General features: G+C 35.3%; 8 protein-coding genes across 25 annotated transcripts in view; 5 read left to right on the forward strand and 3 right to left on the reverse strand.

The window, feature by feature from the left end:
- Positions 1–870: 870 nt before the first annotated feature.
- Positions 871–1,452, reverse strand: LOC127808616 (uncharacterized). The gene has a single exon (XM_052347186.1). The coding sequence runs from the start codon at positions 1,450–1,452 to the stop codon at positions 871–873; it is 582 nt and encodes a 193-aa protein (XP_052203146.1).
- Positions 1,453–11,627: 10,175 nt separating this feature from the next.
- On the forward strand, positions 11,628–44,590 carry LOC127807605 (peroxisome biogenesis protein 1). Of its 2 annotated transcripts, none has more exons than XM_052345604.1 (17): positions 11,628–12,194; positions 18,719–18,892; positions 20,953–21,052; positions 21,968–22,441; positions 24,180–24,932; positions 26,284–26,375; positions 26,960–27,033; positions 27,197–27,419; positions 31,597–31,690; positions 31,846–32,000; positions 32,602–32,832; positions 34,013–34,213; positions 34,512–34,637; positions 34,725–34,786; positions 39,817–39,934; positions 43,541–43,825; positions 43,945–44,590. In XM_052345604.1, the coding sequence occupies exons 1-17, from the start codon at positions 11,946–11,948 to the stop codon at positions 43,981–43,983; spliced, it is 3,450 nt and encodes a 1,149-aa protein (XP_052201564.1). In that variant the 5' UTR covers positions 11,628–11,945; the 3' UTR covers positions 43,984–44,590. The 2 variants fall into 2 exon arrangements, with proteins under 2 accessions (XP_052201564.1, XP_052201565.1); XM_052345605.1 differs by having other exon boundaries at positions 21,983–22,441.
- A 1,657-nt stretch (positions 44,591–46,247) lies between these two features.
- LOC127807526 (WD repeat-containing protein 26 homolog) lies at positions 46,248–64,089 on the forward strand. 2 transcript variants are annotated; one of them, XM_052345434.1, is made up of 5 exons: positions 46,248–46,678; positions 47,554–48,444; positions 48,664–48,765; positions 61,913–62,542; positions 63,645–64,089. In XM_052345434.1, exons 2-5 carry the CDS (start codon positions 47,647–47,649, stop codon positions 63,861–63,863), a joined length of 1,749 nt encoding a protein of 582 aa, XP_052201394.1. In that variant the 5' UTR covers positions 46,248–46,678; positions 47,554–47,646; the 3' UTR covers positions 63,864–64,089. The 2 variants fall into 2 exon arrangements, with proteins under 2 accessions (XP_052201394.1, XP_052201395.1); XM_052345435.1 differs by having other exon boundaries at positions 47,660–48,444.
- A 3,108-nt stretch (positions 64,090–67,197) lies between these two features.
- Positions 67,198–69,704, reverse strand: LOC127807321 (patatin-like protein 3). The gene is given in 3 exon segments (XM_052345039.1): positions 67,198–67,530; positions 67,533–67,824; positions 68,269–69,704. Coding segments are annotated over 3 exon segments (1,524 nt in total). The 5' UTR covers positions 69,451–69,704; the 3' UTR covers positions 67,198–67,480.
- A 6,122-nt stretch (positions 69,705–75,826) lies between these two features.
- On the forward strand, positions 75,827–77,957 carry LOC127807259 (patatin-like protein 7). The gene is made up of 2 exons (XM_052344956.1): positions 75,827–77,099; positions 77,212–77,957. The coding sequence occupies exons 1-2, from the start codon at positions 76,152–76,154 to the stop codon at positions 77,554–77,556; spliced, it is 1,293 nt and encodes a 430-aa protein (XP_052200916.1). The 5' UTR covers positions 75,827–76,151; the 3' UTR covers positions 77,557–77,957.
- A 17,350-nt stretch (positions 77,958–95,307) lies between these two features.
- Positions 95,308–130,915, forward strand: LOC127807847 (uncharacterized). 6 transcript variants are annotated; one of them, XM_052346002.1, is made up of 8 exons: positions 95,315–95,442; positions 110,241–110,450; positions 112,453–112,528; positions 112,630–112,757; positions 116,285–116,365; positions 125,239–125,328; positions 127,420–127,473; positions 130,483–130,915. In XM_052346002.1, exons 2-8 carry the CDS (start codon positions 110,307–110,309, stop codon positions 130,729–130,731), a joined length of 822 nt encoding a protein of 273 aa, XP_052201962.1. In that variant the 5' UTR covers positions 95,315–95,442; positions 110,241–110,306; the 3' UTR covers positions 130,732–130,915. The 6 variants fall into 6 exon arrangements, with proteins under 6 accessions (XP_052201964.1, XP_052201965.1, XP_052201962.1 ...); XM_052346006.1 differs by having other exon boundaries at positions 95,331–95,442; positions 110,245–110,450; positions 127,344–127,473; positions 130,483–130,631; XM_052346003.1 differs by having other exon boundaries at positions 95,337–95,442; positions 110,245–110,450; positions 112,633–112,757.
- Positions 130,916–132,155: 1,240 nt separating this feature from the next.
- Positions 132,156–139,142, forward strand: LOC127807107 (pentatricopeptide repeat-containing protein At3g14730). Of its 9 annotated transcripts, none has more exons than XM_052344737.1 (4): positions 132,157–132,623; positions 132,836–135,094; positions 136,535–136,834; positions 137,211–139,142. In XM_052344737.1, the coding sequence occupies exon 4, from the start codon at positions 137,218–137,220 to the stop codon at positions 139,051–139,053; it is 1,836 nt and encodes a 611-aa protein (XP_052200697.1). In that variant the 5' UTR covers positions 132,157–132,623; positions 132,836–135,094; positions 136,535–136,834; positions 137,211–137,217; the 3' UTR covers positions 139,054–139,142. The 9 variants fall into 9 exon arrangements, with proteins under 9 accessions (XP_052200696.1, XP_052200697.1, XP_052200698.1 ...); XM_052344738.1 differs by having other exon boundaries at positions 136,694–136,834; XM_052344733.1 differs by lacking the exon at positions 136,535–136,834 and having other exon boundaries at positions 132,836–133,036; positions 134,708–135,094.
- A 934-nt stretch (positions 139,143–140,076) lies between these two features.
- The window catches only part of LOC127807845 (tRNA-specific adenosine deaminase TAD3), an 18,253-nt gene continuing 14,150 nt past the window's right edge, over positions 140,077–144,179 (reverse strand). For all 3 annotated transcript variants that reach the window (XM_052345997.1, XM_052345999.1, XM_052345996.1), the window contains exons 8-10: positions 143,168–143,620; positions 142,237–142,349; positions 140,077–140,776 (exon numbers count right to left, since the gene is read on the reverse strand). In XM_052345997.1, the coding sequence (XP_052201957.1) occupies positions 140,560–140,776; positions 142,237–142,349; positions 143,168–143,620 (783 nt within the window). In that variant the 3' untranslated portion in view covers positions 140,077–140,559. The remainder of the gene's footprint in view (positions 140,777–142,236; positions 142,350–143,167; positions 143,621–144,179) is intronic.

The raw sequence follows: 144,179 nt of genomic DNA on the forward strand, positions 1-144,179 counted from the left end.
ATCTTCGGCTTGTGGATGGCCTAGGGCTCGTGACCCTTGGATTTTTCTTTGGCGAAGTGTTGGCCTTCGTGAGATTGCTATTAGATGGAGAGAATCTGAAGTCTTGCCATTAGTCGTAAAAAAAAAGAGTACAAAGAGGTTCGAGGAATTCCCCTCCTCATTGAAAAAACTTCCTTAAGTTTTAGACATTCCAGGTATGCTTCAAGGACTTACTTTCCATGTCTTCTAGTCAATATGCCCCCTGGACTTAAGGATTCTATCACCCGGTACGGTCTTTCCCAATTTGGAGTTAGTTTATTCGCGTCTCGAGGATGACTCACGTCGAACCATCGCAATACAAGATCTCATGGCATGAAACTCCTAGCGTTGACTTATCGGTTATAGTACATAGTAATGCACTGATTACATGCGGCTTTTCGGATTTGCGACAGGTCTCGGAGCTCATCCATCCCCAACGGGCTGTTTTTCTTTTCTCCGGGACAGTGTCCAACTTCGCTCTCGGAAGCGATCCCGAGTAGGAGACCTTCTCCTATTATTCGACTTGGACTCAACTCTACCCGAACTCATGCCTTCTTGGCCAACGAAATCTCGGAGGTAACCCCTGTTGATAAGCTCCTGAATCTCTTCTTTTAACTGGATACAGTCCTCTGTAACATGACTATGGTCGCGTTGGAAACGACAATACTTCCTTTTGCTTCGAGTGTTGGGTGGAGACCTCAGAGGTGGAGGACGCCGCAGATAATCCTTATCCTCTAATGCTAGTAAAATCTCTACTCGACTGGCGTTGAGGGGAGTATAACTCACTGGGTTGCCATGGGCACCCCCAAAGTCCGGGCGATCTGGAGCTCGGGAGGGGCAGTAGTCCGTCTTCTATTCCACCATCGGCTTTTTCTTTTCATTCTTTCTTTCTTTCTTGTCAGGCTGTTTAGCCCGCTTCACCTTCATCACCTCTTCAGCATTGATGTACTTGTTAGCCCATGTAAGGGCTTCTATGAAAGTACGAGGTGGAGTCTTAGCCAAGGATTGAGCGAATGGTCCAGCCCTCAAGCCATTCTGGAGAGCCATCATTGCGATCCGCTGATCGAACTCGTCAATGCTCAACGCCTCCTCATTGAACCTAGCCACAAAATCCCTTAGGGATTCACCTTGATTTTGTTTGATGTTCACCAAAGCCATGGAAGACTTCCGGTGACGCTTTAAGAGAGCGTAATGGGCTAGAAAATAGGTCTTCAGCTCTTCCCAGCTGTTGATGGAATGATGGGGAAGACATGAGTACCAAGTCCGGGCATGACCTCCCAAAGTAGCTGAAAATGCCCGACACCACATCGCGTTGGATCCTGATTGCACCAGCATATGAGAGGAGAAAAGTTCTACGTGATCATATATGTCTGTGCTTCCATCATAGAGTTTGATGGATGGGATACAAAACATTTCTGGTGGGACCTCTGACATGATGCCCTTGCTCAAGGGTTGGTTAGAGCCGAGGTGAGGCAGCTCTTCCTTTCCCTTTTTAAGCTCCTAGACCTGCCTCTCTAGGAAACGCAATCGCCTCTCCTGCGAAGTCCCTCCTTCTCGTGAGGGGGAAGAAGTAGATCCCGCCGCCTCAGAGTGGTGGATTTCCTGGCCCGACTGGCGGGATTGACGAGGCTCCCGAGTAGGAGGAGGTAACTGGTGCTCCGCCCGCTGAGAGGGCATGTGCAGATGATGTTGTTCATTCTGGCCTAAATAACCAGTCAACAACTCTGTTAGCTGTTGGACCTGATTCTCCAGCCTGGTGAGTCGATCCTCTGGCATTGGATTGGCTGGAGGTAGACATGGCCAAAATTGAACCGGACCGGCGGTTCGAACCGGAACCGGACCGGCCGGAACCGGACCCGGAACCGGACCGAACCGGCGAAATTCGGTCCGGTTCTGGTTCAAGGTTCCGGAGAACCGGAACCGGCCCCCCCCTCCCCCCCCCCCCGTGCGCGTGCACGGCGGTTCCGCGGAACCGCCCCCCCCCCCCCCCGTGCGGGTGCGGCCGTGCACCCCCCCTCCCCCAACGGTCCAATTTGGACCGTTGGACACCCCCCCTCCCCCCCCCAACGGTCCAATTTGGACCGTTGGACCCCCCCAACTTTTTTTTTTTTTTAAATTTTATAATTCCTATCTATATATACCCCTCCCTCCCCCACTCATTTTTCACACTTTCTCTCTCTCTCTCTCTCTCTCTCTCTCAAGTCTCAAGCTATTATTCTCTCAATTTTGTCTCTCATTTAATATTTTAATTTCAATTTCTTCAATCTTCTCATTTTGTTATTTATCAATTTATTCAATTATATTGTTAATTATTTATTACTTGTTACTATATTATTTTATCATTATTATATTTTTTTATTATCATACTTTTTTCAAAAAAATGGCAAGTGAAGGTAGAAATGTTGAAAATGTTGAGTTTGAAGCTCAAAATTTTCAAACACAAGAGAGTGAAACTCAACAAAAGGGAGGTGGAAAAATTTCTACTTCTGATATTTTTAATATTCATTTCAAGAAAACACCAAAAGGAGATGGTAAATTTGATGTATCTTGTAATTATTGTAATCAGGTATACAAATTCAAGCAAGGAGGTGGATATGGTACTTTCGCCCGACATTTGCAAACAAAGCACCCGCTCAAGGTTGGATTGAGCCGCGATCAAACACAAATATCCGGGTTTGCTACCTCTTCAAACTCTCCTCAATTATTTCATTATAATGAAGCTAATTGTAGGTCTGGTTTAGCTGAAATGGTAGCAATTGATCATTTATCTTTTAGTTTTGGTGAAAAATTAGGTTTTACTCGATTTTGTCAAAACTTTGTTAATCCTAGTTTTAAATCAATTCCTAGAAATACTTTGAAAAGGAATTTGTTAAAATTGTTTAAAAACTCAAAAATTGAATTGATAACATATTTTCAAAACAATAATATTAATGTTTCTATTTGTAGTGATATTTGGAGTGATCATTGGCAAACTCATTCATATATGGGTATTACTTGTCATTGGGTTGATGAAAATTATGTTTTACAAAAAAGAATTCTTGCGTATCGATGTTTTGATGAAAGTCATAATGCTGAAAATATTTGTAGATTAATTCAACAAATTTTACAAGAATATAGATTAGTTAATAGAATTTTTTCAATTTCTTTTGATAATGCATCGGCTAATACTGCTTCTATTAATGAATTGAAAAGAATTTGCCAACCAAATTTTGGTGGAAGATTTTTTCATGTTAGATGTGCATGTCATGTTTTAAATTTATGTGTTCAAGATGGTATTAAGTCACTTAATTCTTATTTAGATCCAATTAGAAATGTTATTTCTTATATTTGGGTACACCCTCGAACTGCAAAAGCATGGGCACATTTTTGCACCTCCAATGGTCAAACCCCAAAACGTTTTTCAAAAGATGTCCCTACTCGTTGGAACTCAACTTTTAAATTACTTAATCAATCTTTTGAATATAAAGATTTATTGTGTTCTTTTGCAGCAAATTATATTCCACAATATCCTATTTTTCCAACTATGTGGAATGTTTGTAGTTCAATTTTGAATATTTTATGAATTTTTAATGATGCTACTCATACACTTAGTAGTGTTTATAAACCAACTTCACATCAATTTTTAATAGAAGCAATGAATGTGGCCGGTGTATTAATGGAAGGAATTAATGTTGAAGAAATTTGTCATGCTGTTTTAGAAATGAGAGAAAAATGGTTACGTTATTATCAATTTATTCCTGAAATTTTTCTTGTTACTATGGTATTTGATCCTAGGTGTAAATTTGATGGTTTAATTGAGTGTTTGTCTAACTATTATTCGTTGTTAGGATTAGAAAATAATGAAGAAATTGATGTGAATATTATAATTTCTAAGGTTAGAACTTTATGCAATCAATTATATGAAGCATATGTTATTGCTCCTAGTAGTGAAGAATCATTTCCATCTATGGCTCCGCATTCCTCTTCCTCCCAACCAATGAAATGGGGTCATAAATTTTTAGATCAAAGGAGGAAAAAACCTAGATCGAGCTCACATTCGGAGCTCGAAACTTATCTAACCACAGTTTTTGAGTTTGGTGATGATACAGGTTTAAATTTTGAAATTTTGGAGTGGTGGAAAAGGCACAAGGAGACATTTCCAACTCTTGCAATTATTGCAAGTCAACTTCTTGCAGTTCCAGCTTCAACTGTAGCCGTTGAACAAACATTCAGTAGTGGAGGCAACATTTTGGACGAAAGAAGATCAAGATTGGCTCCAGAATCATTGGAAGCTCAAGTTTGCCTCGATGATTGGGAAAGAGCTAACATGCGACGTCAAGAAGAACTTATCCATTCATCATCATCTGACGAATGGGTTAATGATGGTTCAACAACGGCGACTTCCGACTCCAATGAAGATGCGTAGGATCCAAGTCCATATTTTATTTTTTTTCACATTTGTAAAAATTAATTACTTGTATTACATTTTTGTTGTAATTATTTTTTAATGAAATTAAGTCTAATTCTATTTTTTATTTTTTATTTTTCACATTTGTAAAAATTAATTACTTGTATTACATACTTGTTTAGTTGTTTTAATTATTTTTAATGAAATTATTACTTATATTTCTTCAATTTTTAGTAGTGTTTTTTTATTAAAAATATGGTTGAGAATATTTATATTTACAATTACATTTAACAATTAAAAATCGAAACCAAACCGAACCGAACAACGGAACAAGGACCAAAATTGAATACAACAATATTTAAAAAAAATTAAAAAAATTCGGTTTGAACCGGAACCGGAACCGTTGACCGAACCGGCTCAAACCGTTGATCGAACCGGTCCAAACCGTTGATCGAACCGGCACGAACCGGAACCGGAACCGAACCGTCCCAAACCGCCCTTGGGCGGTTCGGTTCAGGTTCAAAGATTTCTTGAACCGGAATCGGCGGTTCATGAACCGGAACCGGCGGTTCATGAACCGTGGCCATGTCTAGCTGGAGGTGGTGGATTCTCCCCTTGTGGTGGGGCCTCTATATTAGCCCCAGCCTGGCTATGAGTCACGTCCCTTCGGGGAGCCATGTAGTTAGTTATGGCCAGGAGAGAAAGTTGTGTGATACTTATGGAAAGACTGAGGTCCGAGGTGAGGAGTTGAAGTCCGAAGCGCGAGGTAGGGAAAGAAAAGGCTAGCGAGTCTGGACGTCGGCCCCACGGTAGGCGCCAAATGATGATGGTTTTTGGGACCGACCACCACGTGTCACCTCTGCGAATGGACCTCGGGAATCGAACCTCAGACTTGGCGATGTCGGATCTAGGTGATAGAGCTTGCAAGACAACGGAGTGGCGGGGCTAGGGTCCCCCGGGGTGGACTCCGATGCTCAAATCAGTAGAATAAATGCAAGTCGTTGTAACTGTAAGAGCTGTAGAACTTTTTATACCTGATGATGACCGACCTTGATCTTTCAAACCCTGCACAAGATTGTTGACTTGCCACGTGTTAGTCTCTCAGGCCATCCACATGGCGAGCGAGACTATTAGCGCGTAGGGGTATTCTGGTAATTTTAGGTAATGCCACATCAAGATGTTTATCTCTTAGTTTAGTCCCCAAAAACTAATTTTAAGTTTTGCTGCTTACTTGAGGTTTCATCTATTTGGTTGCCATTTTAATAACTCCTTACCTTTTTGAAGCGTCATTTTGGGATTCTCTTCTAGTGTTTATTAATAAATTTATGGGGTATCACGTAATTCGTAACTTATTTTCCACCCTTCAATGTAAATTCTGTAAGATAATTCCAACTTCATCTTCTTGCTTCATTTTTATTTGCAAGATTCCTTATTGAGTTGTATTTTTTCCTTCCTTCTTATGAGTTCTTTGCCTTTGTCTTCCAATTACTTTCTTTCGTTCAAATGGCTTCTTCTACTCCCATGGACGCTAAGGGACTTGAGTTTGTAGCTTGAGAGCAACATCCAACTAAGAACGTCAAAACTAAGTGGATGTTGTCACGACAAGAACAGTTATTGCAAAAAGACGAGATTCTAGACACTTGGGTCATTGAATTCAACAATAACCTCTGGGCCTACCACCTAGTTATTGGAAGAGTTTGCATATCAATCCTGCCCTTGACTTAGACTTTCGTTTGCAGCCTCATAGCAACGTTTATGACTTGTTCTATCAACTCGAGATTATGCCTAGGCTTGCAATCGAGCCGAGCTTCGGCTCGGCTCGACAAACTTGAGCTTAGGCTTGAGCTCGAGCTCTGGAAAATCTGACTCTGTGATTAATTGGCTTAAGGATATGGTTCCTACAGCCTTCCCATTAAAGTCACTAACTCTACCATATTTCACAGCCAGAACAGGAAACACACCAGAGGGAAGGGTGTGCAGCGACAGCGAGAGGCGGCGGAGAGGGAAGATGCAGGGGCGGTCGGTGAGAGCCAAGGAGGCGATTGGGTCTCTAGTCTCCTCTTTGTTTCTTCCCAGCAGCAGTCTGCAATTGCTGGAGAATCATCGTCCCTGCCCCAGTGTCGGAGACAGGCGCAGACAGGTTGCCTCCCTGCTGGAGAAGAAGAGGTAGGAATAGACGACGAAATGAAGGGAAGGGGAGTGGAGATGAACGAAACAGGCAAATACATATGGGTTTCTTGGATGTGTATGTGGATATGTACATGTGTATATAAATATAAAACTAATGTATACATATATTATCTAAATAAAATCATATATTTATATAAAATTATAAATATATTTATTATGTATTTATAAACAAGTTAATCACGAATTTATAATTTGATTGTTCACCGATCATTAATTGAGATAACTCACGAGTTAATGAACCGAATTTTATTAAGGTCAAGATTATTTTATTTATAAATTAAATTTCAAATATAAATTCAAACTCAACTCATTTATCTTAACAGATGAATTCAAATAAATTTTTATTGAATTAAATATTGAACCGCTCAGAAATGATTCAGCTTATTTGAGATTTTAAATTTACGTCTATTTAAATTTATCTCTACATTTACAGATACTTAATGGCTTTTCTTATGTCTTAAATTATTGTGAGGGTTAAGACAATATTTTTTATTTTTAAATTTTGATTCATCGTAATTTATAATATAAACAGTTTGATCTATTTTTTTGGGCATTGCCTTCCAATAAACTTGAAATATAAGGCTTGGAAGTGGATTCTCAATAAAGACTTTAAATATTTAGATGATTGAAAATATGCTTAAATTTTCATCCATCATAAGATAAACGACAATTTAAAAAATATTTGATTTTTTCAAAATGCATGAACAGTTATAAATAAACATAATATATCTTTAAGAAAAATAACATATTTATTTGTAAAGACCAAATAATTATTTTAAAGTGTTCATAATTTTTATAAAATAATTGATAATTTATGAAAATATTTTTTAAAGTGTTCATAATTTTTTAAAAATAATTAATAATTTATAAAAAATATTATTAATTATTAAAAAATATAGAATAATTTTACATAACATCACTAGTTCATTAATAGTCAACGTTAATTTTAAAAATAATAATACTAGGCTAACTTAGTTTTAACACTTACATAATTAAAAATACTTATTTTTAAAATATTAATTACTTTTTAAAAATTATATATTTTTTTGCAATGCTTAAAAAATAATTTTAAAAAGTGTGTAATTTTCAAAGTAAAAGTGTGTAATTTTAAAAAATTATAAATATATTTGATTTTAAAATATTTATAATTTTTTAAAAATAATTAATAATTTGTGAAGAAGTGATATTAATTATTTAAAAACATATTATTAAATTTATAAATATTAAAATTAAATATCAAAATTAAGTCAGAATCTAATATACCATTCTAAAAATCACTAGATGGCTCCAAATCTATATATATATTATAACAAAGCAGCCGTCAAATTTTTTCCCGCCCATTTTCAATTACTATTTTGATATTTTATTATGTTTTTTTTAATTTTTTTTGCTTATCCGAAATGAAATTTTTATAGGTCATTAATTAAGTCTATATTTGTGAAAAACATGTAGTTGTTGGAACATGTAAATAATTTTTTTCATGGTTAAATAGTGTTTGGAGAATGTGTAAGGTATATGAAGAGTCAAGATAAATATTATTAATTTATTCATATTATTAATTTTTAAATATTAGCATAAAATTTTAATTAAAATAAATTACAAAAAAAATAAGACTTTTTTAAATCGGGAGAAATCTTGAGATATTAGATAATATTGTCAAATACCGACTGTCAAGTAAATTTTTTATTTTTTTATTTATATATAGTTTAATTAATTTAAATTTATTTTTTTTAATTTTAAATGTTATAATTTTATATATAACTTAAATGTTATAATTTTATTTTTTAACTTTATTTTTTTGTTGCTTTTTTAAAAATGTAACTTGTCATAAATGTGATAATTGATTGTTACGAGGAATATGTAAAGTCATGCATGGATAATCAATTTTAAAATTTTGATTATTATTATTTATATAATTAATTAATTATTTAAATTGTCTTTATTTTATATATAGTTTAATTATTTTAATTTTTTTATAATTTTATATATAACTTAAATATTATAATTTTATTTTTTAACTTTATTTTTATTTGTTGCTTTCTTAAAAATGTGACATGTCTTAAATGTGGTAATTGATTGTGAGGAGAAATATGTAAAGTCATATATGTATAATTAATTTTAAAATTTTAATTATTATCATTTATATAATTAATTAATTATTTAAATTATCTTTATGTTATATAGTTTAATTAATTTAAATTTATTTTTTTATAATTTTAAATGTTATAATTTTATTTTTTAACTTTATTTTTTTATTGCTTTCTTAAAAATTTGATCTGTTTTAAAAATGGTAATTGATTGTCAGGAGAAATATATAAAATCATGTATGGATAATCAATTTTGAAAATTTAATTATTATCATTTATATAATTAATTGATTATTTAAATTATTCTTATTTTAAATATAGTTTAACTAATTTATTTTTTTATATTTTTAAATGTTATAATTTTATATATAATTTAAATATTATAATTTTATTTTTTAACTTTTTTTTTTTGTTACTTTCTTAAAAATTTGACCTATCTTAAATATGGTAATTGATTGTCAAGAGAAATATGTAAAGTCATGGATAATCAATTTTGAAAATTTGATTATTATTATTTATATAATTAATTAATTATTTAAATTATCTTTATTTTATATATAGTTTAATTAATTTAAATTAATTTTCTTATAATTTTAAATATTATAATTTTATATATAACTTAAATGTTATAATTTTATTTTTTAACTTTATTTTTGTTTGTTGCTTTCTTAAAAATGTGACATGTCTTAAATGTGGTAATTGATTGTCAGAAGAAATATGTAAAGTCATGTATGTATAATTAATTTTGAAAATTTGATTATTATTATTTATATAATTAATTAATTATTTAAATTATCTTTATTTTACGTAGTTTAATTAATTTAAATTTATTTTCTTATAATTTTAAATATTATAATTTTATATATAACTTAAATATTATAATTTTATTTTTTAACTTTATCTTTTTGTTGCTTTCTTAAAAATTTGATCTGTCTTAAATGTGGTAATTGATTGTCACGAGAAATATGTAAAGTTGGATAATTAATTTTGAAAAATTGATTATTATCATTTATATAATTAATTGATTATTTAAATTATTCTTATTTTATATATAGTTTAATTAATTTAAATTTATTTTTTATATTTTTAAATATTATAATTTTACATATAATTTAAATATTATAATTTTACTTTTTAATTTTATTTTTTTATTACTTTCTTAAAATTTGACCTGTCTTAAATGTGGTAATTGATTGTCAAAAGAAATATGTAAAGTCATGGATAATCAATTTTGAAAATTTGATTATTACCATTTATAATTAATTGATTATTTAAATTATCTTTATTTTATATATAGTTTAACTAATTTAAATTTTTTTCTTATAATTTTAAATATTATAATTTTATATATAACTTAAATGTTATAATTTTATTTTTTAACTTTTTATTTTTTTTACTTCCTTAAAAATTCGACATGTCTTAAATGTGGTAATTAATTGTTAGGAGAAATATGTAAAGTCATGTATGGATAATCAATTTTGAAAATTTGATTATTATTATTTATATAATTAATTGATTATTTAAATTATTTTTATTTTACATACAATTTAATTAATTTAAATTTATTTTTTATAATTTTAAATATCATAATTTTATTTTTCAACTTAATTGATTATTGTCATTTATTTAATTCTCTGAAGATGTGCTATATGTTAGACTTGGAAAAATTAAATGCAAATTAAATTTGTATTTTGAAAGTTATGTTGAGTAAGATTCAAATTGTGTGGCAAAGCGTGAGAAAAAAGAGAAACTTAGAGTGTGTTTGATTGCACACATTTACCATGAAAAATATATAATTAGTACACATTTTCTATGGAAAATAATCGAACACTCTTAACTTTTATATGAAAAAATATGTATGATACAAGCATTTAAAACTTCTTTCCATGGAATTCATTTTCCAAGGGGGTGGGGTGATTTTTGTTTTCTAGGCAATATTACCTAGAATTAAATTCTAGGTAATGCAATCAAACACACCTTTTGAGTGTGTTTGATTGCACATATTTACCATGAAAAATATGTAATTATTACACATTTTTTATGAAAAATAATCAAACACTCTTAATTTTTCTATGGAAAAATATGCATGGTACAAGCATTTAAAGTTTTTTTCATTGAATTTATTTTCTAAAGGTGTGAGGTGGTTTTTATTTTCTAGGCAATATTACATAGAATTAAATTATAGGTAATGAAATCAAATACACCTTTAATGATGGCATGTGATTTGATAAATTGAGAGAAATAGGAGAATTTGAAGGAAGAGAAATTAATAAAAAAAAGTAAATATCTCTCTCTTTTCTTTCTCTCCATTCCTGTTCAATCCTTCCATTTCCTCTCTTCTCCTTTCTCGATTATTCTTCTCAAATTTTATTTTCTTCTTCACTTTTATTTAGTAAATTTCAACCTTATTTTTTTACCCAGTTTGGTTTTCTGGTGTAACATAGCACCACTATTCTGTCAAGTGAGTGATGTGAATGCAACTAAGAAAAATTAGGCCTTGAGGGTTCGTGTGGTATACACATATGAGACAAATACACGTAAAATCTAACAAAAAAAAAACGTCTACCCTTGAATGCATATTTTAGAATAAAGAGGTTGGTTATCGTTTATTTTTTTTTCTGTTATAGTGTAATTTTTGTATTTTTTACGCATTGCTTATTTATTACATCTTAATTTAAGTTTATTTTTTACATGGTTTCGGGATAGAGTTATGTGCTTTTAATTGTTTATCTACCCTTCAATGCATATAAAAAAATCTTTCAAAATCTATAATATTTTTGTTATATTTTCATGATTGTAATATGATTATTTTATTTATTTTTTACTTTTTTATTATGATTTTCATTTATTATAACTACAAAATTATATAAATTTCACTTTAACATATTTTTTTTTTACGATATCCATGCATCCCAGGGTGATCCACTAGTTTAATCTAAAAATAAAACTTTTGCCAAAGCGATTCTCAAGGCAAAAAAGTTTTAGCCAGCAACCTGCAACCGGAGTGATGTGCCGGTGCTCTGTGTTGCAGCGCCGGGGAAAAGAAGCAATTAGGGGGTCGGAGAAGACGAAGACGAGAGTTTAACGTCAGCGCTTAACAAACGCGCTAATGGAAAAATTCCAGTGGACCAAGTGACGTGGTGTGATTGCAGGACTCAATATTTTCTCCAGCCTCTCTCAAGGCTCACTCCCCACAATTCGATCAATTAATCTATCCAAGCTGTATTCCTAGGGTTTTTATCTGAGGAAGAGGAGGGGCAACGATGGAGTTGGAGGTGAGAGTAGTGGGAGAGATAGAGAGCTGCTTCGTGTCGCTTCCGCTACATCTCATCCAAACTCTTCAACAAACTTGCTCCTCTGCCTCTCCTTCTGGTTCCCTCCCGGCATTTCTCGCTCTCGAGCTTCGCCCTCGCTTCAAGAAGCAGCGGCAGGACGAGGAGGAGGAGGGGGACGGTCCCCATCCATGGCACGTTGCCTGGTGTGGCTCCGCCTCTTCTTCCCCGGCTATTGAGGTGCGTTTCATAAACCGCCTTGTTTCCCCAATTCAACTTTCTTATTTACAACTGGGAGCTGAATTGATGCTCTTCTTTTTGTTTCGTTTATTATCCGTGGGTATGGGATGTCATAGACCAAAGCAAAAAAAAAGAAAAGAAAAGAGGGGGGGGGGGGGGTGGTGAAGAAGCGAAAGAAAGAAAGAAAAGGGTGAAGGATCGATACAAGTGCCAATTCCGAAGTAAAATTAGGGGCCCTTGTTACTTTCATTTCTGAATAATTATTTATCAGCTTGTTTGCACATGGATGTTATCTGAAAAATTAAATTCTATACTTGTATTCAACTTTCTTATATAGTGTACTGGACTTTGCTACTAGTGTTGTTCAATATTCTATTGGCTTACGATGGTAGTCTCGTGCTAATAAATGCACAAAACCATCTCCACCTGATTACTACTATTTCATGAGAGTAGCGAGGAGGAGATTGGATTATGGAGACAGTTGAAGGTTTGAAGTATTGCCATCCTTGTGTTATTTCAGTTTAAATTGAGTTCAACTTTCAAAAGGAAAGAAACATTCTAGAATATTTTATTGGAACTGGCATGTCCTTCAAAAGTATTCCAGAATAAACAGTTGTCGCTAAATGGGATCTATTTGTTGTTAGACTTTAACAGAGTAAATTGAGAAGTTTTCACCAACACTTGACCAGCGTGAGGTGGTCATAAGATGATAGTGAGGCTCCATTTTCATTCTTGATGCTGCATTGAAATCTGATAACCTTTTGGATTTTGTTGATTATTGTGTTTGATGATGTTGTTCCACATGATTTTCCCATGGTTATTGTATTGTCAACAAGTGAGGTGTGAAGCAGGTTGGCAATGGATCTCTGCATGCATTTATTTTCTTCATGTTTTCCTACATCATTTTATATCAGTGTTCTGATAAATATGGGTGTCAAGATGTCTTAGAAACTCTTAAGGAATTTTCCTTTCTTTATCCAACTAAAATTAGCCGACCCCCCACCTATTGGATGGGATCAAGGGTTGGTATGTTTTTATTGTATTCAACTACAATTAGTTTGAACAATCAAAAACCAGTCAGTCCTTGTTTACTTGTCAAGTGTATACTGTATGTTGACTTCCTAAGCACGAAGTTAGGAATTGTAACTGTCATGAAATGGACCCTCATTTTTTTTGGACTGTAAGCTGTGTGGTCACTAATGTTATAAGATGACATTTCTGTATCAGCAATCATAAATTGGCTTCTACTCTTTGTATTTTGCAGTCTGCCTTTCTAATAAATTTTTAAGCAGTCCAATTGTAATGTTTCTGAAACAAGCAGAAAAGTAATGCTTGATTGATTCTAAATGTGCTGAGAACAAGAAATTAAATACTCTACCTATCCTTATCTTTTCTCCTAGAAAATAGGAGATGAGATAGGATATTCTATCTCCTAAAACTTAGGAAATACTATCTCCTAAATTATAGAGATAACCTAAAATCTAAACATACACATTCAAACTTTAAATTATAAGTTACAATAATTCAATCTACATGGTCGGATGGCCTTATCCTTCATAAACGATCTTCAACTTTGAATTTCGTCCAACACTCCCCTTCAAACCGTGGAGTAGATGCACATCATTCCCAGTTTGCCAATCAGAAATTTGAACCCCGATCTCACCATAGCCTTTGTGAACAGATTTGCTACTTGATCTTTGGTGGGAATATAAGACAAGACTATCCCTCATTCTTCAATTTCTCGTTTTATAAAACTTCTGTCTATCCTCACATGCTTCATGCGATCATGTTGAACATGATTCTTTACTATGCATATTGCCGACTTACTATCACTGTAGACCCTTGTAGGTTGAGCCAAGGGTATCTTTAGGTCCTTCAGTAGCCTCTCTAACCATATCACTTCACATATTCCTTGAGCTATCGCTCGGAATTCTGCCTCAGCACTACTACGGGCCACCACTGATTGTTTTTTGCTTCTCCATGTCACCACATTTTCCCATACCTTGGTACAATATCCCGTTGTTGACCTGCTGTCCTCATTTGAGCCTGCCCAATCTGCATCCACAAATCCTTCAATTCTCTTTTCTTTTGTTTTTCAAAACATTAATCATTTTCCAGGTGTTCCTTTAAGATACCTTAGTACATGAAATACTGCATCCATATGTCTTTGTGTGGGTGAGTGCATATATTGACTTATTTTACTTATTGCATAGGCAATGTCAAGCCGAGTCAAAGACAAATAAATCAACATTCCCACCAAGCGTTGGTACCTCTCCTTGTCTACCGGAATATCACCCTCTTCTTCTCTTGATTTCTAGCCCTTGTCTAGTGGAGTGCCAGTAGGTCTGCATGCCAACATCCCGGTGTCTTTTAGTAAATCCAGGGTGTACTTTCTTTGTGATACAAATAACCCTTCTTGACTTCTAGCCACTTCCATCCCCAAGAAGTATTTCATAAGCTCGAGATCTTTGACTTCAAATTCCGCCTTCAACTGTCCTTTTAAGGTTGCAATTTCTTGTAGATCATCACTTGTTACAATGATATCATCAACATAAACAATTAGAATAGATTTCTTCCCATATTCTATGGTTTTCACAAACAACGTATGATCAGTTTGTCCCTGTTGATACCTAAATTGAATTAAGGTTATGCTGAATTTTTTGAACCATGCCCTAAGTAACTGCTTTAATCCATATAGAGATTTTCTTAGCTTACACACATTTCCTATGCCAACCTTCCCTTCAAAACCAGGTGGGATCCTCATATATATTTCCTCATCTAAGTCCCCATTAAGAAATGCATTCTTAATATCAAACTGAAACAGTGGCCAATCTAAATTTACTGCAATAGAAAGGATTACCTGGATAGAATTCAACTTAGCCACAGGTGTAAAAGTCTCCTCATAATCTATCCCATATGTTTGAGTGAACCCTTGGGCCACCAACCGGGCTTTATACCTTTCAACACTACCATCAGCATTATGCTTCACAGTAAATACCCATCGGCATCCAACTATCTTCTTGTCTAAAGGTCTCCTCACTATTTCCCAAGTGCCATTTCCCTCCAGGGCCTTCATTTCCTCCATAACCACTGCTTTCCATTTAGGATCATGCATTGCTCCTTGGATATCTTTTGGAACAACTATACTGTCAACTTTAGCAATAAACCCTCTGAATTTAGGAGACAACTTAGCATAGGACCTTACCCTCTGAATTTAGGGCAAATGATTTTTTAGTGGGTATTTTGCATAGGACCTTACCCCCTTTCGTAGAGCTATGGGCATTGCCCAATCTAGCCCGTCCTCAGGTGCTGCATCACTGCTAGTGTCATGCTCCTTGTTGAGAGTTTCCCTTGTTTCAGGGCTGTCCTTTAAACATTCTTCTCCAGTCCTGTAGGCGTCTTTTGAAGGACTAGCAGTTGTTGGTAGAGATGATTGACACTGTTGCAGCTTAGTTTGGTCTTTTGGTCGTTGAGAATAAACAAACAAAGGATCAGCTGATTTGGTATTATTCTTACCAGAACAATGGCCAGATACTGCTGTGTTAGAATCAGTGGTTAATTCAGGGTTAGCTGGAGCTGTAGCTGCTGTTGTAGGAGGGGATTTCATTGTTAGTGCGTTATCAGAGATTTTAATAATTTATCCCCCTTGAGAATACACTGGCAGTGAAAGAGTGGGAGTAGAAAGTGGATCAGTGGGAGGATCCATAGATGAGTTGGACTGATAGTAGGGTATATCCTCATAGAATGTAACATCGGAGGAAATATAGTATTTTGGGTTCATAGGGCTGTAACACTTGTAACCTTTTTGGGTAGGAGAATAACCAATGAAGAGGCATTTTAGGGCCTTGGGATCAAGCTTAGTACGAGGAGGACTATGATTATGAACATAAGCAACATAGCCAAACACTTTAGGCGCAAGTGATTGGAGAAAAGGAGCATGAGGATATAAGGTACAAAGGGTATCAATGGGGGTTTTGAAGTTCAAGGTCTTGGAGGGTAGACGGTTTATAAGGAAAGCTGCTGTAAGAACTGCCTCCCCCAGTAGGAATGAAGGACATGGGTTGTGAACATCATTGCTCTTGTAACTTCTAAGAGATGCCTATTTTTCCGTTCGGCCACACCATTTTGTTGTGGTGTGTAGGGGCAAGAGCTTAGATGTAAAATCCCATGGTCAAGCAAGTAATTGGTTAAGTCATGAGAAAAATATTTCCTCCCATTGTCAGTCCTAAGAATGTGAATTGAAGCTTGGAACATATTTACAACAAATTGATGAAATCGTTTGAAGATACCACTAGCTTCGGATTTCTCCTTCATACGGTATACCCAACATGCTCTAGAGTGGTCATCTATGAAGGTTATGAACCACCGAGAACCTGAAATATTTGGGAGTTTAGAGGGGCCCCAAATATCACTATGGATTAGATGGAATGGAGATTAGGGTTTGTAAGATTGGATTGAATGATGGACCTTAGACTATTTTGTGAGAGTACAATGCTCACATGAAAAAATGTGATCTTTATTAATGAAGAACTGGGGATACAAAAATTTAAGGTAAGGGAAACTAGGGTGTCCTAACCGCTTATGCCATAGCATAGCTTTGGCATTAGCGTTAACATTGAAAACAAATTTATTCGAATGAGCAGTTTCTAATGAGTTCCCGGGCAACCAATAGAGGCCATCCCTAGCTTCAGCACTGCCAATCATCATCCTTGAGGCTTGGTCCTGAAATAAACAGTAGGATGGAAAGAAGATTACTTTGCAATTCATGTCACTTGTAATCCTACTCACAGATAACAAGTTGTAACTTAATCTTGGAACATATAGAACTGAATCAAGTTTTAACTTTGAAATACACACTTTACCAAAACCCAAAGCAGGAGAGGTAGAACCATCAGCCATAGAAATGACATATATTCGGTTATATATTCCATGGAACTTGACATATGGTTAGATGCCCCTGTATCTATTATCCATATATCCTTAGGAATTTGTTTTGACACTAAAGAGCAGTGAGGGTTACCTTGCAGAGCAATGGAGGCTGTAGGTTGAGGATTAGAAGAATCAGCCAATCTTGTTCCTTAACTAAGCAGCCTATACAATGTCTGTATTTGCTCTTCTGTCAGATTTAAGTCTGGTTTTAATCCTTTTTCTACACTTGGTTTTGGCCCATCATCACCAGATGCAGCAGCCACATAGGCTGATCTGCTGCCTTCTTGTTTATTCCTTGGTTTCCAATCAGCTGGTTTGCCATGGATCTTCCAACAAGTCTCTCGTGTGTGGTATGGTCTCTTGCAATGATCACACCATTGCTTTTCTCTCCCGAAATATTTTTTACCAAAATCCCCTTGCTTAACAGTAATAAGGGCTGAATGTTGGTTAGTCAAATCAACAGTTGATTGAAGCATAACCTTTCGGCGGCTTTCTTCTCTTCTAACTTCTGCAAAAACTTCCCTTAAATTAGGCTGAGGTTTAGTGCCTAAGATCCTGCCACGTACCTCATCCAGATCACTGTTAAGTCCATGGAGAAAATAAAAAATCCGATCTTTTTCGATCATCTTATTGTATTTAACACTATCAGCAGCACTCTCCAAGTAATAGTATAAAACAAATCCATCTCATGCCATAACTCTACCAAAGTATTAAAATAATCTATAACACTTAGATTACCTTGTTTGGTGTTCTTTATGGCTGACCTTACCTCAAAGCTTTGAGATGAATTCTTCAAATTTGAATACATCTCTTGCACCGAGTCCCAAATCTCCTTAGCTGTTTTATGGAAGAGGTATGTCCTTCCAATCCTAGTCTCCATGGAATTTATCAACCATGCCATGATGGTTGAATTTTCTGCCTCCCATATGCCATAAGAAGCGTCTTTTGGCGAAGGAGATGTAGTCGCACCAATCAAATATCCTGCTTTTCCTTTGCCCTTGATCACCAATAAAACTGATTGAAACCACTCCCTAAAATACTCCCATTTAACTTATGGTGAGTAATTTGTAGTGGGTGATTGTCGATTGAATGGCTGGACATGTTAGGAACGGATTGTGAAGGAGTCGAATGGTGAACAACACTTGGGAAATTGGTGGCTGAAGTTTCTGTAAGGGTAGGGTTTTGGTTTGCATTGGCCATGATTTTTTTCTTCGGAAAAAAGAAAAACAAACGGCAGAAAAACTACTCGAGGCTTAACCTAAGCTCTGATACCATGAAACAAGCAGAAAAGTAATGCTTGATTGATTCTAAATGTGCTGAGAACAAGAAGTTAAATACTCTACCTATCCTTATCTTTTCTCCTAGAAAATAGGATATGAGATAGGATATTCTATCTCCTAAAACTTAGGAAATACTATCTTCTAAATTATAGAGATAACCTAAAATCTAAGCATACACATTCAAACTTTAAATTATAAGTTACAATAATTCAATCTACATGGCCGGATGGCCTTATCCTTCATAAACGATCTTCAACTTTGAATTTCGTCCAACAGTTTCTCATGCATGTATTGTTCTTATAATTGTCATCACAGATTGCTCAACAATATGCAGAGTGCATTTGTCTGCCAGATCATACTTCTGTTCAAGTACGAGCTCTAGCCAATATGCCAAAAGCCACTTTAGTGACAATAGAGCCCCATACAGAAGATGATTGGGAAATTTTGGAACTTAATTCTGAGTACGCAGAAGCAGCTATTCTGAAGCAGGTAATCTTCAGACATTTCTTGTTTGTATCCCTTTCACTTGTTTTTGCTTCATTAAATTTATTATCCTCTTATCTTGATTTTATTACTGCCTATCAAGATCTAAAGCTTCTTTCTTTGTACCAGATTAGGAGGAAATCCAGATACTTGTAATGCTTATATACTTCTGTAACATCTGCAAACTCAGAATCCTTTGACCTACAACATGGAAGCGAATAGTTTGTTTCATTAGGGATTTGGGAGGTAAATTATTGGTAGACTTTGGTTGTTGAAGAGTACGGGCAGCAAGTATTCTAGGGTCTGGGTGTATTAGATTGAATGCTGAAAGTAGGAGAAAGATCTGCTAGGCTACACTCCTATGGTTTAGTAATGAGCCTGGAAGTGGTTAATGGTTGTAACATGTGGCTCCATAAACATGACTTCTCTTTTGAAAAAAGAAGTTGAAGATGAAAGATTAGTGTAGAGCCATGGAACAAGAAAAATGTCAATTGTAGAATTTACCTTGGATCACATTTGGATCCTTGGCCTACGAAGTTTAAGATGATTTTGGCATTATTTTGTCTCTTGGGTGGGAGACACTACTCAAACTTAAGGCCTTGGCTTATGACGTTTATGGGGGAGATTGTCTTCATCTGTTGTACCCCAGGTCAGGAATGCTAGTCTAATTTATGCTGTGTTCTATCAATTCCTAGCGTTGGCTGTATTTTTGTAATTTCCAAATTGATGAGGCTATGGGTTTTGGCCATGGGTCTGTTGTGTCGAATTATATTTAGGGTCTTGGATGTGATCTACGTTTGATTCGGAACAGCTGACTTGTGAAAACATGTCATTTTCCTATCATGGTATTATGGTTCAGGTACAAGTAGGAGAGCTAGCTGGTTTAGCATTTGGTTCATCGTTAATATCCTAGAAATTTCAAACAGGTATATATGTTAAGAAAATAGAAAATTTAGTTATCAAAATAATCCTTGTGGTTTTTCTTGAGAGTCATTATGGAAGGAAATATTTATTTTCTTGGAAAGGGATAAGCAGTCAGACCTCCAGCTGAAGTGGTTTTTCTGCATGAACAAAAAGATTGTAGGTTATGCCCACTACTTGGTAATTTGAGGTTTATAATGCTATGGCCCCAAAACATTGTGCCTAATTCTGTGTGAAAGGGAACACAAAAGCATGCATTTATTATTTTTTTCCTGTATGAACCATCCTTGACAAATCGTTTGGGCAACCACACTTCCAAGAACCCTTTTGAGCATTATCCTTGTCCTCCATTAATTTTATGGCTCAATAGAGACCTGATGCAATTCAAAATGGGGTGGAAAGATATTGAATTTTAGTTTGTTGAACAATTTGTGACTGGTAAAATGTTTTATATGATGAGTTTGCAGAGAAGACCATCCACAATCTATGCAGCATTTTGCTGTTGCAAGAGATTTTTGGTTTGACATTCTCAATGTTATGAGTTAATTCAGGTTGTGTGTGATAGTTTTGGTAGCTATTTACTTTTTAACGTAGGCGATAAACTAAAGGAAAAGATAGGAAACTGCCACTTTATGTTTGAGTTAGTGCATGTGGAAATATGGGAGTAGAACATCTTGGGAAGACTTGTAGTATTTACTTGTTGCTTTCAAGAAAAACTGGTTGGCTCTTTTTTTGTTTTTTTGCCTTGAATAGTTTTTTGTTTTGAGTTTTGTTTTGTATGGGTCTTGTATCCTTTAGATAAATGGATTTGAACTCTTAACCCTTTATTTGTATCCCTTAAGTCTCCTTTATTGCCAGTCTATGGAGTAAAAAGTTTTCATGTTAGATAAATCATCTTTCCATTTTTCCATTTACTACACAACCAAATCTTAGTGGCGTTTATCTGATGGCATATTCTGTATGCCTTTTGGAGAAAAAAATAGAAATGTGTTCCCCCTATATTTTACTCTCCTTCTTATGCTCGTGAAACTTTGATCATTGTTAGCCATGCTGTTGAAAGATTGGAGTGTTTTTCATTCATTTGAACAACGTATGCAAATGTTTAGCAGAACCTTTTGCTGAAAGCCATGTGCTACAACATGCAGGTTGGGATTGTTCACGAAGCTATGAGATTTCCCTTGTGGTTGCATGGTCAAACTATCATTACTTTTCTTGTTCTTTCAACCTTTCCGAAGAATCCAATGGGTAAGAATTAGTTTAATGTTTGTCTGTTCTCTATTTAATTTTTGCTGTTCTCTGGATAATATATATATATATATATATATTGCTATGTATTTCTCTGTAAAAAAAAAAATACAATATGATTTTTATTTTTTTGGCTGTTCATAATATATATATTTTATTTTTTTGGTGTTACTAACATAGTATTTTTATTTTTTGGTATTAATAGAAAATCATTTTTATTTTTTTGTGTTGATAAAATATTATTTATTTTTTATGTTTTAATAAATATTTTTGAAAATTTTTATTTTTGGGTGTCAATAAAATATTATTTTTATATTTTTGGGCGCTTTTTTCTATTTTCTCAGTGTTAATAAAAAACATATATTTTTATTCTTTCAGTTGTTAATAAAATATTATTTTATTTTTTGGATGTTAATAAAATATTGCTTTTATTTTTGAGTGTTGATGAAATATTATTTTTGGATGTTAATAAAATATTATTTTATTTGTTTGTCTAAGGATATTTTGTAATTTTTTTTAAAAATGGAGGGTAAAACAGTAATTGCAATAATGTATGATAGAATGGAATGAGGATTTCATCCATATTAGGAGTGAATGCCCATTCACAGATATGACGGAATGCACATTCCCTAAGGAATGGACAATTCCATTCCTAAGTGTTGCAACCACAATGCACTTTTGCCCCATTCCCATTTCTATTCCCTCCACTCCCATTCCATCCAACCAAACGGCACCTAAATTTTTGCATCATCCTCTCTTGCCCCATTCTCTCTGTAGACTGTAGTTCCTATATTCCATGTTTACCATAAAATGAAGTATAAGCAAGATGTTGTATATTGCATCTTTTTCATCAGAGTTCTGTTACCTCTAGAGATACCCATTAGAAAACTGTCTTGACTCATGAGATTTTTACAGTGCAACTTGTGCCAGGAACTGAAGTTGCTGTTGCACCAAAGAGACGCAAAAAGAGCGGTGGTTCTTATGAAGATTACTCAATGCAATCTTCAAATAAGGAGCATTCTATTGGAAAGGCACTATTGCGCGTGCAGGATCCAGATGATAAATTGATTCAAAAATTTGTGGTAAATGGTGTCGAGATTGGTGTGGTGCTTACTTCTGTTATCTTTATTCATCCAGAAACAGCAAGAAACCATTCACTTGGTTCTCAACCAGTAGTTGTAGTGCCTAGATTACCATCAAAAGAAAGCTTAAAATATCCTGGAACTGGTACACCAAGTATAAAACATACAATTATGAAGAAGGGTAATAGTGGAAAGCAGGACTATCGCCAAGCAGTTCTTCATGTTTTGATTTCAAATTCAGTGGCCAAAGGACATGTAATGCTTTCTAGATCTCTTCGACTATATCTGAGAGCCCGGTTACACTCATGTAAGTTGATCCTTATGAGAGCCAAGTAAATTTTTTGTGATTCAGTGTACTTCAAGTCTAATCTGCACAATTTTATTGTGTGGAGGTTCTTTAGCACCTATCGGATGAACTTATAGATTGGCCTAATAGGCTAATATGTGCATGCTTAATGATGGAAATGATGGCTAGGTTAGAAGTATCTTATTGTGTATTAACTAGATACTATATTATTCAGAAAGTATGAAAATATTTGGCATCATACGATAAGATTTTATACCCTTAACTGGCAAAACTGTATGATGTACTAAGAGTTGGTTTCTTTTGTCAATATTTCTGTTTATAAGTACTTTTTTTTTTCCTTTTTCCTTTCTACTGTTCTCTATGATGGAGCTTAACTTTGTTCACCAGAGAAATATTGTTCTTCTTGGTTCTGGCCCCAGGTTTATCTGCTGTAGATTTTATATCTATTTTTATTTTTATTGTTTGCTTCAGGGGTGCAATAGCTCATGTTGATGCACTAGGAACTGCTAAAATGCATTTTATTTTCCCGATGTCTATATTCCATTGTTGGCGTATTAAAATTAGATTTCATGGTAGTTGAATCTGTAACTCATTCAGCTGCAGCAAATGCCATTACTTTCCTAATATTTTAATTTCAGATTGTAAATGGTAAGATTTAGCTTGTGTACTGATTTGTGGTATGTTATGTGTGCATTAATAACTAAGCAATTAAAGTCTAAATGCTAAGTGTCTGCATTATTGTTGCTCAGTCACAGCTAGATAAATGTACTTGGACATGTGATCTAGTGCATGAACTTTTGTTTTTGAGAAAAAATAAATAAGAACATTTTTTTTATAATCGTCTTGATTAGTGTTAAGGCTGTCTATACACTGTCTTTTTTGGTCTTCAGTTTAGAAGGAAAATAACAATAAATATTATTGTTGTAAAGACATTACAGGTTTATGGTTTATAAGGATCTTAATTGCCTCTATACTTTACAGGGGAAAAAATTGTATGGATAGAATGTTTATACTATTAGAGAACTGAAACAAAAATGTTGATGCTACCAGTTGGAAACCTAGAGTATTCTGTATTGTGTACCTCAAATTCACTGATACATTGCAGTTGGGAGCCTGAAGAATGTCATCATGTATAGCCTACGTGTATGCCTTTACTTTCATAGTGTTGGGATCATAGTGTACACTATGGTCTGGCGTGGGAAGTAGTCTTTTCCTTTCTCTTTAGGTGCAATATTTGGTGATATTTGAGAGATTCCAAGCCACATTCTCTGCTAATTTGTGGTTGTGCTACGGCAGGTATTTCTACTTGTTTCAGTTGCATTATTGGAGCAGCTACTTAATGAGAATAAATTGAATGCCTTAGAATTGGACCATTTGGCTGACAAGTTGGAGAATCGGTTTTAGGGGAAGATCCCATGCTAAATAAAAAAAAAATTCAAACAGGAATGGAGCCCAAACTTGCTAAAGTGATGACTGCTCCACACATGACTATTGTTCAGTGTTCATTTTTGTAAATTTGATGAATTCAGCATTTCCATGAGTTGCTGCTATTTTAAGCAGATACCTTGTTTCTATATTATAAACAGTTTAAGTAGATCATAACCACCTCTCTTAGAAGAAATGTGAATGATTTTCTGTGTATACTGCCAAATATTTTTTGACTATAAAATCCATTGTCTTTTCTCCTTTGAGAATTATATGAACAAACTATTATGAGATAATATTTTTATGCTTGCAGGGATACTTGTAAAGAGATGCAATATTAACCCAAAGAAGGAAATTCCCTCACTTTCATTTTCTCCTTGCCACTTGAATATATCTGAGAACAATAATGCTCTTGAGAACAATGGGGTCGAAGTTTTTGGAAGCCAAAGGAATCACAAGGCTGATAATATACATCTCAAGACAAACTCAGAGTCTAACATGGGTGCATATGATTGGTCTACCCATGAAAGAGTTATAGCAGCTCTTTCCAATGGGTTAAGGGGTAATGATGACCCGGTTGCTGTTAATAAGACCAACAAAAAAGTATTGTACGGTCTTTTTCAAGCATGGTATTCTGCTCAACTCCGTGCCATTGCTATGAATGCTGGAGAGGAAGTTAAATCGTTGATTCTAGGAAATCAAAGTTTGCTTCACTTTGTTGTGAAGGATTACACAGCTGCAAAACATGGAAAGGTGCCTTTATCATCTAGATTTACTCTTGGAATGGGAAACAGAGTTGGAGAACCAGAGATTGACATCCTTTATGTTCTATCTAGCTCTGAGGAAATTCAGCAAAATGAAATGGTTTATGCATATGAACTTGCATTTAATGAAGGAAATATGGGAGACAACAACCTGAGAAGCTCAGACTTGTTGCTTGGGAAGCTGAACTTGGGTGACCCTCTGTTTCTTGAGTATGTCAATGATGGAACGTCAGAAAAGTTCTTCAGTTCAAAAATTTCATCCTTGGGATGGATGGGCACTGCTCCTTCTGATTTCATTGATAGTAAGTATTTTCTGTTCGCAATTATGCTTTTAATTGTTTGATAATTCAATAAAACTTATTCAGTTCTTCAGGGGCTGTTTGACATAGCTTTTAAGTTTACTGTTTTTAGTTTTTAGCTTTCAGTTTTCAGTTTCCATTGTAAATTTTTCGTGTTTGGTTTTTGTTTTATTTAAAAAATTGAAAACTTAACATGTTGTGTTCATTTTATTTTATTTTCATTCTTTTGTTTTCTTTTATTCTTTCATTATAATATTAAATGGTTATATTATTAATATAATATATATTATAATAGAATAACATAATGTAATTATATTATAATTATATATAGTCTCATATTGTTAATAATGTATAGTGGTGAGATTGTGGGAGGCAGACAAAATTAAAATGAAAAAAATGTTAAAATACTTTTTTTTGTGTAAATTTTTGAAAATGAAAATGAGTAAGCAAATGCTAATTTTTTGTTCTCGTTGTCAAAATAGTGAAAATGGAAGTCTACCAAATGGGCCCTTAATGATTTAGTTTTTGTTTTTCAGATTCCATGTTTTATATTTTGTTGTTTGGGAACTTGGAGGGCATATAATCTGCTCACTGACCCAAGTGGTGTCTTATCAGACAAATAATTTACACATTTTAGAAGTTTAGTAGTTTGGGTTACAATGAACTGACCGAAAAAAGAAAGAAATAATTCTAACATCATGGAATATTCTCTTTTTGGCTCTCTTTAGTTCTATGTCTCTTATCCCTTAGGAGGTCTTCCTCCAATACGGCAATAACAGTCTCAAGCCTTAATCCCACAAGGTGGGAGATTTTCCCACATTAGTAGTTTGTTTTTCTTTTTTTTCTTATTTTTTGAAAACCCCATTATTCTGCTTAGAAATGTTTGCAAATCCATATTAGGCAAGGAGATATTGCCTTTGCTAGTTTGAATTCAAGAGTAATATGAAATTGGACTATTTCCTACACCATGATCACTGTTAGCCAATTCATCATAATTAGCCGCTTGAGCTTCTCTATCAAGTCACGATCCAAATTATCATTGTTATCAATGCAGTCACCAGCATCAATGTTGATTTCGTCAATCCAATATTATCACTGTTTCATGTCACATGAAATGCTAACTCAAAATGCTTCTTCTTCTTCTTCTTCTTCTTCTCCTCTCTCTCTCTCTCAACTAGAGTAAATCTTAGCCATGATTTGTTAAAGTACTTAATAACCTCAATCTTGTTAATGATGATTGTAGATTTTCTTGATATTAAACTTTTTGTTGGAAAGTGTCATGATGAATGTAAGACCTTTCATCTTGCTATGATGAAGTTTGGATCTCCCTAACATGCTACCTTTTCTACTGCAGGGTTGATTTTGCTATTATCCCCTGCGTCTGGGTTGTTCTTGAGTGGCTATAATCTTCCTTTCCCTGGACATGTTCTAATACATGGACCTCCAGTGAGTTCATTTGTTCAATCTAAACATTTTTTTGGCAATGTAATTTTTGACGGAAAACAAAGATTTCCAGTAGCACCAATATAAATATGATTCAAATTGGTAAATCATTATAATGCCTTACTTTTTTGTGGGACATACGTTGTGAGTATTACATGCTTTTATTCTTTATTTCTTTTTGCTTTCTTATTGTGTAGAGCTCACTTTAGTTTTTGAATTAATGTTATTTATATTATGGTAATTTAAGTGATGGATACTAAAAGTTCTAATTCTATATTGTTTAATTTATTTGAGAATTAGGAATTTTATGTTTTTGATTCCTACTTTAATTTGGATTCCTATTTTGGTAGGTTTTGTGAGTATGTAAATAAGTCAAGGTAAACATTTTATTCAGTTTTATGGTTCACTGAATACTCTCTCTCTCTTTCTCTCTCTCCCTGCTTCCGTCTTCTATTTTTTCTTCTTCTATGTCACAACCTGAAAGGGGGCCTATATCCATGCAGATCATGTAGTACATTAACTTTTAAATATGCCATGAATTCACCTTGCTGTTTAAGATTTAACACTGTGGGCATGTTATGTGTTAGGGTTCTGGGAAAACATTATTAGCCACAGCAGCTGCAAAATCAGTTGAAGAACATGAAGACATCTTGGCTCACATGTATGGTATTATATGACTTGCATTTTATTTTATAGTTTTATTGATCAAGTCAAGTTCTAATCTTACGACTTCAATTGATATTCATTCACTTTTTTCAACTTTCTTGCTAGTCATTTCTGCGAAATCTGTTGAAATCATTTTAAATGAAAATTTGCAATGCTAGAGTTTTTGTATGCTGCTCTAAACTTGTGTTGGAGAAGCCTGCAAATATTCGTCAAGCGCTTTCTGGCTATGTTTCTGAAGCTTTAGATCATGCACCTTCTATTCTCATTTTGGACGATCTTGATGATATTATATCATCGTCCGTTGACTTGGAAGGATCCCAGCCTTCATCTTCCAGTATTGAGATTGGGCAGTTTCTCACAGATATCATGGATGAATATGAGGTAAAATATGTACTAGAACTGCCTCATGCCACATTTTTCAAGATGGAAAAAATAATCACTGCCATCCTTTCGTGTTTTATATTAAGCAATTTTCTAGATTGTATACCTGTAATTTTGAGCTGATTTTTTGTAATTACAGCAAAACAAACAACTGTCATGGATCTTCTAGTTGCGGATTGATTAACACAAGGAATATAAAATCATTTATAAAGCTTAATCAAGCTGCTTGTGGATTTAAATGATATTGCTATTATTCTGGTTTTGTGCCCCCTAAATTTGCCTTTTGGAAAATTTGAAAGGCTCTGAGACAGGAATCCTGGTACTTGAAAATGAAGAAAACAGAAACTTTCTTCAAGTTTAATTTAATAATTCTAATTTCGTCTGGAAAAGGAAAATAATTGGTTTTCAATAGGTTTGTACCATATTCAAATCGAACTGCAAAAAGATAGGTGCTAGTCAGAATACTTCCACTTAACCTGCCTGCAACACTACAACCTTTGAACCACTCAGAATGCTTCAACCAACTTGCAAGCACAGATTGGCTTTTTGCACTTCTAGTAGAAAATCATCAGGTAAATTTATATTTTTTAATCTCCTTGAACCCTTTTTTTTTTTAAAAAAAAAATCTGTCTCTAGACATTATTTTTCCATTTACATAGAGTAATTAGGTTCTTTTCCAAAAAAACCCTTTTGCTTAGAACTTTCCAGTTTAATTACCTGATAATTCTAAAAGGTCCACATAATTTGGCATAAGAAGAATGAAACACATATAATATAGGTGATTAGATTTTCAAACTATAACTCTTAAATGATATGACCAGAATACTCCTGTTTGGCCTAACATCCAATACTGCCAATTCTGAGAATCCCCAGACCTGAGTTTTTTTTCGGATCAAGCAATTTTATTTCTTTATGAAATTTTACTGGCATTACTAATACTCTTAGGTATCCTCTATAAGTTTTAGAGTATTTTCTGAACACATTTACATCCCAAACAATTTCATGTTTAGTCTCAATACTTTTAGTGTTCACAGGACATCCTTTCAGATTTGACCTCCTATCACCAATTAAATGATTTTTAAATGGTCTTTTTAATTTTCCAGAATAAACCTACAAAAAGTTTTGACACCCTGCATATTATACAATATTTTGCAAAATTATTTGGACCCCTTTTAAACTACATCTTTCTCTGATTTCAGCATCCCGAAACCTTTCGGAACATACTATCAATTCTGAATTTATGCACATAACAAATGTATTATTTTGAAACCAAATTTAATTGAGGTCAAGATAACACATCAAAGTATCTTTGATAAATCTGGAATTTTATCTCATCTCTAAAATAGGTTTTCCCATTTTTCTTTATCGAATTCCAATTGCCAATGTTTTAAACTAATTTGTCTTCTTTTTCTTTTTTGTTTTCTTGTCCAACTTGCTCCAACCAAAACAATCAAATCACCATATAATTTCTAACAACCAAGATTTCAGAGTAGAACCCCAATATAATCAATAATATGGTCATTCAAAATTTAAGACTAAAACCTCAATAAGACATCCAATCATATGATCATTGCAATCTTTCCTCTAAATAAACCTATATAATCATAAAGCTTTTGATAACTCTAAATTTTCAAATTTTCATCAAATATTCATATTCAACACAAAATTCCAAATAAAATAAACGCTTCAAAATATTATTCATTACAACTTCTAACTTAAAGCTTAGGAAATAGAAAAAGAGAGGCTACCTAACAAGGGAGAGAGTGCTAAAAGCCCTCTCCACCTTGCTATTTATTATCATCCATATTCATTCCAAAACATAAAAGTCAACTTATCTTCTTGCATTTGGCAAATCTTTAACCTGAAAATGTTAGGAATGAGCTAGACACCTAGTAAATCCTCCATGCTCGTGCAAGCATTCTAATTCAAGCATCAGGCAACGTGCTCATGATTTATACAAATTCGTGCACTTCAACATCACTTAGCAAATCATGAATAAACATTTTCTCTAGCGTATTAAGATCTAACTCAACTAGGCTTGGAAGCAACTCTATATGCCCCAATCTCAACATTGTATATCCCGTACCAACTCATCAAGGCTAGATTAAATAATTCAAGAAAGCATGGTTTGCAGTAATTAATGCATATGAGCAACTCGTTATTCATTAAAACAAATCATTGTGCATGCTATCATCACATCATCATAACTGCATTTTATCCTAACCAAGTTTGGATTTTTGGCACAACATTCATACTGTCAATTGACTTCTAAAAGTCAAATCGACAATACAAGCAAAAGAACAATGTGGCAAGATTTTACATTGGATGTCACTCTTGATGCAACCCTCTAGCAAGGGAATTGTGGGATAAAGTTCCAACACCCTCTTCATGTGGAAGAGTTTTATGAGATGGCAATGAATGAAGATAATTGATATGGTCATAGTCCATCACATAGTTGATATTGTGAAACTGACTTGTACTACATGGAAACATGACATCCATTGTGCATGATATATGAATTGAAAAACATAGAGAATTTACCTCCTTAGATGTCGAAAAAATTGCCAAAGTGTAACAGTTCTCCTCTCCATTTTCTTTCTAACTGTGGCTGCTTTTTTGTATCTTTCCTACTTTTTCCACTTGATTTCCTGGTCATTGGAGTGTCCTTGGCCAACCAGAGTACTTCTACCTTGTATCCCACTATATATAGATTAGAGATCACCTTTGTCCGCCATCGAAAGGCAGCTGGAGTTGGTGAAACCATCTCTGGAAGGTGGTCCCACGACCTACTTTGTTTTCTGGCAGTGTTGATGAAGCAACTTTAGGCTCGTTTTTCACCCTTTTCTATTCACATTTTGGTAACATCTTAAATAGAAAAGTTAGAGCCCTCAGAGGCTGTTTACTTGTGGAAAACTGCCCTAGTTTTCTAAAAAATTACTCCACTGGAAACGAAAAATTAGAAAACTTGTTCAAATACAAAAATTTTGCAAATGAAAAATTGGAGATTTGGAAAACATGGTTTTCCTTATCAGTTTGGAGGTTTGTAGAACATGGTTCTCAAAAAATTTTCCTCAAATCATTGCCCTCTACTTCTCTAACACAAGTTACACAAGAAATTAAAACATCTCTCCTTTTTTTGAACATATGTTCCATTTTTTCAGACTGAAAATTAGTTTTCTATATTTCTAACATTTGAATGCAATTTTCGAATTATCTATGTAAAGTGAAATCAAGAGATTTTTCAACAAATTGGAGATAGAAAACTGTAAATCATTTTCCACATCTAAACAACCATTAAATATCCTCAACTTCCCACATTTGTGGCTCCTTCAAAAGATTCCTTGTAGGAAAAATATAGTCTCAAGGATGGCTATCCAGATAAAGATTTCTTTTGAATTTTAAGATAGATTTTTTCTTCTTTTTTTTTTTGTCTATGGAACATCTTATTTCTTCAAAATTTATGCCACTATCAATTTATGAAGTTCAAGGATATCTGTTTTGATTTTTTTCCTAATTATCCTTGTTTATCAAGGAGGGTTTTTTTTTTTTTGGAGTTTTTTGCATATCCCTGTGATAATTCTTGACATATATCAGTTCCAGAATGCCCTTTATCCCCACATATATATATTTTTTGGAACTTTGTAAGAAGTTTCCTAGTTTTCAACCTTATTTTTCCTATTTTGGTCAACTTTTGTAAATTCTAAAAGGGTAAATTGCATGGACCTGCCCTACGGTTAGATGAAATTTAGGAGATCTCTCCTGTATTTTGAAAAATTACAATGACCTTCCTTACCTTTTAAAAAATGTAAAATGACTAATTTGCATTGCTCCTTTCTCTTTCTTTCTCCCTCCTCTCTTAATTAAGGAAAACTAAAAAATATAAAAAATTGCTGGGCCGCTGTCAGCTGGCAACCACTGGCCATTGAACCCCAGTGTGGCTGTGGTTCAAATTCATCTGCTGGATTCTGTTAATTATTTAATTCTGTTCATATCCTGCCTCTGGAGTCTTGCTAATTATTTGATTTTTTACTTAGTAGTTTCTTGCAATTAATAAGATCCTGTTACTTGGATGAAGTAGCATTCTTTTCCATCTTCAACAATGGAAAAAAAGTTGTCTTTACAAAATACATAATTGTGAGCCATTTTAACTAATAGATTATGTTTGTCAATTGTGCAGGAAAAGCGGAGGTACTCATGTGGAATTGGTCCCATTGCATTTGTAGCTTCTGCCAAGTCTCTGTCTAGTATACCACAGTCCTTGACTTCTTCTGGTTAGTAACTCTGCATCTTAAAGACACACACTTATTCTATGTTAAATAGCAGATGAATCAAAAAGCAGTCAGGAACATGTTTTTTCTGTTCTCTGTTGGGGCTGTTATTATTAATCTTATTATTAATTTTTTGCTTGGAATTCAATTTGAGTCAGGAAGGTTTGATTTTCACGTGCAACTGCCTGCTCCTTCTGCCTCCGAACGTGGTGCTTTACTGAAACATGAAATCTGGAAGCGTTCCTTACAGTGTTCTGATGAAGTCCTGTTAGATATAGCTTCCAAATGTGATGGATATGACGCATATGATCTGGTATTTGGCTTGCTCAAGTATCTTGAGTATTTGATCACCAAATCTATTTTAATTCTAATTGAAGTTTATTATTGCTTAGGTATAATTATCAATCTTACTTGAATATTTGGCCTCTCTCTCTCTCTCTCTCTCTCTCTCTCTCCTGTGTATGCGTGCTTAAAAATTATCATGTGTTGTGTAAAAAACTAGGAATATATTCATTAATGTTATTTAATCATGTGCCTGCCCTAATTTACTTTTATTCTACAAACTGGAAAAAGGGTAACCATTTTTGTCTCCATTTCATTTCTTAGAAACTTTTGTTGAATCCTTATTGAACTAGAAAAAATATTTGTTGTGATAACCCTGTTGAGCTGCAGTGTAGGTTTCTGTAAACTTATATCTTAATGTATCTTGTAAGTTAATGAATATTCATAAACTTGATTTTCTTCAGAAAATATCACAATCATGTCCATAAATTTTTGGCATGAAGGTTGATGGGTCCCATCTTAGAGCAAATATTGTTCAGCAAAGAATTTCATGAGTTATGGTCCTAGTCCCTGGTTCAAAACAATCCTTATGCTGTGAAAGAGAAATCATGCTGGAAAATTTACTATTGCAGGAAATACTTGTTGATAGAGCTATCCATGCTGGGATTTGCCGCTTCTTGTCTTGTGACGTGACCTTTCAGGAACATGGGAAACCTTCTTTGCTCAGAGATGACTTTTTGCAAGCAATGCAAGGTTTTGTTCCAGTCTCCATGCGTGACATTAGTAAACCTGCTACTGAAGGTGGTCGTGCTGGATGGGAAGATGTTGGTGGTCTTACTAACATCAGGAATGCCATCAAAGAGGTACATCTTTTCCTGTCAGCCCTGTACCAATGCTGTTTTTAACCATAGGTTTATTATTTTCAAAAGCATTGCTTCCAACTAAATGAGAGTGTTTTACCTAGAGATGTGCAGTTTGGGGAATTTGACTTGCTGAATATGGGGTGGCCAAACATGCCTAAAAGCTTTTTCAGCTGCTTATTTTGTTTCTATTTCTGAACGTCAATTTCGTAGATATTTATTTGTAGCATATGGTTCAGATCAATGTGTACATTTTGATTTCATTTCTTCTTATACTGTTGTCAAGGCCATGGTCACTAAAACAAGGGAATTGTTAAACTATTTCATTTAACTGAGGTCGTCCTGCTTTGACAGAAGGAGACAGAAGCGAATGTTTCCTGTCACTTACAAGTCAAACATGAGTTAGAACATGTGTGTTGTGCCTTTTGTTTTCCTGTACACCTTGAAACAGGTGTGCTGAAAAAATTCCAGTTCATCAAACTTTGACCAGTGAAGAGTTCCATGAACAAATGTGCTTGCTGTCTTCTTTTATTTACAATGTAATTTGTTTTGGTATGTATTGTTGAGACATCAGTACTTTTCCCACTCCTTCTATGAGGTGAAACCTGCATTTGAGTAACAGGATGGAATCACACACTGAAAGCTTAGGTCACATGCAAGTTGATCATTAAAAGTAATTACAGGAATACAAATGTTGATCTATAAATTATTCTTACTTCAAATATGCGAGTTTGGCTGGTTTTTCCCATTGTATCAAGATCACAATTATCTAGGAAAAGAGGTAGAGGAGGACCAATAAAAACTTTGTCAGTCACTTAGGTATGATACTAGTTATAAGAACCTTACAGAAGATAAGGCCATAGCTAGAAATGAATAGTGAGCTAGAATTCTTGTTGACATCACCATAGTGGGATAAAGGCTTGATATGTTGTTATTGTCTCAAGATAACACTACACAGTTCAATATTTTTCTATTTTAATGCTTTACCCATTAGTTGACTGCAGATGTGCTTGGGTCTGTTTTATACTGTTTTATATTAAATTTACACCAATGCTGCCTCAGATGTTAAATTTTAAACTTTTCCTCATGCTATTTCTCTTCACATATTTAATCGTTGACAGTTATATTTCTGTCTTTTATTGATGTTATGTCATTTGTTCTTTTGCTGGTGTCTCAACTCTAGATGATTGAGTTGCCTTCAAAGTTCCCGAATATCTTTTCACAAGCTCCCCTAAGGCTGCGGTCCAATGTTCTGTTGTATGGCCCTCCTGGTTGTGGCAAGACACATATTGTTGGTGCTGCTGCTGCTGCTTGTTCACTGCGATTTATCTCTGTGAAAGGGCCTGAGCTGCTGAACAAATACATTGGTGCTTCTGAGCAAGCTGTAAGAAGAAATAACCTGTATTATTCTATTGAATCTGTTACTTACTGGTTTGTGTTTCTTACCCAACATCAAATTTCAACAAAGCTATTGGATATCTGTTTTAAGTTACCCAAAATAAGAGAAACAAGCTTGTTAATTTATAATGACAAGGAACTTCTTGTTGGTGGTGTTGTAGTCAAACTTGGATATCTGTTCAGTTTATTATAGAATACTGAGTCAAATAAATTTGTCCCGAATAACGTGACCCCACTGCTGCTGTTCAACACTCGAATAGCTGATGCTGGTTTTTTGTTTTCAGGTTCGTGGTATTTTCTCCAAAGCAGCTGCTGCCGCTCCATGCCTTCTCTTTTTTGATGAATTTGATTCCATTGCACCAAAGAGAGGGCATGACAATACTGGTGTGACAGATCGTGTCGTTAATCAAGTTTAGTTTCTTTTTTTTCTTCCATTTCACTCTCTCTTATGCTTGCTTAAAAAAAAAAAAAATTGTTGATTTCCCTTCTTTTTCCAGTTTCTGACTGAATTAGATGGTGTGGAAGTTTTGGCCGGTGTATTTGTTTTTGCTGCCACCAGGTATGATCTTGCTCTGAATCAAACCTATTTGACATGCTCAGTGTAAATTCCTGTTAGGTGCTTGGGAGAAAAGCCTTTTCTATTAGTATAAGACACCAGCCGACTGACATGCTATATAGATACTTCTTTAGAACAGTGGAAATAGGAAGGAAGAGAACTTAACATGAACCTGTTGCAATATGAAGGCTAGAGTGTAACAGAGGTCCGTCCCCTTGAGCTTGTGGTGTTGGGGAAGGGATGAGGGGGTTCTTTGTAAAGGCAGCAGGGATGATGTTTATTATTGTGATAAGATACTTGTGAAAGGCATACAAGGCCTGGTATGTCAACTCAAGAATGTAATCAGTGAATTAAGAATTTATGGATAAGAATAACTTTCATCTGGAAAGATCCTGTAGTTGTTTGTTCCTCGTATTAGTTAAGTATGAATACAGGGTATCTTTTTGTGAGAGCTAGTGACCCATACTATAGAACTTTGGGAGAGGCTGATTGAGCAAAGGGAGTGATCAAGCTATTGAAGCCACACTATAGAAATTCGGGAGAGGGTGATTGGGCAAAGGTTAAAAAGAGAAATCAAGGTATCTAAAAATTAATATGATTTTATGCCGAGTAGTTCAGCTGTACTTGCTGAGGTGCCTATGGATAGGTCTAGAGGTAAACAAAGGGATTTACATATGGTGTTTATAGATTTAGAAAAAGCTTATAACAAAGTCCTTGGAAAAGTCTTATGGAAAGTTTTAGAGAAGAAAGAAGTCTAAATTTTCTTATATACTGGTTATTGAAGACATGTATCATGGAAAAAAAACAATGTTAGAAAAAATGGAGTAGATACTAAGACTTTTTTTTTTTTTTTGGTTGAGAGATACTAGGGCTTTTTTAATTACAACTGGATATATAAAGAATCTACTTTGAGTCGTTATTGTTTCACCCTAGTGATGGATGAAATCATTAACACATCCAAGCAATGTTAGTTTGACTTTGTTTCAAACTTATCTGTTGCAAGTTTGAGTTCAATTATAAACATGGGTTTCAAATCTTTATTCCATCTGGTAGAATAAATTAGTGTAAAATACACTTGGTACTCGAGGTTTGACCTAAGAACAGAAAGTATCTGAGATATGAGAAACTATAGTAACTACCCCCTAGAAAATTGTGCTGTGATTTCGCCCTGCTGTTAATTTAACACCATTAAAACTTTCTAAATACCCAAAATGCCCTCTCTCTCTCTCTCTCTCTCTCTCTCTCATCTTATTTGGCAACAACCTTAGTGAGCTCTCCCTCTCCCTCTCTCCCTCTCTCCCTCTCCTGCATGGCCATTGGTCATCATTGATTTGACTTGATAAAGCTTCTCTCTACCATTGATTTTCCAATGTCATGACCTTTGAGAAGCCCTCGCCACCATTGTGCAGATCCTTGGCTAGATCTCTCCTCATCACCTTCCTTCACCTCTGCTAACCACCACATCACTTTCTAGCCTCTTTTGTCTAAGAATGTCGCCACACTAGCATGGGTCTGTCATCATCATTGAACTTACAGACCCAACATCCCCTTTCTCAGCCACCCAACCTTGTTAATCACTGCCGAACAGAGGCCCCCTCTATTCTGTTGGCTTCCTCGGTGTCTTTGCCGATGCTCTCTCTATTGGTGCTCCCTTCTACTTCATTGGTCTCTATTGCTGCCGCTGGAGCACCTCTGTTGCTTTGCTGCTGCACCAACAACTGATAAAGAAGAAGATGGAGAAGAAAAGCTCTCTCTCTCTCTCTCTCTATATATATATATATATATCACTCTATATCTCTCCCTTTCTCTACGACCAAGGCCAAAAGAGAGCAGCGATAGTGCTATGTTCATATAAATCAGCACTATTGTTAGGCTCTGATGAACCCAACGATGCCATTGTTAGGTTGGATCTAAACCAAATCAAGATGGAGAGAAGAGAGAGATGGGGAAGGAAGATATATATATATATATATAGAGAGAGAGAGAGAGAGAGAGAGAATCAACAACCATGGCCCATAAGATAGAGGTGTGACTTGTGAGAGGAAGATAGAAGGGTATATAGTCAATTTACACAGCCTTTTAGCATCAGGGGTGGTCACTGCTAATATGAGGGGTATTGTCACACGCCCCCCCCCCCCCAAAAAAAAAAAACACAAGTTGTGTAACTAGCCACGAACAATAAGCCAAGATTGAAAGTTCACGAAACCTAAAATCCACTCATTAAATTTCATTGAAAAATATCCAATACCTTGCAAAAGAAATAAATTGAAGTAAAAACCACTAGCATCGTTAAAGTTTACATAACCAAAACTATTGACAATAACTGAAAATTAAACTATCCCAAACTGAGTTCATTGGTAATTGCTTGATCCAAATCCATGTCTAGCCCTACTAATCCTACTCACCTGAAAAATATATTAGGGAGAGTGGTGTGCTTAACCCAATAAAGGTTACCTCATATAATAGATCAATATTCAAAATAACGGATTTTATACATATATAATAAAACAAAGTTTTAGTTCAAAAATTCATTAGTATTCCTCATGCAACAAGTATCACCAATACAGTCACATCGTATCACATGGTGTAGCCAACAATTTTCCACGATATATAAATCACCAATAAATCAAAGGAATCACAATAATATTCAATAACCAATTCAAACCCCAATAAATATCTCAATGGGCAGTATAACCCTAAATCCAATCAATGTACAAGTGGACCTTGTAATTTCCCTGGGATCTACCTCCAAGTACCAGTGGAGCTTAATTAGAATATATCAGACCATATCCTCCCATTGATAAACTAAAATTCCCATGGCATTGTACATATAGTTGAATTTTAGTTGTTAAGAGTAACCCCTGGACTTGCCCAATGGTTTCAAAACAGTTTATAACAAATCTTTTCAAAATGATTTGAAAACATATATTTGTCAAAATCATTTTTCAACATGCATGGGAATGATTTTCAAAGCATACTAGTGCAAGAATAACCACTCACTTAACCCATTCGTAGAGAAAATCCGTAAATATCCAGCAGCTTTACTTCTCACTCGTGCTCATAGCTAAGTTTGATGGTTTAATCCTCCTCTAAGCTTGTATTTATAAGCCCCTTAGGTTTTATCCAAATCCCTTTTGGTTTTGGATTCAATTTCCCCTTTTATTTCTAATTCCCCAATTAATCATAATCCTTATCAAATCATAGGTTTTTCATCTTTTTTATCCTCAAAATTCACATTATCAATCCTAATGTCTTTTCAACAAGGAATTAGTTTGTCTCCAAACTTTAGATGAATAATTTCCTCTTCTACAAGGAATTTATTTGTTTCCAATTCCTTAATTAATCCTAGTCATTATCCTTCTCAAATCATATTAAGATAATATCTATATGTCTCTGATTTATCTCTCAATTATCCCTTAGGGTCAATCCTAATCCTTCTTAAATTCTCTTCCAATAATATAATATATATATCATTATGTTTTGGTTTTTATTTATCACAGACTTAATCAAGTTCATTCTCAATTCAAACTTTCAGCCAAATCAAAATCCCTCTAGAATTATGATAACCCCTTATCTCAATCTCCATTTAGAATCTGGAATCAACTCCAATTTCTTTGAAACTAAATTATCCTAACCTACAATGCTTTAGAAAATCCTATTTCCTCTTGGATTTTGTTTTCCCTCTTAGCTATTTCCCTTCACTGACCATTTTTATATACTGTTTCACTATCAAAATAATTTATAAGCTCTATCTGATTAATTATTCAACCCTACCTCTTGAATTACCAATTACTATTCTAATACAAATTGAAAGAGGACTTGCACTAGGTTTCATTCTAGAATACAAAATTCATGGAGATGTCTGTCACATTTTCTGATTGAAGCTTTTTTGAAGCCTACTTAGATGTCGTAAACTAAATGTATCTGTGATGTAGGATGGATCTGGTATTTTGAGAATGCCAACTGATTAGAGGCTTATTTAGGATTAGGAGGCTAGGGAGAAATTGTTGAAGAGGCTAGATTTTGGATAAGGAATAGATTGGTAGGCAATTTAGACATAAAATATGCTGAAAAGATGAAATCTGGGGGTCTGAAAACAGGTCTGGAAGTAGGATTAGGAGACTAAAGAATCTGAAATTGAAAGATTTGGAAGAGAAAGAAATATCTTCTAGGCATCACACCTAGGGTTCTGTGGGCGTCATAACTAGGGTTAGAATTGAATCATACAATTCAAAGAAAGCATTCATGCTTAGAGAAAACTGCAGTAATTGTTCCTTTCACTGATGAAAAAAGAGAGATTACAATGGTAATAGTAAGTTCTAGTAATGCTCCTGCTAGGGTAGGAAAATCCTTTTCCTGTTACATAAACTACACAAAACTGAAACTATTGATAATAAGATTAGGCAAGTACTATAAATACAGTTGAGAAATGACTTTAGTAAACATTATGTAGAATGACAAAAAAATCCTAATGCATAAGATGAAAAAAACTAAGCTTCACAAAGCTCCCATGAGGATCTGTCATCTCCCAAAACATCCAAAATTAATGCTTGAGCTTGAACCAGTTTTAGGATGCCTCTTATATAGGAATGTAAATGGGTGCCCCATTAACCCCATTTACATACTTGTTTTAATAAATTTTCAAATAAGCCTCATGCCTATATCCCCCAATTATGAGTGTTTTATACTTGTTTTTATTTTAAATGAGGTTAATTGGGACTCACTGGAAACCCATTTACATCCCTACTTTTATAAGTCTTTAGAGGCTGTTGCCAATGTTTTCCATCAGTCTGTCTTTCAATGCCATAATGCTATCCAATAAGCTACTCCGTGTTGATGTGATGACTTGCTTTCAACATTTTCTTGGATTATAGTTACAATGAGATAATAACTTTTTTGAATTTTCATTGAACTATGTTATTTTGAACTTCATGCTTTATGCGAACGTCTTCCATCAGTAAAAGCTTTTCTGTTCACTTTTATTCTTGGCACATTTTTGGTAAAAATTGACTGTTCTTTTTCCAACCAAACAGTAGACCAGATTTACTTGATGCTGCACTATTGCGACCTGGAAGGCTAGATCGACTTCTTTTTTGTGATTTCCCATCAAAAAGTGATAGGATGGATATTCTTACAGTTCTTTCTAGAAAGGTCAGTGTCTATCTTTAACTAAATCAAATATGGTGTTACATTCCTAGATGGTATACTTATTTCATCATTAGTTACTTTAATGCAGTTCACATGGCTGTGACTTTCCTTCTTTTTATTTTCTTTTTGGGGAAGGTGGTAAATATTCTTTTGGGCTATTAATTATACTGCCATAATGTGACACTAAGTCTTGGTTCACTTCTAAGTTCTTCGGAAGCATAAGAACTGTATAAGTTGATGATGACTCCACGCTGGTGTTCCACCTAGCTGTTATCAGTCTTCTAATCATTGCTTATCTAGAGTTTCCAGTATGGTTAATCATTCTAATCTTCTGATCATGCTTATCAGTCTTCTCCTCTTTTTGTGCGTGTGCATGTGTGACCGTCGATAGAGCACCAAAGTATGATGCAAAATTCATTCCAGCTCTTTTATTATTTATGTGAACAGAGTGTTAACTTCTTTTTAAGTGCTTTGAGATTAATTTTTTCCTTTCTTGAACTGGTGTTTAAAAAGCGCACTTTAAGCCTAAAGTGCAGCATGCTTGGGCTTTTTCTGTGTGAAGCTTAGCAACTTTAGTTGAACATGGTTAAAGCGTGCTTAACTTGCGCTTTTACCTGAGTTCCAAAGCAGAAAAAGCGCACTTCAAAAATACACTTGGGTTTTTTCTTCTTTCTTTTTTTTTTTTTTCAAACAATATGAATGGTTGGATTTGTTTAAATTTTTGCAATAGTGTGGCTGCTTGTATGGAATCCTTACCCAAAAAAAGCTATTCTTAGATCTAAATAAAATCAGATATACATTTGACTCGGTTGTATTTACCAAGCAAAAAAATATTGAAGGAAACATGTAATTAGGTGTAAATTTGGGGTTGCTAATTTATTCCTAATTGCTATAAATGAGGATTGATGATTGATTCTGGATTGCTGTAAATTAAGAGATTGATGATTGATTCCTAATTGTTGTAAATTAGGGACTGTATATTGGTTTCAAATTAGGGATTGATTTATTGGGGATTGCTGTAAATTAGGGGTTGACTAATTGGGGATTGTTGTAAATTAGGGATGGTTTTTTTTTTTTTTATTCTTCTATCCGATCCTCTATACAAATAGTGTTAATGAAACAGAATGGGTTTTTTTGCCAAATTTTTACAAAAAACAAAAGAAAACTCACTAAAATAAAAAATTAAAAAGAAGCCTTAGCAATTAAGATCCTTTCAACCGAGAGTTCAAAGTAGTTTGTCTCCCAAGTTCCATGAATACCAGCAACTGATTAGACTGTATCCCTTTATATGTCCCCTATGTGTTTTTGCTATGATTGCATAAACTTGTAAACTGATATAAAATATAAGTGAAAAGTATCTTATTTTTTGTTAAATTTGCAGCCCTCATTCTTATTTAGTTTGTTTTAATGATTTTTTTTAATAGTTTGTATTTTTTATGCTTATAAAAGTTTATACACTATTTTAGTTATATGTGTTTTACTTTGCTTAAGCGTGCACTTCGCTTTGCGCTTAAGCTCTGTAGGCCTTTTGTGCTGAACTGTACTTAGTTCCTTTCAAAACACTGATTGAAACTAGGCTAGAAACATTCAGTGTAGCCATGGAGGAAGATACTATAGGTTGCGTATGAAAGACTTTTGATCTCTTGGAAAGGCTCCTTTTTTGGCGCTAGTGAACATACATGAAAAGGTAAAATTAGAAATGAGATTGTTTATAATGAGTTCGGAGTGGCTTCTATTAAAGATAAGATGCGTGAGACAATTAAGATGGATTGGTCCTATGAAAAGAATATCAGTAGAGGTGCTTGTGAGGAGAGTGGATGGAATGAGAACAAGTATTTAATAAAAGAGGTAGAGGAAGACAAAATAAAAGCGTAGTTTGAGACAATTAGGTATGATATAAATTATAGAAGATAAGGTCCTAGACATGAATGATTAGCGAGTTAGAACGCATGTAGTTGACCCCTCATTGTGGGATAAAGACTTGATATATTATTGTTGTAAAAAAAATAAAAATAAATAAATAAATGAGGAAAAACTGAACAGAAAGAGACTTCCAAATGGTTCCTAAGCCATGTATGCTCAATTAAAGAGGAGGGTGTATGCTCAATTAAAGAGGAGGGTCTATGGCTGACGTCTGAATCAGAGGACCTGCACACAGATTGGGGTAATCCTGAGGGATGAAGATCACCACTGAATCAAACTCTCCTTGCCCATCAGCTCTTGAGCTGCATGATTGATTGACCATTTATTTCATACTGTATGGTGGTGTCTTGGATATTTGGAATTTGTTTCTCTCCTTTTTCCTGTGTGCTGGGTCATTCCTGCTTCAGTGATCCACTTTTTGGGATTTTTGGAGCTGGGCAGGTTCAAATATGAAGTATGTGGTGTTTTTGAGATTGATTACTTTTTATGCAATGTGGCATATCTAGCATGAGAGGAATTTGAGAGCCTTCAAGCGTGTTGACAGTCTAGAGTCCCTCTATCAAAGGAAACATTTGCATTTTTCCTTGTTTGTGGGTTAGGTCAGTCTTAATCGACTCCAAATTTGGAGTGTTGTCTTTGTTCGTTTGTTTATTGGGTGGATTCTTGATGCAATTATGCTCCTGCATAGGGTTTTCCTCCTTTTTGGCCTGTCCTTATATATGGTATTTACTAATTAAAAAAAATTGCTTCAGGATCACTTTCAGAAATTTGCTGCCTCTGAACTTCTGGGTCCTTCACTGCCAACAAATTTTGAATATTTTCATTATTACCAGAATAAGACACTGATTGGATCCTATAGTTGAGCAAAAATATGGATTCAATTTCCAAATGAATGAATCACTTGCAGACTAGTTTCAAGAAATAACCCTTGCCCGTTTTCTAATATCATTTTCTTCAATGAATGTGAATGTGATTTATCACCAAGGCTACTTTTTCTTTTTTTCTTTTTTCTCCCCTTGTTGACATTGGACTTGAACCTCAGATTTCACAGTGGAATGGTGCAACTTTTCACAAACTGAGATTGTTTCTGCTGCTGGTATACCAACATTATTGTAAGAATTGGAAATTTATATCAGTCTCAATTGGTTAAAGTTCTCAACCACATGGAGTATAATTTTTAAGTTCTTTATCTTTATAGTACTGATGTTCTCATATGGCTTAAGAACTACAATGCTGCAATTTATTTGAATTTTTATTGGCTTCATCTGTATTCTCAGTCATAAAGCAAGCCCAGCTGAAATGTCCTCGGTTATTGTTATTTGCCTTCCTGTAAGAGAAACTAAAATCATAGTTAGTTAACTTAGTTGAGTAATCATCTTAAGACTGCTAAATTGTCCTAATGGTTTGCAGGGTTGTGATACACGTTCATATAATTGACCTGGTTCATGAAGTGTTGAACTAAACTTTGGATTTAGTTAAATGCGCTTGTCATGATATTATTGGAATATATTAGAAACCTGTTGGTCTCGTGTTTTTTTTTTTTTGGCCAAGTAAAACTCGTATCTTTTTATTACTTCTTCTACCGCCACTTACCCACCAAAAACAAAACAAAAGCAGCCTCAAAAAAAGAAAAAAAAAAGGGACGACTTGCCTTTTTGACAAATCAGCTTTCTGAAATTAATGCAGTTATCATTGGCCGGTGATGTTGATTTAGATGCCATTTCTGGTATAACCGAAGGATTTAGTGGAGCTGACCTGCAAGCTCTGCTCTCAGATGCACAGCTTGCAGCAGTTCACAAGCTTCTAGACAGTGTAGAGAGCGTCAATCATGGAAAAATGCCAGTCATCACACACAGTCTTCTGAGTTCTGTTGCTGCCAAGGCAAGACCATCTGTATCAGAAACTGAAAGACAACGACTATATAGCATTTACAACCAATTTTTGGATTCCAAAAGATCAGTCGCGTCACAGGTCTGGCTGTCTTTCTCATGCCGTGGCCACATAATGTCCTCTGGGGCATTCCCTGATTTCTACATGTATTTTACACGATGTGCATGTGTGACTAATATATATATGTACCTCATTTGCAGTCAAGAGATGCAAAGGGCAAAAGAGCGACTCTAGCATGAGAACCAAGCAAGAATCTACATCAAAGTTCGTGAAAATCAAATGGGTGACGCCGAGATTATAATGACCAGGCACGTACCATTTCCAGAGTAGACAAGTGAAGCTGGTCACTCAAACAAAGAAGCGCTTGATTTAAACAGAATCCATAGTGAAGGTTGTGAAGAGCAATTGGGTGATGCTTAACATTATATGACCCGTCAAGTGTTGTGCGTAATGGACAAGGGAGATACAATAATTGCATACGAGTGCAGGCAACCCCCGTTCATACATTCAACCAGATGGACAGATGGATGGATAGCTAGATGTGTGTAGAGCAGGAGAGAGTGATTTTTTGCAAGAACCCTTTATTGGATTCTGTAGTTCTCTTAACTGTTTGGGCTTTGGCATTTCAAAGTTCGAATCGAACTGGCAGTTGCAAGATTTCATAATCTTCTAATTGCTTGCGCGCCCTTTACTACAACATTTGCCAGTTGTCAAGTGGGCAGATTTATTTGAGATTACTAGAGATTATAGCATCAGAAATGTACAAATTTGTTTCTGGTGGAATACTATACTTTTATCATGACAAATGATGGAAATTTTCAATGGTTTAGGAAGAAATTTTGTCAAGATTCAGCATGTACCAGTCTACCAGATACTCCACTGGGAGAACAGTTCATCAAAGCAGAGAGGAACAGAGAACAAAGATACTATCTTTTTTTCTTTTTGCTCGTTTAGGAGTCACGGTCATTACTCTTGTGAAAAAAGGGAGAATTATCGGAAATTTATCTTTACTTTTTCTTCTATAATGTATATAAGGGTTTAGAAGTGATGTTTGATTTGATAAATTTTGCGTGGATTGTTGTTATCTAGCATAATACTTCTATATTTGGGATTAGGACAAAGGGTAAATAAAATTTTGCAAATAAAGTTTAAAGTTTAGTAGTTTACTATGTTGTAATCATGAATGCGTTGGTGAGCTTTGACTAGAAGTAAATTATTTTATATCAAGATGATGTTTTTTTTTTTTAAAAGTAAAAAGTTTTGTGCGTTTGAGTGTTATATTTTTTAAATGAAGTTTATGAAAAAAAAAAATGTCTTTCTTGAGATTATTTAATCAACTTTTACTTAATTTATCTCTCTAATGATCCAAAATGAGTAATAAGCTTTAATAGTGAACTATTTCAATTATTTTCAATTCTTCTATGCCCTTCCAATTTAAAATTTAATTAATGGCAAATTACTATCACAATAGTGATTTAAAATGTCATTTTTCTCTTCTTTTTTTTTGTTTTCTAATTGAGTTATTAATGAATTTCATTAAGACATATCATCGATTATTTTATAGATTTAATTCTATTAATTGTTATAAATTTTAATGAAACTCGTGTCTAAAATTTTAGTAAAGTTTAGTTTCATTATTTATTGATATAGTTAATAAATTTTATTTTATTTATTTTTTATCTATTTTAATCTCGTTCAAACTAAACTTTACCAAAAATTATTATTAGTAATATTTTTTTAATATCACCAACAACCAAATTTAGGTAAATTATCCTTGAAGAAAGTGATTTTTTTTCATTGGAATGTGTGGAAAATTATGGGAGGAGATGGTGTAACAAGTTTATCCTGATTTGCTTTTTACAAAAATAACATGGAATCAGCCAAATGTATAGATTTTAATAATTTATTGAGAGTCGTTGGACAAATCACACTAAAGGTCACAAAATTTTGACGTCCTTTTTAATTTGATTACTAAACTTTAATTTCTTATAAAGTGATAATAAAATTTTAAAATATTTTGTAATATGGTCACTAAAGTAATTTTTGGATAATTTTTTATCAAAATTGTTGATGTGGCAATGGCCACATCAGCGCCAAGTCAGCAATTTCGATTAGGAACTATCAAAAAATTACTTTAGTGACCACATTGTAAAATATTTTAAAATTTTGTTATCACTTTACTAGAAATTGAAGTTTATTGACTAAATTTAAAAGAATTATGCTAGATGTACAACTATTTTGTACATCTTGGACTACATAAGGGAGGATTATGACCAAAATACCATGCGCCTCACATGCTCTTCACGAGCCTCATGATGGGCTTTTTTATCATTGATATACTTTTATGTAGCCTAAAGAGTACACAAAGCTGTACCAATAGTATTTTCCAATTTAAAATAACATCAAAATTTTGTAACTTTGGTGTGATTTATCCGAGAGTCGTTTACGATTAAAAAGCGAAGGCCCCAAGAATTTTTTACGACATCAGTGAAAAGAAAAGAAAAGTGATGGAAAGAATATATATATTGAAGTCATGAGATGAGATTGACTCTAGAGAGTTTGGTAAGTGGTGGGAGCTTGATCTTGATACCTATGTGCTATGGGGATCTGATCTGATCTGAGAGATCTGGGGGAGAGAGGTATCCTCTTCCTTCTTCAAACGAAGAAAAACCCGCAAGAGCACCAACACCGCCTTCCTCTGTATTATATATATATACACATGGTAGACGATCATACATTCACTCCACCTGCCATAAGAACAACAATCTATTATTAACGTCATCCGTATCTCTCCCTCTTTCGCTCTGAACCGATCTGAATAAGAACCGATTGAAACGGAGATCGAGGCTCTCAAGCTCGTCGCGAAGTTTATCGCAGGTGGATCCGATCTGAAGCAGTAACCGCAATCACAGCATCGCTCAACGAGAGGACTAGGTATCCCCCAATTTCTTTTCTTTTTTTCTTCTGTTGGAAAAAGAGGGATTCGGAATTGCAAGTTTGTCTGTGGTTACTGGCTTCAGTTTAAGAGTTTGTTTTTGAATTGAATTTATTTCGGGGAACACTTGTGTTCAGAAAGGTTGTTCCTTCAGTTGGTAGGCATGGGTCTATAGATAATAGCATATGCTGAAGATTGTACGTACTAAATAAGCAGTGGATAAGCTCGTGCTGATGTTACATGCCTTTACTACTATTTTTGGGATTTTAAAATGTTAAATCTTATTAAGAATCGGACTGCGATATCGCAATCCGAGAATTTCGAAACGACTTGGACGTTTTGCTGATAATTTGAACTTGGCAGAGCTAACGCGAATCAGTTTAGGTTGATGAACCCTATCAAAATTGTGAATTACCTAGGATGGAGTGTTGCGTTGGGGATTCTGTTGGCCTTTGTTTTCCTTTTTATAACTAATAGACATTTTATTAAAAGCATCAAATGGTTATTGCCCATGCGAAAAGCATCAATAAACCAAACGAGGTAAAAAGATCAACTTGGCGAACTCACCTCCATGGCTTGTTCAAAAATCCAAAGTCCCAATGCAATCAAACGGAATATATGCTGAGCTACTATTTGATTTGTATGCAAAATCATAGGAACTTTAGACCTTCTCACCGTTCTTCTGTTCCCCTTTCTATCAGCCACTTCCTTTTAATATGGGTATTAGTGAAATATGGCTGACAGTACAAGTACCTGTTAATTTGTGTTCTTTTGATTTTTGTGGCTGATCTTTTAATCCCGAGTTTTGCAGTTTCACGTCTTGATGGTTCAGTAATATATAGCTTATAACCCCTCTTTTGATTATCTAATACAGGAATTTTTTTTCGTGGTTGTTGGAGGTGTTTGGAAAAATTAACGCTTCTGTTTCTCTTGTGACTAATTATATATGGGCTGACGTGTACATTTCATGGGAGGTGTAGAGGACAGTGAGCCACCCTCAAAACGTGTGAAAGTATCCTCTGGAGGATTGAGAGGTGTTTTGGACAGTGCATCTCTTTCTGGGCTTCCGACCTGCTCATTGGCCGACTGTATGGCCGGGCCCCTTGCGTCCCAAAGAGAGGGTGAGATGATTGGTTCAAAAGGAATTATTCAAAAAGTTGAATTCGTCCGTATCATAGCAGAAGCACTATACTCTCTTGGCTTTGAGAAGACTGGGGCACAGCTAGAGGAAGAGTCCGGAATACCATTGCATTCCTCTAATGTAAATTTGTTTATGCAGCAAATACTTGATGGTAACTGGGATGAGAGTGTAATCACATTGCGTAAGATTGGTCTACTTGATGAAACTATTGTAAAGTTGGCATCTTTTGCAATATTGGAGCAGAAGTTTTTGGAGCTTCTGGACAGGGAAAAGATCAAGGATGCACTAAAGACATTGAGGACTGAAATTGCCCCTCTTTGTATAAACAAGGAGAGGGTACATGAGCTTTCTATGTGCATTTTGTTTCCTTCACAGCATCTACTTCTTGAGTTTCCTCATCAAGATGTAGGCAGGACAAAGTCTCGGCCAAAATTACTGGAGGAAATACAGAAATTACTTCCCCCAATGGTGATGATTCCAGAAAGAAGGTTGGAACACCTTGTTGAACAGGCTCTTAACCTACAAGTGGGTAGTTGTGTGTTTCACAACTCTTTAGATAGGGAAATGTCATTGTTAACAGATCATTGGTGTGGAAGAGAACAGGTTCCTTCTCAAACATTACAGGTTTGCCCTGATTTAGATCCTTTATTAGTATTTTCTGAAGGTCATCTATAGTTTTCATCCTTCATTAATTGAGAGAGCTGAGATATTAAGATTGCTTTCTGCAAATGTTGTTATTTCAACTTGGGCAATTGTGTTCTTTTGGATTTCAGATTGCAGATGCATGGCTTGACTCGTCATTGTGATTTCATTATATATTTTCTGTTACTTCTTATGACATAGGTACTGCAAGAACACTATGATGAAGTTTGGTTCTTGCAATTCTCACATAATGGAAAATATTTAGCCTCTTCCTCCAGTGATCGATCAACAATAATATGGGAGGTAACTTTTCGACTGCTGAAATAATTTAAACATGTTATTTCCCTTCTTATCCTGGCTAATTGAATCCTGTCCCATGCTTATTTAATGAGGGGTGACATGCTTTTTTACTTGGATGAACTTATTTGAGGATATACCACCTTCTAAGTTATCTTGAATTTTTTATGGGATGGACTTGAAGTTTGTGGGTTTTTGCTTCCCTGCCCCTTTGCAGGCCCTAAATCAATAAATAAATAAGAACCATATCCAAAGTGGAAATAATGATAATAATAATTACATCAATAACAATAAGATAGCTAAATGGAGTTTGTGTATGACACCATAGTCATATATCTTACAGAAGTAACAGCTGTGGAAAACAGCCCCTGTTTTGTGTAAAATTTTTCTGGAAAACAAAAACAAATGGAAAGCAGGAACTCATGTATAATTGAGAAAATTTTCCAGATATAAAATGGAAATTTCTGTTTCCCAAATTTTCAAATTTATAATGACTTAGAAATATATTCAAAACATTTTTTCCCCCACAAAAGGGTGTGTTTTCCTCTTGTTCTTCATTTGGAGAACACAAGTTTCTATTAGCAGGATCAAAAATATTTTACTAGTAATATTAATCTTCTAACATTATTGTTGGTAAAGACTTCTTGTTGAAGGAGGAGACGACCCGAGATAATGCAGATTTTATTCAAGATGATATTCTTATTTAATTTAAGTTTGTGTTGTACATTAGATAAAGACTATCACTGCTGTAAAATAGGAGAATATCTAGGAGATTTTATGGGAGATTTTGTAGGAATTTTCTATATATAAGTTTAGCACTAGCTAATGGAAGATTAAGGGAGAAAAGTTGAGTTCTCCTACGGTATTTGTTCATGGTATCAGAGCCACAGTTTGTGGACTCTTTTTCATTCATGTCTTCAACTCCTTGAAGGAGTCTTGAGTCGGAAGAATGGCAAGAAAGGTCTCGTCCAGTGAGACCTCTTCTACAACCTCTCCGATCAACCATCATGGATCCATTGTTTCAGCAGCAATGTATAGCCAATCCCTCCAGATCACACAACACAAGTTAAATGGGGCTAACTATAGGAAATGGTCACAATCCGTGCTGTTAGTTGTTAGAGGGAAAGGTAAAGAAGGCTACCTAACCGGTATTACGCCTAAACCGAATTCATAGGCAGCAACATATGGCATATGGGAAGCTGAGGATGCCACGGTTATGGCTTGGTTAGTGAACTCAATGGAGCCAAAGATAGGAAGGACTTACCTCTTCTACAAGACGGCTTGTGAGATTTGACAAGCAGTCCAAGAAGTCTACTCTGATTTGGAGAATACAGCTCAATCATTCTAGGTTAGATCACTCATACGAACAACCAAACAAGGTACAAACTCAGTCACCGAGTATTTTAGTACCTTAACTGAGTTATGGCAAGAAAGTGATTTATTTCATGAGATTAAATGGGAGTGTGTTGCAGAAGATGGTAGAGAAGGAGAGAGTATTTGACTTCCTACATGGTCTAAGCTCGGATCTAGATGAGTTAGAGGTAGATTGTTGGGAACAAAACCTTTCCAACAATGAGAGAAGTATTTGCAGAGGTTAGAAGGGAAGGGAGCTGAAAAAAGGTGATGTTCTTGGGCTTAGGGCAGTCTAACAATGAGGTATAGTCTTCAACCTCAGCCCTAAGTAGTTTCCGATGAAAGCCATATGCTGCAACTAAAGGAGAGAACTCCAAAGAAAAACAATGGTGTGAATATTGCAATCGGCCATACCATACTAAGGATGCACATTGGAAAATCCATGGAAAGCCGGCTGGATGGAAAACAAAAAGTCAAAGAAAAGAAGCACAATTAGCCTATACGATGAAAGCTGAAAAAGGGAGTGCAACAAATTTCAGTCTAATTGCTGCTCAGATGGAGGCTTTACAAAGCTTCTTAAACCAAACCAATGTGACTCAAATTGAAATACCGGAGAATCCTAATCCAACAGTGTCTCTGGCAGGAAAAGGTACTGAATATATTCTCTAATATCTCAAAAATGCCCTACAAACTGTTGGATCATAGATATAGGTGCTTCTGATCATATGACAGGTGATCTAAAATTGCTTTCTGATTATGAAACCCTATGATAAACTGATTAATGTTATTATGAATGATGGCACCATATCCTATGTAAAGGGAAAAGGAACTGTAAATCTTGGAGAATTATCCCTTAAATCGGTACTTTATGTGCCAAATCTCCAATGCAATTTACTGTAGTTAGTAAGTAAACTCAAGATAAAGATTGCATGGTGATTTTTTTTCAAAAATTGTTGTATTTTTCAGGACCTAACCTCGGGGAGGAAGATTGGCAGTACTGAGATGAAAGGGGGACTTTATCAAACATTAAGAGCAGATTATTCTTCTGTTTTTAGGTCATTTATTTCATCTTCCTTGTCTATGGTTTCTAATTCAGACTTATTGTTATGGAATCAACGTTTGGGACATCCATGTTTGGATTATCGTAGATGTTTGTGTCCTTCGTTTTCTAGCAATAAGATTCAAGATTTCATTTGTGAACATTGCATTCTTGCAAAACAAACCAGAACCTCTCATCCTAATCATGCTTATAATCCTTCAAATCCTTTTCATCTTGTTCATAGTGATATTTGGGGGCCATCTAGAGCTTCAAATCTCACTAACACTCGATGGCTTATCACTTTTATCGATAACCATACATGGATATGTTGGGTTTTCTTAATGAAAGACAAATCAGAAGCTTGTCTTGTATTCCAGAATTTTCATCTCATGATCAAAAATGTCTTTCAAACCCAAATCATATATTGAGAACCGACAATGGAAGAGAATATTTCTCTAATGATTTCAACAAATACTTAAGTGAGCATGGTATCATTCACCAAAGCTCATGCCCATATACCCCTCAACAAAATGGGATGGCCGAGAGAATCGCCATCTTCTTGAGATAGTAAGAGCCCTTATATTTACCCATTCGGTTCCAAATTCTTATTGGGGAGAAGCAGTATTAACAGCTGCATATCTCATTAATAGGCTTCCCTCAAAGACTCTAAAGTTTAGGACTCCCTTAGATGTACTTCTTGAAACTTTTCCTCATTATAATAGAGTCCTAAACTCCCTTACTCCTCGAGTGTTTGGTTGCATTGTTTTTGTTCACAGCAATGTGCCAACACTGTCCAAGTTGGATCTCAAGTCTACCAAGTGTGTATTTGTTGGGTACTCACCTAACCAAAAAAGGTATAAATGCTACAACCCTAGTACTTGAAAATTTATTGTTTCTTGTGATGTTTCATTCCTGGAGAATAAGTCATTCTTCCGTGACAATTCCCAGCAGAATTTCACTAAAACAACACCTCATTGGGACCCATTGATACCTATTCCAGATTTGTCTCCTACTATCCTTATACCTATTCATGATAAAGAATCCTCTCAAACCACATCTGAACCTTGTCCAACCCCTATTCCTTCACCTCAAACCTGTCAAGGGGGAGAAAATAAAGAAACCAAAAATCAGGAGGATGATCTGCCGCAAAGTAAACCACCTCTAAAGGTTTACTCAAGAAGAACTCTTGATTCTCAGCTTGCTAACCTATCTGAACCTTGGAGAAGTCCTGAAATTACCGAGAGGAATACTGAATGTATTAACAGTGAGCAGGAGACAAACAGGGAGCAGCAATCAGATCTTGATATTCCTATTGCTTTGAGGAAAGGGACCAGATCTTGTACTGAGCATCCTATCACCAATTTCCTAGGATACTCCAAATTGTCCCCACAATTTAGGGACTTTACTATCAACATTGATAATGTGAGTATTCCTAAGGATATTTATCATGCTTTACAGGAGGAAAAATGGAGGAAAGTTGTAATGGAGGAAATGTATTGCTCTAGAAAAGAGTGGCACATGGGAGATAGTGAAATTACCCAATGGAAAAAATATCGTTGGGAGCAAATGGGTATTTACTATTAAGTATAAATCAGATGGAAAAATTGAGAGATACAAGGCTAGGCTTGTAGCTCAAGGCTTTACTCAAACTCAAAGCCTTGACTATGAGGAAACTTTTGCACCAGTGGCCAAACTTAATTCCATTCGGGTGATATTATCATCGGTTGTCAACTTGGATTGGAAACTTCACCAATTAGACATTAAAAATGCTTTCTTGAATAGTGAGTTAGAAGAAGAAATTTATATGAGGATTCCCTCAGGTTTTGAAATAGAAGATACAAGAGCGAAAGTTTGCAAGCTAAAGAAATCACTATATGGCCTCAAGCAATCACCAAGGGCATGGTTCAAGAGATTTAGTGAAACTTTACAGCAATTTGAATGCAAACAAGAACAAGCTGACCACACATTATTTATAAAGACAGATTCGGAGGGAAAGAAAACCATTCTTATAGTCTATGTGGATGATATAATTATCATTGGAAACAACCATCGAGAGATTGAACTATTGAACCATCAACTAAGAGAGGCATTTGAAGTTAAGGATTTGGGAGATTTAAAATATTTCTTGGAATTGGAAGTAGCAAGAAGCAGTGAGGGTATTTTCATCCCACAAAGAAAATACACTCTTGATCTTTTGAGAGAAACTGGTAAACTCGGGTGCAAGCCGGCTAGCACTCCTTTAGAACCAAATTGGAAGAATAAAGATGAAAAGAATAAAGAGGAGCAAGTTGATATGGGCAGATTTCAACACCTAGTGGGAAAATTGATCTACTTATCTCATACAAGGCCAGATATTGCCTATGCGGTAAGTATAATCAGTCAATTCATGCACTTTCTAACCAAAAGACATCTAGAAGCTGCTTATCATATCCTGAGATATCTTAAAAGCACACCTGGAAAAGGATTGTTGTTTAAGAAAAGTAGTGAAAGAGGAATAAAGAGCTATTCAGATGCAGATTGGGTAGGATCTATTGAAGACAACAAATCCACATCAGGGTATTGTACAAAATTATGGGAAAACCTAGTCACATGGAGAAGCAAAAAGCAACAGGTTGTTTCACGTAGCAATGTCGAGACTGAGTATTGAGCCATTGCACAATACATTTGTGAGATAATTTGGTTAGAAAGGTTGATGAAAGGTATGGACATGCCAATAACAACACCAAAAATACTTTATAGCGATAATAAATCAGCTATAAGTATAGTGAATAATCTAGTACAACATGACCAGATGAAGCATGAGAATTGACAGGCATTTTGTCAGGGAAGAAATAGAAGCAGGAAATATAAGACTAACTTATGTTCTTACCAAAGATCAAGAGGCAGATATCTTGACCAAAGCAATGCAAAAACAATGATTTGAAGTAATAAGAGACAAGCTGAGAATGATAGACATCTATTCACCAGTTTGAAGGGGAGTGTTGGAAAAGACTTCTTGTTCAAGAAGGAGAAGGCTTGAGATAATGCAGATTTTATTCAAGATAATATTCTTATTTAATTTAAGTTTGTGTTGTACATTAGATAAAGACTATCACTGCTGTAAATTAGGAGAATATCTAGGAGATTTTGTAAGAATTTTCTGTATATAAGTTTAACACTAGCTAATGGAAGATTAAGAGAGAAAAGTTGAGTTCTCCTACGGTATTTGTTCAATTATCAACATTCTTAGAAGATTGGAAATAGAAAACTGGATAACATTTTTACAGGCTCTTGTCACATCCTTGATCTGACAAGGTAGGTTCTCAATTGTTGAGAAGGGGGTTAGGTGAAAGGTATGAAGAGTAAGGAATTGAGTGAGAAGATGAGAGAGAGAGAGAGAGAGAGAGGGGAGGGAAAACTGAATTCACTAATTGAATGATCCACGAAGGTATTGGCTTGGTCAATGCATTTTATACTGATCCATGGCCAGGTTTGGATGCCAAAACGGTTACCCATCTACACAACTTGCCCGCTTGACCAGTACAACTTGCCCCACTTGACATGCTGGGACATTCCTCCAACCATGCCAAGCACAGTTTTATTTACAAGGCCTAATAGCCTAATAACGTGACAGCTCTTAGGGGCTGTTTAGTTATATAAAACAGTCCCAGTTTCTCCAAAATTACTCCTCAGAAAAGGAACGTTAGAAAACTTGTTCAAATACAAAAATTTTCCAAATAGAAAATGGAGATTTGGGAAACGTGGTTTTTCCAAAATTGAACTAAACTTGGAAAACACCTAAAATGAGTTTTCTAAGTTTTTCTTATTAATTTGGAGACTTGAAAAATGCGACTTTTCAAAAATTTTCCCTAAATCATCTCTATCTGCTTCTCTAACGTAAGTTCCACAAAAGAAATTAAAACATCTTTCTCTTTTCTGAACTTACGTTCCAATTTTTTAGATTGGAATTTGTTCTGTATTTCTAACATGTGAATGCATTTTTTTTCTATGGAAAATAAAAACTAGAGATTTTATGGAAAATTGAAGATAAAATACTGGAGATCATTTTCTACAACTAAACAGCCCTTTTCTTTTTCCTAATCTTCTCGAATTTGTGTAGTCTTTGGGAATGTGAAATTGAGAAATGCAATCAAAATTGTCTTACCATTATCAACATTAATAGAAATAAATTACTTGTATATTTCCAGCTATCTTACAAAAATAATTTATCTACCTTGAAATAGGAAGGAATCAAGTTCAACCTCATAGCTGCAAGTGTAGCAGAGCCCAACCCCAAAGCTAAGCTGTAGATGCTTAGGGGCTGGTTGAAAATGCTGTCAATTTTTGTGCTTGTTTTCACTGTTGCTTTTTATTCCATTTGTGTTATGTTCATTTGAGTTAGAAAAAATGGAAATTGAACATGATGTTTGATTTTGTTGTCAGTTACAAAAATGGAAAGAGAAACTGAGAACAGTATTTGATTTTTCCTAATTTATTTTCTTTCTTTTTTCAAACAACATGGTAGAATTAAATTTTTTATTTTGTTAAACTTGCAAAGAAAAAATTCAGAAAAAAAATATAAGTTCAGCAAAAATTTGAAAATAAAAAAATACAGCTATTCTTCTTCAGCATTATGTGTGTGTGTGTATAGAGAGAGAGAGAGAGAGAGAGAGAGAGAGAATGGGGGAGCAGATCCAGGCTCACTGAGTTCGTCTTCATCATCCCATTTCACTGTGCATATATATACATGCGTGCATACACAGAGAGAGAAGGCAAAGCAGGCAGCAAAGCTGAAGAGTGAAGATGATATGAAGAAGATAAACGGTGGTGGCCAACACTGCCTCAAGTGAGGTTGAGGTTTGGGAGTTTGTGAGGGAGAGAACCTTTGAAGAGAAGAAATGGGTTTTATCTTTGGTCAGCTGAAATGTAAATGATCGAATGCAAAAAGGATTTTAAAATCTTTTCCATTATTTTGGAAATTTTGTGTTTTGCGTACACAGAACAACAATATCATGCCAAATGGTGTTATCATTTTGTCCATTCCATTTCAGTTGAAATGGAGTGGAATTTTTGAAAATGGAACGAGAATCAAACAAGGCCTCGGTCTCCCAGTTTCACAGGTTATACATAAATGAAATAAAGGTTAACTGGTAACTAGCAATCATTAAGGGTGTGTTTGATAGCATTTAGTTGGAAAAGAAAAGATATTCCAACTTGCAAGGAAACAAAAACCACCCCCCCTAGATAGAATTTTCTATGGAAAATAGGCTAAAACATGTTTTAATGGTTGTACCATGAAATTGAAAATACAGTGTGTCAAATAGCAAAGATGGAATTCAATTCCTCAGATGTGACATTTTTCATGGAATTTCCATGCTATCAAATAAACCCTAAATGGTTGTTTATTCATTTTATATCTTTTGAGATATAAGAAAAAATGATGGGTGTTTTGGCTGACCTCACATAGTAATATAAAGGCTTGATTCATTGTTGTTAAGATACACAAAAAAACATTCCATTTATTGCCCATTTCATACATCTTACTTCCTTGATCATGAAATGATCTTATTTAGTCATTGAAAGTGAGGTTTGTATTTGTTTTCACAAGTATTTTAGTATACATTATGTTGTAATAATAATTATTATACTAATTTTAACTATTATTATTCAAATTTCCACTGTCATTTTGTTGGGAGTAAATTGATAAATATAAAAGATAAATCACTAGTCTCTAATAACTTCAATTTCTGATCAGATGGTGGTTAATAAATAATCAATGGTGTCAAAATGGGTAGAAGTTTTGTGTTCACACCTCACCATCTACAGGTAAATTTAGCATATACTCACTAAAGTTTAAAAATGTAACTACTTACTGAACTTTGGATTGTTACTACTTGCTTACTGAACTTTGTTGAACGTCAACCATCCATCACTCGTTACATCACCGTTTGATCTTGCAAACGAAAAATGCCTACGTGACTAACGAAATCTAGAAAAATTTAACAAACATTTACTGAACTTTAAAAATATAATTACTTACTCACTAAACTTTGCTCAACGTCAACCATCCATCACCTATTACATCACCGTCTGATCTTGCAAACAGAAAATACCCACATGGCTAACGGAATCCAAAATGGCTCAATCAAATCATTATTTTCGACCAACTCAGCAACAAGTCAACTCCAAGTTAGATCCCACTTGAGTAGGCCTTTTTATGGTGATTTTTTGGTTGAGTTTATGCTTATTGTTTGCTTCTAGAATTGAACCATCTGAGTAGGCGTTTTTATCTTTTTCTTGGTTTTGGTTTTCCCACCTGGTTTGCTTCCAAATTTGAGGCATATGAGCAGGCCTTTCATCTGTTTCATTGGTTCATTTTTTGATTCTAGTTTGCTTTCAAACTTTAGGTTCTGGTTTGAGACAACAAGTCTTTTTTTTCTTGGCATCTGGTTTGCATCTAAGCAAGGTTTTTTTTTTTTTTTTTTGCTTCTGGTTTGCATTAACAACCTTTTTAATTTGAATCATCGATTCAGTTTTTGACTTTTGGTTTGAGAAGCAAGTGATCTCAAATGCATACAAGAAGCTTTTAATATGTTTCATTGGCACCAGCAGCCTTGATGACACTCTTGTAATGTGGGTGAACTATAAGATCCACCAATTTGAAGAAATCACAAGCATTTGGACGACCATAGAAGCTGCACCCCAAGAACCTCCAACTTGGATTGTTCTCCGTCCAAGATGTCCTTGTAACTGCAATCCTTCCACACATACACTTGTTTCCTCATTTGTATAGGCAGTGCCATCCATGTTTTCCATCGTTGATTCTTCGAATTTTGGTACTGCGTCTAGGTTTCAAGGGTTAGGACAAAGAAGATTTGGGGGAAATTTTAGGATTGGGGAAATTGATTTCTAATTTGTTCGAAATCAGGCTTGCATTTTCTGGGAGAAGCACTATTTCTCTACTGACAGTTGGCAGATGGGTGGGATCTGACTTGGAGCTAAGTTGGCCGAAAATAAGGAATTTATTTGGTCACTTCGGATTCCGTTATTCATATGGGTATTTTTTGTTTGCAAGATCAAACAGTGATGTAACGGGTGATGGATGGTTGATATTGAGCAAAGTTCAGTGAGCAGGTAGTAACAATCCAAAGTTCAGTGAATAAGTAGTTATATTTTTAAAATTCAGCAAGTGTTTGTTAAATTTTCTCGGATTTCGTTAGCCACATGGGCATTTTCTATTTGTAAGATCAGACAGTAATGTAACGGGTGATAGATGATTAACGTTGAGTAAAGTTCAGTGAGCAAGTATTAACAATCCAAAATTTAGTGATTAAGTAATTATATTTTTAAAGTTCAGTGAGTGTGTTAAATTTATCCACCATCTACTTTACATGTACATAGTTGCACATGCTTAACTCTTTTTATACAGTAAAGTTCGATTACTAGTGGAGAGGTATGTTGAGAGTATAAATAATAAGTATAAAAAATAACTTCTCTTTCTTTAATAGGTTAGGCTTTAAAACAAGATGGTACTTAACAATTCGCAATATTTGACCTATCTTTTATTTATTAGATGAATTTAATATTTATTAGGCATTTTTTTTCCATATTCCAATGTAGCTAATGCTTATAAAGGTCATTTTTAGACTAGTTCATTTGGTTGATTTGACATGATTGTTTGGTCCCTGATAATTTGTTATTTTTCATATTTTTGAGAGCTTAACTATTATGGAGCTCCATTTTATATGCGCGTTAATGGAATTCAGCTTTCTTAATTATTTTTGTTCGAGCAAATCAGGTATGCACCATTAGGTTTATGTAGGAAAAACTAGTGTTTTCAAAAGTGCTAAGCACATTAAGCACAGAAGACCTATAGAGCTTAAAACGCATAGCACAAATGTGAAGCACGAGCTTAAGCAAAGTGAAACTCACATAAAATGAAGTAAAGAATATAAAGTTTTATAAACATAAAAAATATAAACTATTAAAAAGCAATCATTGAACAAAAACTAAATAAGAATAAGTGTTGCAAATTTAACAAATAACGTGATACCATTTTTCATTTATATTTTACACATTTACAATTTCATACAATCATAAGAAAAACATAAGGAAAAAAAATCATCCATAATTTACACCCATCCCTAATCAATCGGCGCCTAATTTTCAACAATCCAAATAGTGAATCCCTAATTCACAATCAATCAACAGTCCTTAAATTACAACAATCAGGAACCAATCATCAATCCCTAATTACAACAATCAAGAATATATTAATAATCCCTAATTTACACCTAATTACATGCTTTCATCCATATTTTTTGCTTAGAGGGCGTTTGTTAAAATGAGCAAGATAAGGTGATATCAAGATAAGATTGGGATTCTTTCCGGATCAAGATATGGAATGATCAAGATAAGGCCGGGAAGCATTCCAAGATTTCTATCAGACTGTTTATTAAATTTTTTAGAATCCACTGATAATTGTATTTTTTCTTTCTATGTGTTTGTTAATACATATGATAAGTACCAAGATAAGGATTTTTTTACCAAAATATCCCTATTATCAAATTTATGATTAAAATAGTATTTTATGATTAATATGAATTGTCAAAAAAATTAAGATTAAAATTAAAAATAATATTTTATTTTTCAAATTCATGTCCAAAAATAAATTTAAAAAGAGTTGAAAAGAGTTAAATAAAATATATATAGAGAGAGAAATTTAAATTTTTAAAATCAATGAAATGAATAATGTCATTTAAATTTTAAAAATTGTCAAAATATATAATAATTTAAAAATATATTAAAAAATATTAATTATAAGAGTTAAATAAATAAGGTTTTTTAATAAATTTAAATCTTTAAAATGCACTAAATGACATTAATTATCTTACAAGGGGCAGATAAGTAATTCAGTCTTATCTTGAAAGGAGGAGATAAGAGGTCAAGTGAGGCCTTTTCTAGAAATGGTCAGATAAAGTTAACAAACACGTTGAAAATACCAAACATCCGGAATGCTTCCCATATCTAACATTTTCTCCCTCTTATCTTGGTTAACAAACACCCCCTTAGTAAATACAATTAAGTCTTTTTTTATTTTTTTTGGTTTGCATGCATATATGATTTTGTCAGATCTTAAATAAGGGTAAGGTTTTCATTCAAGCAGCTACATCATTGCAAAAATTTAAACAAATCCAACCATTCATATTGTTTGATTGGAAAAAAAAAAGCATATTTCTTAAGCACACTTTTTTGCGCTTCAAAGCTTAGGTAAAAGCAGAATTTAATTGCTCTTTAATTAAACTCAGCTAAAGTCGCTAAGCTTCACACACAAAAATCCCTAAGCATCCCAGCCTTTGTGCTAACCATGCCTTTTATTCGGGGATCTGTTTATGTTTGCTTGTAGCTTTGTTTTTCTTCTTATAAACAAACTGCTGCCTTTCTCTCTCTCTCTCTCTCTATATATATAAGCGCACTTTTTAACTATTGGGAAAAGCAAAATAAAGAAAAGAGGAAAGAACCATACTATTAGTCCACAAGACATAATCTATTCAAGAAATGGGTAGATGAAATCACATTTACAACTCAAGCATTAGAATTTGATAATATGTTGATTTTGCATCTAAGTTGTGAAGTTACTCTTGCTGTGCTAACTCAAACTTCCAATGTGAAGATTGGACTCCAATATTAGATGGACCTCTATTTGGAAGACAATTGCACAGCTTGGGTTTATCGGTTTCCAGCATTTTGCTTTTCGCAAGTGGAATTTCTGATAGTTGCAGGTGTCTCAAAGATGTTAGCAAGAATTAGGACTTGATAGAATAAACTGCAGTCAAATGTGTGTCAGGAATCCATTGATGGGAGCAGGTTTAAAAGCTCAAAGTCCAGCTTCTTCTGTAATGGAATTTAATCGAAAATGGAATTCTTTGGGGGGTTTATAGATTCTTATTATTAAGATATTTAGTATTTCTCGAAGCTTGCTTTCTCCCTTAGCCATGTAGCCAAGAGAGTTATAACTAGCAATAGAAGAGCTTGTGCCAGCCATTGGTAAATATATCTTGTAGCTTGTTTTCTCCCTTAGCCATGTAGGCAAGAGAGTTGTAACCTGCAATAGACAGCTTGCACCAGCCATCAGTAAATATATCTTGTAGCTCCATTAAACCAATCAATGGTAAAAGCACAATGAACTCTCCAAAATTTTTATTTGAGAAGTTACAGAATGTCAGTGTTCATTACTAACTTTTTGAAAGAAATAAATTGAACAGTGTATTTTTATTTGCCATTATTAGGAACTGTTGATTAATTTATGCAGGTATTTTCTGTTGGAATTTTATCAAAGAAAATTTGAGAATGCTGTATTTGCAAAAAGGTCACTAGAGCTCAAAAAATCCTAAGAATTTAAAACCTTGGTTTCCTTTTTATATTTATGGTTTGGGAAAGCTACCTTAAAACTCTTGCATACTCTATATTCATTTACTTGGTTTAATTTTGTATATATACCAGATAATACAGCTCCGGGTGTTTGGGTGTGTAAGATCAAATAATCATAATGTTATAGATGAGTTTTACTTTCAGTATTAGATATTAATGTTACAATCCTTTGGATGGTTGTGATACACCTTGAATTTAAGGAATTATTGTTGTATTCCAAGTTCTGAGTGAGAGAAATTTGGAGGTTACTACCATAGGTTGACCATGATAAATCACTGTTATGTTTCTTTGTCCTGGTAACAGTCAAGCATCCTTCTTTTCAGCTTGATGTAAAATTTTGACCTTTCATAGGTTAGCTGGAATGGTAGAGTTTCCTTGAAGCATAGATTACATGGTCACCAGAAACCTGTCTCCTATGTCTCGTGGAGTCCTCATGATGATCAGCTCCTCACCTGTGGAGTAGAGGAGGTTGTGAGACGATGGGATGTTTCTTCTGGTCACTGTCTCTGCATTTATGTGAAAGGTGGTCTTGGTTTGGTGTCTTGTGCATGGTCACCTGATGGGAAGTGGGTATTCACTGGCATTGCTGATGAAAGCATCTGCATGTGGGATCTGGATGGTAAACAGCTGCAATGTTGGAAAGGGCAACGGACTGTTAGGAACTCAGACTTGGAAGTGACAAGTGATGGGAAGCATATAGTTACTAAATGTAAAGAAGCTGCAGTACTATTACTTGACAGAGAAGAAAAAACTGAGAAATTGATTGAAGAGATTCAAACAATAAATTCATTTTCGTTGTCCAGGGATAATAAGTTCTTACTGGTTAATCTTCTGAACCAAGAAATCCATCTGTGGAACATAGAGGGTGATCCAAAACTCATTGCTAAGTACAAAGGTCATAAGTGCTCCCGGTTCTTTATCAGATCCTGTTTTGGTGGACTTCAGCAATCATTTATTGCCAGTGGTAGTGAGGATTCTCAGGTATTTCATTTCTGGCTGCATTTTATTTCCCTGTTCTTCTTTCATTCAATTTTACTTTATTTAAATATCACATAAGTTCAACTTATGTAAAGATGGTTTCTTGATCGTAATAAGGACATCTGAACACGTGCTAAGTTGACCTGTGGTTCATTCCACGGTGCTAACTAATTGCAGATGATGTTCAGTTATCCACAGTGCTAAGTAGACCTGTGTTTCATTCCACTGGGAATATTTACACGGCTTGTTTGTCTAGAAATTATTCGGTGCAACCTATCTCTCACCCTCTTTACACCCCACAATGGGAGGCACTGGGTTCTCTTTTTCCATTGGTTTACATTCTTGTGTGCGGCTTGTAAGGCAGCTCTAATCTTTCATGTTTGAGGACTCCTTATGAATGCAGTCCATGTTGAAAGGGCTGTTGGAGGTTCTAGATCATGCCAACACTTTAGCACAAATGGATTTATCTGAAACTAACTTCTAGATCTTAGAACCCTGTTGCTGAGTATTAAGCTCTTTATGCATACGGGATTGTTGAACAATATTTTTACAAAATGTTTGCTGGAAGTTTAGAATCAGAAACTTTTCAGTGCAGTGCATCCACAAAATGTAATGTGGATGCCCCCCCTTTGTTAGACGTATCCTTTAACCATGTTGATTAGTGGTATATAATGTAGTTACTCTCCTATTTAAACTCCTCCAACTCCTACACCGCATTAAAGTTTTGGATTTTCTTTTTGGCACTCAGTGTTCTTTTATGGATTCTACTGTTAGAACCACCATACGTACCCAAGATCGATCACTGATCAGATTAACCAACCAAAGTTAGCTTCAAGCTGTTATGTTTTGAACAGAAACAAAAGCCTCAGGAAAAAAAAAAAAAGAAAAAAGAAAAAAGGTCATTGCAAACCTTGTAGCTACTTTTACTGAAAAACAAGTAAGCGTAAATCCTTCTAGACATTAAAATATATTGGCATGAGGAGCCAGTGATATGGTTGAAATCAGGCATAGTTGAAAATTCAGTTTCAAGAGGTCATTACATTACCATAGGGACCCAATTCCAATTTAAGATAATTGAGTTAATTCTGTTTCATCCTGTTTGTAGGTTTACATATGGCACAAAGACTCAGGAGAGCTTGTAAAGGCATTACCAGGCCATGCCGGAGCTGTAAACTGTGTTAGCTGGAACCCTGCAAATCCACACATGCTGGCTTCTGCCAGTGATGACCGTACAATCCGCATATGGGGGCTGAAGAATCAGTTAGATTCAAAACAAGAAAAGGCCCAAAGCAATGGCATCCATTACTGCAATGGGGGAACTTAAGAAAAGGTGAACCGAAGAATGAATGAAGAGACGATCACATTAAAACCAAAAAAAACAGAAAAACTCTTTCCCGTCCCCAGGCCATTGCTTCTAAGAAAATGTAAATAATTATTGTACCTATGCCTGTTGCCAGACACAGACAGACAGACATTCATGAAAACAGAACAGACAGGTGAACCCCATCTGACTCTTGCCAATAAATTATTATCTTCTGCTTCCAGTTTAATTACTTTGAATATTATTGCTAAATTGTTGGGTGATTTTATCTGCAACACCACTAGTACTGGAGGCTTTAGTTGTGACACAAAAGGTTCGAAGGATATCTATCAAGAATTTGATTATTAGGATATATTGTGGCTGCTCGTTCTATAAAAGCAATAGGCATATATTTATTGCTCAGGTTTTTGTTTATATATATATATATTTATATAATTGAAGTTGAATTTTTAATAGTAGATAAAAGTCATGCGTTGGATATAATCTTTGTAAATAAATAGAAATAATGCTCATACGTTATTTCTCAACTCTTGCGCAGCTGCCATGCTTTGCTTTGCATTGCATTGCAAGATGAAGGCATCATATTCATATTTATCTTAAGATCACATCCTCTATTTGATTTTTATTATGTAAAGAAGGAACTTAGAGATATCAAAACCAAAACGGGCCTTTGTTGCATATGTAAATACCAATTTTATTAAATAAATAATTACATACAATAATTAGTTTTTACAAACATAATTTTTTTATATTTAAAATTTAAATCTCTCTCTCTCTCTCTCTCTCTCGATCAATCGCAATTCACAAAGAAGATATTCTCACAAACCGTTGACCGCTCGTGGGTCCTTCCATTGCCTCCCACGACGAAAACATGGTACGCTTATTCCCATCATAATTAATGGAACAAATTAATTTCGTAATAATTTTGCCCACAAATATATTTAACAGTGAGTTCTTTCTTGTAAGCTATAATATTGTATGTTTAATCATAACGCACATACATGTCCTGCTTATAAATATAAAAAATTCATATAAATTATATAATACGATTAAATAAATATGTACCTGAATTCATAAGAAACTAAGTTATAAAAGGAATTACTAGTTGATGACGAAACACCCAAAATTAGGTTTCTTCCCTTAACATCAACTGTAATGATGGATATAAAGTATAATATAATTGATTTTCTGTGTTGAGTAAACAAAGGATTAAATCTCTATTTATGATAGTAATAATAGTCTTCTATCAAGACTCTTTTAAGACTTATCTTCTAAATCAAATAGAATTTTAAAATAATCAATTATCGTATTAAATCATTTGATAATCTCATCGTATTAACATCATTATATCTAATATTTAATTTGATTAATTCATCAGACAAAAATTACAATACCTGATAAATTATTTATATTAATTATATTATAATATACCAAAAAAAATATTATTACTTTAACTGATAAGATATTTTCCACAAAATAATTCTTACACTTCTAAGATTTAATCATGCCCGTTGTGGTTACAAACATCATTCCAACTAAACATATGAGCCGCTAATCTGAATTAGCGCTTGAAGTTAGAAATAATGGATCAAAATAATTTTGGAATTTTTATCATATTATTTATTAAATTATTTAGAATGCATTGAAAAAACATACATAATTTTTTTATCTTAAAGTTTAAAATATGTTTATTTAGAAGGATAAAGAGATAAGTATGTTTGAAAAATATTACATAAGAAATCACGTAATTTTTTTATAAAAATAATTATATAAATTTAATAAATATATTAAAAATAATAAAAAAAATTAAATTACTTTTTATATCTTATATTTTGAAAAATAAAAAAAAGACACTGCCTACATACATTGAACATATGTGTAAATTAGAAAAGGAAATTGATTTGCCATCTTTCGGATCACTCTTACTGGACCACCATCCCATCCTACTTTCCACCTGACTGACTGACTGACTGACTAAGCCCAATATTATAAAGTCCAACCCAAAAAAAAAAAAAACTACCTTTGTCACAATAAATCACCGACATCCCGTTACGCTGCGAAATTACATTTGGATGCATGTGGAATGACCCACTCTTCCATTTATGTGGATGGATTACATCTGCATGACGTACGGACAAACACCAAAAAAAAAAAAAAGAAAAGAAATTAAAAAGCGGGCGCCGGATTCAGAATGAAGGCGTGGCTGGCGTACGTTAGATAATCAAAGAAAGAAAGAAAGAAATAATAATTGTTTGTGTCAATATATATGTATGTATTTATGTATGTATGTATGAATCCCCACCACCACGCACGGCTGTCGGACCACCACAACAACCAGACCACCGCCCATCAGTCACACCCAAGAATTTCACTTTCTGACATCTTTTTGTGAGTTCTCCAATTTCTTGGTCTGGCCGGCCGGCCGCGAGAATTAATTAAAATATGAAGCGCCTAATCACTTAATTTGGACTAATTAATTGATGCTTAATGAATTAATGAATCGCTTTGTCTGAAGGAAGGAGCTCTTCTCCTCTGCATTTGATTTGATTGAAGGAAGGAAAAGGAAATATAAAGAGAGAAGATTGCTATGTTGCCTAAGCAATTATCAGAGCCGAAGCTTCCGATTTGATTGCTTGCGTTTTACTGTTTTAGTTTGTTTGTTAGTTAATTTGTTTTGGAATTGCAGAGAGAGAGAGAAGAGATTAGAACACAGGGACGAGGAGGTGGGCAATGGGTCAAATGGTCAGACAAGAGCAGCAACACGTGTGCTATATATGGATGGATTGAAATATCATAATCAAATGCAGAGTCAACACTGATTGATGCCACGGCCACAACAAATATTATATAACATATTGCATTATTATTGGAGTTTATTTGATGGATGGAGGTGCTGTGCTACGTCGGCGGCTGAACAGAACCACTACTGCCCCACCCCCACAAAAATATTTTCTTGTTTCAAGAGGTCACCTCATTCATGTTTGTGTTTTTAATAAATAATAAAAAAAAAATTCAACTTTTGTGAGTGAATATGTTTATTGTGTGGCATTTTAGACGCATTAATTAAATGTATAAATATTTTCAATTCTTTTGGTGAAAATGTAAAATGTCTTTAAAAATATATATATATAAGTTTAATTATAAATAGTGGTTGGAATTCTTTTGGTGGGGCTTAATTAATAATAATAATTAATTAATATGAAGGTTGTAAGTGGTGGATGGATGTGATGTAACTGAATCTGAATCTGAATCTGAATCTGAATCTCAATCTCAATCCAGAGGGAAGGGAGGGATTCGTTCAGTGTCTGCATCAATCAAGCAACCAAATCTCATCTATCTCTGCTACTATTACTATTACTATTACTGCCAATTTTTTTGCCATATCTCAGAACCAAATTCATTTCATTTACGGTGCAAAAACTATTATACTATACACACAACTCAACTCAACTCAACTCAACTCCCTCTCCCCACCACCAGTCCCAAACTACTTTCGAGTGGAGCCGGATGTCTTTAATTAGATTCATCTCATCACGGCCGCCGCAAACATTATATCATATGCGGCATCCAGCTTCAGATCTCCTCTACTTCTTCCCCGATCAGATCATCGGCTAGCTGCTCTAATTCGAAGAGAGCGTCGACAGGGAGGTAGCCGACGACGTCTCGGCGACGACGCCGATCCCTGCTTCAACACCACCGTCGGTAATATCCTTCTTTTTCTGCTCTCTTCCTCTTTGATCACTCCCCCGGCCAACGCCTCCAGCCTCTCCAGATGACTGCTCTGCCCTAGCCTTTTTCCCTGGAATAGCACTGATTCCACGCTCTTCTGTCCCAGCAACTCCTCTGCTGCTCTCAACGGATCATCCTTCTTTCCTCTGATTTTGCCCCTCCCGCCATTTGCCTGAATTCGCACGTAATTGCTGGACCGACACTCGCCGAACGCCATCGAAACCGCTTGATCAACCTGCGCACATTAATTTTTCATAGATCAATGCCTCAATTACCTACCAGTTCAATTCAAATGATTAATCCTTGAGAAAGAACGATCAAAAGATGCAGAATTTGGATACATTGCATAAATGAGTGCAAAACGCTCATTGAACTTTAATTTAAAAGAAAAAAAAGTGACTAAATTTTAATTTAGTATATAATTTAAAAAATTAACGAAATATTAAAAGAGATTTACAAAATGTTAATGTTTTTATATTTTAATATAAAATTTAATCATCATTTATATTATTAGTTACATTAGTTAAGATTTTTTAAGAATAATTGATTATAATTATAAACTGATATATTAAATTAACTTTTAATTAAAAATTGAAATCCTAAACCTTTTTACAACACGTTAGCCCAAAGTTAAAACGACCATTTATGCAATTAGCCCATAATTTGAAATTTGACTCACCGTATCGGAAGCTCCTTCTCCGGCGATCTTTATCAACCCTCTCTTTCGGATAGACGTCGGATTTCCCGCGCCCAAGTCTGATTCTCCGTTGCCGAGGGACACCACCAGGAGATCCTCCATGCTGTTGCAGAACGGGAATTCTTGTTTGTTGTTCAGCACGTGCGTGATGGCCGCAGCCGTTGGATTGTTCATCACGATCCCTCCGCCGATGGCCGCGATTTTAGTTTGCCCGTCCACGGAACTCAATTCTACAGCTGGATCGGCCGACGTGGCCGCGCAGACGTCCTTCATTTTGAAATCGTAGCCGTCGATCTCCATGGCGTCCGCTCGCGAGAACACGAACGGCGCGCGCGTGGTGAGATCGTAACACGGAATCAAAACGGGCTTCAACGTGTCCTTCAACGAGCACTCTCCGAAAATCTTGCGGAATAACTTCTCGACCTTAGCCGGCCGGAGCACCCGCCGGAGCAGTCCAGCGGGAGCCGACTGCAAAATTCTTCCCCGGTTGTCGGTTAGAAACTTGAGAGCTTCGGAGGCGGTGAAAATGGGGGCCCCGTCTTTCCCGCGGGTGAAAAGCAGAGCGGCAAGGACGCCGCCGACGCCGGAGCCGGCGGCAAGGTCGAAGTATTCGGCAATGCAGGCGTTGGGGTTTCCGGATTTCTTGCGAAGGAATGCCTCCAAGTGGACGAGGGACTTGGCGGCGAGCAAGCCGTCGGTTGCGCCGGCTCCGTCGATGGAGAGGATCCTGACTTTTCCGGCGAGGTGTTTGGTGGAGGCATCTAAGTGGGATGGAAGCTTGTGATCGTCAAAGCCGCCGAAGAGGAACTTAGTTTCAAGAATGGAGAAGATCTCATGGGTGAGAAGCTTGTTGACGTTCGTGTTTTTTGAGACTGAAGCGGAATCCAAATCAAGCATAGAATTGCAAACAGGGGAAGAAACTAGCGCAGAGGATGCCATCTTCACAGGTAATAAGGGTAGAGCTCTGTAATGGAATGGAAGCGATGAAATTAAACTGAAAATGGAGGGAATAGGTGGAACAGTTGAAAGAGAAAAGGAGAAAGCAAGGGAAGAAGAAAGAAGAAATGATACGTGGACCGTGGACGAGGAGAAAGAAGGTGACGAGTATATATAGAGAGAGAGACGGAGGGAGAAGGAGCGATCAGGGGCGGGAATTTGGGACATTAATTACTTGCCAGTGCCTCTAATAATATCATTTCTTCACTTCCAAGACCAGAGTGTGGCCCTCCCTCCCTCCCACGGTCACAGTGGTAATCCAATCCAATCCTATCCGATCCAAATGGCGGTCCAGTCATTCAACGTTGATCCTTCTGATTCTTAAGACCATTTTCACTCACTATACGATCCAAATGTCATATAGTGAGTGAGATATGAAATGAATAGACTCATTCTGCACTTATAACAAATCTCTCAGCATTATCACGCTTTGCTTGGCTCTCTCTCACCAATGCTCTAATAATAATAATAATAATACAATATGACGACTTGTGATTTTACAGCCAGCCAGGTGAAATTAAACATCAGCAAAGTGTTCAATAAATGAAATATGGAATTATAATATTGTTGTTGGAAACAATTGACAATTAATTAAAAAATTAGAGCGGCTGACTGAGCTGATGTTTGATTCATTCATTCATTCATCAGAAATCAAGCGTTGAATAGGAGGAAGTGGGCTGGCAACGGCCATGGCATATTGTGACATTAAAGACGGGGGAGGGGGGGGCTGTATTGGTTCCATCAGAAAATTTTTGGGTGGGGCCTCTCCAGATATTGTGGGTTCTCCCCCCTGTCTTCTTCTCAAAGTTTTGTTACGCTTCGCTTCGCTTCTCTTCTCTTCTCTTCTTCCAAGAAAAAACACCACCTAGTATACATATATATCATCAATATTTGCGCCATTAGATTAGTAGTAAGAAACCCACTTAAAAAATTATCTAGCTAGAAAAGCCAGAGGGATTGAATATATCATTAATTAGTATAATAATAATAATAATATCCCTTCGACCGACCCAATTAGCTTGAAAATCTTGTAATGTTTAACCAACTCAACATTAATTACTTACTTAGCATCTACATTATTAATTAATGGAACTTGTAAGGTAATGTTTTTCAGCCTTTTTCACCACTAAGTTATGAGCCAATAATAGGACCTAAAATGATACATTATTATTATTATTATGTATGTTGTAAGATATAATAGAGGGAGGAGTGGGCATTTAGATTTTGCTGTCGAACATGAAGGCAGTGAATGTGAGAGTGAAGAGTGGGGATAGGGCCGGCCATAGGGGAGAGAGAGAGAGAGAGAGAGAAGAGAATTGAGGGAAGAGATGAATAAATAAGTAAGTAAATGAATTATTAATTTGGAGCGGTACAGTACGGTTTCTGTACCGACACTTGGATATTGCCAAATTGGTGTACTTGCGTTGTGGCCCCACCTCCAGATTTGCAGTGGGTAAATGAGAAGAGAAGACACCCATTGGAAATCTCAATTCATGAACCCAACTTACCCACCTTCCTAAACGAAAATTCTATCCGTAGTTCGAATAATTAAATTTTTTAATAATTTTAAAATATCTATTTTACTCTTACAGTCGACAACAAATCCTTTCCTCCAATCACCCCTTATTATTGATTGCCATCTTCTTTCTCACACCATATACACACATACATACAAACACATACTCACATACACCCATTGGAAATCTCAATTCATGGACCCAACTTACCCACCTTCCTAAAGAAAATTCTATCCGTAGTTCGAACAATTACTTTTCACAATTCATGTCTTATTAAATTTTTTAATAATTTTAAAATATCTATTTTACCCTTACGGTTCATAACCAATCATTTCCTCCAATCACTCTTTATTATTGACTGTCGTCTTCTCTCCCACATCATATACACACATACATACAAACACATACTCACATACATATAAATATATATACACGTTTGTTGACCCCCCTCCCCCCCACACACACACATATATATATATACACTCACATACTTGTATAAATATATATATACAAACTGCATGGCCACGGCCATACAACCCAACACGCACACATATATCACACACCGATATAAATATATATATACATATATAGCATAGCCGCGACCATGTAACCCAGCACACACATATCACACACCGATATAAATATATATATACATATACAGCATAGCCGCGACCATGTAACCCAGCACACATATACACACACACACATATATATATAGCCGACCCATTCGCTCTCTTTCTGTGATGGTCGTGAGATGGGTTGATGACCCACCACTATTGCTAATGTGGCTAACCCACCGGAAGAACCCTGCGATACGGGGGTTTCTTGAACCCCCATATCGTGAGATTCGGGGACCCCCTGAATCACGAGGTTCAGGGGTTTGAAAAACCCCATATCACAGGATTCGGGGGTTTGAGAAACCCCCATATCGTGGGGTTCGAGAAAACCCGAACCCTGTGATGCGGGGGTCTCCCCGGTGGGGCAGCAGCCATGGCTGCTGCCCATGTGTATATATATATATATATGTATGTGTTTATGTGTGTATATGGTGTGGAAGAGAAAGAAATAGGTGAGGCGACAATCAGGAGTGGTTGAAGGAAATAATGGACTGGGGAGGTAAAATAAAAATTTTAAAATTAATGAAGAATTCAACAAAGTGCGAGCTATGAAGAGCAATTTTAAGGGTTACGGATAGAATTTTCCTTTCCTAAATCACTTTCTAAATCCACAGATTTTATGAGTGAATTTATAAATGCAACTTATCGAATTTTATCCACAGATTCCATTGGGATGAAACCCATCTCATCGAGTTTCATCATCCATTTCCTCTTGAGAGGGGTGTGCAGATACGGCGCAAGAGGGAGAATGCAATGGTCAAGCAGTGACAAGAGACGAGTGGGGGCTGCTGAAAGATACAATAGAAAGGAAAGAGAAAAAAAAGAGAAGAGGAACCGATGATGAGATGATCATTCAACTCTTTATAAACTCATTTGTAAAGATTTTTTCAATATAAAAAACATTTTTCTTCTAAGAGTACCCACTCAGCCACCCACCCAATATACGTACACATTACAACATATAGGCTATAGCTAGCAAGCACCCACAAGGGGTGCCATTTTAGTCGGCAGATTAGAGGGCTCAATGGCTCTCAACCTCTTCCAGATATCATCCCCAGAACCCATAGCATCTGAGACTCACAAAATTCCATCCCATTATTTAAAATGAATCTTAATATTTATTTATATATATATATATATATTAATACAAATACATATTACATCACTTCATCAAGCTTCAAAATTTAATAAGTGTTGGTATGATATTTTTGGTTGACAAGATGATTAGTTAATATCATGTCTTGAAAAATAAATAAGTTGTTGGCAGTGGGGATGATGGCACTGGCAGTTGCTAATGTATTGTACGACAGGATTTGCCCATAGTAAATGATAGGCCCCTTCAACAATTAGATGGTCAGCTCTCTAGATATTTTTTTTTTTGTTTCTTTTTAACCCCAATAATTCCTAGTTATTATCCTATGTTCCTTGAATTTTGGTCGTAAACTCCCATGAATGAACTTTAGATGCTTAATTCGATTTTAAATATTTTAAAATTATTCACGACATCTACCCAAAAAGTGTTAAGTACATTTATTAAATATTAAATCTTTGACTCTATACCTCTCTAAGCTTTTTTTTATTTTTTTTTCAAATTGATCTTTAATTTTTTTTGAAACGTCCACAACACCCCGTAAATCCTAAATCATATCTAAAGAACGAAGTTAATTAAATTAATTTAAATTAAGATTATCTATAATATCCATTTAATCAAGTTAATACAAAATAAAACGAATCAATCGTCATTTCAAACTGATAGAATGAGTTTTGGTGAACTTAGAAAGGGAGAGAATGTGAAGGAAAACTAACTATTCGTCAATGAATTTAAACAAATCATGATCAATATTTTTGAATTTTATCTATTAGTTTATATTAAATTTAATTTAATTGAATAAATATTAAAAATAACTTGAACTTAATTTAGTTTAACTAACTCGTTTCAGTGTTTTGCCATTTTAAGAAAGTTGAAGAATCAATTTGACTAAAAAATAATGAAAGTTTAGTACGATCAATTTACTTAATGATGTTAGTAAGACAATGATGTCAATACTAATTTTGTAAAATTCATGAATTAATTGGGTGAATTTAAAAATTATTCAAACTAAATGTCAAAAGTCAAAATAATATATTGTCAAATTACTTAAAATTAAATTCTAAAATCATCACTACCCACGAGGCTTTTATCAGTCAAAATTTTGGAAAATATGTAAGAATAAATCAATGTGAATCATGGCCAAACACGTGAGAATCACGTGAGAGAGAGAGAGAGAGAATTCAAATTAAGGAGACAATAATAAAAAGGGCGGGGGGGGGGGACTAAAGTGTGATTTGGTGAAAGAATCTTTAATCATTATTTAACGAATGCGCCTTCGGGACCCCTTTAATTCCAAAGTCCGCATCCATCGTTCAAACTCTCTTTTGAATGTTCAAATCGCTCTGCACCCACCCACCGGCCGGAGCCATCAAGAATGGAATGGGATGGGATGGGTTGGGTTGTGAATCCCATTCATTGCTGCTGCCCTTAACTGTGACCAACTAAGCCTGCAGTGAAGAGGATCACTTGAAACCACCATTCTTTGAAAAATGATCTTTCATATATATAGACTGTGAAGAGAAAGAGAAAAAGATAGATAGATAGATGTTGGCTATACATACATATCAACCAAATTGGTTAATTAATTAATTAATAAAACAAGGTAGTGTTAAGTGATGATTAATAAAGAGAGAGACAAATGAAAACCGATTGCTTAATTGGTCCGCCCCCACCCCCTACGTTACGCTGCCAAATTTGGCTTTCCTTTCGTTAATTCTTTTTTTTTTTTTTATCTTTCTTTTCTTTTTCTACCTGACACCCAAATGGACGGCCTAATCATTGTGTTTACAGCTTTAATCATGCAATTAGTTACAGCCAGTCGACCCATTGCTTCTTGCAGCCATCCTTTTATTTATTTCAATTCAATTAATAATAAATTGACGGACGGAAGAAAGAAAGTGAATTTTTTATTCTTATAAAAAAGCATGTCAGGTGGGTGAGTGGGGGCATGCAGCTATGGAGGCCCACCACCCGACATTCGTATGGCAAAGAAATGTCAGCCGACACTATAATTTTTAAAACCCAAAAAAATAATCACAGTGTGACAGACTTACTTGTGCCTGAATATATATATATATATTATTAATGATAATAATGTATGTGGATTAAATAAAATAATGTTTATGGAATAATTGATGGTTGGCTGGCTGGCTGTTCTTTCTTCTGAAGAATTCATTCAGGTTGAAAGTGGACGGACGGACGGACGGGGGGCAGTCATCTTTATTTATTAATTTAGAGAGTTTAAGGTTTCGGTAGTGGGTGCGGATGATTGGGTTTAATGGGTCTTCTGCATAAATTAACCAACCAACCAACCTAGTAATAATAATAATTAATTATTGAGGGGGCTAGCTGATTTAATCTTCTTGGAGACCCTTCCTTGACCTTGACAGTAAAATAGTAAAAGATTTGACCTTTTTTGTGGTTTTATGGGAGCCCACAAAACTAACTTTGTGTAGGAAACATAACATCAAATAATTCTCTTCCTTCCTACTCCCAATTAATATTGAAGTTACTTAAATGTCCAGTAAGTATCATCATTCATCAATCCCAACAACAACCATTCTCTTCTCACTTATCAAGTGCCAAGTAAAGTGGCTGCCTTAAAAAACAAATAACATTTTAAGCCCGCCAAATAATATAATGCTACCTAAGCTAGGTCATGCGTTAAAAGAATTATTATTAATTAACTAACAATAATACAGTTGTCACGGGTTATATTAATGTAACCTAATTTCATTTCATATGGATATCAATGTGAAAGTAACTGGAGTCTGGAGGGGACCAATCCGTTCAACTGTAAAAGTCAGCCTTTTTTTTACCCTAGTCTGCTTTAAATATATTATTATTAGAATATAATAACAAATTAATTAATATACTTTTTAGGTGAATTCGAATATGGACAAAGTCTATATATATCTAAAATTGGATATTCAAATCAATCCACGTAGAACTTAAATCTTTTAGTAAGTCTATGCACTGATTCGAATCCTGATATTTCATGTGAAATTTCAGGTATTTTATCACTGCATCATGTTCTGTGTGGGTTATTTTTATTTTTAAATGTTTTAAATCTTATATAAGTAAGTAGTAATTATTATTATTATTATATTATGTATTTTGTTTAATAAAGCTAAACTAAACTCCAATTTTACCAAGTTCAACCGCAATTAGACTTCGGCCAAGTTTTTAAGATGAATATTTGAATAAAATAATAAGAAATAGACCACAAGGAAGTCGGACGACTCGGACCTATACCTTAGAGTAAACCCACCCCACCCGGGTCAAATATCCAAATACTTGTGAAGAATTAAGGAGAGACGAGAAATGGGACTCTGGGCCAAGCAGCGATTAGCGATTACGGGGACGAAGGAAGGAAGGAAGCTTCCCAGGATAATATGGTGTCCTGCCGGCACATAATAATATTATTATTATAACATACCCTCATTTCCACCACCTCCATTCCCATCTCCCTCACTGCTCTCTCTGCTCGATTTCTATATAAGTTCCTTCCACCTCGCTCCTCTTTCCCATCCCACGTTCCATTTTCCCTCTCCCTCCCTCCCTAATTAATTACAGAGCTCAGAGCTAATTCCATTCAATCAAATACTCCACTCTACTTCCCCTGTCTGTGAACATAGCAATTCTATGGCATCCTCTGCTCCTGTTCCTGTTTCCAATTCTATGCTGGATTTGGACTCTGCTTCTGTCTCAAACATGGACATCAACAAGCTTCTCACCCATGAGATCTTCTCCATTCTTGAAACTAAGTTCCTCTTCGGTGGATTTGACGATCCTAAGCTTCCATCCCACTTAGATGCCTCCACCAAACACCTCGCCGGAAAAGTCAGGATCCTCTCCATCGACGGAGCCGGCGCAACCGACGGCTTACTCGCCGCCAAGTCCCTCGTCCACTTGGAGGCATCCCTTCGCAAGAAATCCGGAAACCCCAACGCCTGCATTGCTGAATACTTCGACCTTGCCGCCGGTACCGGCGTCGGCGGCGTCCTAGCCGCTCTGCTTTTTACCCGCGGGAAGGACGGCGCCCCCATTTTCACCGCCTCCGAAGCTCTCAAGTTTCTCACCGACAACCGGGGAAGAATTATGCAGTCGGGTCCCACCGGACTGCTCCGGCGGGTGTTCCGGCCGGCGAAGGCGGAGAAGTTGTTCCGCAAGATTTTCGGGGAGTGCACATTGAAGGACACGTTGAAGCCGGTTCTGATTCCGTGCTACGATCTCACCACTCGAGCCCCGTTCGTGTTCTCGCGAGCGGACGCTATGGAAATCGACGGCTACGATTTCAAGATGAAGGACGTCTGCGCGGCCACGTTGGCGGATCCATCAGTGGAATTGAGATCGGTGGACGGGCAAACTAAAATCGCGGCCATAGGCGGAGGGATCGTGATGAGCAATCCGACGGCTGCGGCCATCACGCACGTGCTGAACAACAAGCAAGAGTTCCCATTCTGCAATGGCGTGGAGGATCTCTTGGTGGTGTCCCTCGGCAACGGAGAATCGGACTCTGGCCCCGGAAGTCAGACGACATTCCGAACGAGAGCGTTGATAAAGATCGCCGGAGAAGGAGCTTCCGATACGGTAAGTCAAATTTAAAATTCTGCAGCAATATCAAGTGCCTTTTGATCATTCTCAAGGATTGAACATTTGAACGGGTAATTAAGTCATTAATCTGAAAAAATAATGTGCGCAGGTTGATCAAGCGGTTTCCATGGCGTTCGGCGAGTGTCGGTCCAGCAATTACGTGCGAATTCAGGCAAACAGCGCGACCGGCAAAATCCATGGAAAGAAGGATGATCAGTTGAGAGCAGCAGAGGAGATGCTGGGACAGAAGAGCGTGGAATCAGTGTTATTCCAGGGGAAGAGGTTAGGACAGAGCAGTCATCTGGAGAAGCTGGAGTCGGTGGCCGGAGAAGTAATCAAAGAGCAAGAGATCAGAAAAACAAGGATACTGCCGACGGTGGTGTTGAAACAGGGATCGGCGTCGTCGCCGAGGACATCGTCGGCCACCTCCCTGTCGACGCTCTCTTCCAATTAGAGCTGCCTGCCGACTATGGGGAAGAAGAGATCGAAAGGGAGCGCTGAAGCCGAATGCATTTTCCGGCGGTCGGGAAGAGAATCTAAAGATATCCATCCGATCGAGAGGGCTTAAGGTGATGGCGTATAGTTTTATTGTATAATGACAGTTTTGGGCGTGTACATGAAATTTCACGGCTCTACGTTAATGCTATCCAAAGCAGAGCAGTAGTAGTAGCAGTAGATATTGTGAAGACTGGAGTTGAGTGTTTTCGTGTAAATTTATAAAGTAAAGGAAGAAATTTGTGTTTGATGAAAGCTTTTTCCTATGTATAAGTAATTCTTTTATGTTATGGCAAGTTTTACATACTATAGAGGCAGATCCAGCGATGGATCTGGGGAGGGCTGGCCCAGATCCATCATTCATTATAACCCCCCTCCTTTTTCAAATAGTCCAAAATTCAAGGCAAATTTAGGGGCTGCTACACAAAATGAGAACAACTTCCTTTTTTAAGTATAAGAATACTTTTTTAATTGACTATTTTAACCCTATAATTAAATTATTATTTCTATTTTTTTTTCTCATAATCTCACTTCATCTATGAAAATGTAGATCATTTGATAATTGCCGCCAATAGTCGGTCACTAGTCTTATACTTTACTGTCTCATTATCTCTCTTTTTTTTTTTTCTTTCTCTTTTTAACTCCTCTCATCTCTTTATCTTTTTTTTTTTTCAATTAAAAACCATCTAAGTTTTTGATTTAATCGATAATGAAGGGATGATATATATCGGCTTAGGGCTTCGATCAATTTGGATTTGAGATTAGATTGATGTCGATAATATAATTGAGACATTAATAATGAGATAAGAATTGAGAGTCAAAGAGAATGATAGTAGATCTAATGAAAATGAAAATCTCTTCTTTTTCTTTGTCTTTCATTGAACCAAAACAATAGATTGTTAAGTTGTTCAAACAACAATAATAGACCTGAAGCTGAAAAAAACACGAGGTTGAACATTTAAGATAATTTGAACCCAAAACATCATAGTTTGAATAAACTCTAGAGATTAATCTCTAAATTCGTGCTTTCAAACAAACTCAGAATTTTTCACAAGTGGTCGACAATGCTATTAGCAACAACCTCCAATTTTTTTTATTATTATTTTGCTTTTTATAATAAATAATTAAGATTGAGATATTTTGTAAATTTTAGAAAAATGAGTAGTTTATTAATGACACGGAATATCTGATTCACATTTATACAACACGAGCGGGAGTCTACGTCATTTTTAAAACTACCATTGGTACAATTTTGGCAAATTTCATAAGTCATTCGTGAAATTTCTAAAATATAATAAGGTGCTTCATTAATTATTATTATTGTACATAAGGAAACTAAAAAATCCTTCTCCAACTCTAGATAATTTCTCAATATCTAAGGTAGACTCTCAACAAATCCAAAGAAATCTTTTAGTTCTCAATAAAAATATTAATAGTGACATCTCTTTGTTATCAATATTCTCACTTCACACATCTAAAAACTCATTTCGGAGAATTTACGATTATTCTTTTTTTTATTTTATTTCTTTTTGGGAGATGACGCAAAAGTTTTAGATTTCGCTCACTCGACTAATTTCTTATAAATTGATATACATTGTCTTATCTTATATAGATCTACTGAATAAAATTTAACCCAAAAAATAATGATTATAATCTCAAACATAGGTTCCCTCGATAAGATAACTCATAATTCAATAAGACTCGTAAGTTGATAGTGTGCCCTCTTGACTATACAATTAAATGGGCTTAGGGGCGAACAAATCAATGGCACCAAATAAGTGAAAATGCAGCACATCGCGTGACATGTCACTGGCATAAAAGATGTGTCAAATATTGGTTGGTCCCTCTCCCGCTGTAACATTGTCCCCATGGTCCTAAAATTAGGTTATTGCTTCGATCACCATCATTTAAATTGACCCACCCGCCAAATGAACTCGCGTGAGGGAATAAAATCATAGTGAATCTTGTGCGACCATCGCATGATTTATACATAGTCCCCGTACGTACGTTCAACTTTATAATAAAGATATCTTGTTCGTTACATTAGATCATGTGGTCACCATATGCCTTTTCTGTTTTCGTCCTTAATGAAATTTAAATTCAGTCGCATTTCCTTTGAATGTCATCCATCTCAATGCATTAAACATAGAGTTGCCTTGATTATAAATTAGTTGAGTAAATACATGTGCGTAAACAGAGCGATTTAGTGGTAGAATACCTCAATTCGAGTAATGTTATTCGTCTTCAATAGAGATAAATAATGGTGATGTAGTAGCTCGTGTTGAAGTGTTTAATTAACATTATATATCTATTTAATAAATATAAAAAATAAAATCTGTTACACTCTTTTATTTTTTCCAGACAAACCCATTCACATAAGTTGTTGTATCATTATAACAAAAATAATTTGTTGAGGCATCTTTTTTAGAGTATTTGTTAAAAAGTGCCTTCTAAAATATCATTTTAAGGCACAATTTAAATATATGTCCCAATACAATAACTCTAATTAGGTACAAAAATTAAGTGCCCTTGTTAAACTCAAGGGTAAGTAAATATGATTTTGATAATAACAAAAAAAAATTATGAAATAAATTTATTTTTTATTAATACAAAATGTAAATTTATTTTGAATTAAAAGTTGGTACAAATAATTAATTTATTTTGAATTAAAGGTTGATTGAATTTATCATTTATGTCTTAAAAGTTTATGTTTAAATTTTCATATCTTGATAAATGCATTTCTTACTCATGTATAAAGTAAATTTATTTTGAATTAAAGGAGAATTGCTTTTAAACATGTTTTCTTGTTTGAATCATTTATATCCCAAAAGTTTATATTTGAATTTTCAAATATTGAATTAAAAGAGAATTATTTTTAAACATATTTTCTCTTACTCATACAAAAAGTAAATTTATTTTAAACTAAAAGAGAATTGTTTTTAAATATGTTTTCTTGTTTTAATCATTTATATCTCAAAAGTTTATATTTGAAATTTCAAATCTTGATTTCTTATTTAAAAAGTAAATTTATTTTGAATTAAAAATGAAACATATTTTTTTATTGTTTGAGAAAGCCTAAACATTTTTTAAATTTTAAACTTCATATTAATATTTTTTTTAATGGCTAGTATATTTGGAAGATGTATATATATAGGGTAAGTATGGAAGCTCAAGAACAAACTTAATAGAGCATTCAAACAAGAGTGAGAAGATTCGAAGTGCTGGAAGCAAACTGGCTGATAGAATTTTCAACCGTTGGTGGCTTGTTTGTAATTGTCTATGGTTGTAAATTTGTTATTTTTACTCACTTGTTGTGTGAGAGAATTACTTTACTCACTTATTGTGTGAGGGGATTATATTTGCTACTGGTTCTTACTTAAGTAAGAGATTGTATATTGGTTCTAACTCCAATTAAAAGCTAGTGTTGATTCTTCCCAGTGGAACCTCAAACTAAGTTTTGAGAAAAATGAAAAGGTTCTTTAGAGCAAACCTCTATAAATTTCTCTTATTCCTTGTAATTGTATGATTTTATTGATATTAATTTTACTGCAATCACCACATATTAAAATTATAAATTTTAGAGTTTTTAAAATTGTTAAAAATTATTAATTAATTTTTAAAAACCTAATTCACCCTCTTTTAGGTATTTTTTTGGGCAACAGCCTTAATAAACAAATTTACGTGCTCTATGAAATACCATTTTAAGGCACAATTTAAAAAAATATCTCAATAAAATAATTCTAATAAGGCACAACAATGAAGTGTCTTAATAGACAAATCTAATAGGGCAAAATTTTTGAAATACTCCATTAAAATAATTATAACGAGACACTTTGATGAAGTATCCTAATAGACAAATCTTACGTGACCTAATAGAATAATTCTAATGAAACTTAGGTATACTATAAAATTAATATAAACACATATATTAACAAGATGATGTGTTGATTAGGTGGTTATGTGCCTGTAAGAAGAATGAAAGGTTCGAGTTGAGGGAAGGGGTAAGTTGGAGTTAAGAGAAAACCTTGAAAGGGATGTAAAGAATAAATTTATAATGATTTTTTAGACATTTTTAAGTGTCGTAACAAACTTAAATTTATAGTTATTTTTAAGATATTTGTAAGTGTTTCAATACCTTTTTGGGGCACAATTATATGTGTCATTATTATTAGTGCATTTATAGCTAAAATGCCTTAATAAACTATCTATTAAGACATTTTTAAATGCCTCTTAATTCAAAATTTATTGTAGTGTATCATTGTTGTTCATCTTTAGTGGACATGAATATCATTACCCAATTCAAAAATAAAAAAATTGTGAGATTTAAAGGCATCATGATTTAATTTGCTAATGTTTAAATAATCTCACACGATAAACAATTTCAAGTAAAACAATAATGATAATAGAGAAAATGACATGAAAGGGTTGACGGGGACTTATTTATAGATGGAGCAAATTATATGAATTTGTAAAATTAATCAAATTAAAATAAAAAAGCCAAAGAGTCAACCACTTTTGTTACTAAGGTAATGTTTGTTGACTAATATACAGGTTATAAAAAGTGAGATATAAAAAATATTTTGGATAAAAATATTTTTTATTTTATTTGTTAAATTTATTTGACAATTATTAGAAAAAAAATAAAGGGACTTCTTATTTATAATTATTCAAATAAATTTATTTTTTTCCCATTTAAATAAACTAGTGTTTACATGTGCGATGCATGAGAGGTGTAAAATCACAATAAATTTAAAATTTAAATTTTAATTAATATTAAAAAATTTATATATTAATCTTAAAAATTTAATATCTTAAATCTTAATTAGTATTGAAACAGTCATGTATTAGTCTTGCATTAAATTAAGGTAGTGATTAATTAATTATTAAAATAAAATTATTTATTATATTATATATTTATTTATAAATTATAAATATAAATATAAATTAAAACTTCTAAATGTGAGTATACATGGATTTTTCAATGTTAATTAAAAATTCATTTGAAATTTTTTATTTGAAAATTTAATTTTTACAGTGATAACAAAACTTTAAAAATATGAATTTTAACTTATTTTTCTTTCATTATTTATTAATTTTCTTGCATAATCTTACAAATGTGATATGTTAAATCTTAATTAACATTGAAAAATTTATATATTAATATTTATTTTTTAATAATTGAGAAATTAATCAAAAATAATATTATAAATATTTTATTAATAATATTTATAAAAAATATTTATTTTTAATTTATTGAGAAATTATATATCTATACATGACTTAATTAATAATTTAAATTGTCTATTCAAATTTTCTATTAATAATATTTATTTAATTGATAATGAAAAGTTTCAAAATACTTTATAGGAGATCTCCAATTACTTTGGAATAATAAGTACTAAATGAAAATTATTTTTTTTTATACAAATGAATAATTTTCTATGACTTAATTAATAGTTTAAATTGTTTATTTATATTCTTTAGAAATAATATTTATTTTTGATTGATTGAAGAATTAATCAAAAATAATATTATAAATATTTTTAATTAATAATATTGATAAAAAATAATACTTATTTTTAATTAATTGATGAGAAGATTAATTGAGTTTAAAATTAAGTTATAAATAAATATTATAAACAGTATTCGAAACTCATGCTTAATTTTTTTAATTTAATTACTATCTTTAATTTATTAGAAAACACAAGTATTTAATTCCTGTTATTTTTAGTAATTAATGCAAGTTTTGAGGGGAAAAATTATTTTACAAACTATCATACTTTTATATATATAAAGATTTATCTTACATCTTACAAATAAGAAAAAATAACACATATGTCTTCTAATGCATTGAAAAAAATTTAATAATAATTTGATAAAAAAATTAAAATATTTCATAATCCTATTTTAATCCTTTCATATCTTAATTTAAAAAATATTTTAATTTTATTTTAATATAATCTTATATTACACATTTTAACCAACTTGTAACCATGCTGCATTTTGGAGAGACGGTTAATTTAGGTCATTCCCTTTTGCTAATAATTAACTTGATAGTGATCTGTCCACGTGTTCAAATATCTCGAAACCTAATCCTTCCCCCCCACTTGCACGTTTTTTTCAAGCCTTAATGTGCAAGCAATCGCGCAGGACAACATATAAATTCTCAAAATACAATATATTTTCACTCTTCCTAAATTATATATCTTGTTTGCAAAGGACAAGAGTAAGTAATCCCACAAGACATGCTGCCAATCAGACAGCCATGCATGTTTCTTTTCATAATTAATTAACGGTATTATTTGTGTGGGCTGAGTCATCATGGATTGAATTTTCGTCCCAAAATTAAAACCAACTAAATTAGTTTTTATTAGTGTAAAAATGTGCATCTTTTGTGACGTTTAGAGATGCTTCTACTAATTAACGTGATTTAGTTTTTTTTTTTTTTACACTTTCTCTATTATTAATTAAATTAAAAAAAAGATAAAAAAAAATATTGACAGCTAAAAGCTTTCGACAATAAATTCCAATCACTAAAATCGATCGACGACTAATTAGTTTGAAATTGACAAGTTCTCATGTGCACATGCACATAAAAAAAAAGAGAGAAGAAAAGGACAAATCAACAAATTTAAAATTGACAAATCCATCAAATCTTTTATTTGTCACCTTTTCATTTCTACCATATTAATTCTTCTTCTCCTATTTCATTTTCTCACTTCGTATCAAAATTAATTGCTACCATCTGATATGTCGTTGTCTATCATTGATTGGTTCTGTACTCAATGACAATGAACTCTCGGAACGTGAAATTCCTTTAGTAAAGAGTTTTAGGACTTCATAACAGATAAATATAGGTTTATAATCATCCATTTTTTTAAAATTTTTTATTATTTTAATTATTTCAACTTACTTAAATTTAATTAAAATATTATAAACAATATAATTGCATTATACTTTTTTTTATTAATTCCACTAAACGATGGAGTTCATCATCATCTCATTTTAGTAGTAGAAAAGTTGTACAAACAAATTAGTATTATATATATATATATAATTGCTAATTTGCATGGTTTGTCCTTTCCTACTATTTTAATTAAAAAGAATGTACAGTGGGACTCTGTCTCTAGGGGTGGTTGAAAACCGACCCCCCCCCCCCCCCCCCCCCTCAAAATAAACTCCATTAATAATACATCTCTGCCTCCTCTCTCTCTGTGGCTGAATTTTTATTTTATTTCTTCAAATAAGCCTGTGGCTGTAGTTAATTTGACTACCATGCACACACGTGTTGCCACAGTAGTCTTGTCCATGTCCATTGCAGGAAGCTGCGTTGTCACGGTGCTAGCTATATACATTATTATTTTAATATTACACACACACACATATATATATATATATATATATGTTGGTCGCCGTCGTTCTAATCTCTTTGTAATTTTAAACAATGAAGTAGTAATAGTAATAATAAACAAAGAGAGAAGGAATAAATGGAAAAGCTTTGCTTCGAAGATAGATTGTTATTTATTTATTCCCTTCAATCATACCATCAGACAAGGCGAAAGGCGATGGATGGAGCCCATAATTAATTAATTAAACACTGATTAGTCGAATCGAATTGAACCTTTAATTATCTACCGCCCATCTCGGTGTCGTCCAAAGCGGGCGTAAAGCCCAAACCAAGAATCCGTAAAAAATATCCCATAGTTCCCAGAGTCTGATGGGCGGGCGGTGGTTGAAACGGTGGTCCGACAGCCGTGCGTGGTGGTGGGGAGACACATACTCTGATGCCAATTATTTCTTCCCTTCTTCTTCTCTCTTCTATCTTCACCTAACGTACGCCTTCATTAATTAATTTCTGCATCCGTCCACACGCTTTTCTTTCTTTCTCTCTCCTTTCCTTCGTTTCTTTGTCCGTACATATATATATATATATAATATATCGACATTTATCCAGTAGTACTGCTGGCTGATTCGATATCTTTGCATGCATGCATGCGAATCGAAACATAATTCATTCGACATAAGCGAATAAAACAGCAGATCCGTGCGTGCACGTAATATCTATAATATATATCCTCATCTTATGTATAATAATATATAGCTGGCGCCATCCAGACCGCTGGAGCCAGAGTTATATTGATGAATCGATCTCTTTGGGATACAAAATCATTTTTGGCCTAACCTAATTAATCTTGGTAGCTATTATAATTAGATATATGGTCAACTGGGCCGAATGCTTTATAATAGAAGGGGGTAAGTGCAGGGTCACCGCCACCTTTTCATTTATTTTCATGGGCCCTCCGATTGGATGCTAAATGATCGGGTCGTAGGACAATGATAAGGATGGAAGATCCAACCATGAGTACGCTCATTAAGAGCTCGTCGCTGTAACTGGGTCGGGTTCGGGCCCTTCTGGGTTCCTTCATATCTACCCGTACCCTACAGTACCAACATTAAATCATAATTCGAATGTCGCATATTCTACTAAGGTATATTTGAAAAACATATATAACAACGTCAAATCATTCCTTAAGGGGAAAAAATAAGTCATTCATGTAATTATCTATTAGATTAATTATATTTATTATGATTATCTTTAATATAATTATCATTAGGTGGTCCTATTTATCTGAGAAATATCTTTTAAACCATTAAGTAATTATTTCCTATAATATTTATCCGCTAGATAAAGAGTGATAATTGTTTTTCAAATTGAATCAAACTAATTTGATGGGATTAGTTTGAATGAAGATAGACATTAACTAGTCTATAAATAAAGGGTTCCTCTACTGAAAAAATAACACAGTCACACAGGCATTGAAAGCAGTTTGAGTCCCCAATTAAGTCCAAATCTAAGGACATACACCATCGTTGTGCATTTGGCTGATTGATTGGAAGCATCCAACTCAATTGCAATCAGGTTTTTCATATAAATAATGGCTGGAGGTAAGTGCGTTTATTTTAATTATTCTAACAGTTGGTATCAGAGCAATGTTGTATCTCTGCCTTATTTATTGAAAATGTTGTTGTATAATGATTTTTGATTGGGGAAATATATTGTTACTTTTTGCGATATTTTTTGGCATGTTATTGTTTGTATTTCAGCAGTAAAAGAACATCATCAGTACCTGTGTATGTCGCAGCCATTCATTGGTCACAGATGATTTTACATCATCGCTCATGGTTGCCATGGGTCTTCGTTTTTGTTTGTCCAGATGCCATGGACGCCTCTTTGACCGCGGCTTTGCGATTGCTTGGCCATCTCCGAACAACCATGGCTTTAAGTTTTGCCATGACGACAGCCAAAGCTTTTCATCGTGGCCGACTCATCCTGGGTTAACCGTGAGGCGTGGCTCACTGTCTTCAGTTTGCCATGGCCGATGGGTCTCTATTTGACTGTGTGTGTTCTGCCATGGCCGGATGCATGGATGACGCAGGCCATCATTTTGGCTGGGTAATCGCAAGCGACCGCCATGGGTATGGGCTGATGGAGGCGATGACCAGAGGAGCAAGAGGGAGGCGGTTATGGCGCCTTGTAGACCTACGAGACGTTCATCGTCACGATGGCAATCGCCGATGGCTTTGACAGTGGTAGCAATCGCTGGCGGTGATGGCATGGCGTCAAAGGCAGTTGGTGGCGACGACGATGGCGTGTTGGCGGTGGCGTTTCAGTGGCGATGACGGTGGCAAGAGTTTGAAAACCCTTGCTGCTTGTAGGGGAAAAAGAAGGTGGGTCGACTCATTGGGTTGCCGAGTCGACCCACAGAGCCGGATTTGGGTCGCGCATTGGGAGCGTGATTCACGCGCCCATGCCACCTGCTGTGCATTGGCACAGCCACGTGCCTTGTGAGGCGCGTGAGGCTCACACGCACGCCATTGCTATGCTTAGGACAACCACACACCTTGGTTTTTTTTTTTTTTTTTACAGCTTATAATAATTTAATTTTTTATGCAATTGATTGTATTAATTTCTTCTTTAACTGTTAAATTGCATGCTTAATTAAATTATTTATATTTTGATCATGATAATGTTTATGCATATGCAATTAATTATATCATCATGTTAATTAGTGAATTGATATTATGCATAATTATTGGTGTTATATATGCATAAATTAATTTATTGCTTATGCATGATTTATTGTGATTAAATTATTTAAATGTCATGTGATTAATATGATTTTGATTAATTAGAGACTAGCCACAACATCTTTAATTAATTAAAATTATATATTGAGTTGCAAAGATCACATGAGGTTAAATGACATTAATTGTGATTAATCATATTGAATACAATAAATTTTATCCCATAGGAATTTTTGTTGTATTTGAAGTGATTAATTAGGATGTGATAATAAATTATTTTCTTAATTTACCCACATGAATTAAGAAAAAGAATATAATTTGTCAGTCACATCATAAAGTTTATATTATGAATCAATTTAAATGTAGTAGCTTAGCCCACAGGCAGTTGTTATATGTTAGTGATTCATAATTGTTGCATGCTTTACATTAGTAAAACATGACATTAAGTTATAGTAGCCTCGCATACAGTTACATAAGTATGATTATATGTTTATTTTTTGCAGTTGTTTTACCTGTGAATTTGTCTGATATGAAGTGTGACGTTCCTGATTTGAATGGTGATAACTATAAGGAGTGGAAGGACATGATTCTTCTGCAATTAGGTGCATGGACTTTGACTATACAATCCAGAAATCTGAACCATCTGCAGTCAATCCTACTAGCACTAAGGCTCAGATTGCTGAGCATAAGCGATGGGAGCGATCTAATCGCCTCATTATGATGTTCATTCGAACTAAGATTTCTGCTAGTATTCGTTGTTCAATTCCAGAATGTAAGACAGTCAATGAATTGCTGAAGGCCATTGATGAACAGTTTGAGTCTTCAGATAAAGCACTCGCCAGCACCTTAATGACGAAGTTATCATCGATGAGGCTCACCGGTATTGAAGGTGTGCGTGAGCACATAATGAAGATGAAGGACATTACAGCTCAATTGAAATCCATTGAGGTTACGATGTCTAATTATTTCCTTGTGCATTTCATTTTAAATTCTCTCCCATAGTAGTATGATCCCTTTAAAATTTCTTATAACATACATAAAAATAAATGGTCTATTAATGAATTATTGACCATGTGTGTTCAAGAAGAAGGGGGGCTGATTATGGAAATGGGAGAGAGTGCATATATGGCCACTCAAGGAAAGAATAAGTCTACTCAAGCAAGGCGTAAAGGAAAAGATAAAATACCCATCCAGTCTAATTTAAAGAAGGAATCCAAGTGCTTCTTTTGCAAAAACAAAGGACACCTGAAGAAGGATTGACTCAAATTTAAGGCATGGTTTGAGAAGAAAGGTAATCTAACCTAACTTGTATGTTATGAATCTAATATGATTGATATTTGTCATAACACATGATAGATTGATTCTGGTTCTATAATCCATGTTGCAAATACCTTGCAGGGTTTTCTAAACCAAAGGAAACCAGTGGGAAGTGAACAAAGCATCTATTTAGGCAACAAGATGCGTTCACATGTGGAGGCAATTGGGACATACAGGCTGATTTTACATTCTGGCTTTGTTTTATATTTAGAAAAAACTTTTTATATTCTTAGTTTCTCTAGGAATTTAGTTTCAGTTTCCAGACTCATACCCTTTGGATATTCCTTTAATTTTATGAAAAACTCATTTGATTTGTTTTATAAATCTGAGCTTGTTGAGACATTGTTTGATGGTCTTTTCAAAATTAATTTACAAAACAATGCCTCTTATAATGTAATCATGCCCAAATCAATGCAGGTATTAAAAGATGTGTAATGAATGAGGATTCCTCTATGTTGTGGCACATGAGATTGTGACATATCTCCATTGAGAGACTTAGAAGATCAGTAAATGATGGAGTACTCAATGCTCTTGATTTTATTGATTTTCATACTTGTGTAAACTGCATAAAAGGAAAGCAAACTAACAAGTCTAAGAAAGGTGCCAAGAGGAGTACAAAAATATTGGAGATCATACATACGGATACTTGTAGTCCAGATATGGACGCATATGGTCAGAAATACTTCATCTCATTTATTGATGACTATTCACGATATATGTATCTCTACTTGCTTCATAACAAGAACAAAGCATTAGATGGCTTTAAGGTTTTCAAGACAGAAGTTGAGAAACAGTGTGATAAGCACATTAAGATCGTGAGATCAGATAGAGGTAGATAGTATTATGGAAGATATACTGAGAATGGACAGGCACTTGGTCCGTTTGCTAGGTTTTTCGAGGAAAATGGGATTGTGGCCCAATACACTATGCCAGGGTCTCTAGACTAGAATAGCGTAGTTGAAAGGAGAAACCGAACATTATTAGACATGGTGATGAGTATGCTTAGAAGCTCTAAGCTTCCTAAATCTTTGTGGACTGAAGCTCTTAAAACGACAGCGTACATATTAAACCGAGTTCCAAGCAAGGTTGTCCCTAAGACGCCATTTGAGTTATTTAAGGGTTGGAAACTGAGTTTGCGACATATATGCACTTGGGGATGTCCGTTTGAAGTAAGAGTTTACAATTCACAAGAAATGAAACTAGACCCAAGGACTGTAAGTGGGTATTTCATTGGATATGCGGAAAAATCCAAGGGATATAGATTCTATTGTCCATCTCACATCACTAGGATTGTGGAATCAAGAAATACAAAATTTCTTGAGAATGACTTGATTAGTGGGAGTAATCAATCTCAAAATTTGGATTCTTCTGAGAAAGACTATTCAGATATTCTGACTCCCATTTCAAGTGAAAGACTAACTGAAGTTCATAGTACCCCTCAAGATCAAATGGGTGTTATACAACCAGTCTTTGATATTCCACAAGCTGGTGATAGCAATCTAGAAGATCCAGTTGTGCAAGATACTCCTCATGAGGATATTGACACAACATTAAGAAAATCAACTAGAATAAAGAAATCAGTCATACCTAGTGACTATGTTGTGTATCTTCAAGAATCTGACTATAACATTGGAGCTGAAAATGATCATGAAACGTTTTCATAAGCCATGAGTTGCAATGAATCCAAATTGTGGTATGATGCTATGAAAGATAAGATGAATTCCATGGCAACTAATGGAGTTTGGGATCTTGTCGAGTTGCCTAATGGGGCTAGGGCTATTGGTTGTAAATGGGTCTTTAAGACTAAGAAAGACTCATTAGGCAACATTGAAAGATATAAGGCAAGACTCGTTGCTAAACGATTCACATAAAGAGAGGGAATCGATTACATGGAGACTTTTTCTCCTGTATCCAAGAAAGATTCTTTCTATATTATAATGGTATTAGTAACACATTTTGATTTAGAATTGCATCAAATGGATGTGAAAACTGCGTTCCTTAATGGAGAACTAGATGAAGAGGTTTATATGAAACAACCAGAAGGATTCTTCTCTAGTGTTGGTGAGCATTTGGTATGCAAGCTTAAGAAATCCATATATGGATTGAAACAAGCCTCTCGACAATGATACTTAAAATTTCATGATATTATCTCTTTATTTGGTTTTGTGGAGAATGTCATGGATCAATGTATATACCAGAAGGTTAGTGGGAGCAAAATATGTTTCCTTGTCTTATATGTGGATGATATCCTACTTGCAACCAATAATAAGGGTTTGTTACATGAGGTGAAACAATTTCTCTCTAAACACTTTGATATGAAATATATGGGTGAGGCATCTTATGTCATTGGTATAAAGATCCATAAGGAAAGATCTCGAGGCATTTTGGGATTGTCTCAAAAGACCTATATCAACAAAGTGTTAGAGAGATTTCGGATGAAAGATTGTGCACCGAGTGTAGCATCCATTGTGAAGGGTGACAAGTTCAATTTAGATCAATGCCCGAAAAATGAACTTGAAAAAAAAATAAATGCACAACATTCCATGTGCTTCAGCTGTTGGAAGCCTAATGTATGCTCAGATTTGCATAAGACTTGACATTGCATTTGCAGTGAGAATGTTGGGAAGATATCAGAGTAATCCAGGTTTGGACCACTGGAGGGCTGCTAAAAAGGTTATGAGGTACCTTCAAGGGACTAAGGACTACATGCTCATGTATAGACGGATTGATCATTTGGAGATGGAAGGTTACTCGGATTCAGACTTTGCTGGTTGTGTTGATTCTCGAAAATCAACTTCTGGATACATTTTTATGTTAGCTAGCGGAGCCGTGTCTTGGAAGAGTGCCAAATAGAGCTTAGTTACTACATCCACTATGGAAGCTGAGTTCGTTGCTTGTTTTGAGACTACATCGCACGGTGTATGGTTGAAGAGTTTCGTTTCAGAGCTTAGAATTGTTGATTCTATATCTAGGCTACTTAAGTTATATTGTGACAATTCAACTGCTGTTTTCTTGGCTAAAAATCACAAGAGTGGTAGTTAAAGTAAACATATCGACATAAAGTATTTAGCCATAAAAGAACGTGTTAAGGAAAATATAGTGGTCATAGAACACATTAGCACTGAATTGATGATAGCTGATCCTTTAACTAAAGACATGCAAATTAAGGGTTTTAAGGATCATGTAGAACGAATGGGAATTGGTCTCATGATATGATTTAGTTGTATGAACAACTATTGATGTAATGAAACTCTTATTTAGTTGTTTGTTGATTTCTCATTTTGGGTGTACACATTTATGTTTGAGAATAAAAAACTGTTTTGGACACCGAATAAACATAGGGTTTATTCACAAAGTTGTGTTATCACATTGGCACTAATGGGTAGGAAATTAGATGCATTGTGATACATGGAAGGTAATACTTAATTGTAGAGGACTTATCGTCATGATTCATGTATTTGATTCTTTCTTAAGAATAAGGAGATATGGATATAAGGTGTTTCATTGGTCAGATAAAATGTACGGACCAAGTGGGAGACTGTAATTATCTTTAGTATGATTATCATTAGGTGGTCTTATTTATCTGAGAAATATCTTTTAAACCATTAGGCAATTATCTCCTATTGTATTTATCCACTAGATAAAGAGTGATAATTGTCTTTCAAATTGAATCAAACTAATTTGATGGGATTAGTTTGAATGAAGATAAACATTAAATAGTTTATAAATAGAGGGTTCCTCTATTGAAAAAATAACACAGTCACACAGACAGTGAAAGCAGTTTGGGTTCCCAATCAAGTCCAAATTTGAGGGCATACACCATCGTTGGCATTTGGCTGATTGATTGGAAGCATGTAACTCAATTGCAATCAGATTTCTTTATATAAATAATGGCCGGAGGTAAGTGCATTTATTTTAATTATTCTAACAATTCAAACCCTTTTATCAAATTTTTATTTATTTTTTTTTTCAAGAGAGAGAGAGTATGGAAATTAGTTGATCAGGTGAGTGATCTTCGCATTACCCATAATATAACTCGATCTAATTAAGATAGAATCCTTAATTAATGGTAAATAATATTGGGTCTTATGGTAACTACACTAACTGTGTATGGTAAAATGATTAGGGCCATGTGGGAGAAAGAAAATTAAACCAAAAGCCCTTGGGGTAATAGTTGGAGGAGGGGTTTTGTGGGTGAAATGGCTAGGCTGCACTTACATGAGGGGCATAAGTGAGAAGGTTAAAAAGCCATGAGAGCAAAAGTGTCATGTGAGAAACTTTCTGGGCAAATCTGAAGTTCAGAATATTACACTTGAAAAATCTCATAGGGTTAGATGGTCTGTGTCCATTGGCTTGGGAATAAGAGATAGCTCAGCTACTCGAAGGAGGACTTCTTGTTATCTCAAAAGATGAAAATTTATTTGCTTTTGTTCTTATTTGAATGTAACAATAAAATTTACCTTGGCTTCTTTTTAAAATTATTAAGATTTTGTAATGAATAAAATGATCAAATAGCGTATAATATTTTATGTGTAAATATTATAAAATTTAAGGCAGATTTTCGTAATTAAAAAGAGATAGTATAGTTTTTTTCTTGGGTTTCAATGACTTACCTTACCGAAATAAAAGTTCATTTATTTATAAATGAGATTGAAGGAATTGTGATAACTATCCTTCATATTTTGGTATTAATTAAGATTTGGTTTAGCTTTATTCGTTACACGACTTTATGATATAATTATAGAGTTATATTGTTTGTACTTTTTTGCTATAGAAATGTTCGGCGAATGAGTATTTGGGCTTCTTCAAGGTCTATTGGGTTCTTTATGGGTCTTTTTTTAATTTTGTTATTTATAATTTATCTTCAACTTTTGAACATGTTCTTTTGTGAATCTCGTGATTACATCGATACGTAATCATTGGCGCATATCTTTTTGCTTCAAGTCTTATTCCCTTAGAATTTTCTTATAAATTAAGTTATTCTCAATATTTCTTTTTAGCTCTCCCATTTAATCTATTTAATTAGGTTTGCTTCAAGTCTTATTCCCTTAGAATTTTCTTATAAATTAAGTTATTCTCAATATTTCTTTTTAGGTCTCCCATTTAATCTATTTAATTAGGCTTGGTCTATGTACACATAGCTTCAAAATAGAGATTGAAAAACTAAGGGTATCCAAAAATTAAGTTATAGAATATATTTTTTAATTTAATTGTTGAAATCTCTTATTAAAAATTAGAAAATTTCAGTTTTTTATTTTTTATTTTTTTATATTATGAATTATAAAACACTATTCTTGATATTTTCTAAAAATGAATGTTATGATTTTTTAAAATATAAAATGTCTTGAATATTTTTAGCAAACTAAAAAAATTAGAATTAAGAAGTAAAAGATATGTTTAACTTTTTTAGTTTTTTTAATTAATATGTTTTTTAATTTTTTAAATAAATAAAAGTATAATTGAATGTGGTCTAAATTTTTTTTCCATACAAAGCAACTATTAAATTCTCAAAAAGAACAATTTTGGTAGTACCATATCTTAATACAACGCAATTAATATTTCTAGACATGGTGTATTTATTGTATATTTTTTTAATATTTAACAAATTAATTAGTTAATGATATATAAATGCATATTATTTTGAAATAAATATAATTAATTAATTAAATTATTTAAATATAAAAAAAATTAATAAATAAACATTGTCTAAAAATAACACAAACTTTACAATTAAGGTGTTCTCTCTTAATTCATTATTTTATTTCACAGTATTTGTTTTCTTGGCAAAATATTTATAATATTATTACGGGTAATGCGAATTATTGGGCAATAATGAAGCAGCAATAATGCAGGTTGTTTTTACATAAAATATATTTATTGTATATTATTTTAATAATTAAATAATTTTATTAATTATTGATAAATATCAATGATCATTATAAGCTATAATAAAAGTTATTAGGTGTACCTAAGAACATAGATCGGATAATAAGGATAAGTGCTATGTCGATTTTAATTTTGTGGTATATAAGTTTGAACATTTTTTTATGCAGTGAGACGAAATTTCATGCCTATGATTTATCTCTTCTTGCATAATCAAAAACATGAATACGAGAGACCGTGAAAAAGTGTCATCTCAATAAAAGTTATTAAGTTTTTTAATTTTCACATCCATAATTATAATAAATTTATAATTTTTTTTAGCTCCAAAAGAAAATTCAACGAATCGGGCTCGCCCACGACACGGCCCGTATCGGATGCTCGTTGAAACGGCCCAATGGCACCGCCCGTTCGATAAAAGGAGAGATACGAAAGGAAAACGAAGCGAGGGAAAAATAGAAGGGCAACCAAACCTCTCCAGCACGCTAGTATGTGCTATCGGGAGTTCAAGACTGGTAATCGATTGGGGATTCTCAACCCTTGAAGAAGAAGGTTCACGATGGTAGGGTTCTTGTTTTTCTCTTCGTTTTTTTACGTCTTCTTATCGTCGTCCTTATTTTCCGTCGCTGTCGTTAATACGATTTACGGTGTTGTGGTTGTTTACTTTATGAGTCGAGATTGAACTTTAGGTTATCGGTTTTGTCTTTTTCTCCCTTTTTTAATTAATGGATGTATGTTGCTTCCGCATGAATGACGCTAGTAAAACACGTGCTTGATGTTGTTGGGAACAAAAGAAAAAAAAGTTGTGCTTATGCGGGTGTAATGAGCAGCAATAAGAAACCAATGCCATATCTCATGTTCCAGTCAAAATTTTTAATGCTTCCTGGGAACCTGAGAGACCAATTGACTGGAAATTTGGCCAAACGGAAGTAAATCACAAAGCCCACCTTGCAGTGTAGCCGAGTGAAACAAGAGCAAGAGCCGGGGCCCAGCATTTAGTTCTGGGTTTTTGTTTGAATCCCATCTTATGCACTCTGATATAGGTATTCTATGGGTATTTTTTGGTATCTTGATTTATGGTTTAGGACCGGTATTTTTAATAGGTCTCTCATAAAAGGAAACGGAAATTGTATACGTTAATTCTTAACTGTGATTTTAAAAATTTCAAAACCATATTATGATTGAGAAACGTGTAGTTTGGTTTGAGATGAAATTGTGTATTCAGGAATCAGTATATTGATTGAGATATTTGAGTGTAGTTTTGGTTGGTTGAGTGTTTTTTTTTTCTTTGCTAGGTAGTTTTGATTTGAGTTTTTGTTTGTTCTTGTTTCTTTTGGTTTTTCATCAATTGCTATCATAACCTTCGAGATTAATAGCCTTCATAAGTTCCAACCAACATTCTAACAATTTTCTCGTCATTCAAAGAATTAATTCATCATCATTCAACATCAACACACAACAACTAGAAACTTTATGCAACCACACCTTTCGGTCATCAGGGAGTTTCAGCAACATCCATCTTTATCCCTTCAACAATCACACAACAACATCATTCATGCCATTTCACTCTTAGTTTCCATTAAAATATCAACTTTAGAAGCATACAAGAGCAACAAACAAATGAAGACCACTGCCATCAAAACCATCAACAATTGCATTGAAGCTGCCAAAATTGTGGAAATCCCTAATTTACAAGTTCGTGCCACCAAACACCTTTTTCAGGTCCTTCTCTAGAGGTACTTCATCACCACAACCTTAGAAAACTGTCACCATTTCTGGAGTTCTTCATCAACCAAGCAACAACGCTCATCGGCTTTGGAAAAGATCATAGAAGGCCACCAGATCACAATTGAATCACTGATGACCTTTTCGATAACATTAAAGCCACTTGCTAAACTATTGCAAGCTAGTAAGGGCCCTCATTGATCTCTTCAGACTCGATCAACATTCTCACCCACATCTTTGCAACAATTGAAGACCCTCATTGGAGCTCTCATCGGACTTTTAGTCTGTTATGTTGTTGTCTTGAGTATATGATAAAGTTAGTTCTAGAAGATCAGTGAAGGCAATGCACATAAATGGCTATTGAAGATTTAGATAGGAAATTGTATCCCATGTGAAATTAGTGAAAGTTATGGGGTTAAATTGTAATTATATAAAATCTTCATTGGGATGTCCGCCCTATTCTATAAATAGAGGGAAAGAGGTAGTCGGGTGAGAGTGATTTCCATTCTATTGTATTGAGTGGATATTCATTATGAGAGAAAGGCTAATGAACAAGATAGCTTTGTAATCTTGGGGAATAAGTGTAGGATATACTCGGGAATAGGAGAAATTACTCATGCTATTGTATTGATCATTCTTGGTAATAAAGAAGGCTGCTCTTGGTGGTAGAGATGGCAAATGGGCAAGCCAGGCCGGGCCGAATTTGGTCCGCGAGAGAGGTGGGCCGAGTTGGGGCAATGGAAATTGGGTCCCGGCATGGCCCTCTAGCCCTTAATAAATGGGCCAAGGCGGGTCGGGCCGGGCCAGGTCCTGCTGAGTCGGGTCGGCCCGTGGGCCATTTATTTTAAAATTTTTAAACATAATTTTTTAAATATTTTTTTCTCAAATGCAACAAATATTTTTTAAAATATAATGTTTACCTACAAACATAATTTTTTTATGTTTACTGTAAACATAATTTTACAAATATAATGTGTACTTATAATTTTTATGTTTGTAAGATTATGTTTACTGTAAACATAATTTTGCAAACATAATTTTTAATTATTATGTTTAAAATATGTTTATAATTATTAATTACATACATAATGTTATGTCATTTGTATTAGATTAGATTAAATGTAAACATGTATCTTTGTATTGCTGCATAATTCTTTTCTGCTTTATCGTTAGATTAAATTTCTCTTCTAGAAGGTTTGTTTTTAGAAGGGGGCTGCTGTCTCTTAGATTAGTTAAATCAGTTAAGCAGTTGGTCAGTTAGTTTTTTTTTTTTTTATTCTTGCTTGTTATCCGCACCCCTATTGCCTATAATAAATAGGGGCCGTGGGAAAGGAGTTTTAGCGAGAGGTTTTAGTGCGCCTATATGTGTGAAGTATAGCTTTCGGTTTTCTGTCTTGATTTCGGGATTGAGTGCGAGAGGTAGGGAGTGGCTGGTTTTTAGCTTGTATTCCCTAGTATCCCTATAGCTTTTAGTGTATATGGACGGGAGGGGATTCAGTTCTTGTTGTAATCATCCCTTGGATGTTTCAAGATAGTGGATTAAATTGGTGCCTAGCAGTCTGGATGTAGGTCTTGGATTTCAAGACCGAACCAGGATAAATCTTTGAGTGTTTCTTGCTGTGTGTGTGTTTTTGTTTGTGCATTTTTCTATTAGTGTGTTCTTGGGTTTGATAGTGAGCTAGGTGAGTTGAGAAAATACGTGGAGAGCTGTGAGTTTCTCTAACGACTTGGTATCAGAGCCAAGAAGCGTTCTTCGGCGATCAAGTTTTTCAAGAAACTCAAGGAATCTCGCTTTCTTCAAGAAATTGATATGGCACCATCTACCTTCAGATTTGACATCGAAAAATTCGATGGATCAAATGACTTTAGTCTATGGAGAATAAAGATGGAGGTGCTTCTCTGTAGTCAAGGACTCGAAGGAGCCCTGGAGCAAGAAGTCAAGACAACAGATGCGACCACTGGGAAAGAAGTACCAATGCTGACTGAGGAATAAGAAACGGTCAAGAAGGAAATCAACAAAAAGGCTTACAGCATTCTGATCCTAAGCCTAGGCGATAAAGTTCTTCGAGAAGTCTCTAAGTGGAAGACCACAGTAGAGATTTGGAAGAAGCTTGAAGACCTCTACCTTCAAAGATCGTTGTCCAGCCATCTCTTCTTAAAGGCCAGGTTTTTTAATTTCAAAATGCAAGAATCCCATAAATTGCATGACCATATAGATGATTTTAATAAACTGTGTCTAGACTTAGAGAATATAGGAGTGAAGTATGAAGAGGAAGATAAGGCCCTAGTTCTGTTATACTCTCTACCTAAGTCCTACAAAAATTTTGTAGACATCCTTCAACATGGTAGAGATAAGCTCTCATTAGAAGATGTCATAGGTGCCTTAAATTCAAAAGAACTTAGGTTAAAAATGAATGAGAAAACCTCTTATGGGGATGCGGTATCAGTAAGGTCAAGAAGCTCTAAAAAGGATAATAAAAAGAGGGGTAAATCAAGGTCTAAATCTAGAAATGGGAAAGGCCCGATAAAATGTTAATATTGCCAGCAAGAAGGCCACATTAAACGGCTATGCCCAAAGAGAAAGAAAGACTTAGCGGATAAAGAAAAATCAGGAGATGGTGGAGCCAACTGTTGTGACTCCGGTTATGATAGTTCGGAAGCCCTAATTGTTAGTGAACATTCAGACAACCTAGAGTGGGTGTTAGACTCTTGTTGTTCCTTCCACATGACCCCAAGAAAGTTATGGTTGCAAAACTTCAGGGAAATTAATGGTGGAAAGGTCTTGCTCGGCAATGACCATGAATGTAAGGTTCAAGGGGTAGGAGACATTAGGTTAAAACTTCATGATGGCTCCATAAGAACCCTCACTTCAGTGGGGTATATCCCTGATTTGAAGAGAAACTTGGTTTCTCTTGGAGAGCTAGATAGAAATGGCTTTAAGTTTAAATGTGATGGTGGATCATTTCAGATTACAAAGGGGTCATTAATCTGTATGAAGGTAGTTTTAAAGAATGGAATTTACCTATTGCAGGCCACCACTCTATGTGGTGAAGTTTCAGCAGCTAGCAATAGTTCTAGATCTGAAGCAAGTCTGTGGCATCTAAGAATGTCACACATAAGTGAGCAAGGGCTCAAGGAACTTGCTAGCCAAGGTATTTTAGATATTGGGCAGTCTATAGAATTAACTAAATGTGAATTCTGCATTCTAGGTAAGACAGCCAAAGTAAAATTCAGCAAATCAGCTATCCATTCTTCTAAAGCACCCCTAGATTACATACATTCTGATTTATGGGGTCCAGCCCAAACAGAAACCCATGGAGGTTCTAGATATTTTCTATCTATTATAGATGATTTTTCAAGAATGTTGTGGGTATATGTTCTAAAATCAAAAGATAACACTTTTGACACATTTAAATTATGGAAGAGTATGGTAGAAAATCAAAAGGGCAAGTCGGTTAAGGTAATTAGAACCGATAATGAGTTGGAATTTTGTAATAAAGAGTTTGATCAAATGTGTAAAGATGGTTGGATAATTAGACATCTTACAGCTCCCGGAAATCCCAAGCAAAATGAGGTTGCTGAGAGGATGAATAAGACTCTCTTGGAAAGGTACGGTGCATGTTGTTTCATGCTCAATTAGCCAAATCTTTTTGGGGGGAAGCAGTGGCTGCTGCTGCCCATGTCCTAAATAGAACCCCCTCAAAAGCTATCAGCCTCCAAACCCCTTATGAAAAATGGACTGGCCATAAGCCAAGCTTAGCCCATCTTAGAGTATTCGGTTGCCTAGCATATGCTCATGTAAAGCAAGGTAAGCTAGAACCTAGGGCTAAGAAATGCCTCTTTATTGGTTACCCATCAGGTGTTAAAGGTTACAAACTATGGAACTTAGAATTAGATGGACCTAGAACCATAGTTACAAGAGATGTAACTTTTGATGAAGACTCTACCATAAAATTAGGAAGTAATGAACCTCAGCCAAATCAGAAAGAACCTGGAAAATCAGTTCAGGTGGAGATCCCAAGTGAAAACCCAAATCTGTCTCAGGAAATCTTAGATTTCGAACAGTTTGATCCTAAACCTTTAAATAACTAAGACCAAGATCAAGGATCCTCTCAAGTGGAAGAAGAAGAAGGTGACAGTGATGCAGACTTAAGCCTTAGAGAACCTCCTAATCCTGATAGATATAATGTGGCTCGAGATAGGTAGCCTAGATCCCGTAGACCTCCCCAAAGATATGGCTTCCCAGACCTGGTAGCTTATGCCTTTAATGGTGCAGCAGAATCCATAGGAGAAGAACCTCTTACCTATGAAGAGGCAATGGCCTCAAAAGATGCAGGCAAATGGCTAGAAGCCATGAGATCTGAAATTGCATCTCTAAATAAGAATCACACCTGGGAATTGGTTGAAAAACCAAGAGGGCAGCGTGTGGTAGGCTGCAAATGGTTGTATAAAATTAAAGAGGGAGTAGGAGATCAATCCAAGCCTAGGTTTAAGGCTAGACTGTGGCTAGGGGCTTCACTCAAGTTCAGGGAGTTGATTTTAATGAAGTGTTCTCCCCAGTTGTGAGGCACACTTCTATAAGAATTCTCCTAGCCATCACTGCTCAAATGAACTTATTTCTTGAGCAAATGGATGTTACAACAGCCTTCCTCCATGGGGACTTAGAGGAGAAGATTTTGATGAATCAACCGAAAGGTTTTGAAGCTAAGGGAGAGGTGGAGAAAGTATGCTTGCTTAGAAAGTCCTTGTATGGTCTTAAGCAGTCCCCAAGGCAATGGTACCGAAAATTTGATTCGGTTATGTTAGGCCAAGGGTATTTTAGGAGTTCCTATGATTGTTGCATCTATTTCAAGCATATCACTTCTAGTATTTCCATATATTTACTGTTCTATGTAGTTGACATGCTTATAGCAAGTCAATCCACTCAAGAAATTCAGCTTCTCAAGGATAAATTGAGGGAATAATTTGAAATGAAAGAGCTAGGGGAAGCTAGAAAAATTCTAGGAATGGAAATTTTAAGAGATAAGCTCCATAGGAAGATATATCTTTCTTAAAAATCCTACTTAGAAAAGCTTCTAGTTAGATTTGGCATGGCTGAAGCCAAGGCAGTCAGTCTGCCTTTTGCTGCTCATTTCAAGTTATCCTCAGACTAGTCTCCTAAAATTGAGGAAGAGAAAAGGGAAATGGACCATATTCCATACTCTAGTGCTGTAGGCAACATCATGTATAGCATGGTGTGTACTCTTCCTGATTTGGCTCATGGAATGAGTATCATCAGCAGATTTATGGCAAATCCAGGGAAATCTCACTGGATGGCAGTGAAATGGATGTTTAGATATATTAAAGGATCTATAAGAAATGCTTTAACCTATGGTGGAGCTAAGTTAGGAGATGAAGCTAGCATCCTAGGATTCTCGGATGCCGACCTAGACAAGAGAAGATCCACAACAGGCTATGTTTTTTAGTTGTGGAATTCTACAATTAGTTGGAAGTTAGGCTTGCAACATGTGGTAGCTTTGTCCACCACCGAGGCTGAATACATAGCTGTAGCTAATGCTATAAAAGAAGCTATGCGACTTAAGGGTCTAGTTAGTGAGCTCCTAGGGGTAGATGTCAAGGCAAATCTGATGTGTGATAGTCAAAGTGCTATACATTTGTCTAAAAATCAAGCCCATCATGAAAGGACTAAGCATATAGATGTAAGACATCATTTCATAAGGCAAATTGTTGAAGATAAAACTGTTTTTCTAACCAAGATTGCAGGTGAAGACAATGTAGCAGATATGTTTACAAAACCAATTCCTACAGCTAAGCTGAGACACTGCATGAGGATCCTTCAGATAGATCCAAGAGGGCAGTGACAATGCTACGCAGTGGAAGTCATTTCAAAGTTGAAGATGAAGCCTAATCGAAGTACAAATGGGTGGAGAATTTGTTGTGTCATTTGTATTAGATTAGATTAAATGTAAACATGTATCTTTGTATTGCTGCATAATTCTTTTCTGCTTTATCGTTAGATTAAATTTCTCTTCTAGAAGGTTTGTTTCTAGAAGGTGGCAGCTGTCTCTTAGATTAGTTAAATCAGTTAAGCAGTTGGTCAGTTAGTTTTTTTTTTTATTCTTGCTTGTTATCCACACCCCTATTGCCCAATAATAGGGGCTGTGGGAAAGGAGTTTTAGCGAGAGGTTTTAGTGCGCGTATGTGTGAAGTATAGCTTCCGGTTTTCTGTCTTGATTTCGGGATTGAGTGCGAGAGGTAGGGAGTGGCTGGTTTGTAGCTTGTATTCCCTAGCATCTCTATAGCTTTCAGTGTATATGGGTAGGAGGGGATTCAGTTCTCGTTATAATCATCCCTTGGATGTTTCAAGATAGTGGATTATATTGGTGCCTAGCAGTCTGGATGTAGGTCTTGGATTTCAAGATCGAACCAGGATAAATCTTTGAGTGTTTCTTGCTCTGTGTGTGTGTTTCTGTTTGTGCGTTTTTCTATCAGTGTGTTCTTGGGTTTGATAGTGAGCTAGTTGAGTTGAGAAAATACGTGGAGAGCTTTGAGTTTCTCTAACACATAATTTTTTAAATATTTTTTTTTTATTTTTTGGTGGGCCGAGCTGCGAGCCACATATCGCTGGCCCGGCACGACCCGCATTTTGCTAGGCGGCTCGGCCCGTCTGCTACAGTATCGGGCAGGGTCGGGCTGTGAGGCGGGCTGCCCGGGCCGGCCCATTTGCCATCTCTACTTGGTGGGTGTTTGGACACTGAATGTAGGGTTGCAACAATTGCAATCCGAACTAGAATATATCGCTTGTCTCTTCTTGTGGTTTGGTTGTTTCTTTCTTTGGTTTTCATTCCTTTAATTATGTTCTTTCAATTTTAGTCTTTTATTTTTGTTGTTTGGTTTGATTTCGGGTGAGGAGTGTGAGAGATTGGCAATTGTAAACATTGTTTGAGTTATCAAAAGAGCTCCTAATCATAACATAGTTTCTCAAGTTGTGTTGAATTAGACCTATTTTTGTATAGGTCTCTAGCTTTTGTAGAGAAAGTTGCAAAGTTCGCACCACCATCGTCAAAACCTTCTGATGCCATAGCCATAACCCTTTTTTGGCCTTTACCCAATTGCTTTGTTGGTTGAATACCTTGAAACCCCAAATGACCTTGATTGCCCAACCTATATTTTGTCATTAAACCCACTCGTATATCCCTTTAGCCAATGTAGCCAAACCCTTAGCTAAATTGCAAAATCTTTGACCTTTGAGTTTTCTTTGACCCAATAAGCTTGTAACCCAAGCCCCTTAGTTGATTTTGTTTATGCCTAATTTCTTCTTGACCCCATACCTTCGCCATCACTTCATGTTCAAATTTGCTTGTACAATTTCTACTTGAACACCTGATTGATATTTGTTTATTAGGTACTTAGTGAATTTTGTTTTGAGTCTATTTTAATTTTCTAAGAGAAATAGAGAGAGACCTAAACCCCCCCCCCCCCCAAAAAAAAAAAAAAAAAAAAAATGTCATTGACATTATCATGATCATTTACTTTAGATTTCATTCTTCTGGTATTGTGCATTATAGTAGATTTATTGTTTGGATTCAAGTTGTAATTTAAGTCTTCTTGGCATTCCTTATTTTACATCACCTATTTTGCGTAGCATGTATCACCTACTTTGATTTACCATTGCCCAAATAAAAAAAAGCATAGTTCCTCCCTTGCAACCCGCAAAATATTCAATTCTTGTAAACTACTGTAGATGTTCTTGAAATTCAAATGAATAATCTTGAGGGTATTATGGGACTACATTTTGTTATGTTGGTGCATGTGTGACATTTCATTATGTTGGCACAACTTGGCCAACAATTGGGTGTACAACCTATAACGGGTGATTTAGTTGGGTCTCCCTATTTTAGTGAGTCTCTTCATGGTATTCAAGTACTTGATCCTTGGAGAGTATTTTGGAGAAAAGGACGAGGTAGAAAATGATTTTGAAATAAACATGTCAATACAGTGAGGTGTGTGTTGACTGAGACTATTAATAGTAATGAATGGAATGAGCTTCCTTATGACTTGCCACTTATGAGAGACATTAATATCCCGTTGATTGAGTTAAATAGGCAAGTCAATGAACTTTATGTTAATGGTTTTGTTTGTCATGGCCTTAGCCCTTATGTTATACTTGCCCCCTTAACCCCCAAGACTGATGAATCTGGAAGAAGTGTGTGTGGATGATAAGGCCATTGATAAAACCACCATCAAATACATGTTTCTCAATTCAAGCTTCAAGGATATGTTGGGTATGTCAATACATTTGCTTCCTATTTGTAAAATAATTGATGCTTAGCTCATTGCTAAGTTGTTCTTTTAAGAGGTTGTTAAAATTGTGTAGATTACCATCTTCTATCGTGTGTAAGAGGGATGCCAAGTTTCTAGTATTTTTGGAGGACCATAGAAATTATGTGGGACTAGTTTGAAATTCATTTTTGCTTTCCATCTCTAATTGATAGCCAAACTAGGTTGTTGATTGTAGTCTAAGTTGCACTGAATTTGGAACGAGAAATGGTTACGATATGGAACAGAAACGGGGAAACAATATTTTTCAAAAAAGTAGGAAACAAAAACGCTAGAGAAATGCATAAATAAAAAAAATATGGGCCTTTTTGTAAATATAATTTTTAATATAGAAAATTAAAAAAATTAGTTATTCAATCTAAAATTAAATTAACATAAATTTCATAATATATTCAAACAAATATAAACATAAGCTCTATCATCCATGAACCATGACTTAATAATTAAAAACAAACAATAAATTTAAAAAAATAAAATAATCAAACATAACATGGTTAGAGATGGAAAAATTCCGTCTCTAACCTCTTTGTGGATAGAAATGTAATTCTATCTCTAACCTCTTCGTGGATCGAAATGTATTTCCAAACCGGAAACACGTTTATGATATTTTCCTAATATTACAAAATGGCCCCAAAATACTTTTTTGATATTACTTTGCGTTTCAGTACAGGAAATGTTTCGAAAATACTGAAACGGTACCCTGAGACGTTTCCGTGCATCATAGATTGTAGTTTGGGATTTCTGCTTAGGTGTCTCGTAGGAGAGAAGCCTAGTAATTGAGATTTGATCTTGCCAATCATTGAATTTGCTTATAGTAGCTTCGCTAACCAATCCAGTGGTAAAAATCTTTTTGAGATTGCTTGTGGCTATTCCTCTTGCACTGTTGTTACCTTTTGCCCTTATCCCTTGAAGCTCAACTTTTCGAGCCTATTGAAAATTTTGCCAAACACATTTATGATTTACGTGTTGAGATTTGGTGTAAAATTGTAATGAGTAATGTTGATTATAAGCTTGTTGCTGATGTGCATTGACTTTGAGTATGTCATGGTTTGCATTCGATGTAAGCATGCCCCCAAACATAATTTGTAAACTTAGACCTAATGCTTATTTAGTTGGTAATATGAATTTTAGTCTTGTTTCCAATGCTTATTTGACATGCTAGTCATCAAGTCCCTCATTTTCCTCACCTTCCACAACAAAGGGATGTGATGGATGTCGTGCTCAATGATGAGATTGTGGCTTCCTCCCATAGTGGTCGTTGTAGATTCCTAATCAATTGGAATGATTGTGTAGATGATGTTACTTGGATTACCAAGGAAGTTTTTTGAGACTTTGTTCCACAGCTCTTATATTGATACTTGTGGTGTAACTCATTGGAGCTGACTTCTTTTCAATCCATGATGGAGTGCATAGAAGCAAATTGATGTAGAACCCAAATGAAGACGAGAACAAATTCGAGGAAACTTAATAAAAAAACTCAACTCAGTATCTTGATATCAATTCAATAATCAAAAGCTACTCTTAATTACATTAAAAAACAATTGTATTTAGGCAACAATAGGCATAATCTTATTCTATTTGGTATTTTAATAAAACACTTTAATTATGATTCTAATAAAACCTAATAGCTAAAGAATTGACCATGAGGTAAACAAAAGAAATTAGGAAATAAACAAAAGAAATAAAAGAAATAATACTAATTTCTATACTTTTGTGTATAGTAATATTTCCCAAAATATTTGTTTCCGTACCCTCTATTGTTTTCCTCTAGCTAAAAAGAACTTGACTTCAATAAGTTGGATTGCAAATACCACTCTTAAGAGCTCAAGATCTAAGATTAGAAAATCTTCCTTGGTAATCCAAGTAGCATCTGAATTTGGATGATTTTTCACTTGATGAAAAATTTGCCATAACCTCCGTGAGATGAAGCCACGATCTCATCATCAAATGCAACGTCAATCACACCACTTTGCTAAGAAAGGTGCGAGAAACAAGGGATTTAGTGATCTGTTGGTATGCTAAATTGCTAATAGTTAAAATAGAAGGCTCAAAAGTGTCCTCATAAGGTGAGAAATCTTGCATGTTGAAAGCATGGCTAATATTCAAGAAATGGTGTAAAGAAGTATTATATCCAAGTTTAGGAATGATGGAAAATGGCTCACGAGATTGAGCATGCAATTTCTTGGAGGAATGTTTAGGGAAATGCTTAGGTTGGATATGGACCATGTATAGTCACCTTTTTTAAATTCCCCAATTCTATGATGCACATCGACAAGAAGTTTTTAATCAACATTACTCATTGCAATTTTATCTCAACATGCAAATCATGGATGTCTTGGGCAAAGGTTTCTATTGCTTCCAAAATTTGGGCTTTATGGGGTAAGGTCACTAGGTTAATAGGGGTTCAAGGGAAATAACTATGAACAATCTCAAAATGACTTTTACTATAATACTAATTAACAATTATTATAGGCAAATTTGGCAATTTGTAAGATCAAATCCTAATTACTAGGATTCTCTCCTACAAGACACCTAAGAAAATCTTTGAAACTATGATTAACAACTTTAATTTGCCCATTGGTCAGGGGTTTGAAAGCAAAAATGAATTTCAAACTAGTCCCAAATAATTTCCATAGTGTCTTTTAGAAATAACAAACAAACTAAAATGGAGAGATTGAATTTATCACCTCCTACAGTTTACTTACCTAGTTGTTTAAGGACTTGTGCCAACTAATCCAAAAGTGGCCCCACAATACTCTAGAGCTTGGTCATTTTGGTTTTTAATATCCTCGAGTTTGTTCACTTTGGCTTCATTGATTTTATGGAATTTCATATAGAATCTACATCTATAGGTGCAGTGGAGAAATTTTGGTCGTGTTTGTTTGGAGTAAGTAAAAAATAGGTGATATTGGGAAGGAAAAATAAAGGACATGCAAAAAATAAGGAATGTTGAGAAGACTCAAGTTGCAACTTGAATGCAAACAATAAACCTCTGAGTGTATCCCGTCCCATGGGCATGGTTAAAGCACAAGGAGGATAATAGGAGCATCGAAGGTTCGAATCCTTGTGGTGTCTTGGATGGTAGAATTATTGTTGCAAGGCAACAGTAAGGTTAGAAAGCAAATCACCCACGTGGAGGCAGGGTTATGGTGCGCTGTGTCACCCCTCTGGGGCTCCCGTCCGCACGACATAAAGGTGGGGTCTGTGAGGAGGGGAGTCGTTTCTGAAAGTCCAACTTTAAGTGTGTATAGATTGTGACCGTATCTGAATCTACTTGGAGCATTAATTAGGGGGGAAGATTGCTTTCTCTCAGGAATAGTCGAGCAAAGCTTGAACACCTAGGTCATCCAAAAAAAAAAAAAACCTACTATGATGCACAATAATAGAACTTTGAAATCTAAATAAAATGAGAATGTCAATAACAAAAAAATATGCTCAAGTTGTAAGTAGTAACAAATAGAGTAAGTATTTTTTTTGTGGGCATGTCTCTATCTCTCTCTTAGCTATGAAGGAAAATAAAAATGGACGTAAAGCAAATCTTATTAATTTTAGCTAATAAGCAAATATAAGCACAATGGAATTGAGTTTGGGTTTCTTGTGGGTTGGGCTAATGAAATGGGAAAAGGGGCTTCATATATGGTAAAATGTGAGGCTAATTGGGTTTTATGGGTCAGTAATCAACTTGGATTATCAAATTTGTTTGTTGGTTCAATTGGGTGTGGGTTTGCAAGTGGTAAAGGGTTTGGGTTGGATATCGAGTAAGGGTTGGTTTGCAATCAGGTAAAGGCCAAAAGGTCATATAAACAAGAGAGAAAACTAGGTTTACTAGCAAGGGGAAAGGGATTGAGAGGATGCAACAACAATGGTTTTAGATGATTTGTAGTGTTGACGAGTTGTGGTCACTTCCCTGAAAGAGGTGAGCTTGGCTTTGAGAGAGGTTTTCTATGAAGGAGAATGCCTTCGAGCTTGGTTCCCATGGCTGATACTGGTTCAAGGAGCTTTGATGAAGGTGAACAGTGATGATGATGGACTTGAAGAGGTTTTGGTGATGCAAATAGCAACTTTAGAGGGAAATTAGTGAAGGGCCTTGACTAACCTACTAGGTGATTATTGAAAATGATTGACAATGATCTTTAGAAGGTTCTCTGGAGGCTTCAACAGTTTTGATGAAGGCCTTTACTCAAAGCGAGAGCTTCGACAAGAATGTTGCAAGGCTCCAAAGTGTTAGGTGGGGTTCTGACAAGGACATGAGGCATTAACGAGGCTTTTTGATGATATGGTAGTGAGTCTAGTGACTTTCTGGTTTTTGGTGAGCTTGATTGTGACTCCAGTGGCCACCAAAGGTCTTCACAAGGGTGGATCGAGGGTGCATTGATGGCTTTGGTACAGTTGATGGTTATGTGATTAAGGAATGTTGAAGATGATTGGATTGGCTTTGTTATAACAATGAACAATGAATGGTTGCACAAAATCTAAGGCAGAAGCTTCCAAAAATTTGTGCAGTTGACGTGGTGTACTGGTGGTAGAAGGTTGCAGAAGTTTCTTTTAGTTCTGGAACTGGAAGATCTTAGAAGAGAAGGGAAGGAAGGAAGGAGGAGGAGAAACTGAGAAGAGGAAGGAGATCATCATTGGAGATTATATATTCAAAAATAAATAATCAAAATTTAAGCAATCCTTGCAGGTTTGAGGTACTTACATCCTCGCATAACCTTACCAATGTGGGATCAAATTAAAGAAAAAAACAAAATCAAAACATAGCATTCCTAATCCTCTAAATTTACTAAATATATAAAATTCTGGAGTAACTAGAATTCTTAATCTTTTTTTTTTTTGGCTGAGGAGAACTCTTTGTCTTTGTTAATTAAGAACAAGCTTTAATGGTTATGTTGTTTTTGCATGCTATGGTTAAATATCTGTGACTTAATAGTCTATAAACTAGAACTTGTGTAATGAGCCTTCTATAAATAAAAAGTGGTTATGTGGTCTTTATGAGGTTTGACTAGGGGTGAGCACAATTTGAGTAAAACTGATTTTTTGAACCGAATTAATGAATTTTAGTTAATTTGGTTCATTCTTTTTGGTAATTCTGTGTTGTTCGGTTTTATTTTAAAAAAAAATTGGTTTTTGACAAAAAAAGTTCAGTTAATGACCGAAATAACCAAAATTATATTGATTTATTAAAATGTCCGTAAAAGTTGGATTATTTACAAAATTTCCATTCGACATAAATACACCTGTTTCCCAATTTCCCCATTCTTCTTGTGTTTCTCACATAACCCTAGCCACCTTTCAAAGCAAGGGGTTCGCAAAGATAGGAGATTGGATTGATAACAACAAGCCAGGTCCAATTGAAAGAAGAAAATGAAAGGACTGATAGAGAGAGAGAGCATGGCGATGCACAAACTGGTGACTGGTGGCTCAGCTTGTGCTGTTCCTGGGTCCTCTTCTTCATCTAACCCTCTCAGCACCTTGGATAATGCTTTGATTGGTTCTTCCAAAAACCAGGTCAAAATTTTCATCTATTTATGTGTAAACAGATAATTGCAGTTGGAAAATCATCAAAGGAATGTTCAATTATTGTAGATGACCCTTTGTCTGTTTTTGTTACTTGACCTAGTTGTGGCTCTTTTTTTTTTTTTACTTGAGAAATAATGTTATTGGAGTAATTGTCTGATGATTTTTTCTTGACTAACTGCTTTAAAGTGTGAAATTAAAGGAAATTGTACTTCCAAATTGGGAATATCTGAAACCCTTATCCTTGATTTCTTTCAAATAAAAAATTCGAGTTCATTAATTTCTTTCCTTTATTCCTTTCCTTCTTTTTTCTTTTGTTTCTCTTTTTTTCCTTAATGTTTCTATTCTATATACAAATTCAAGTTCAGAATGTAGAGAAACTGTGATCCAGAAGCTGCGTTTTCTTTTTTCTGCATCTGAAATTTTCTCCAGTAGCAGTGTTTGAAATATATGTACTTGGTTGAAGGGACCAAAATATTGAATGTGATCATGTTATTATTGTTCGTGTGTGTTGGGAGCAAATGTTGAATAGGATCAGCTATTTGTTATCAGGAAGCAAGATATTTTTCTTCAGTAGCTACTTGTTATTCCATTTCATCCTAATCTGCTTCTGGTTTTGGTGGATTATCTGAAGGTGACAAGCAGTGCATGCATGATCAAACAAGCATAATGGCTTGGATTTGCAAATTTTAATTGGACTTCTTCATTTAGCTTTTGGACTCTGTTTGTTATTTTCAGATTTGTAAATCCTGAAATTGTCTTCAATTCTATTATATTAGAAGTGACTCTATAATGTCGGAGTGACTCCTATTGAAGATAAGATGTGTGAGACACAATTAATATGGTTTGATTATATGAGAAGAAAATCAATAGAGGCTCTTGTGAGGAGAGTGGGTAGAATGGGACAAGTATTTAGCAAGAGAGGTAGAGAAAGGCCAAAGAGAACTTGGTGGGAGACACTTAGGTTTGATATTAATTTTATGGACCTTACAGAAGATGAGGCCATAAATAGAAATGAATGTATAATTCATGTAGTTGATCCCAAATAGTGGGGTAAAAGGCTTGGTACTTTGTCATTGTTTTTTCTGTTATATTAAATAAAATTTGGTTATTCTGGTATATTTCTGACATTTTGGCTAATATGGTTAATTTGGTTTTTTGAAAAATTTGGTTTGGTTCTATTGCATTGTAAATAATCCGGTTACCAAACCACCCAATAACTGGCCAGAAAAACTAATTGCTCACTCTTTAGGTTTGAAAGTTCATAAACCGCCAAAAGTAAAGGAAAAGAAGACCTTACAAAAAAAGATGATTTTTTGCTGAGGATGAACATCTGATCATACCATCCCCGTAAGCCTTTTAACAGGTTCAGAAATTTTAGTGAATCTATCTTCACAAGGCATAGATAACCTGCTTAGTTCTTGTATGCCAATACAGCTATGCTTCTAAAACTAAATGCTAAGTAGTTGACTAACAAAATGATCCAAGTAAAGCCCAGGACAATACATGTAGACCCAACAATATGAATCAAAGAAGGCCTATGGCTTACTATTTTAGCCTGCATCCCTTTCTCTTTGGTTTGAGGGAGGAGGCATTGTTGAACCTTGAAGTATCACAGGGTTTAAAGGAAACTGAATTAGCAGCATAAATACTTGAAGAAATCTTAGAATATGGCTTCATGACAATTGAACTGACTATCTATTTTGGGGTCTGATAACCTAGTATGTTCCAGATCAAAGCTATATATCCACTTTGTTGCTGCCATAGATCACCAAAATACCTCCCTAGCTTGAACAGACATGACTAGAATTATTTAAGAAGACACCAGTTACATGCTTCAAAGGTAAATTTGATGTTTTACGCGGCTTAGACTTGCAAAGGCATTTAGGATTTTGTAGCATATTCTTATGCTTTGCTCTGGTTTTGTACTGTTAAATGTTCAAAAAGATCTTAGATTTTGTTTATCCTTCTGCTTTTTTGTCTGTTTATTCAGGTAGAGAAAGAAGCCAGGTGGTCCTTGGAAGTAGGTACAGATGTTTTGAGAAGCAGAAACCTGGATGCCCAAAAGGGTATGGGAATGATCTCATTTATTGTGCAAAATACTCCTGCCATACATTGTTGTTGGGAGGGACTTTGAAACTAAAACTGACATGACATTTTGATGTTTTAGAAGCTCACAATGGACATCAAGATGGAAATGCAGATGTATCTAGACAGCCACAGAGATATGAGGATCGAAGTAGTAAAGTGAGAGCAATTGATAAGTCAGAAAGCCTTATTGATATAGATGATGCTGAGGTATACAAGATGTTTCAACAATTCAATAAAATGCTTTTTCTTATGGTCTGACCCTGCGCCACTTAATTCGTAAGAAACAATGATCTTTTTTAAAGTGTGAAGAGAAAAAAAAGTACTTTCCCTCTATTTATGCCTTTTCTAATATTTTCAGGTTTGTCATGAAGTCTCCTTGAAAATGATTTTTGTTTTTGGTTGCTTTTTCTTTTTTCCGGTGATTTTGTTTCCCCTTCATATTTTTATCCACAGGGGAACTTATTTTTATCATGGGTGTTATGCTTTCTATAGAAGTTTGTTAAACTCTGAAAATTTCCTAATAATTTACTAGGAAACAAAGAAAATTCAGACCTGTTAATCTTAAGTTATTCCATTGCTTCTACCTTCAGTTTACCTCCAGAATTCTACATTTCTAACCAAGTATTAAAATTCCACTCTGTTATGTTGTTTCCTGTATTGTGGAAACTGAAATAATTTTAGAATATTTGAAGACATTTAACAAGTACAAGAAAAAAATGATGAAAAGTTGGATAGATATCAAAGTAATTTGGAGTAAAACTAAAGCCTATAATGTTTATTAAACTCATTAAAAGGCTGCCCCTAATCTGCAAGGCTCCCTGCTATAAAAGGGTTGAGGGAAATTTGTTTGTGTAAGCAACCTAACTCAAATATATGACTTCCCACTCACAGATGAGCCACCTTACCTTTGCTAGTATTGCTACCAATGCTCACTCTCCAGTAAACTCAATTATTAAACAATTAAATGTTTTTATATGTATACATCATCTCCTGTAAAGGTTGCAGGTACGTAATGTGAAAGCATGTGATGTGCAAACTAAGAATCGTCAAATTAATACTAATCAAGTGAATGCTATCATTGACAAGTGTGTTTAATTAAAGTTGTACAGAAGCATTCAACCAAGTAAGGCAAAAACAAATTAAAGAAGCATTAACAACATTAAAAAGTAAATGGTTATATCGCATCTATCATGTACCAAATGCTTTGGCAGAAAATTTGATTTCTTATCTTTTAATAAGATTAGGTTCATATTCTGCTCCTCTACTTTCTCACATTCCAACTTTTGTTTTTTATTATTCTCTCAGCAGAAGGCACAACTAGAAATAGCTCGTTAGATATAGGCTTGGGGCAGCCCATGGTTTCTGGATGTTTAATAATTTTCCTTGAGTTTCTTAGGTGCTGCTGGAAACATTGGAATTCAGATTTCCACAAATATTGTTTGCAGGTTCCCTAGGAAAGATAACCTTTTCTGCTGTTTCTGTATGCTTCTCGTGTGCTTCCAGCTTTATTCTGTTTGGTTACATTACATAAAAATACCAACATTTTAGTGTGTTTTTCCAATTTTAGAATGACTTAATTTTTTCAATAGCCATACTCAACTTTATTATTTGTTTCAAAAGCATAATGCCATTTGCTTCCGTGTACTCTTACCGTTAAGCAGTGATGTGGACTGCACAGGTGGCATCATTTTGATTACAGAGATTGTACATGTCATCTCCTTAACTTTTGACCGAGTCTTCACATCCCCTCCCACCTCCGGCAACACTCTACCTTCTCCACTGCTGTTGCCAACTAATCCTTTGCCAGCTTCCACAATACCGTTGACTAGTCTATTGGCAGAAACAACACTCTTTCTAGCAAACAAATTGCCACCATGGAATGAAAATCAATGAACCAATGGACTGACGACTATCCAATGGAACAAACCAATGGCGGAGACAATGGTGAGGAAGATCGAGAAAGGAGGCATGGCATTGGGGACTAGGGTCTGGTGGGAAGGAATGAGGTCCATGTGTGATTATAACTCCTGTTGCCCCTGCTTTGTTTTCTGTATATACGCGCACGTACATGTGTGTATATATATATATATATTCAATTTTATAGTTTAATGGAGAAAAATGGTTACTAAAATAAACCTTGCCTTGATGCGTATTTCCTCCAGTTCACCATTCAATCCTTAACATTCATGCATGGAAATTCCAACCCAATTCACTATTTACGATTTCACTGACAACACTTTCTTCATGCAGCACATATGAATTGGCGCATACACACATACATACATATCATAGCTTTTGTAACGCCCCGATCGAGCGATAGGAAGGACCAGAACAACTTACCTTGATGGGCCTACGCGAACTTCTCAAGGGGGTCACCCATCCTTGGATTATCCCAGGTCAAGCACGCTTAACATGGGAGTTTTTTGCTAACATTCAGCCCAAAAGGTATCAAACTGGTGTTGTTTCCTTTCTTACACTATTCTCGATATATACTAACTTCTCTGGGCTCTCGGGATATTACATTCTCCCCCCTTAAGCACATAACGTCCTCGTCATGCGACCTTATAACCAGTCCCAGATCTCTCCCCTTGCATGGTCGATGTGGGATTCACCTAAGGTGCCTGCACGCACCCCCCATAGGGGCCTACAAACAGCCCCCTCAAGACTCAGCCTCCTCGCTAAGGTTTGCCCCACCATCGCGCTCAGAGGATCGGGGGTCGGCTCTAATACCATTTATAACGCCCCGGTCGAGCGATAGGAAGGACCGGAACAACTTACCCTGATGGGCCTACACGAACTTTCCAAGGGGGTCACACATCCTTATATTACCCCAAGTCAAACACGCTTAACATGAGAGTTCTTTGCCAACATTCAGCCCAAAAGGTATCCAGCTGGTGTTGTTTCCTTTCTTACACTATCCTCGATATATACTAATTTCTCTGGGCTCTCGGGGTATTACAGTTTTTCTCTAATTTCCAACTAAGTTTCTCACTGGATTGCAAGAAAAAAAATTCCCTAATCTAGCTCTCTTTCTTCCTGACAGTGACAACAACCTTACCTGAAAATCTTACATCTTTTTTTTTCTAATTGCAGAAACTTTTCAAATTCCTTTCTTGCTGCTGAAGCAAAAGGTCTTTCTCTCCATTTCACTGTCTCTGTTCTTCACATTACTGCACATCTCTTATTCCCAATCCATTTCTGCAAGATTCCTTGTCAGGCAATAGCTTCACCACACCAAATCCCAATTAAACTTTAAAATGAGCTTTTTCCTTCAATTCCGTGATTGTGTTTGTGATGGTGTCACTTTTGCATTCCAACACAATGGAATGCTTTTATCCTTCTTTTGAGTCGGCTCTGTTCATGGCTTTTCTGCCAGTGATTGGTGTCGTCTGCTTGCCACTAGCATTGTGTTTGTGGGGTTTCTGAATGCAGCCAAGGAGGGAAATGAGTTGCAGGTGCAGTCCAAGTCATCACTTTAACGGTGAGAACAGATGGAAGTTAACAGCGGCATAGTTTGAAATAAATAACAAAATTGAGTATGGTTATTTAAAAAATCAAAGTCATTCTAAATTGAAAACACGCTAAAAGGTTGGTATTTTTTTATGTAATTTACTCTATTATGTGTTGTATGTAGCTTCTTGTAAAATAGTTGTTTTGTTGACTTAAATTTATAAAGTTCTTGATGTACTTTTGGATAACTTCGCAACTGCAAAGTAAAATGAAACTCCATACAGGTTTGCAGATATCTTAACACTAAGGAAGAAATTCATTACAAGACAATCATCTGGGAAGCTATGAATAGAGAACATGCAAAGGTAAAATCCACAGACCTGTTTACTTGGGTAGAATGTTTTCTGTTTTCCATCTCCAATTTTTATCTCTGTTTTTGTGTTTTCTTTTCTACAGAAAATTAGAGAAAAATGAAAAACACGTTCATTTCTACCAAATATGAAATCAGTTTTAGATTTCAGATAATGAGAGAATGTGTTTAATATCAGAAAATTTTCGACTTGAACAAAAACTGAAAATAAATTAATTTTGATTTATCCTTAACTTTTAATCACAACGGGAAAATTGGGAACACAATATAAACAAATAATCAAAAGGGAAGTTGGCTACCTATTAAAAAGCGAACACCACCGTTCAAACAAATCTAATCAATCTGTAATTGAAATTCATTAACCCTGCAATTGAAAACGAACACAAGAAGAAAAAGAGAATCCGGTGAGATTGTTAGAAGAAAGAGGGAAAATTAGAGAAGTTTAGGGAGAATTAGAAGAATAGAGAATGGAGGGGGAAGAGAGAAGGGAGAGATTTAGAAAATATCAGAATTTTGGTATTTCATACATTCTTCTAGGTGTGGACAACTTATATACTTGCTGATCCAACCACCCATGTATGGCTAACGGCCTGCACGTTCTGGGAATTACAAGCAATTAGGCTATTTAACTAAGTACAAGTCCTTACAACTGTAACTAATTGGGTTCAACCTCCCAATGCTGTAACTTCCTTAGTACAATTACTCATTCTCTATAGCTTCTCTAATTAAGGCACCTCCCTACATAGCTGGTATGTGACAATTGTCATCCCCTTAGAAATTTCTTGTCCTCGAGAAATGCAAAGGAGGTTGGCAGCCTGAGGAAATTGCTTGAGTAAATTCGGGAGGTATTCCCATGTGTTATTGTTCGAATGAAGGTTGGACCATCACATAAGGATTTGAGTGATAGGTGCACCCTATTTATAGATGATTCTTCTGTCCACTATGGCTTATGGTTCCATGGTGCTGTCATTGGTGGTAGGGAGAGTAGGTAAGGAAGAACTCACCTGCTTTGTTCCCATTGATTTCTTAAGGAGAGAAACATGAAACATTGGATGAGTGTTGGAGTTTTTGGGCAGTTGCAGCGTATAAGCAACATTTCCAATTCTGGTTGTAACTAGAAAAGGACCATAGAATTTAGGGTTCAATTTTGAAATGGGCCTATGCTTTAGAGCCTTTAGATGGCCTGGTTTGAGCTTTAGGCAAACGGCATCCCCAACTTGAAACTCCTTTTTCTCCTCCTGTCTGCAATTTACTTCATTAGGTTCTTGGATGTTGCCAATTTAGTCTTCAACAGTTGTAAGGCTTGTTGCCTCTATTGTAGATAGGTGTCTACAACTGCTACTACAGATGAATTGCTTAAAGTTGGCAATAGAGGTGGCTTGTTGTAACCATAAAGAGCCTCAAAGGGAGACATCTTTATAGAGCTATGGTGGCTGGAGTCGTACCACCATTGAGCTAAGACCAGCCATTTGTGCTAAGTCTTAGACTGCAGGCATTGATTCACTCTCTTCGTTTGGCCATTTGATTTTGGGTGGTCAGCGGTGGACATGTTTAATTTAACCCCTAGTAACTTCATCAACTCCTTCCATAACAAACTTGTAAAAATGTTGTCTCGGTTAGACACTATTGATAAGGGTGTCCCATGGAGTTTCAATACCTGATCTAGGAAGAGTCTGGCTACTTCTTGAGCAGTTGTAGGGATGTGTTAGGCCTAGAAAATGGGCATACTTGTGAATCTGTCTACCACCACCATTATGCAATCCCTCCCTTCTGACTTGGGAAGTCCTTCAATAAAATCCATAGAAATGCTTTCTCAAGGTTGGCCTAGGATAGCCAAAGGTTGTAACAAACCTGGTGTGGCTACTGTTTCAGACTTGCACCTTTTACAGACATTACAACTTAATACAAACCCCATCACAAACTTTTTGAGTCCCGGCCAATGGAAGAGTTGCTTAACCTTTTGGTATGTATTCACTATACTTGAATGCCCCCCTAGGGGAGATTCATGTAAGGCCTGCAATATTCTCCTTTTTAGTTGATCATCACCCCTTATTACCAATCTCCCTTGATATCTAATAAAACCATTGGCAAGGGTATACGGGGGCTTACCCAACAGATCCACCACTAATTGCTCAAATAACTCCTTAGTGTTTCCATCAACTTCATAGCTTGAGGTTACTTCTCGATAATAGTCCGGGACAACAGATGCGATAGCAACAGAGCTCCCTTCCTCATAACACCTTGATAGTGCATCTACAGCTATGTTCTCCCTCCCTTTTCTATATTGTATTACGTAATCTAGGCCCATCAAATTTATCATTCCCTTCCTTTGCAACCAAGTATGTAACTTTTGTTGTAACAAAAATTTCAGACTCTCGCGATCTGTTCTAATCACAAATTTGCTCCATTCCAAATAATGTCTCCATTTGTCCACTGTCATCAACACTGCTAACAACTCCTCATAAATACTCAAACCAAGATGTCAAGATGATAAGGCCTGACTGAGGAATGCTAGGGGTCTATCCTCTTGCACCAAAATTACCCCAATCCCATTAGCACTAGCATTTGTTTCCAAAATGAAAGGTTTATTGAAATTCGATAATCCAAGGGTTGGCACTTCACTTATTACTCTTTTGAGTTTGTCAAATGCTTCCTCGACCTTAGAACTCCATTTGAACCCTTTTTTTTTTTTTTTTCAACAACTCAGTGAGGGGACGACTAATTATCCCATAATTCTTTATAAATCTTCGGTAATAGCTAGTCAACCCCAAGAAACCCCTAAGGCCCCTTAACGTTAGTAGGTTTGGGCTAAGCAACCTTGGCTGTCACCTTGTTGGGATTAATGCTTACCCTTGCATTTGAGATGATACTTAGTACTCCATTTGCCTTTGTGCAAAGATACACTTTGACTCCTTAACATACAATTTGTTGAATCTAAGGACCTCAAAAGTGATTTTCAGGTGGTCTAGGTGCTTGGCAATAGAGTGATTGGAAACAAGAATGTCATAAAAAAAATAGTAGGATGAATTTATGCAAGTAAGGTTCAAAAATTTGGTTCATCAATGTTTGAAAGGTGGTTGGGGCGTTGGTGGGTTCAAAGGACATTACGGTGAACTTATAGTGCCCTTGATGAGTTTTAAAAGTTGTCTTAGGTATGTCTTCAGGCCTCATTCTTATTTGGTGATAGCCAGACCTAAGGTCTAGCTTGATAAAAATTGAAGCATGTTTGAGACTTTGAGTTCATCAAGCAAATCTTCCACAATGGTTATGGGAAACTTGTCTTTGATGGTGATAGCGTTTAGTTGACTATAGTCAACACAAACCACCATCCTTCTTTTTGACAAGTAGCACGGGAGAAGCAAAATTTCTACGACTTGGTTGGATGATACCTCTTTTTAGCAAATCTTTGATTAGTTTTTCAATTTCTGTTTTTCTGTCTAGGTGGGTAACAGTAGGATCTCACATTGATTGGTTCCACATTGGGTTAAAGGTTGATGGCATGATCAAAAGGTCTTTCGGGTGGTAAGGAATTTGGCTCCACAAAGAGCTCCCTAAACTCAAATAAAAGTATCTTAAGTGAGTCAATCTCATGTACCTTTCATTGATCTTGCAATTTGCTGGTTACAGTCACCATCAACTGCCCTGCCTGCTCTTGAGTTTCTCTTGATTGCTTAATAGCATGAATGGAAAATAGTTGGGCCTCTAGGGATAGTTTGTTCTTGAACAACCTTTGTAACTTCCTCCCCGATATCATTTTGCAAACCCCTTTTTCTGGGCTACCTGAGAGGGTCCTTCTTCGGCCATCCTTTTCAAAGACGACGTCCATCTTGTTAAAATCAAAACTAATGGGGCTTACCTCCTTCATCCAGTCCACCCCAAGCACAATATCACACCCTCCCAATTTTAATAATCTCAAATCAGCCACAAATTCTTCTCCATATATCTTCCCAACAAAATCCCATGCAAGCCGACTAGCTAAGGACCTTGTTACCGTTTGCAATTGTCACCGAAAGGGGGTGAGTGTCAATGAGCACACAATTGAGCTTTCTGGTTGTGGGTTCATCCAAAAAACTATGGGTACTACCATTGTCAATAAGCACCATCAATTGACAGTTTTGTACCTTTCCTTGCACCTTGATATTTTTGTTGTTTGCTAATCCCTTTAAAGCATGTAGGGAAATCTCTCCCTTGTCCTCTCCTTCTATTTCCATTGGTCTACTTGGTTCTCCTACATCCACCTCTTCATCCTCTTCTCCTTCCAACAAAAGTAATTGCCTCTTACATTTATGTCCTGGTAAATATTTATCCCCACAACGGTATCACAACCCTGCTTTATCACTTTGCTCCATTATCTATCCTCCCAGTGTTATTAAAGGTGTGCCTAGGCGCACCTTGGGTGCCTGGAATGCTTCCAAGCAGGCGCAAACCGTCAAGGCGCACCTAGGCTTTTTTAATTGTTTTTAGGGTTTTTATTTGACTGTTTATTATTTTATTTAATTTTTTACTATTTAGTGTTTAAATTTATTGCTTCAACTACAAATTTGACAATGAATAAAAGGGCTACTAGTTCAAATGCTCTAATTGAATTTGAACTATATGAAGATGGAGAAGGAGATGATGTGGAAGATGATATTAGAGATGATGCTTCTAATGATGAAAATATGGAAATGTTTGATCTTGATGATGAGGATGATTTTTAGATTATTTAAAATGCATAATTAGTTAATCTTGATTAAAATTTAAGACCTATAAATTGTTTAAGATTTAATTTAAGTTGACTTAAAAGACTCTTATATTGCATCTTTTGGCATTTTTTTATTGTTCTTTTTATTAGTATATGTTGAATTTTTTAATTTCCTTGATAACATACTTGTGAATATATTATTAGAAGTTATGACCTATTTTATACCTTATTCTTCAAATAGGATATATATATATATATATATATATATTTGTAGTTAGCATGCACCTAGTTCCATTAGGTGCGTCTCACCTTGCGCCTTAGGCTCCAACACCCTTTTGTACTTTGGGCCTTTAGTAACACTGCTTCCTCCTTGTGTTTGCACTGTGTTAATCACCGGTAAGGCCAAGTGCCCTTTGTGACCTTGACCCATCTGACCTGCCTCCTTACCCACTCCTCTGTTTCCTACTTGCCAAACTTGGGAATTAACCCCTCTTACATGCATCTTTTGTTTCTTCATCAAGGCCTCTATTGTTAATTCTTGCAATTGGGCACTTTCAGCCGCCTGTTTGATGGTGCAGGGTTGCAGCATCTTCACCATTGGTCTCACCTTATCACTTAAACCATTAACGAAACTTGATACAAAATATTTTTCTGTTAGATGGGGGTTATGGATCATCATCAGTGACCTTAGCTCCTCAAACTTGAGCTGGCAAGTCTGTATTGTCCCTTGTTTAAGTTTATTGAATTCTTCTACTACATCCATCATACTCCTATCCCCAAACCTTTCACACAAGTCATCTGCAAATTCATTCCAGGGACAACCTTTCTTCACCCGGATCCATCATTGGAACTAGACATCTCCTATGCCATTGAAATAGGCAGAAGCTAATGTAATCTTCTGCTGATTGGTCACGTTGTACATAGTGAACATCTGTTCACAACGCCTCACCCACCACCTTGGGTTCTCCCCATCAATTGGTGGTATCTCTTAACTTTGGTGCAGGGAAACTCAACTGATTCTGATTAGCTTGAGTTTATTGTCTCCTTTCCAAAGTGTTCTCCCCCATATTCTCCGGTTCTATCTCAAACTCCAATGTCCCTACTGGTCAATGTCCCATTCCCACTCTGGGAAGGATGGTGAAAAAATTGAATAAAGGAATGGAATAATCATTCATTCACAGCATAGGGAGAATATATACAACCGTATATTAGACTCCCATCATTGGTAGAAGTCTATCTACTTTACAACATATCTTAGGCTTATTTAAAATACAAACTATCTAGCTCTAAATTTTAGGAATTCAACTAACGACTAGATAAGATAAATAGACTTATCTTCTTCTAAGAATTCTGATCTTTATCCGACACTGCACAGCTGCTTTTAATCCCATTATCCATATTTCAAAACCTGACTAATATCTCGCCTAACAGCTTCCGATCCTTCTTGATTTCCACAGATGGGTTCCGACCTCTTCCTAGGAGAAAACTCAGCAGAAAGCCTTACTGGTTGTTGTCTGGAGAACATTCTTATAAACTGCTGCATCGCCCTCATCTAATCGCGTAACAGATTACTCTGTTCTCAATTTTCCTCTTGCCATCTCTCCATCACCCTACCAATCCTCGTCTCCACCACCGTTTCGACCAATGACTCTAGAGTCCCCATCCGTGTCTGCATATCAGCCATTGCTGCCGTGACTTGCTGTAATTGAGACTCCATCTGCTTCATCCTCGTTCCATTGGCCATGGTGACGAACTCCTCAGAAAAGAACACCGCTCAAGAGTGTTGTTTTGATACCAAAATGTCAGCTCCCAAAGGATCTGACCAGTTCTCTTGCCAGAATCTGGTGAGATTGTTAGAAGAAAGGGAGAATTAGAAGAACAGAGAACGGAGGGGGAAGAGAGAAATGAGAGATTTAGAAAATATCAGAATTTTGGTACTTCATACATTCTTCCAGGTGTGGACAGCTTATATACCTGCTGATCCAACCACCCATGTGCGGCTAACGGCCTGCACGTTCTGGGAATTACAAGCAATTAGGCTATTTAACTAAGTACAAGTATTTACAGCTGTAACAAACAGGGTACAACCTCCCAATGCTGTAACTTCCTTAGTACAATTACTCATTCTCTATGGCTTCTCTAATTAAGGTACCTCCCTACATAGCTGGTACATGACAGGGGAAAGTGGAAAAAATCTTGTTGAGCTTTAAAACACACATTTACTAGATTCTATTTGAACCTCCTTTTTTCAAATATCACTCTATTACTAACATAAGCCTCCTTTGTTCTGTAAGTAATATTACTCTGGATTGTCTGCATGTTATGAAGTTTGTAGGCCCTTGAGGAAAGTACTGCTTTATTTCTTGGAAATGGTGACTAGAAAGGTTGTCTTTAGGGAAAAAATAGGGAAGAGGCTTGTTGAGCTTTAAAACACATACTAGTATATTCCGTTGAACTATTTGGTGTTTCAACATTATTTGCTGTGTTTGTTTCCTTTTCCATTCTTCACTGGCTAATCATTGTCTTTTTTTTTGGTTGGGTTTCCATGGTCTCTTCTCTCTTTTTCTTCTTTCTTTCTTTTTTTTTTTTTTGGGGGGGGGGGGGGGGGGGGGGGGGGTTTCAGTTAAACACGAGTTTGTTTAAAGATTATTTCATGTCAGTTTCTGTTTCAGAGATGGAGGTCCACATATTACTTTTGTATAATAAAAATGACATTGAAAAGAAGTCATTAGCCTTTATAAGAGGTGACCAACAGAATGTTTCCAGATTATTTTGTTTTAGTACTGTTGTTCCATGAGGTCCTAGGTTCAAGTTTTGTTGTGTGTGTGTATGTGTTTACCATTATTGATGTGCAATCATTTTTGTATGTCATTGTACCTTAAAGTTTAGTCTATCCACATGTAACCATGTGATTCCATGTGAGGGGCAGTGTTTAAGGCGAACGCTGATTTGTCATTATCAGAAGGGTGAATTCCATCCATAGCCTCATGGTTTGGGCCATTTTTAAAGATATTCCCCAAGTTATCTTGGGTTCCTGTGTCACCATATGTTTATAAGCTAGCCCCCTTGCTTTTAATAGAAGTGATAAGTTACGAAACAAGCTACTCTATAGTACCAATGATCCATCTGGTTGTCTTTGTGTAGATTAAAAAATAAACTGTTTTGTTAGAATGAAAAAGTAGTAATAAGTGCTAAATGGCATCCCCTGTGCATGCAGGTCTCAACTTTCCAAGGGTGGGGGAGGGTTGTTTTTGTATGCAGTGTTAGTATTGCGTTGCAAAGACATTGTTTCCAGAGGGAATTTGGGGTTATAAATATTATTTGGGTTGTGTGTGAACATGAGTTTTTGAATTTCTTAATGCTGAATGCTTGTGGATATCTGATTTACCTTCTTAACATCTTTACCAAGTTTGATGCTGATCGCTTGCTAGAAATAAGTCTTCATTCTGTTTAGTGGAGGTTGGTCTCCCAAGTTGTATGCTTCAATTTGTTTTTTACTTTCATTTTGTCAATAAATGTGAAGTCATACAATAAGTTGCCCCGAGAACTAAAGGAAGCATTGCATGATGACCTTTTTTGTCTTAGTGAAGCTAGAAAGGAAATAAAGCTTCATTCTGTTTGGTGGCGGTTGGTCTCCCAAGTTCTAGGTTTCAATTTGTTTTTACTTTCATTTTCTCAATAAATGTGAAATCATACAATAAGTTGGCCCTAGAACTAAAAGAAGCATCACATGATAACCTTTTTCGTCTTACTGAAACTAGAAAGATGTCTTATTCTTGTCTTACAGTTGTTTTTTTCTTTTTTGCTTCTTTTAAAAAAATTGTAGTGTTTTTATGATATCAGGAACTTGCACTATTATACAGATTTGGATTCATTTTAAAAGAGTGGTTATCTAAGTATACGCATGTGAAGCCCTTTTCCTTATTATTTTGTACCTTTTGAAGTTACCCAAACCCTTTGGGATCTAGATCTTTTTATGATGGATATCTGAATGCTTATGCTGATGATCTCATATCAAAGAATAATCTCAATCAAAGCATTGATGTTTGCTTCTTGCTTTATTTTTGACTAGGAATATTTAACTTTTCAGAGGATGCTTACATTCTTTTGTTGTCCGTCTAAATTATTTGAATTCAATACTGCATAAACTTTACTGAATCTGATACATTTTTCAAATTACCCAGGTGAGGCATGGGAAACGAGCTGCAAAAGCCAAGAAATGTACTCCTGCTAGAAAAGCTCAGAAGATTACTTCTAACACAGAAAATGATAAGGTAATTGGACAAAATTTGAGTGGCCACTTGTGCAAGTTTTTTTGTACTTTCACTTTTGATGTGTTGCAATTTTATTCTTCAAGAGCCAAATTATGGCTTTGAGTGGAACATTTTTCCATTTACATACTTAACTATCAACTATTTGTCTTTTTTTTTTTTTGATCAAAAGGTAAATGTATAAAGATCAAAAGAACTGTACAAGTACACTGGGCATACCCAGGCAAACAATCAGTGACCCATAGAGAGGGTCTCAAATTGAATCAAAACATGAGGATACAAAGTAAAAGTGACCCTGTATACTTGTGTTTTGATCCTACGAATGACAGAGTCAATACAAGGCAAATTGTCCTCAAAAATCTTCCTATTCCTTGTGTTCCAAAAGTAGTAAACAGTGCAGGCAAGGGCAATCCTCTTGACCTTGGCTTGCCACGATGATCCTCGAGCTTCCTTCTTTAACCATTTTAAAGCACTAGGAATAGTGCTCATGAGCCTCAATAGGCCCAGCCATTCACGGATGCTGCCCCAAACAGATGCGCTGAAGGGGCATTGGAAGAAAAGGTGGTTGTTGGTCTCCACATCAGCCCCACAGAGTGCGCAACTTCTGTCTATGTCAAGATAAAGCAGCCTGTCTCTCGTAAGAAGCCTTGCTTTGGCAGCCAGCCAGAGGGCGAAAGCATGCTTAGGCACCACACTCGGGTGCCAAACATCAGCTGCCCAAACCCTCAAAGGGTTTTTGTCGCAGAAGAAATTATAGGCTGATAAAATGGAAAAGCGACCGTTGCTGACCCAGCAAGCTAACCAGGCTATGGCAGCATCATTAGACCCAGCTTCCAGCAGAATTTTGTCCCTGATCCAGCGAAGTTTCATGCCAACTATGTTGGGTTATTGAGGCAGCATGTTGGATTATTTCCATGTCAACCATCCAAATTCCATGACCCCTCTCTTTGAGGATCAAGTATCCATATAAATCTCCAAATGCAAGGCTGTTCAGATGGCATTTGAATCTCCAATTTTTCCATTTGGATATTGAGCCATCTATGATAGATCTCAAACTGTCATCCTCATGAGATGACACATGAATCTCTGTAATCTTTGCCTTAGGAATCAAGCTTTCTGCAGTGCCTCTTCATGTGGCAACGTTGCAGGTGACACATGATGTTTCCATAATCTCTCATTCCAGGGGTCCAGACTTGGTTGACAGTCATGCAAGTCCTCAGTTTGGTGGACAAATTGCTCCACCTTAGTGCTCTGCTCGCCACATATTCCATTGATAGGGATTATTTTGATTGTTTCCTATTTTAATTTTAGATATTAGATTTAGATTAGGATTTATCTTGTTATTTTGTTGTCTCCATTTTTATTAGATAATTATAGTTAATGATAGGATTTGGATTCATAATTCTATTACAGTTGGGATTAGATTTGGCCTATAAATAAGGCTTACAATGTATTCTTTTATTCAGTTTTAGATGATTAAATGACATTGATTTCCCCTCTTTGAGCTTCCTCTTCTCTTGATTTTTCTCTTCTCAAGCTTCTTCCCTTCTTCTTCTTCCCCATTTCTTTATCTACTTTCTGCAATTTTCCCTTCCTGTCCTGCTTTAAATTTGGTATTAGAGCAATTTTTGTGATTATTACGCACCAATAGCTCTCTCTTTTCCCAATTCCTACAGTCTGTATGTGCTTGAGGCTTATCTTAATCACCAGCTTGTCGCTAATACCATTTTAAATTATACTTCTGTGGGGAAGTGAAGACTTCTTTTGTTTACACAATAAAAGAACCTCGACATTGGGTAATATGTAAAAAACTGTTCTCTTACTGGTTCACCATGCACCATAGTTTTTATTTTCTCGTGTAGTATTGGGTAGTGGATGTTGGTCTCAACTGTAACTCTAGTTGATATATTAACTCTAATTATCTTAGTTGCTGTTTCTTCAGAGACGCAGTTCAAAGATCAACTATGATGCTCTAATTGATAAGTTAGCTGTAATTAACATAGTTGCTATTTCTGCAGAGATGCAGTTCAAAGATCAACTATGATGCTCTAATTGATAAGTTAGCTGTAATTAACATAGTTGCTATTTCTGCAGAGATGCAGTTCAAAGATCAACTACGATGCCTTGGAGAAACTAGATGCTGTGTTGGTATGCTTTTTCAACTACTATTTTGGATTCCTCCTCTTCTTCTTTTCTTTCTTTCTTTCTCCTTCTTCAATTTTTTGCTACTGTGCCTACATTGTAGCATTTGACAATGAAAAATAAGCTTGAGGGCCAAGTGGCTTCAGTGTTAACAATCTAATGTTAACTGTCTCACCTTCTGTTTTTCAAGTATGTGCTTGCAATAAATTCAAGGTGACATTCTTCTGTCCCATAAATTGTACACTTTCTCTTGGAGAGGCAAAAAATCAATTGATAATCCTCAGTGAGGAATATTCACTCGCACTCGATGTTACATATTAAATGACTAGATGTCTAAATTCGTGTAGCCATCCCCACCTAATGGAATCATGGATTGTTGTTGTATAAGATGTTACATATTCATGACAAAAATTAAAATCCATTGCTTGTTATGCCATGCAGATTTGGAACTCCTAATCATTGGTCAAGTAGCTAACTATTTTGAAATAGTGCTTACATAATCTACACAAGTTTCTACATTGTATGGAATCAGTGTCAAGTGAAATATCAATTTGAGAGTTTAATTTCCTGTTCTTAGAAAAAAATCCAAGTGAAAGAACAGTTTATTGGTCTCTTGGTATTGAATGATAGATCCAGTATATGCAAGTGTTACCAGGACTAGGGTTGTTTCCCATCTTTGTTATGGTTAGACAGTCTACTAGCATCCTCTGGCATATCCCACTCTGTTGGCATGAAGATTAGCAAGAGAAAGAAAGATCAATTCCAATTCCAAGAACATTTTGGTGGTAGAAGTTTTTGGTAATACAGACTCTAGAGGGCAGGTGAAATGCTGCAATTTCACGGATCCGATGCGATGCCCATTCACCTGTGGGAAGGAAAATCTAGAAGTTAGTATGCTATCAATATGGCTTATTTTTGGTGTTAAGGATATTTTGTAGTTTTTTAGTGTGCAATGGGTGATCTGAGTAACTTGGAAATAGCAGGGTCCTTTATCTGACTGTAACTTTCCCTGGATGTCTCAGTATGATCTTTGATTTCACAGGCTCTCTCCCCCTAAACCCCCATTTCAGTGAACCAAACAGGCCCTTAGTGCCTACTTTAATTCCTAGCAAGCCTTCAACTTGCCATTTGATTTCATAGACTCTCTCCATAGAATGCCTTGGATTTCTCATTTTTTAGCTCCTGGTCCTGTTCAAGTTCAAAATCTATCCAAATTCCTAGTACGGCTTTTTAACTCGCCATCTTTCTTGCTTCCTCTCAACAAGGGTAACAGTGATTAGAAAGCAATAAAGGCGGAAATTGTAATTAACCGTAATTTTTTTAATATTGTCGTGATTACTATATATGCTCTTTTAGCATGAAGGGGTGACAAGAAGATACATCATCCGCTTTGTTTCTATATTATCTTGTGGTCTGAGACTCTGAAGTAGGGATACTTCTCATGACGGTGTGATATTGTTTCTAATACCTACATTTGTTGAGCACTTCCAAACTTGTGTTGGGTACTCCTAAATGCGTCTTGTAATTACACAAACACACATATTACTTGATAGACACTTGGGAAATATATGGATCTTAAATTTAGTAAAAATAAAAATGTGGATGATGTTATGGTGAGACTTGAAGATCTAAGATAAAAAAAAATAAAAAGGATTAGTTTATCCCAGATCACAATTTGAATGTGTAGTCATAGAAGAAAAGACATATTTAGAAATAAAATTATTAGTAATAAGGTTGAAGTGGTGCCTATTAAAAAGAAGATGCATGAAACATGTTTTAAATAATTTTATTTGTACTGAGCAAATAATAATAATAATTTGGGTTTCTGAGACAAGACCAATGATGCACTTGTAAATAGAGTAAATGGAATGAAAAAAGTTTATAGTAAAAGAGGTAGAGGAACACAAAGCAAAAAAAAGAAACTTCCTAGAAACTATTAGGCATGGCATAGAATATGATCGTGGATATTGATGAACTGAACCCACCTAGTGGGATTAAGACTACTTGTTGGCGTGCAGGTTACATACACTTGCGGGCACTCATGTTTGTGACAAGATGTTGCATGTTTATGGGCTAAATAAGTTAGAATTACATTGTAAGTTTAAAAAATATGTTATATTATTATAAAATAAAAACAATACAAGTCAGAATTGCAATGTTGGTTCCCATATGGTTTATCCCTTAAAACAGTTAGTTTTAAGAACGTTAAATTTTAAATATTTTTTATGGTAGAAATGTTCTAGAGTAGACAACAAGACTTTTTTATCACACTTATTTCTTATTATGTAGAATATGGATATTTTTATGTCTTTATTGGTTGACCTCTCCCTACCATGCTGTGCTTTCTCTTTTTAAGAAAATTGTTGTGTTAAGAGTGTCTATATAGTCTCATGTTGCTCCATGCCTACACCCATGCTTCTTAGAAGCGAGGTCACCCATTGTTTGCTTCTGTCCTGGTCTTGAATCTCTTTGTAGATACACAAATTTAGTTACTTTTCTGACTTAAAGATGGCAAGAACTTTTGAATTATGCTGGCAATAGGAAATGTTTTTACTTGGAAAAGGTAATTTTGGCAGGTTGCATATTAGTCCTCCCAGATTGCTTACTTGAATAGGTGATTTCTACTCCTAACATTTTTTCTTCTCTACCTTTTTTGGTATTCATCTTTACATCCAATTTTTAGTGGACGTAAATTTTTTTCTCCTTTTCATTTGACCCATCTTGCTTCCCAATAAACAAGGAAATACAACTCCCTTGAACTAGATTTAGCTAGAATATTTCTTTCAAATCCAGGCTCATTTCTTGCCACTGCGAAAAGTCATTGATGAGATTGTTTGCTGAATTTACCATTGTTCAAATCTAACAAATTAGGCTACAATGTGGTGATATTCTATTTGGCTCTTAGTTTCTTTCACTCATCTGAGATTTCTTACTTGTATGTGACATTAGTTACAAATGAGGGATGGCTGTTAGTCTGTACGCATTCATATATTCACTTTTGGTATGTCTTTACAGAATGAAGACCCCAAAAATGTGGACATAGAGAATACGCCTTCGTATTCTCACAACAGTACATCGGAGTTGAACCCAAAGCTCAGCTCTGAAGGTCCAGAGTCTGGAAAAGAGGACTACAACGGTCAGTTCGTGCAGGGAACCGACTACAATGAAGGTGAAGATGCCTGCACAGATTTTGATAGTACGTCATATGATGGATATGGAGAAGATGGATTTGGGCATGATTGGGATTACGACGAAGAGGAGTGAAATCAAGCCGTGGAAAATTCAATTCCTGGAGTGTGCATGTGTGTGTGTGGAGCAGAATTACTGGGATAAAATTTGCTCCCATACCAATTTTGTATAAATGGGATATACATATATATATATATATAAATGTTTGAAACATCAAAGTAGTGATAATAGAAAGCTTCTAATGATTTTTTAGTGCTAAGGCGGTGGTGGACTTGATCATGCTAAGGTGGTTCTTTGATGCCAAGTTAAGTAAAGTAGCCTTTAGGACAGGACAATTTATCCCTCGGGTAGGTAGCCTCAAGTAATTTATTTTTCTTAATTTCTAGTTAAGAAATCGATCCTATTCCTTTTCCTTCCCAATTTGCTATTATCCAGTTGGATTTTCCAAAAATTATGCGAGATTGAAACTAACTAGGCCAAGCCAAATTCGTAGTTTTTTAGAAAACCTATAATTCATATAACTACGAATTAATACAAAATTTGTAAAAAGGGGTAGGAGATGAAGCAAATTAATGTCTTTTATTTGTGGCGAAAGTGCATTCACATAATTTATGTAATTTTCTTTGCTAGATAATTTATGACTTCATCATTATTGCCCTTTAGATTGAAAAATCTAAATTCGAAAAGGTGGGTAATGTATGATATTGTTATTTTTATAATTATGTCTTAATTTAGTGGGGTTTTTTTTTTTTTTTTTTTTTTAGTTTTTAATATGTAAATGAATTTAAATCAATAACAAGATTTTCTTTTGCCGTTAAAAAATTAGATAAAAAGAAATGGGCTCCTTCTAGGGATGATAAGGATGATTGGCAACAATGCCTAAAAACTTTTATTGTAGCAATTTTTCTTTTTTACGGTGACAAGCTTTATCTTCTTTCTTTCTTTTCTTTTGCCTTTCACTTTTTTATCTCTCTTTCTTGTTAATTTTAATCATGCACAAATCCACTTGATTATGGCTAAAAGAGATTAATGACAATATGATAAAGGTGAGAGAAAATGAAAAGAGAATTTAATAAAGTCAATAAAATGACGTAAGAAGATGAAGACATGAAGGAGCACTGACCTCCTAATATCTGTAAGATATGCATGAAAATAACGTTCTCACACATTACCTTTTTTAAATTTGTTTCAACAGTGAGAAGATGGAAGAGAAAAGTGGGGAGATATATGGTTTTGGTGGGTCAAAAAGGAAAAGGAAAGAAAGAGAATCCCTTTTCCCACCATTCACGCACATTAAATTAAGAGACAAAACTTGAAATCAGCGGCAGCGGCAGAAGGGATTATTAAATTTAGTTAATCATTTAAACAAAGGGCTGCTTGTAATGGACGGCTGGATGTTCTTTACCTAACTGCACTTATCTTCAACTTCTTTGGGTGAAGAGAAAAAGAAAAAAAAAAGAAAAAAAGAGGACCAAAAGACAAATGCAAAGCAAAGAAGCAATTCTTAATAATTGGATGGTCTAGTTGTTGTATTTCATTTTCTGGGATCTTTCTTGTACTTGACAAGAACAGAGAGGTAACAGCTTCTGAATCGTTATTTTTATCATTCATTTTCACTAAAAAAAAAAATTGATTTTGGTTGGGGCGGCTAGCTAATGATATAGTGGGATTTTGCATTATTATTGTTATTATGAAAGAATGGATGGATCATATTATTATTGTGTATATATATACAAGGAAAGCGTGTGATTGTATTATTAATTGCAGATAATGAGAAAAAGGAATAATAAGATATACACAGCTTCATATATTATATATATATATGTATGCGCAATGCAGTAGTTTTCGAGGGAGCTTCAGCGCCCATCTGCCGCTTTGCTTGCTTGCTTGTGAACATCTATCTATCCAGAGCCTCGCATCATCAGTGGAGGAAAGATGATCGAAGGCAACCGGGTCATGGTCATAAGGTGAAAGAAGGGGCTGTGCCTGGCTCCCTGTATGCCACTCGCAGACTGCAATCCCCTCCTTTTGATTGCCCTCTTGGTCGAGTGGCGTACAAGGAGCCAAGCACACCCCACCCACCCCCCAACTCCTCCCCCCCCCCCCCCCCCCCCCCCCCCCCGCCCCCCAACCCCTCTTCTCAATGTCTGGTCTTGACAGTTTCAAATTTCCATGGCAGCTGAGAATTGTACGTGTCTTTCCCTCATGCCTCTTGATGAAAAATATGAAATTTCTTTGCTACTCCTAGGATATGGGTACCTCTGAATCTGGGCCGTTGGATCACTTGCTCAAGCCAAGCAACCGTCGGATCAAGTTTGCTCGGTCGGGGAGGTAGTTTGGACAGTTAGACGACACGACTGCATCTATTGAATTTTTTGAGGTATGTATTTACTATCAATTTAACTTTGGGTTAATTATTTTTACTTATCAAAAACAAAATAATTAATATCTAAAACTAAAGAAAAGATGCATCTTGGATCAAAATTTTTAAGTCAAATCAAGTTTAATAAGTTTATATAGCTGTGACAAATTCTTAACTTCAACTTCAAGTGTACAACGAATTAGTAAATCCATATTTATGGCACTGCCACTGCCTTGTTTGTTTGTTAGAGTAAACTATAAACGTATAATGTAATAATATTAATTCGTTCACTACAATATATATGGCCTAACAATTGACTTTTCAATTGTCATATGGCAGTATTTTTCTTTTTGTTCTTATTATTATTGATTGATGACAACTCACAATGTCATTACCCTTTGAATAGTGATATATTTGTTAGCTTGTGAATGGCAGTATCTTTTCAATTAATTACTATTTGGCCTTTCAAATATCTCATAATTATGATTCTTTCATAATATCTATCTATATAGAAAAGAAATCAAAATTCTCTTTCCATGTTAAGATATAAAGTCGATTCCTCCTTTTAATTCTTTAACAACCAATATGGCAATATTATTTGAATCCAATTATATGATGGAATTAATTCTACATACCTTATGTTGCAAGATGGTGAAATGCCTTTTATTTTTATGAAAATTCATGTCTTTGTATTATAATTAAGCATAGTAATATTCTAATTAATATCATAATATCGAAATAGGCACGACATGCTTTGCTTTTGTGCTTTTGTATTTTGGACATATGTTATCGCTTATATTTTTGTGAAAAATTTATGTCTTTATCAATACTATTTTCGTAACACACTATTACTGAAATAACACAACACAACAATACCAAACAAATTCCAAATCCATTTCAACCCATTTTGTAGGCTGATTAGCAGTGACTAATACCATCTAAGACAATATTACTTTGCTTGGCATTTTTAGAAGAATGGGATTAAATAAGCCTAAGTACTAATTTATCCCACCAAAGTGGGATAGCATAATAGCTTGAATACCAAAAGGGGCTTGTAACAATAATAAATCTATTATTTAGTTAACATTTTATTATTGTGATGTAGATTTAGAAAGGCATTAGGTATTAAATAATTATTTTGAAAAATGACAATTATAAAAATAAATAACTTATTAATGATTGTAAATTACATTAACAATTCGAATTTTAGGGTACTCCAATTTTTCACTTATATAAAAATTTCAATTATTTAACATTACATTTTTAATATTATAAAATTATATTTTATATTTCCATGCTTTCTCTCTTGTCAGTCCACAAACACAATGTAGTATTAATAAGGGTGGCTAATTAAGTTGAAAGTGCTCTTAAATAATATTGAAAGATTATAAATCGATATTTTTTTTATCATTCACATAATTTGTAGACGTAGATGTATCCAACCAATCGAACACACAAATTGAAAGTAATCTTAATTGGACATTGATCACACAAAGTGAAAGCTCCCATGAAATATGGTTTTAATTGACATCTCTGAGGGGGCTGCTTAATTGTTGATCTCAATCTAATCAAACGCCAATAAAAGAGAAATTATAAAGTTCAAATACCCTTAAATATTAAGCGTTAATACACAACGTAGAATATTTCATAAAAAATCATGGATGGCTACATGTATCAACGTGATGACAGGCCCGATGATCGAATCAGACTTCATCCAATCATGAAGTCCGATCGGGACTTCATTTGCAGATGAACCCCGATTGGATTTGCTTCATGAAGTTTGATCGGGCTTCATCCAGAGGCAATAACAACAAGGCGACGAGATGGTTAGCAGCAATTGACGCGAGGGACAACGGCGAGGCGATGGCAAGATGCAGTGACGATCGCATGAGGTGTTACAACGAGGTGACGGCAAGATGCAGCGACAGTAGCACGAGACGTTGTAGTGGGGCGACGAGAGGATGCATCGACGGTCGGCAAGGCAATGATAAGGCGAGGGGAGACAAAGCTTGCTAGAGACGGCCATGGCTGAGGAGAGAAGAGGTGGCCAAGGGCAAGGATGAATTTGCAAATTGGGTGAGAACATTTTTGTTATTTGACGTCTTTAATCGCTTTCTTAATAATTTAATTATTTGTACAAAAAATATTTTTCTAAAATATATGCACTTCACAAAAAAAAGGAAATGCGTACCCTAGATGAGTGCTCTTTTGTTAGCCTATAAATTATTGAACACAACTTCGTTGAAGAAAGAGAAAAGTGAGAATGGACATATGTGAGACGAACCAAATGTGTTGTATCCTCATCGACCCCAAAAAGTTTGCTCCGCATCCCTCTGCGAGTCTCCTCTTTTACCACTTGGTCTATAATAGAGCAAGCAGAATGAGGACTCATAACCTGTAATTACAAGGTACAATCACCAGGTCAAGGAATTAATATACAGTGAGATGCTAGAAAATGAAGTGTCTTCAAACCATTACACACCTGACTTCTGGTAGGATCGACGATCTGATAGTTTAACTTACATCAGAACTTGAAAGGGTCGCTTTTCATCTACATCTTCACCTGTGGCTCTCATGGCAGCGACACTTGTTGTCTCAACAATTTTAGCACATTTGCTCTTGGGGTTGCCATGTGATGTTAAAACTGCAAGAACAAGTCATGTCAAGAAATGATCAATTTAGATATCTGGGATCAATAATCTTAGAGGATCAATTTAGATAGCTGGGATCAATAATCTTAGAGGAAAATTTAAGACAACTATAAGAACAACTTTGTTATATGAATAACAAATATCACGTAAGATAAAATTGAAAATGAAATTATTTGTAAAAAAATTAGAGTAGCTTATATAAAAGATAAAATGAATGAAATATGATTAAGATGACCAAGTCATGTGAAAAGAAGACTGTCGTAGGCTCCTGCAAGGAGGATGAATGGAATCAAACATATACTTTGTTAAAGAGATCAGGCATAAACCAAAAATATTTTTTAAAAAATCTTAGTGAGGGATATCTAGATTTTGCATTAACGTGGCTGTTAGAAATGTAGAATCGCTTGTGCGGTATGCAAAGCGATTCTAGAGTTCCAACATATAATCACTTGTTTTTTACATATAAACCCGCTTGTCAAAAATGTGGCTCTTTCCTGACATAGCAAAAGGATATACCCATTTCTAACTTCTTGTTGGTCTAGATATACTAGAAAGTACAATCTACTGAACGAAAATACCATTCCTGGTGTGAATTGTGGACAAACCCATATTAGGAAGTTGAAATAGAGACCAAATGTAGGCACAACTGTTTATTTCATGCATAATACCAACATAAAATAACCACAATGATGGACTTACCTCAATCAAGATGATTATTTTCAAGCTGTTTGTCAAGTTCAGTAGAATTTCTCAACTCTACCAGCACTCTTCCATTTTCTAACTATTTTCCAGCACTTTTTCTCACCAGTACACTTCTTCCTTGAGAGCTTTTATCTCTAAAATTTCTTGTGCTTTTAAAAACAAGAAGGTGAGCCCTATTTATAGGTCGTGGGAGCAACAGTCCAGCAGGTTCAAGATGCTAAAGGACAACTCACCCGTCATGCTGCTGGGTGGCAGCTTCCTTGGCTAAACATGCCATCTAGCTAGCCTTAGTTTCAGCTCTTATTTGAAACCATGCTTACAGGTAGCAGTTCCTAAAGATTGAGCAATGGAGAGAAAGCGAGAGGTAGATGGGTGCAGGAGAATTAGTTTTGAAAGCCTGAACCGGATCTGAAAGAAAAAATTGGAGAAAAAGAAAATCCCCTACTGTGAAGACATAACAAAGGTGGAATTGGAGTCAATTTGTCAACTTTGTTAAACATTGTTGTGTTCTTATTAATATTAATCGAAGGCAAAGGTATGAAATTAAAGTATAATTTAATTTGAGATATTTGAAAAGAGTTTATTTTTATTTTTACACCTCTAAATTTGCTGAGTACTATTATATGATTATCTATTATGTTTTAGAAAAATCTTTATAATATAGTTTTAGTTAATATATATCTATAAACCTCCAAAATCTATTATCTGACAGTTGCCAGTAGCCACCCACAATATCAAAATGAGGTGTTCAAATGTGATCTCTCTTTCTAATTACACAGTGAAGTTATGAGACCAGTTCCATTATCAGTTCAAGTCTCACCAAAACTATAATCTCGCAGGCCTGCAATGCGATATCCGTCTCGGCCAAGCTTGAACTTGACAACACTGATTTCATCGTTGCAAGCATGTGCCCAGAACAAGAACCTCACCAAAGGCAAAGAAATCCACGCCTTCATGCTCGTCGATGGCTTCCTTAGCTCCCCACTCTCCACAACCAGCTTAATCAGCATGTACTCCAAGTGTAACGCCATTGCAGATGCCTTAAGGGTCTTCCACACGCTCTCGGCCGATTACCACAACGTGTTTACTTACAACGCCATCGTAGCTGGGTTCGTCGCCAATGAGATGCCGAAACCCGCCATAGAATCTTACTGGCGTATGCGGGTGGCCGGCATTATGCCGGACAGGTTTACTTTTCCATGTGTAATTAAGGCTTGTTCGGATGTTAAGGGGGTATTAGAGACCATGAAGATTCATGGGTTGTTGTTTAAATTTGGTTTGGAGTTGGATATATATGTTGGGAGCGCCTTGGTTCATTCTTATCTGAAATTTGGCTTCATGGACGGGGCCCATCAAGTGTTTGATGAATTGCCTAACAGAGATGTTGTGCTGTGGAATGCTATGATTAATGGGTTTTCACACATTGGCCAGTTTGATAGAGCACTGGATGTTTATAAGAAGATGGGTGAACAAGGGGTTGTTCCGAGTAAATTTACAGTAACTGGGATCTTATCAATCTTTGCTATAATGGGGGACCTCAATAGTGGGAGGGCAATTCACGGGTTTGTGCTAAAAATGGGTCATGATTCTGGTGTTGCGGTTTTGAATGCGTTGATCGATATGTATGGGAAATGCAAATGCATCAAGGATTCGATGACTATTTTTGAGATGATCCCTGAGAGGGATATATTTTCATGGAACTCCATAATATGTATTCATGAACAGTGTAGTGATCATGATGGAGCTTTGAGGTTGTTTAGTAGGATGTTGCGTGCGGGGGTTAAACCTGATCTGGTCACAGTCACCAACGTGCTGCCCGCTTGCGCTCATCTTGCAGCCCTGATCCATGGCAAGGAGATTCATAGTTACATGATCGTTAACGGACTGGAGAACGATGATGATGGTGAGGATGAACAGGATGATGATATCTATGTTAAAAATGCAGTTATGGATATGTACGCAAAATGTGGGCATATGAGAGAAGCTCGATTAATTTTCGATAGGATGAGCCATAAAGATGTGGCATCGTGGAACATCATGATTAAGGGCTATGGAATGCATGGGTTTGGTGTCGAGGCGCTAGATCTGTTTTCTGGCATGCACGATGCACAATTGAAGCCCGATGACGTCACCTTTGTTGGGGTTTTGTCAGCTTGTAGCCATGCAGGTCTGTTGAGCCAAGGCAGAGAATTTCTTGCACAAATGCAGTCACAATATGGGGTGGTTCCAGCCATTGAGCATTACACCTGTGTGATTGACATGCTTGGTAGGGCAGGGCGGCTAGAAGAGGCTTACGAACTAGTGTCAGCTATGCCAATAGAGGCCAACCCAGTGGTGTGGAGGGCTTTCCTAGCAGCTTGTCTGCTCCACGGCGATGCAGTTTTGGCTGAAGTTGCTGCAGAGCGCGCACTTGAACTTCAGCCAGAGCATTGTGGAAGTTACGTATTAATGTCAAATGTTTATGGTGCAGCTGGTCGATATGAGGATGTATCAGAAGTGAGACATGCTATGAGGCAACATAATGTGAAGAAGGCGCCAGGTTGCAGTTGGATTGAACTGGGTGATGGTTTGCACGTATTTGTTACCGGTGATCGAACACATCCTGAAGATTACCTCATTTATACTAGTTTAAATTCACTAACTGCTCGCCTCTATGAGTATGGATATATGCCAAATGCTTAACAGAAGGATACAATATTCTTTTTACTGATTGATAATAAAAGAACGGTTATTATCAATGTAAAATTAAACTACAGCCTAGATTGTTTTTAGTTGTTGTATTTATGTTATTAGAACTTTTTTGAAAAGAAATCAAGGGAGATAACTTATTATATTGAACTAAAAATACCAGTGGGGAGTGAATTTTTTTTTTTTTTTTTTGGTTCTAAAATAATGATACCCAAAAAAGAAATTCTGAAATACTATTAATTACAAAATATTTCCCAAACCCAAACTACTTCTCCCTCAGACTGTATATATGTTGAATTGTTGAATTTTTGTCTAAGAGTATTGTATTACAAATAATTTATGGTTAAATTGATCGAGCCGAGATCTGTTGTCTCAATTAGCTGTCCCCTTTCTTATTTAACCAATCAAAATCAACCACATCATCCAATTTATACACATCATCAAATGATAATTATTTTAAAAAAATTATAAAATCGTATATGTTGATTATATATTATTATTTAATTTTATAATTTTTTTAAAATAATTATCATTCAATTATGTGTATAACCTAGCTGATAGGGCTAATTTTGATTGATTGAACAGGGAAGGGGACATCCAACTGAGACAGCAAATCTCAGCTCAAATTAACCTCACTCCCAACACTATAGACACTTCGTTTAACTATAGGGTACAAAATAAAAACAAACCATTTTAATATAACAAATGTTTAAAGTTTTGAATAAAGTGATCTTTTATTGTCGCAAAAATAAGATGCATTTGATACACCGCAACTAATCATGTAACGGTACATAATTTGGGACAAATTTCATACCTTATGGAGCTTTGTTGATATCTGTCTCCTTTTTCCTTTCAAATCTAAATATGAGAAATGAATGACAAAATTAACCAAACTTATTATTAGTTTTAATTAACATTATCGGATTTGAACATATCTATTGTGTTTACTGTAATTGATTTGAGTGGCTTGACAATGGTGTTGTCACAACTAAAAGCAAGCAGCAAACGAATGTACACTTTACAGGAAAGCTAATTTCAATTTGGACTGCAAATAAACTCGCATTCCCAACTACCAAAACAACGTTGTTTTGGGTTCCAGCCAAAACGACATTGTCCCAACCAAAACGACGTCGTTTTAGTAAAGAAACTTGTAAGGGAGCAACACTAAGGTCGGTGGCACTACCATGTGATCTGTATGGGAAGTTGTAAAACTACTCTACAATTACAAATAAATGTAAACTAATTGCTAATCGACCAAAAATCAATTATTCTGATACGTTACAACAATATCAAAATGAGGAGAATGAGGATACAGAAGAAGTTTGGAACAAGCATCCTTCAGAAAAAGAGAGTGACGAGGAATTAAGCAATGATAGCAGAGCGCCACAAAACAATTCCCTGTACTCAAATGGACCACCGCAGTCACAAGCTCAAGCTGAGGGCTGCGCAAAGGTCATAAATGTAGATGACAATGCAAATAACCATAATCTTTTGGTGAAATCAAGTTGTCTTATTGTCATCCTCACAAGAATTTGAAACTATGGATCCGCCAGCCTCGAGGATTTTTGCAGGCAATACGACCCTAAAAACAGCATAGTGGTGATTTAAGCTTTTTTCCCCTTGCAGTCTGTGAACACTTCCAAGCGCACCCTCGTTTGGGTTTGGAAAGGCATAAAATATGCGCCTAATTCTCTGATGGACGAGTGCCATAGAACACCTGTTGCCAACAGCAGAAGAAAACCGCAGATAAAGAATTGGATATTATCCAGCATTAAGAAAAATTTTGGGGAGAAGAAACTTTCTGATAGATAAACTCGTATCTTTGGCTCTGGCGGCTCATTATTTCACCATCCAATCTAACGTACTCTAATTGACTGCATTAAATCTTATGTCACTAAAAGTGCTTCCAGATTTAATGACAGAAATCCTTCCAAAATGTGTTGTGGAAATAAATTCCATAAGCATTCTGCAATTTAAGGTAGCATGCACTGTTTTTGTCTTTCAGTTAAAAGCTACTTTCTATTATTTATTTTTTACCAGGACATCTTTTTGTCCTAGTAAGGCATACATAAAACGATGGAATATACACATATAGAAGAAGGTATCAGTTCATAAAGCATGGAAGAAAGGTCAGAGAAAATATACACATATAAAAGGCCTGCAAACAAAAGATGGGGAAACTATCCATCAAAACTTGGTCTTTTCTTTTTGTAAGTAAAAAAGGAAAGAGCGAAGTTTTGATTGATGGCTCTCTTCCATCCAAAAAAATTGATTATGTCAATACAGTCTGGCACAAATAAAGAGTACAGATCAATCAAGCATAGTAAGAAATAACCACACAGAAGGTGCCTAAAGAGAACTTCAAAAGAAGAAACAAACTACCAAGAAAAATAAATTCATGTCAATATATCATTTTCATACACTAGTTTCAAATGAGAAATTATATTTGCACGCCAAACAAATCACAAGCTACTAACCAATCTTGACTATCAAGAATAAGGATAAAAATGGGTCCCAATTAACCCCATTTAAAGAGAAAACAAGTATAAAATGAGAAAAAGGTACAAGGCTCATTTGAAAAATTATCAAAATAAGCACGTAAATGGGGTTAATTAGGACGCCAGTTACATCCCTAATCAAGAGGACTCCCTGACTTGAGTGGACCACAAGCTTGTTCTTATGGTGCCTGACGGTGTAGAATTTCCTCTTAAATTCCATTTATTTACATCTATTTTGTTGTTTTTGATCATACAGTCTTAGTGGATGTCTCTCGTTGGTGTTAGTAGGGAACTTGCACCAAACAATAACACAAGTATATCTTGCATGTGTTAATATTGATTTTCATTTTATTTGGATCTCAAATTTTAAGAACTGGTATCCACCACTTGGCATCCAATCAAGGAGGCCCTCTCCAAATTCAATGCTTCATCTGAAGGGTGGCAACATCTGTCGTTACAAGTAAAATGCACTAAAAAAAGTACCAAGTATAGCTATGTAATTGCTTGTTGAGGTAACTACTTGTTAAAAGTCTTGATAATATTAGAATGTGAAGGACAAGTTATGTTGTTCAGAATAAAAATATTTATATAGTCGTTACAAAATTAAGCAGTTACATCTCCTTAGCAAACAACAGATAACTTACAGATACATGGCAATAATAAGAGCTCATGGACTTACATTGTGCAAGGCTCCCAAACAAGGAAGATATCATAGCCTGTACATAAATAGGGTCTGACCAACTCAGAGTGAAAACCATTGGTATGAGAATGCACTTTTTCACCATCCTCAACCTGAAAAAGCATAATTCTCATTGTCATATGTGAAAAATTTACTAGTCATCCAAAAGAGAATTCTTTTTTTAATCTTTTGTATATTGGCAATCATGTTTTAATGTTGTACAAGTTGGTTTCACAATATCAACTATATGATGAAACATGACCATATCAAAATCTTCATTCATTTCCATCTCATAAAACTTTTCCACCTCATAAAACTTTTCCACATGAAAATGGTGTTAGAACTTTATCTCATCATTCCTGCGCTAGTGTCACATTAAAAAGGGCATCTAATGTAAAATTTTGCCATATTGTTCTTTCACATGGATTTATATCGTCAATGTGACTTTTAGACGTCAATTGACATTATAAATTCTATGCCACCAATCCGAACAAATGTTATGTATATTGGAAATGGCAGGCAGTCCATTTGAATGTGGTTTTCGAGATTAAGCATTAAATTAAAACTTCAGTGAGAAACAATAATATAATGAGCATGTTTAAATATAAAAGCTACAAATAGAAAATAATACATTTTGTGAAGGGAGGTTATGGGAAGCCAGAGGGTTTGCACCACAGGTGCAATGCTGTTTAGGAAGTCCTATGAGAACAAACAAAATAAACACATGGACAAACACAGAAAACCACATCCTCAAACAAACATGAATAATCTGCTGCTGAAGTTAGAAATTCTGAAAAACCAATTCAGAAATCCATTTTTTAATCCTCTTAATACTTTTTTTCCCCATCAAACAAAAGGGACATCTGAGACTGATATTTTTTCTCCAAACAAGCATTTTATAATGCACAGCACATGACAGTAGGACACTTACATCTTTAAGATTGGTCCTTTGTCTTTTTGCTGGAGAGGCTGTTAAAGAAGACACGGTATGATCTATTTGAGCAGAGTCACCTCCAGCATGTCCAATAGCAGGGAAAAGACGCCTATCCCTGGCAGCAGAATGTTCAATAGCTACAATAGCAGCATGTCCTAAAGGGTGCCTTATACAAGTGTGCAGTTGTTTCTCAGCCCACCGCCGAGGAGATAAACAAGCAACACCAGTATACAATTGCCTGGGTTCATCCAATGAAGAATTTGGAAGCAGAATTTCATGGTTTTCCTCTCTACCAGCAAGAGGGTCAGAAGTATAAGCTTCTTGCTCTTTAAGGAAGCAGGTTTCTGCACCTGTTTGCCCTATCATAGGTTGCGGAATATGCGTTTGATCACATGCTCGTGCAATTAACTCCTTAGTTGAAGGGTCCACAATGATGGCAGCATTAACAAGCTGTTGGAGGGAACAAAGACAACCATAACAGCTTTTGAGCTCAGGAAACCATGAGACGATGATCAAATATGAAAGTGATGACAGTAACACCTGCTTAGCATTTACAATCATTGCACAAGAACCAAGTAGGGCTCATTTTCAAAATACTCACATGCAGCAAATTGTTTTTGGCTATTGTCAGGCACGCAACAAAACAATTATCATTCCAGTTCAGTTCAACAAAAATGCAACCCAATATAAAGATATATAATCAAATACTTTGTAAATTTGATTGTTTGTATGCTGTACTATCTGACAAGAAAATTTGTCTCTTCCTTGTTAGATATTGAACTACATAAAGCAAGGCATCTCAAACATCTTACCTCATCAGTAACTACATTTTTTACCCATTTAACACATTAAAAACTCACAACAAACTAAATGTCTTAATCCATCTGTCTAGAATTTGGTACGTTTTCATGCGCCAAGTTTACATTTAGCTCATCTAGCAAACAGACATCAGATATCTCGATCTTCATATTTAACATTTTATGAGCATGAATGGATTTTACAACAAGAT

The sequence above is a fragment of the Diospyros lotus genome, chromosome 8 (genome assembly GCF_014633365.1).
Source record: "Diospyros lotus cultivar Yz01 chromosome 8, ASM1463336v1, whole genome shotgun sequence".
Lineage (NCBI taxonomy): Eukaryota > Viridiplantae > Streptophyta > Magnoliopsida > Ericales > Ebenaceae > Diospyros > Diospyros lotus.

Excerpts from the sequence above, each read along its gene's own strand:
- LOC127807526 (XM_052345434.1), top strand. The coding sequence starts at position 47,647 with ATGGGAGGTGTAGAGGACAGTGAGCCACCCTCAAAACGTGTGAAAGTA. Across the intron at positions 48,766-61,912 it reads GATCAACAATAATATGGGAG|GTTAGCTGGAATGGTAGAGT; the intron begins GTAACTTTTCGA and ends GACCTTTCATAG. Across the intron at positions 62,543-63,644 it reads GTGGTAGTGAGGATTCTCAG|GTTTACATATGGCACAAAGA; the intron begins GTATTTCATTTC and ends TCCTGTTTGTAG.
- LOC127807847 (XM_052346002.1), top strand. The coding sequence starts at position 110,307 with ATGAAAGGACTGATAGAGAGAGAGAGCATGGCGATGCACAAACTGGTG. Across the intron at positions 112,529-112,629 it reads AAACCTGGATGCCCAAAAGG|AAGCTCACAATGGACATCAA; the intron begins GTATGGGAATGA and ends TTGATGTTTTAG. Across the intron at positions 116,366-125,238 it reads TGAATAGAGAACATGCAAAG|GTGAGGCATGGGAAACGAGC; the intron begins GTAAAATCCACA and ends CAAATTACCCAG.
- LOC127808616 (XM_052347186.1), bottom strand. The coding sequence starts at position 1,452 with ATGTCAGAGGTCCCACCAGAAATGTTTTGTATCCCATCCATCAAACTC.
- LOC127807605 (XM_052345604.1), top strand. The coding sequence starts at position 11,946 with ATGGAGTTGGAGGTGAGAGTAGTGGGAGAGATAGAGAGCTGCTTCGTG. Across the intron at positions 31,691-31,845 it reads ACAGTCCTTGACTTCTTCTG|GAAGGTTTGATTTTCACGTG; the intron begins GTTAGTAACTCT and ends AATTTGAGTCAG. Across the intron at positions 34,214-34,511 it reads TTGGTGCTTCTGAGCAAGCT|GTTCGTGGTATTTTCTCCAA; the intron begins GTAAGAAGAAAT and ends TTTTGTTTTCAG.
- LOC127807259 (XM_052344956.1), top strand. The coding sequence starts at position 76,152 with ATGGCATCCTCTGCTCCTGTTCCTGTTTCCAATTCTATGCTGGATTTG. Across the intron at positions 77,100-77,211 it reads GAGAAGGAGCTTCCGATACG|GTTGATCAAGCGGTTTCCAT; the intron begins GTAAGTCAAATT and ends TAATGTGCGCAG.